Source organism: Lampetra fluviatilis, chromosome 8 (genome assembly GCF_964198595.1).
Source record: "Lampetra fluviatilis chromosome 8, kcLamFluv1.1, whole genome shotgun sequence".
In the NCBI taxonomy this organism is placed as follows: domain Eukaryota; kingdom Metazoa; phylum Chordata; class Hyperoartia; order Petromyzontiformes; family Petromyzontidae; genus Lampetra; species Lampetra fluviatilis.
The window spans coordinates 13,510,375-13,635,584 of NC_136282.1; the positions used below are offsets into that span (position 1 = coordinate 13,510,375).

General features: G+C 49.7%; 2 protein-coding genes across 2 annotated transcripts; one reads left to right on the top strand and one right to left on the bottom strand.

Moving 5' to 3' along the window:
• The first annotated feature begins 8,106 nt into the window (after positions 1-8,106).
• LOC144933911 (muscarinic acetylcholine receptor M4-like) lies at positions 8,107-18,844 on the top strand. Its single transcript, XM_078859211.1, has 2 exons — positions 8,107-8,913; positions 11,946-18,844. The coding sequence occupies exon 2, from the start codon at positions 12,014-12,016 to the stop codon at positions 13,664-13,666; it is 1,653 nt and encodes a 550-aa protein (XP_078715337.1). The 5' UTR covers positions 8,107-8,913; positions 11,946-12,013; the 3' UTR covers positions 13,667-18,844.
• Positions 18,845-35,922: 17,078 nt separating this feature from the next.
• On the bottom strand, positions 35,923-121,600 carry PTN (pleiotrophin). Its single transcript, XM_078859213.1, has 5 exons — positions 121,423-121,600; positions 57,733-57,816; positions 45,568-45,750; positions 44,376-44,537; positions 35,923-36,785 (listed from the first exon to the last, which is right to left on the bottom strand). Exons 2-5 carry the CDS (start codon positions 57,809-57,811, stop codon positions 36,736-36,738), a joined length of 474 nt encoding a protein of 157 aa, XP_078715339.1. The 5' UTR covers positions 57,812-57,816; positions 121,423-121,600; the 3' UTR covers positions 35,923-36,735.
• Between the last annotated feature and the right edge of the window lie 3,610 nt (positions 121,601-125,210).

Consider the following 125,210-nt stretch of genomic DNA (forward strand, 5'->3'; position numbering starts at 1 on the left):
TATTTTTAAAGTAATTCAAATAAATCCGAATATTAACAACCCGAGACATGACCATTAGCCAGCGAAGTGGGCACATGTTCGTATGCAGATGAATAAACGAACTGGTAAAACAATTATATATATACACACACATCGGATGTGTTACAGGCAAAGCCCTTGTCCGCTCGCCTGCAGACAGAACGCCAAACATCCACGCGCGCTACCCCCGGGAGCATTTAGGCAAAAGCGCCGCACTTTTGTTTATAACGCGAGCTGCCCCAGCTTTGATGTTGAACCGAATTAGCACGGACGCGTCCAAGGGGTCTGGGCAGCAGGGCGCCCCTAATGCGAAGTGGCACGAGGCTGCGTCTGGGAGAGCTGTCCATGGTATCAGCAGCGCTGTCCACTCTGGAACACGCAGAGAGAGAGAGAAGACGACTCGGAGGCACGAGGAGAGGAACCACAGACGAATGGGGGAGGTAATAGCCGGCGCTAAATCTACCCCTCCACTCTTGCCTCTCTCAAGCTCTGCGGTCCTTAATATGTTAAGATGTTTTCAGTTAATTTGAGTGTGTACACATGGGAGAAAAAACAGAGCACCCAGATCAAAGACACCAGTGCGAGGGGGGCAACGCACTATCCCCGTACAGATGTAAATTAGTCCACTTGCTGTACTGCATTCTGCTGGCGAGCCAAGGTATGGTACTTCGATGCCCCTGGGAATGGGAGTTTCACAAGGACATGCGTGCGTGATCCACCAACTCTAGCCTCCGCCCGTGCAGAATTACAGGCCAAGTGCATAGCCACCACCGGCCGACACGTGTCTATGCTTCCTCGAACGGTGGCTTCACTTGGAGTGAGTGGGTTTCTGAGCCGTCCGGCACTATTTGGCGTTTCGGTAAATGAAAACAAACAGTTAAAAGCCACGGTCACATCGCTGGTGACGTCAGTGGGTCGGCATTACAGTAACACGAAGACGTACGTCAATGGGTCAATGCCATTCAGTGTCTTCAATTCCTCACGCGACGCGGTTGTTTATGTTCCGATCGTCTCCGTTTGCCGTTTGTTTTTATTTAGGGGTTTTTCTTATTTATTGGTGACTCCAGGTCACCCTCGCATGCGAGACTATCCTGGTGTCTTGTTTCTTAAACCGTCGTGGTTAAACAAAACAAGCGTTCGTTTTAAAACGTGCTTGCCCCACAACGTTAAAGCGTTAAATTCTCACGAGTTGAAAGTTATAAACCGTTGTCGCACATCCCGGGATATCTGCAATATTTAAAAAAAATATATATTTTGGGTTGCGCATTTATTCAACCAGCGCCGCCCATGTGCGTATAGCTACAAAATAAGAGCCGATGTTACTGGGCTGCTTCTTAAGTTGAAGGAAGGAATGGCTAGGCCGCGAGGTCATGCCCCCCCCCTCCCCAATCAACCCCCACGTGACAAAAATCAATCGCGCGTACCGTGTGGAGAGCGCATTATTGTCTGCCGATGGAAATAAACAAATGCATCTAAATGATAGCGCATTAAATTGTACGCAACAACAACCGATGATAACCACGTCCGCTTCCCCCCTCCCGCCCCCCGTCATCCCAGGAGGGCGCCAGATAAAAGCGCTCATTCCGGAGTCTTTGTCTTTCAATCGAGGATCGGGCAGCTCAATAACCGCGGGAGTGTGGCCGTGGGCGCGCGTCATCCGCGCCTGGCCAATGGACGAAGATTCCTCTGTTGGATCGGGTTCCGGCGATTAGAGACAATCACAACCACCGCCCCCCCCCCCTCAGGACGATAGAAAACCAATGTGCGCGTGTGCCTCTAACCCCTTTCGCCTCGTGTAACCCGCATAGCTTGCGCACACGCGGTAGTCGAGTGACCCTACACGGAAATAAAATTAAAAAAATAGCTCTCGCGGACGTTATTTATGGGACCGCCGCGGTGGCGAGATGTTAACTACCTTGCCTGGTATGCAAGAGGTCGTGGGTTCGAATCCGACCCCTAACGCCTGCTGTACATTTGGAGTTTGCATGTTCTCTCTTCCCGTGGTCACGTGGATTTTTCTCCGGGTCCTCCGGTTTAGAAACATGCATTTTTCAGTATTTGGCTATATAATTTTCCAAATGATAAACCACTTCCGTTGAGCTATCATTTGTGGCCAGGTCGTTTCTGAAAAAAAACCCAGCTATATAGCTTAGTGGGCCTTAAAAATCTCAGTTTAAAAATTGTATTCGAATGTATGTGTCATCTCCTCCTCCCTTTGTACATAACACTCATCTTGAGAACAGCTCGTCCTCAATGTCTGCCTGGCAGCACCAGGGGCGCGCTTAAACATTCGTCGGTCACTTCGTACGATTTCGCACACACCTCTTGAATGCAGATATTCTACAAACATTCAACCGATACGAGACTCTTGTTTGATGCAAACGACTCTGAAGACATCAATGAGGTTTATTCAATGCCGCGTTAAATATAAAATAAACAAAAGTAATAACATTTAAAGTCCATCAGTACCCTATAAGCCGACTGGAAAGTAAACAAACGACACGATACTGCAAGATCGTACCTTTAACACCACAATGTGTTTAACAAGTCACACCTTGCTGATGAGCATTGTCGAAGTTGACGCCAGTGCATTGCTTGCCTGCTCAAAAAACAAACGATGCTACAAATATTTCTCCAAAAGCCCCCCCCCCCCCACACACACGTGTCATTGTATGTAATCATGGTGAAGAACCTTTGCCATCCGAGAAATTGCCCATCACACATTAACCATCGCAACGGCGCATAAAGACATTCTTACTTCAACATCAGGACAGCATTCGACGACACGAGGATATTAAACGCGGGATGGCGATTTCCCAAAAAAAATCGGACGGAAAGGAATCATTCGCCAATCATGTGGAAAGGCCCCCCCAAGAGGTGACACACCAACTCAAACCATCCAATCACCCCCCCTAGCTCATGATCTACCACCAACTCTAACAAACTAGACACTTCAATTATCCCTAACCCTAAAACAAAGTAGTCAATTGGTCCCGAGCACTGGCCCTACCTTTTAGCCATACTAATCTAGTCAACCGGCCACCAGCACTACTAATCCTACCTTCTACCCATAACAAACTAGCCTGCCTAACACTATAGTCTTGCTCTGGATCGAAACAATGTCACTAACCTACCCCAAACAATAAAAAAATAGGTTAACTGTTAACCCTAACAATCTTGACGATCATTATGTTACACCAACTGTGCTCACTGACCCTACACCGACACCAATTCATGCATCTGGCTCTTCACCACGCTTCCCTTTCACTCTTTTGTGTATCCCTGGAAGATGTCTCAGTGGCAGAGGAAGGGGGACGTCATTAATTGCTAAAGGGAGTTGATCCGTTCAGGGGGTGGTTTTCTTTTGATGCGACTCCACGCGGAGATTTACACTTGAAGGACCTTCAAAAACAGGTGTGACCACTTTTTTCCCCCCCATTAGATTTGTATTTTTTTTTGGTGGCGAAGAGGTTAATAATTTAGCGGGCAATGACGGAAACCATCCGCGCCTTGGCAGAGTAAGAAGCGTGCACGCGAGACGTAATTTCGGGCGAGCGAACAAAAGATAATTCCAGAAGCATCAATTATGACGCATTGCATGTATGGCATTGATCTATCCGCAATTACCGATTGAAGCGGAGTGAATGTGAACGGTAAATTCGGAGGAACAAAATGGCAGCCACGGTATACATTTGCGAAGCTTCAATCCAGGGAGGTATTATACCGTGCATGTCCTCGCCAGAGATGCTTTAGCATTAATACAAATATATTAACGAACTTTAACAAAACTAGCCACCCAAACCAGCTGGCTCAGGCCCCCCCCGAGCACACAAACCTGACCTCTGACCCTAGTTTGCCCCTCGGTATCGCCAATGTCAGGCCTCCTTTATCCACTTGTTGTTTGCGTTTTCACTTTAAATTTTTAACCCCTGGAGATTTGAGCCTCAACATATATTTTTGACGGGAAGCTCCTGCAAACCGGGATGACGTTTGGCCAATTACACCTCACGAGTCGCTGGCACGCGAGAGGAAACTGGAGTGCGCAGATAAAACGGACGCATGTGACATGATGACACTGAGAGGAGGTCCCTACAGAGTCACTCCAAAAGGCACGCCAAATACAATCTATATTCATGTGGACTGAACTCAGTGCTGTGCTGCGATGTCCTGTCCACCTCGTGGCCTGCAGTAGTCTTTCCGAGAGGTACCAGCCACCCTGCCGCCCAATAAAAAGACAAAGATTCCCCGTATAGCCTTAACAGACTTCAGAAGCACGTGCTGTTAGAGCGAGCACCCACGAAGGCACAAGATGTGGTGGTGGGTGACCAGCACCAAACCCGGCCGTCTTTGTCGACCTAGCAGCAATGATTACGCACTGCACCAGGTGCTCATTTGAGACGGAGTCGACCTTGATGAGACCCAAGACTGGCTTAGATATTCATCGCTGGTGTTGGCCGTGAGCAGGAATCGAACACGTGGTCGCCTGGTTCGTAGCGCAGCGCGCTAAACCGCTGCACGAGCGCCCCGCGAACACCACCAGCAAGTTACACATTCCATTATACACGACCCAGAATTATCGAGCTTGTTTGAATAGATTGCGCCAAGATGTCAATGATTGTGAAACAGGTAGGACCTGTTAGTATTCCCCGCGACTGGATACTGTTTCACGGCTGAATGACTGCACCAGTGTTTGTTTTCATAGCAACATCTGTCAATTGTGAAAGTTTAATGTTTCCCGAGGGCTTCCTGGCAAGAGCTCAGGAGCCAATAGCTTTGTTTGACAAAGTCGCCGCGACTCGCTACGCACGGCGATGCCTGCTCCTCCTCCTCGCCTCTTGGCAGCAACTTCGTGAGAATTAATCGTACGCAAAATCGAGGCGAAAACAATCAATACTCCTACTACTAATACCGTTGCCAGTGATGCGTTCGTGGCAAGCGTTTGTGCGCAATGAAGCCGTTCCAACCAAGCCACAAGGCCGAAATGGGGCAGTTAAAGTACATTAGCATATTCTCCGGCTTATGAAGGACACCTTCTTTGTTCCTATAAAAAACGACATTGGACGGTGAGTCTCATAATCCTGTGACCAGGTCATTATAATTTTATTGACACCGGGCGCAACTTTTTTTGTTTGGGGGTAGGGGTGCGTCCTTACTTTCTGCACCGTCGTATAAAAATCAGGAAAATACGGTACTTCATAACAACAAAACCACGTGCACACTTCTTGCTCGACCCACTGCTGGATTATTAAGACCATACTTCACCACGTTTGGCGCGTGCGGGTTGAAGTGGGCACGGGATCCCAGCGCGTATTCAAATAATGCACTCGCACCGCTGATGTCAGCCGTGGCCCCGAAATCGAACTCCTCTAGTCGCCGTGTTCACAACGTACGACTCGCCCAATAGCGCACAGCAATAATAGAGTCGTGAACACAACACAATTACAACATCCACTGGCCAATCTATCCCAAGAGACCGGCCTAGCCGCAACGTTTTTGGTCATACGGATTGTTTGAGTCTACTTCACCACGCTGGTCATGTCGGGTTGGTTAAGGGGGAAAAGGTTGGGATGGTGGTGGAAGAGATTTGGGGAGAGGGTGAAGAGGGGGGCGCGCTAGGTCCGCTACAGATATTACTCGCCACTGATGAGAGCCGTGGCTTTGGAAGCAAACTATGTTGCGGGGTTCATAGCGCAGTCCTCAAACCCCCATACTCTGCCTCACCACTCCACCGGGCTAAATTTACACAGCGTGCCAATAAACCAAAATGCCCCATCTCCTGCACGTTGCATAACGGAATTCTGCCGCGGACAGCGAGCAATTTAGTGGCGCAATCTTTTCCGAAATGTCATCTTCTCGTGCTGCGAGGCAATTATCTGGCACGCGCGTGTCCCCGCGGGGTGCGTCTCGCGAGGTGGAGCTGACGTTTCGGGGCGAGCTCCGCGGATTCTTTGCCATACGGTGAAGAAGGAGGAGGGGGGAGGGTGTGTGTGTGGAGAGGGGGAGCTCTGATGGCCGGAGCACGGAGCGGAATTGAATGCAGAGCGACACTCATGATCCCTGTAGTAAATAATAATGACGATAACGTCGTGGTATTTATAGGGTTCATGAAGCCATCGGTGGCGCGGTTCGATCCCCCCCATCGACCGATGGCAGTGGTTGAATCAATGGCGTTGGCAGGATTCTTAAATCCTGCCAAGGCTCGTATCCACCCACAGCAGTGTACATAGGTACCTCGTGACAGGTAATTAAATCGGCAGGTCACGTCCGGTGGGGGTAAAATGCGGGTAACTCCCACCCCTTCCAAGAAGTACTGGCCATCGTGAAGGAGTCGGCCAAAATAGGTGTATGTTGAACTTCTTTCGCACCGTATGAGGCCAACCGTGTTAATCGGAGGTACGGGGGGGGGGAGAACTAAACGCAAAAAGCTGTTCTAAAGAAATGCGTTTGTCAATCTAGACGATGATTTTAAAGTGTACAGCTCCGGTGGCTTCCTAATATGGGAAGGAAGAGCGTTCCAGACGTCCAGAGAAGGTGTCATCCGAAATCGTGCAATGGTCAGCCAACAGCCACCGCCGCTGCTGCCAGCATGATCCGAGTTGGCGTGATGGTCCAAGCTCCTCGTCGACACGTCAAAGTAGGTCGGCGAGGTTTGCTCCCGCTCACCTCCAACTATCATCCATCGACGAGTCGATTGTTACCCTCACACGCGAGCTGCGCAGTCAACCCGGGGCCGCACAGATCGATGACTCGGCTTGCGTTAACAATGACTCCATGGGCATCGCTATAACCTCCCCCACCCCGCCCCTGAGGGGATAACGGGAACGACATGAATTGAACAAGAGCGAACGATACAAAACGAAAGCGTGCGAGTTAGTCAAAAACAATCTATTAATTAGATCGTGACAATACAAAAAATTATAATACATCACGACGTTTCGATCGCAATTTCAAGCGGTCGTCTTCAGGCGGAAAAAATAATCCATCAGGTCCACTGCTGAGGGCAACCGCTTGTGTTGCGATCGAAACGTCGTGATCTATTTTTTTCTACCTACGCGACTTTACCGAATGAACCAAAGAGTATGGATTCCTGCAGTCACGAAAGCTTCAAATCAAGATTCGTGACGATACAATTAATCGAATCGTGTTGGTGCGATTGAGAATCGTTAGCTACTGGATTCCCCCTCCCCCCCGCCTCAAATGGTATCGGCATACAGTCCAATGCATCCAAAAATCACTCCGATTGTTCAAACTGTTCTACAATTGTCTCGGAACATAGACACGATAGTCCACATGAGGCAATTATCGAGTCGGCGCTATATATATATGTGTGTGTGTTTACATGTGCCGAGATCTCTGGTGGATGAGACGCAATCCCTGCTCAGCCAGAGCCTTCGTGACCATTCAGAACGGTTGTTACATCGCCACGGCGTGTGGAGGGGGGGGGGGGGGTCAGCGACCCCCGCTGTGGGACGACGGGCGAGCAGAAGCGAGTGTGGCGAGCCCAGCGTGGAGGAGCGATACGGCGTGTGGCGATGTGGGCGAGCAGAAGCGAGGGAACGGAGATGTGTGATCAGAGAGACGAGGACGATGATGACGAGAGGCAAGGATGAGGAGAGAGACCGGGAAATGATGCGAGGGCTATCAGAGACGGGTGACGAGACGAGCGTGGAGGAGCGATATGAAGGTGTGCAGAATTTGGCGACGGAACGGAGATGGGTAATCAGAAAGACGAAGCGGGCGGGGAGGGGGGGTTGAGAGAAATCGTGGTGCAGCAGAGACGAGGAGGAGGAGAGACGGAGGGAGGGAAACACGGGTGAAGAGAGACGGGCAAAATGAGACCGGGAGGTTAGAAGAGACGGGTGAACGGGGAAGATCAAGGATAACCCCACGGAGAGCAGCTCAATTGAAATGGTGGACCGTGTCGCTGTGATAACGTTGGTAATAGAGGCGGGGGGGGGGGGGCAGCAGACTGTTGACTGGGGGGAGGGGGGGAGGGGGGATAACGGACAGAGGGAGGGAGAGACGAGTGGGTGGGAAGTTAGGAGAGGGGTTGATGGTGGGGGGGGGGGGTCTTGTCGAGGTGTCGTGATGGTGGTGGTAGTGGACGGGGTGGGGAGCTCGCGAGGGAGAGGAGAGAGGGTGACGCGTGGTGGTAGTTCTCTCGTTCCTCTGGCTCGTAGCTACCACTCCATTGGCTCGGTGGCTCCGTGACGCGACAGCGTGGCTCTTATTTTTATCCAGAGAGCACCGCTTGTGCATTTCCACACCACACACGCGCACATGCTCGGGTAGCGGTCGAGCGCTCCCCCTCGCCGCAGCCACAACTCCGCCGCTAACGAAGCTTCACGGGCAGCACGTATCACCGATCCCTCTCTCGCTTATAACCAGACGCGCTCACACACACACACATGTCACTGCCGCCGCTTAATAGATTTGCGCACGACCTTCCCTTCATAGCCGTCCTCTCCAGCCACCGCGATGCGCAAGCCCTGGCTGCCAGATGCTGTCGCGTCAAGCCTTGAAGGAAAGGGATAATTAATAAGACGGTTTTCCCCGATGCCACGTGGAGGACTCGCGCGCTGCCCACGTGCCACCCAGATGCCGTGAGCCGCGGCGGCGACGCGAGGCGGCGCACGGGATGGGCTGCGCTTGGGTCAAACAGCGACGTTAAAGACCGCGGCAGCGGCGGCGCTCTGCGTCCCATCGTCGTGGCTGCGCGTTGGAGGGAGCTCTACATAGGAGCGAGCACGAAGAGAGACAGAAAAGCATCGTAGAGACACGGAGAGGAGGAGGAGGAGGGAGGGGAGGAGCAGGAGGAGGGCACTGGGGGAGCGCCATCCGACATCGCGTTCGTCCCATCATCGCCACCTGTCGCGTCGGACGAAGCGCAGCGAGGTGAGTCCATCGTTTTCAAGGTCGGAATTTGCCGGGCACCGGTGATCAAATTAATAAATTAATTACTTCGTCGATCCGAGGTGAGCAACTTTGCAACGCCGCGGATCGCGCTTACTGCGCCGGTAACACCTGTTGTCGTGAGCGTAGTGAGTGCGCTCCTCGATCGATCGCTCTCTCTCTCTCTCTCTGCACTACGCGTTCCGACAAATCGAGGGCGATTTCAAATTTCGGACAGAGTTGAATCGCAGTTTATCTACGCACCGATATTTCTCGTCGAACGCAAATACATTAAAAACGCGAAAATGCCGTGGGTACGAGCTCGAGATGAGCGTAGCTCGTAAGCGCGTAAATCACTGCCCTTTGTTCATCCACTACTGGGACCTGAACGAAGCTCACCTACCCACAACGCTGTGTGGGTCATGGGTGCTGTATAACCATACTTCACCACTCTGGTCAGTGCGGGTGGGTAGTGAAAGGTTTTAAGTAACCAGAACCGATTTAGATATCACTCCGAACCGGTTGTGGACCGCCCGCCACGAAAATTACGCGTGGCCGGAAATTGAACTCTGCGAACCGGGTTCATTACGCAGCATCCATCGCGCGCTCCCTCTCTCTCCGACCAGCGAGCCACGAATAACGATTAATCAACCACCACGCTGCACATTAATACACCGGCTTTATAGGATCGGAGACGTTAATGTGTTCACAGAAGCGCACAATCCTCACAACCGACAAGCAATGTTCCGTCTACCGCCGATGTTCTTGGCGCATGGGGACGCGCGCATTTACGTGCGTGTGGAGCGGTCGTGTAGCGGTGATCGCTTCTGCGCTATGAACCCAGCGACCCGAGTTCGATTCCCGCTCATGGCCAGCAAACACCAGGTGACGATTATTTGATCCGATCCTCGGCTTCCCCCTATATCGAATCGGCCTCGAATGAGTCCCTGGTGCGGTGGTGTAAACATCGCAACGAGGGAGACGAAGGCGGCCGGGCGTGGGGCTGGCCACTCGCCGCCTCTTCGTGTGCCGTGCCGGCCTTCATTAGGTGCTACTCGCTAACAGCGCTTGCCACAAAATAAGCAACGTCTGTGAGGCTATACGGGGGAGGGGGTTTTTGTTTTGTGTGGCGGGAGACTCGGAGCAGCAGCTACCAAGGTCGAGCCGGACCTGGGTAGACCCCCGCATGGAGATCTGGGTGGGACCTCTCTCTGCGCGGGGGTAGGTGGGATAGGTGGGATGGGTGGGTGGATCACATTGGCTATTGATCGATGGTGACTTGCAAAGTGTGTGAGGGTCTGTACATTAGGGTGATTAACGACTTTCCCCCTCCCCTCCCCCCCAGCTCGTTAATGCCTCGCCACGAGGAGAAACCGATTTGCTGTAAGCAGCGTCGATCTAACGGGAGCACGAGATCGATACTATTGCGCATTCATCAAATGTAAGCAACTGAAGAGAACGTGTCAATTATCGAAGGAGGCGTTTCATGGAAATATAAAGTACCGTTCTGTAGTTGTTTGCTCATTGTTTAGGCGGAAACCGTCGTGAATGGTAACAGTACGTCGCTGTCTAAAGTGGTAATTGCTAATATGATGATGGTGATGTGCAGCTCCTTTAAGTCAATCTGCTGGGCGAATGCCCTCCCCACACCGTGTTAGTCGTGGAGTGGTGTGTGGTGGGAGCGTAGGAGATGGTTCGATCATACTTCACCACGGTGGTCAGTGCGTGGTTGAGAAAGGTGGGGGGGGGGGGGGTGACCCACAACAAGACGTGTTTAGATATCACTGGAGACTTGACGATAGCCGTGGTCGGGAATCGAACTCGCGCGTGACCGGCTTCATTGGGCGCATTAACGCCGATTGCTGCGCCACCGTTACAACCACCCCCCCCCCGTTCAATATGCAGGCTCGGATCAATTGTATTAATATATTATTTCACCTATTTATAATACGGGTAATTAAAAAAAATCCGTGATACCCGAGCATTCTTGAAGTTTTCTGTCAGTATAAAAAAGACAAGATTTGAGTTAGGGCCGTCGTGCTGTGGATTAGGGACATAGTTTGTGCACAGTGACATTCACGTTCCCGGGAACGGCATCAATGGCAAGGGGCATCTTAAGAAGTTTTTTTCTGGGACCCTCCCCATTGTGGGACCCCCCCCCACCACCTCCCACTGTCCCCCCCCACCACCTCCCACTGCCCCCCACCCCCACCCTCCCAATCACCACCCACCCAACCTTCTCCCCCCCAGGTCGTTTCGGCGCTAAAACGAGTACTTGGTGCGCGCGTGTGAACATCACAAAAGCAGCCGCCGACCGTTGCACCAGCCACACCACCTTCTCGCGCGGAGTGCTGGCGTTTGTTTAACGAGTGTGTTTTGCAAACGGCAGTCTACTGTATACGTTTAAACACGGCATCTCGTGTGTGCGTGCGTATGCGCCTGTGAGAATCTAAATAAATCTGCAAATGTGCGTGTCACTGTCGCTGTGTGAATGTGCATCTTTGAATTGTATGCATGTGTCGCTCTATCGGTCTGCGTATCTGTACGTGTGCGAGCGCGTGCGTGCGTATGTGTGTCTGGGGAGCGGTAGTGTAGTGGTTAGCGCACTGCGCTACTAACTAGGCGACCCGGGTGCGATGTCCGCTCAGTCAACATCAGTGCCGCATATCTAAACCGGAGCTGGGCCTCCCCTAGATTAACTCAGCCCGAAATGACTACGTGGTGTGGTTTGTAAGCGCCAGCACTGGGAAGACAAAGGCGACAAGGTGTAGTATTTAGCCACACCATCCCCTCGTGGGCTGTGCTGGACAAAATTAGTGTTCGCGAACAGCACGTGCCCCAACAGTCTGTTCAAGCTATCGTGGGGATGTTCGTCTTTGTTTTGTGTGTGTGTGTATTTGTATATCTGAATGTGCTCGTGCGCGCGCGCGTGTGTGTCCACGTGTGTGCTCGCTAACATCACTTGCCCCGGCATTCCGTTAAAGGCCAAACCGGGAGATCTTTGTCCTTGCTGTCATTTGTACTGGCTTGCCTAGGGTCATCGGAGTCCATTGTACTCAACCCACGGCGCTTGCCCGGGGCTCAAAGGAGCTCTGCCAGCACCATGGACAGCGACGCGCTCCACAACGCATCGGACGCGAATTCGACCAACGCGACCTCGCCGAACGGCGACGCCGCCTACAGCAGCAGCAGCAGCAACTTCAACAAGACCGTGGAGGAGGTGCTCATCGCCATAGTGGCCGGCTCGCTGAGCCTCGTCACGGTGGTGGGCAACATCCTGGTGATGCTCTCCATCAAGGTGAACAGGCAGCTCAAGACGGTCAACAATTACTTCCTCTTCAGCCTGGCATGCGCGGACTTTTTCATCGGCGCGTTTTCCATGAACCTCTACACCATGTACATCATCGTGGGCGAGTGGCCGCTCGGCGCGGTCGTGTGCGACCTGTGGCTCGCTCTGGATTACGTGGTGAGCAACGCGTCCGTCATGAACCTGCTCATCATCAGCTTCGACCGCTACTTCTGCGTGACCAAACCATTGTCATACCCGGCCAGGAGGACGACAAAAATGGCCGGGCTCATGATCGCCGCGGCGTGGATCCTCTCGTTCATCCTGTGGGCGCCGGCTATTCTGTTCTGGCAGTTCATCGTGGGCAAGAGGACGGTGCCGGAGAAGGAGTGCTCCATTCAGTTCCTCTCGAACCCCGTGGTGACCTTTGGCACGGCCATCGCGGCCTTCTACCTGCCCGTGGTCATCATGACAGTGCTGTACATCCACATCTCGTACGCTAGCAAGAGCCGCGTGAGGAGGGAGCACAAGAGAGAGAACAAGAAAGAGCGGCAGCCCAGGTTCGCCATCTTCACCAAGTGCAGGTTGTTCCGCAAAAGCAACGGCGAGCCCACCGCCACTGCCAACGCCGCTAACGTCGCTAACGTCGCCGCAGCCGCCGCCGCCGCCGCCGCCACCGCAGCCGCGATGAACAACGCCAGCAGCGTCCGTGCCGAGCAGGGGAAGTTCAAGAACGGGACGGTCGAGTGCAACAACGAGGGCGACAAGGGCGCGGAGTTGGAGAAGGACCTCTCCAACGAGTCGACGTCCCTGAGCGTCGTGCCCTCTCACCACAAGGACGAGCTGGGGAACGATGTGCAGCAGCAGCAGCAGCAGCCCAACTGCAGCGGCGCAAAGCCGCTCAGAAAGCCATCTCCGTCGAAGGCGACCAAAGTAAAAGTCGTCACGAAAGCAGAGGGTGCCGACGGCTGCTCCACGCAGGTGCAGCTGGTGCAAGCCGACGGCGTTGGAGGAGAAGGAGGCGGCAGTGGCAGCGCAGGAGACGGCGATTCGAAGGCGGCCGAAGAGGCCGCCAAGTCCGCCGAGAGCAAACAGAAGGTGACGGTGGCGGCCGCAGCGGCGGCGGCGGCTGCGGCGGCGCCGCCCGTGGCGAGGAAGTTCGCCAACATCGCCAGGAGTCAGGTGCGCAAGCGGAGGCAGGCGGCGGCGCGCGAGAAGAAGGTGACGCGGACCATCTTCGCCATCCTGCTGGCCTTCATCATCACGTGGACGCCCTACAACGTGATGGTGCTCATAAACACGTTCTGCGGCTCGTGCGTGCCCAACACCGTCTGGATAATCGGCTACTGGTTGTGCTACATCAACAGCACCATCAACCCGGCGTGCTACGCGCTCTGCAACGCCACTTTCAAGAAGACGTTCAAGCACCTGTTGCTGTGTCAGTACAAAAACATCGGGCAGGCCAGATGAGGAGGGGGGGACGCGAGGATCGCTGGCGAGAGATTCAATCTGGAGCGAGGCCCCCCCCCCCCCCCCCCATCTCTCTCCTTCTCTCTTTCTCTCCTTACCCAATCCCCCTCTCCCCTTTCGTATCATGCCGCAAGTGTTGCTCATATTCGAAAACATATCAAGAGCGCTTCAGTATCTCGTGTGTGTGGGTGGTGTTACCGGTACTAAAAAAAAAAAGAAAAAAGGCAGATTTTTTTCTACGTAGGGCAAGTCGGAGAGAAACAAAAAATAATTGACGTGCAATATATATCACGCGAAGTGTGTGCGCGCGGCAGGAAAAAAAAACTATCTATTTTTGTTCATATCAAAAGATTCCTCAGCTGAACGTGCAATCAAGTGTATCACACTTGGTGATGTGTTTAATTACAAGGCGTTTATATATTTAAATATCTATAGAGTGCTTACGTTATATATTTCAACAAGGAACTGTTGACGTGGATGGGCAGGGACGGCTATTCGTTAAAACGGTCAGACACGATTGCTCGTTTCAGTTCGAGTGCATCATCATCACCATGCTCCACATTCACGTGCATCCTTACAAAACGTAAACAGAAAATCAACTCTCAACTGCATCAACTGATGATAGTCTACCATGCATTACGTGCTCGCGAAGACGAAACAAAAAAAGCATAGAGCTCCTGTCTTACGAGACGCATGCTGGCTAGCGAGCACCTATGAAGGCCGGCACGGTACACGAGGGGGTGGGTGACCAAGACACACACCAACACACAACACCGTGCGCGCGTCTGATCTGTTATTTTGGAGGAATAGCAACCGTCACACCGCCTTCGAGATTTATTAGGCAAACGCTCAAGAACACAAATTAGCCCAACAGAGGTTCGGTGTTTATTTTTTGTTGCGAGTGGCAAGGCTCATTAGCTCTCTCGTCTCCCAATCCTAGGTTTTGTGGGGCCACCGCAACGCTCCCACGAGGCTGTCGCGACGAGGAGCATCGCCATTAAACAACCCAAGCCCGAGATTGGCCTTGCGTCGTTGCATCTTTGAAGAGACGGCGTTCCAGCGTCTCGATGCATAGCGCGCAATATCAAGGCTCCCCCCCTCTCCCCCACGCCACCCCCCCTTCCCCCCACGCCAGTGATGGTAGCGTCAAAGGAGGTCATTACCTTGCGACTGCGTCACGCAATCGAATTTTTAGGCCAAAAATTGCCACAATTACTTCGGAAGAATTCCCCCCCCCCAGTCCCCGGCCACCGGCAAATTGCACGGGGCCTCATTGACACGGAGCCGAAGCGGCCTCCACACACTCCCAGCGGGGGGCGAGCCGGGGTGGACGGATAGCGGCGGCGACGTCGTCTTTGTCTAGCCGCTGGCGCCCCGTGCAGGCATTGCTCAGGCAATACCCCCCCCACCCACGATACGGTCACCTCAATCAGTGTAAGAGGAGGTCCATCCACTCACGAAGACAAAGATCCCCCGTATAGCCTGAACAGACTGTGGGGGCAAGCGCAGTTAGAGTAGCACGAGGGGGTGGGTGGCCAGCAACCACGCCCGGCCGTCTTCGTCTCCCCAGGTGGCGATGTTTAAAGCAACGCAGCAGGTACTCGTTTGAGGCCGAGTCGACCTAGGGGAGGCCCGGGACCGGTTCAGATAATCGTCACTAGTGTTGGCCGTGAGTGGGAATCAAACGTGTGTCCCCAGATTTGTCACGCAGCGTGCTAGCTGCTGCACTACCGCTCCTCAGATAAAACACACGGATGCTGCGGCGTATACACCGCTCCAAATCATGGTACACCTACAATCCTACTCGACACTGGCCAGCGATGCGAGGCAGTGCGCGCGCTTGCTTCCGAAATCAATTGCGGATTCAAAACACCGAGGCAGTCCAGCAACTTTGCCAGCATCCACCATCAACAAACCTCATCCCAACGCGAATCCGTAGGAGATCGCTCACGGCACAATACCCCCAAAGAGAGAGAGAGAGAGGCTCTCGATTCCCGCATGAAAGCTCTCAACAGTTGGCTGTCAAACCGCTGCAGTCGGAAAGGGTCCCCGTGGCAAGTCCCCCGTTGGCCACAAAACACTCACGGGGCGTGCTGAAAGTGAAGAATCGAAAATGTGTAAAACTCAAATTGTGGCGCAGACCCCGGGGCGGGTGGGGGGGGCTGCGTGTTCTGAATCTGGCCCGAGATTGAAACCAATGTCATCTCTACGTGTCCCGCAGTCGGGAGAAAAACGAAAAAAAGAAATGGGCATTGTTTCTTTTCGACCAGGAAATAAAATGTTGTTGTAATTCCTCCCGAAGCAATTATCGTAGGAAGTAGACGACTCGCACAGAGCGAGGCACGCGGGTGGGGGGGGGTCATCGGGCCATGACGTCATAGCATATCACGCTTGCGCTTACCGAAGATTGCGGTTTATTCCAAAGGACGCGTGGTCATTGCGATGGATGTCGCACCGTGGGTCAAACCAGTGGCTATCGTGGCAGCAGCAGCAGCAGCAGCAAACACAACTTTGGCGCGTTACAGGTATGTACAGGGGGACATGCCGCGTGGCCGCTTCGCACAGAATTACGGGGGTTTCGGAGTCTCCGAAATGTTCTCGTCTCCAAAAAGGCGCCATCCTAAGCGGACTCGGGGGGGGGGGGGGGGTGGGCTGTAGGTGTTCAGAGTTGCTCCCTGCCACCTGAGTGGTCCCCTCATTCCTCGGCTCTCAATGCCTCCGCCTCCCCCCACGCTTCAGTCTTCCTTTGTCGATCAGACGCAGATTTACCGCATCTACAATTTGCATCTCAGTGCATATTATTTGGATGTTGACCGTCTTTCGCACCGTACGTCGCCAAGCGTGCTAATTCGGAGGTGGAAGGAGAGCGGGAGAGAGAGAGAGAGAGAATCGTGGGAAGGAATGTGAAAAATCATGAGGTAGGTGTGAGAATGTGTGACCGAGATCATCTTGATAAATCATGACGTCATCACCAGCAATGATCAATCCACTGCTAGACGGAGCCTCCGCCCTCCCCCAAGCCGTCCCTATTTTTGCACATCGCGTGTTGCAACAATCCCACATCAGCACGAGCCGACTTCATCACTCCATCTCCTCTAGACCGCACCCGCACCCTTCCATTCCGTGGCCGACACTCCGTCGATATTCTTGGACCCATCAATCATCATCCCTTCCATCGATCATCAGTGTGCTGCGGCGGCGAGATAACTACCTCGCCTGGAATTACAGGAGGTCGTGGGTTCGATCCCTACCCCGACGCCTGCATATTTGGAGTTTGCATGTTCTCCCCGTGGTCGCGTGGATTTTTCTCCGGGTCCTCTGGGTTTTCCCCTCCACGTTTTAGAAACACGCGTTTAGTGTATTTGGCTGATATAAATTTCCACGTAATTATAAGCCCCCTTCGTTGAGCTCTCATTTGTGGCTATGTCGCTTCTGAAAAACAGCTATATAGCTCAGTGGACCTTACCTGGTAAAATAAAAAGTTGAGTTGAGTTAACAGTTCTAGCGGTGCGTCTGGCAGAAGCCCGCTTACATTAGATGCTATCAAAAATAAAATAGACACTCGGCTTCTAGACAAAACAGACTTTTTCACGTTATAAAACGTGGGGACAGGAATGGATTCTATCTCGACTTGCAAATCAGATCCTACAGTAACCACATTATTATCTTTAGGGTTTACCGCTTGGAAATCAATCGATATTCATGAGCCTCGATTTATTTTTAGATATATATTTCCCTCCTCAAAAGCCTTGCGACTTAACCCCAACCACAGCATATAGCCACCCAACCACAATACACGTAGCCTCGTGTCGTTCCTACCTCTGCCATAGCTGTGGCACATTCCTCGTAGCCCTGGTGTTGATTAATTCTATAATTGAGTTTTCCTCGGCCGACTTTTTCAGAAATCTGTCCATTACAGTTGGAGCTGAATTGGAGGTACGTTCCGTCTCAGCTCCCTGGTGTATGCATTTATTCTTAGAAGAATGCAGTCGTTTCTCAAACCAGACGCATTGAAACCACCAGTCACTCACTCTTCACCCAGCACACTTTCTTTTGCTTTGTATGAGAAAAAGGTTATCGCGCAGACACACACACACAGAAAAATAGGCACTATTTAACAAGGCGTATAGAGTGATATAGATGCAAAGACAAAGATCCCCCGTATAGCCTTTAGCAGTCTGTTGGGGCAAGTGCTGTATGAGAATTCCTATGAAGGGCGGCACGGCACACGAAGGGGGTGGGTGACCAGCACCACGCCCGGTAATTTGTCTCTCATTTGCTGGTGTTTACACACCGCACCAGGTACTCATTTGACGCCGAGTCGACCTAGAGGAGGCCCAGGACCGGTTCAGATAATCGTCACCGGTGTTGATAGTGAGCGGGAATCAAACTTGGGTCCCTGGGTTCGTAACGCAGCTTGCTACCCGCTACACTACCACTCCCCATGCAGACACACACACACACAAACTCCTACACAGATGACGGACATCTAGCTCTGCCAGTATACAATACAAAAGTAGCGTAACACGTGCAAGACGAAACCGATCCACAACACACACAGTATTTGTAATGCACATAGATTGACCTATTTGGTGAGTAAAACTTTTAAAAGGGGATGTTCATTCGATGCTGACCGCAAGGAAAGTTTTGGGCGCTCACCTTGAATGTATCGTAACACTATGGTCGTGAACCCACCTTTATATTACCTCCACCCCACAGTATTTACCATCACAGAGCTTGCAATACAGTGATCTCGTCACGAGCCCCCTTAACATTGGGATCGTCTATAATTTCCTGTATCAAAATCGCTATCGGAGACTTTCTTCGAGTGTTTTGGCCATGCGCGCGTTACACAGCGGAGGAGGAGGCGGCAGCGGCGTTTGTCCCGCTGGGCAATGAACTTCGAGGAGCGGGGGGGGAGAGAAGACGACGCAGGAGGAGGAGGAGGCCGACTACAAAACTTTGATTTAACCCCCCACCTTGAATATCGTGGATTAAAAAAAAGGCTTTTGCAAGGGACTTGTATCCCCATTACCTTTTGCCTGTGGCTTTGCACACGTTTTCCGTGACCACGAGACTATAGCCCGTCCGAGTTGTGTGTATTATGCCATGTGAAATATTTTGCAATAGTACAATGTTATTATATATATAAAGAGTTAATAAAACGATACAACTGTATTATATATATACACACATTAATACACACACACACACACACTGAACGCATTGTCATCGAGTGGAATTTCAGAGAGTGCAGGCGGGTTCACCTACACACTGGTTTAAAGGCGATGGCCAATGAAGATGTGCGGGAGATGGGGGGGGGGTTGAAGAGGGGGGACCCCCCACCCCCACCCAATTAATTCCTTGCAACAATTCCTTGCCCGTGAAATCCGCGCCACTGTTTGCCGCTCGCACTCGAACCTGTAAGGGTGTGTTGTAGACGTTGAGACTGCAAACAACAAGTCATCTCCTCCCCCTTAGGTTGGAGCATTTCACCACGCCTGATGATGATGATGAATGGCGAGGCGTCAATCCTTTAAAAAACTGTAATCATAATTTACGTAAATTGTGTTAATCTATTGTTGGATGAAGGCCTCTACCACACACACACCTCGAAGATCAATGATGTTTAGTTTGACCATACTTCACCACGCTGGTGCGTGCGGGTTGGTTAAGCGTAACGGCGAAAGGTGGGGGTAGGGGGGGGTAAGACCGGTTCAAGTATCACTCGGCAGTCACGTTAGCCGTGACTGGGAATTGAACTCAGATATAAATGGGTTAATACAGCAGCACGAGATTCACTGCAGTGACCTCTCCCGACCCCCTACCCCCCTCAACCCCCCGCCTTCCGCACACAAAACCATCACCCAACGTTGAGTTGTTCTTGCGAGTCCCTACATAATCACTCATTGTCAAATCATTTCTGGATAAAGGCATCTTTCTCCCATGCGATGCATTACATACTGCGCTCCTGACCCATTCTTATGTATACACCAAACGATCAAGGCTGAACATACGAATGCATTTGCGAACCTTCTCGAGCAATGCAGACGAATTGAAATTGTCTACACACCGTTGAGATGTATACATACACACACAGTATTTGGAAATGTTCCAGATAATTCAGCTGATAAAACACACACACACGCACGTGCGCGCTCACCTGATCCACGCCTCGCCAAATCCGGTATTAAACATTACATGCTATATTTGTAGACTGTTGAAAATCTATTACGAGGTTGAATATACAGGTCGCAAGAAAAATAAATTGAGACCCTCCATCGTGTGAAGCTCATTGCGACCGAATATACAGTGGTGTAATGTTCTTTTAAATCACCATTTAAAATGTACCGGCCTTTGCAAATCCACTGCTGAATTAAGGCTTCTGACCATGTGTTGATCATGTGGGTTTGTCCATACTTCACCACGCTGATCAGAGCGGATTATTTTGGAAGGCAGTGCCCAGGACTGGTTCAGATATCGCTCGCCAATGATGTCAACAGTGAATGAAACTCGCATGTGCCCGATTCATAGCGTAGGGACAACTATGTTGAACTTCTTTCGCACCGTACATAGCCAACCGTGTTAATCAGAGGTACAGAGAAAAGGACAATAAACTAAACACAAAACGCAGTTCTAAAGAAATTAGTTTTCAATCTCGATTTAAAAAGTGCATGGCTGCAGCGGCTAATATTGGAAAAGCGTTCCAGACGGCCGCAGAGGCGCATCCGAAAGCACGCGATGCAGTTGACCCTCTTTGCTCGATGGAAAGCTAAAAGCCGCTGCTGCTGCGATTATGACCCTATAGCCACTGCTGCCAGCACTCTGCCCCGCATCATTGACATTGTTGGGAATGTATTCGTTGAGAAAAGCCTCAATGAGTCTCAAGACGCCGCATGACGAGATACTGAACACGGGTCATCGATGTGAGACGGCGTGTGCCCTCGTCAACTTAGAAAAGCAAACTCCTTCAATACCGTCATGCGAATTTGTTTTTATTCTGAGACTCCTTTCCGTATCCAAATACATCCAAACTGTTTGTTAGCTTTTATGAGCAAATGCCCCACGGCATTAAATAAAACTGGAACACGAGAGCATGTTTTTTTATCAAGCATATCCGACTCGTGCTCATGAGCCCCAGGAGAGCGAAACTGCTCGAGAGCGTTTCGCGCGAGTGACCAAATGCTGCGGTCACTAGCGCTAAAAAAATAATCCACGTCGACGCTTGGCGAGGTTTTATCATAGAACGACAAAACACGTCCCAGATGGGGGAGTCTAGGCGGGCATGGGAAGGCGGTTGTGTGATAGGAATGTCTTTAAATTAAGTGCCGGAACTATTAATCTTCAGCTTTTAATTAGACAAATGAATAAAGTATAATGTGGTTCGGGTGTACCAGTCTACCTCTCATGAATATATGCATGCACAAGGTTTATTTATAATATAACCAGGTTAGCCAAGACATTTGAGATGGGGAGGGTCTTCATCCAGCAGTTGATCGACCATGGCTGATGATTAATTTAGTCAGGGCTTTGAGGCTTTCATCCAGCAGTTGATTTGACCATCTTTGATGATGATGATGATGGGGTGAATAATATCCATGGCTTGAGGAGACCTTCATACAGCGGTGGGTTAATCATGGTTAAAAGATGATAATATTAATGAGAGTACAGGAGACAAACCCGTCTCTGTTGCACTGCGAGGAAGACTTCAAATTAAAATTTGAAACTGAAAGTGCACGAGCCATTTTTTTTTCTCATTAAAAAAAAAACTCACAAGTCTCTCTCCTTCACCTGCACTGTTTCGTTGCAAACTCACTCCCATTGTCCTATCAGTTCATGAATATAGTCAAGGTAACATCTCCGCCGTGGCTCGAGGACATTCATCCAGCAGTGGATTGACCATGGCTGCTACCGATGGAGTACCTCCGGTCGGCCGTTGTGCTTCGAGTCCTGTTCGTACGGAGAGGCAGCCGACCAGATCACATTTCAAGTTATCGTATTCTCCGGAAAGGAAGACGCACCCCAAACGCAAGCCCAGCGTCAATAAAGTTATACAAATCTTGGTCTCGCACACAGACAAAGATCCCCCGTATAGCCTTTAACAGACTGTTGGGTCAAGTGCTCTTAACGAGCACCTATCAAAGGCCGGCACGGCACACGAGAAGATGGGTGGCCAGCACCACGCCCGGCGGCCTTTGTCTCCCTCGTGACTATGTTTACACATCGCACCCAGGTGCTCATTTGAGGCTGAACCGACCTTGGGGGAAGTGCAGGACCGGTTCAGATAATCGTCGCTGGTATTACCTGTGAGCACACACACGTGTATCGAATTGTACCAAGATGCATCCCCATCGTCGTATAATCCGAAAGAATACGGAACATTATCTTCTCCAGGCCCATTCACCAAAATCTTCCATAAAGAAACGCGTTTGTGAAAACGGCGCAGATCACGTATAAACCAATTGCAGTTTGTGTACCGTTTTTGCCTTATTAATTTGTACAGAGCAGTGGTTCTTAACCATCACAGCAGCCTTGCATCCCTTTGGTTTTCAATCGTTAAAACATGTATAATGTAAAGAACTACAAAAGGGTTTGATGAAACAGCGTAGTTGTGCTTGCGTGCCCGTGCTTAATGCGTTTCGACGATTTACCTTTAAAAATAAAATCTGGCCATGTCTCACACCCCCAGAAAGGACATTTTGCACTCTGAGGGGTTGCGGTCACCACAAGTTAAGAAGAACCACTAAAAGTCGCAAATGAGCAGACAGTTGTGCTCGAGATGGAGATTCGGTTTTGTTTTTCCACAGCGAGAGAAACAGCTTCTTAAAAAACACAAATCAAACAGGACCGAACGATTTGTTTCAAACCGCAAGAGCCCTCACAGCCGAATTTACCAAAACATCAATAATAACAACAATAGATCTACATCTACAGCCCTTTCGTCAATCCACTGCTGGGTGAAGGCCCTCCCCCACGCTGTGCGGCTGTGGGGGGGGGGGTCATCGGTCCAAACCCCACCGTGCTGGTCTGGTTGAAGGTGGCGGGGGGGGCATAGAAGCTGAAGCATAGTACAGTGCAACAATGGATTCTGCTGCACTACTGCTAACAACGTAGCCACGCACTGGCTGCTTTATGCGTGGCGATCACCCATCAAAGCATTATCCAGGATAAAGCCTCCTTAGCTTCCTAGATATGACAGATGATTTGGTCGCAGGCATTGATAATGACAAATTGTATTTATATCGAATTAGCCCCCCCAATGCGTCTAAAGACGACATTTTGGCATCTAGGGGATTTGCATTGGGTTGTTTGGACGAAAATGGCAATGTTTGGGCAATTCTATCTTAAGGGAGAATTTGTAATGTGGGAGCAAACCGGTGCAACTCGTGGACATCCCACGTGTACGAGACAAAAGCAATCAAACAGGTCCACACAAACGTGTTCATGCCCCCATACTTCGTGGACTCCCGGTGGGCTTGGACACCTCACAAATCATGACGTGATGCACACATCTTGACCTGGGAAGCGCTGGACCACAGGCTCATCTCACCTGCGGAATCTCGACATCGTCAATGATCGCGGAGTGTGTTCAAGCTTCATGGGATCGAGGCAGATTTGCAGGCCGGCCTTGTCCTTCCCCCGCACCTCCGATTAGCGCGGCTAGCTACGTACGGTGCGAAAGAAGTCCAACATTCGTCGATACACACGAACCGCGTTTTCTCAGCCGCGGTTTCGGGCTTCCACTCTTCAGTTGGGATCCTGACTTTATAGGCACCTGTTGTGCGCAATCCCGCATTCATTTACCGGTGGCGAGTAGCCTCAAGATTGCCTCTGCACGGACTTGTAATCGGATTAATTACATTGAATAAAGACCACTTTAGACCACAGCTATTTTGTTGATTGGATTTAAATAAGCTCTGCGCACCAAAATGGCTTCTCCCAGCTGTTTTGCCGAGGCTCAATCTTTCCTGTATTTCCACATTTGTTTTATTCCTTTGCAATGCCACAGGGCAACACGCGTCATCACGGTTGATGATGATGAGATGATGCAGGAACTCGATCGTTTACGCCACAAGATCGCGAGGAATGCCAACGGTTTGGGGAGACCTTCATGCAGCAAGGGGATAGATCATGGCTGGCGACGACGACGCCGACGACGATGATGATGATGACATAGAGCACAGAGCGATGTTCAAATACATAAATCCGTCCTTTGCAAAGGATCGTGCGCCACGCTGCGCCACTTACGATCACACGTCTCGACGCAATGGGCAGATCCAACTGTGAGCAGCCACGCTCTCCATTGCGCTGATTACAGATACACGTGGGTGTCCCCCCCCCCCCCGTGTCGTATTCGAAGGTACACCCACCTGCTCCTCCAATTGCCACTGCCTATCTCACGTTTTTGGTAATTTGATCACGTTTCAGACCTTCTTCGTTCGCCTATCATGATCGTATTTCATTGTCATTGGGGCGGTGCGGGAGGGGAGGGGGGCGAATGCACGGTGCGTCGAACAGCGGCGGCACGAGTGTGAGTGCAGGGCCACGGCTAACACGGGGGGGGGGGGGAGCAATATCCTCAAGCAGCGCCGGGTGGGAGCCCCCTTCACCAACCCGCACTCGCCACAATGGTGAAGTATGGTCAACAAATTAGGGTTGCCACCCGTCCCGGTTTTCCCAGAAGACAGCCAGATTTTATTCCGATTGTGTCAATAATAATATCATATTGCGACACCGCTCAACACCGATGCATTTACCATGCCGTTCTCCCCACTTCTGGTTTTGTGCGGAATTTTTCCCCATGATATGTCCAAGTTTTCGCTGCACCTTAGGAGGTGGCATTTCGGCGACCCAAGTCGCTCGTGTAACGGAGACTACCCCTGGCCACTTGAGAGCTCACCTGGTTTTAACAAAAACAACCCGAAACTTCAACCAAACCCCGTCAATAACATGGCGTGGGAAGGCCCTCACGCTCGAGTACATTGACAGAGGGCAGTGTGGGATAGTCACATTGGCCGAGTGGCTCTGCGGGTTGGGTGCCTGGCTGGCAATCGTAGCGGTTGAGGATTCAACTCCCTGGGCTGGTTTGTCCACTCGGTAAATTCCCCTCCAATGGAGTCAATGAATAAAATCAGTATCGTCGTATAAATGCACGCTCCAATGTGTTTTTACGAGTATCAGTATAATTGAATATTAATTATTTTCAACAGCGGTTGTGCTATGGAATATACAATGGTCCCTGGCAGAGTTCAGTGCTGGCCAGCATTCGTTTGACCCAGGTCTTGTTTGCAAAAAGTACTCGCAGTTTCAATTACCTCTCAGCTGGTTATTAAAGACAACCGATCTGGATTGAATATCGCAATACTGCTGACTCTGCTCAAAGTTATTATCTCAATAGAGGTGGCCGATTAAACTGGGTTCTCAAATATTGTGAGTTGATCGTCGCAGGCTGGTTATCCATGGCTGCATAAAAATAATGGCATTTTATTAAATGTCGGGACTTCCCATTATTTTATTTGACAAAATCTCAGCTCTGAGAATGAAACAAGAATGGGGTTGACTGTCATGCGAGTGACATTTATTTGTAGCAGGGCATGTGGCGAGGATTCTGAACTGACGTATCGTCTCATGAACACGAGGCCCCTTTAGCACAACTTGAACGTTGGAAAAACAAAGACAACAAAAAGCCCCCTTGAAGGAGGATTTCGAGTCAAATGAAGGCTGGATGGTGGCACAAAATATCCCATGGGGGGGGCAGGGCGGCATCTGCCTGTTATCCATAACACAAAACGTGAATGTGCCTTCACCGGTAGTTAATTAACTTCTCGTTAACGACCGCTGCTCCAGGTCAGTGGCGGGTTTCTCAAACTTCAGTCCTCGCGACCCACCAGCTAAGGCCCCGCTGAGCTATACATCTCTTTGGTAGAAGCGACCTGGCCACAAATTATAGCTCAGCAAAGTGGCTTATCGCGTGGAGATTTATAGCAGCCAAATACTTAAAATGCATGTTGATCCTAAATGTGGAGGGAAAAACCGGAGGACTCGGATAAAAATCCACGCGACCACCGAGAGAACATGCAAACTCCAAATAGACAGGCGTCAGGGTCGGGATCGGAACCACTACCTCCTGTATACCAGGCGAGGGAATAAACATCTCGCCACCGTGGCGCCCTTACCAATCTTCTCTGTTCAAATACCAATCACGTTGTTGTTACGCCCTGAAAGCACTTCTCTGTTGCGAAACGATATCCGCATCTGGAAATGATATTGGCCATTCAAATGTAGACATCTCCTGCATATATGTGCATGTGTCCCACGTGACATCGACAGGCCGATTCTAATTGGCCGAACAGCGGTGTCGCACACCTGTAACCCAGCGCTGTGGAAGCATCAAGGGTTGGTGGATCACACGCAGATGGTTGTGAAAATCTCTTCCCGTGGGCGTCGAGGAGGCGCCGAACCATGGCTCGCCCGCAGACAGCGGTACAGCGAGCGGTCTAATTGCCATCAGTTTCCATCTGTACGGTGACGGAGTGTTGCCCACTCGCACAAGGCATGGGTCTTCTCGGAGTGATCCAGTTTCCTCCCCACTTGTATGATAAACACTCAATGTGAATCGGTTGAAAACATATTTAAATAAAAACCCAATGCAGGACTCTGCTGAAACAATTGTTATATGACTCGGCGTGGCTTTCTTCGATGATTGAATACATAAGTACACCCGGAGAATGTGTTTCGCAATCACCGCGGACGCGCTTGCTGGGAGGCACTAGATTGGTATTGGAGCAAACGACAAAATTGTCAACTCGGTTTGGTCGTGGGAGAACTGGAGTTTGGCAGACCGCTGTGGCAGAAAACCCTGTGGCGAACGACGCCACAGGGTTTTCATCGTTCGCTCCAACATTGGAGGTGCACAGACGACGACCACGACGACTTCTGCCGAGAGAAGAAGGTAGGAGTTGAAATTGCACGTGCACACAATTCGTGACAACATTTTGGGGGTTTTGGCCACGTAACGATTGTGGGACACATTTTGTCCTGAACACAGCACGCGACAGCACGCAGCTCAGCGAGCTTCTTCCAGCCCTGCTGGTGATTTTGCCTTCTCTTCAAGGCCGGAAGGCGTAGGGAGTACCCACACTTTACGAGACCTGCCGATCGACTGTGGACTTACCCATTTATACCGCTGTGTGGACAAGGGTGTTGTGGTGGGGGGGTGCGCTGGGTGAGTTTAATAAACTTCAATCATCAGCTGCAAGCAACGAGTCGCTGCAGGATGTGCCTCTGAATATTTGTAGATAAAATATGTCATGGAAATCTGAACTGTAATTACTGCAACGAGGTTTATTGATATAATTTATTCATAGATGGCACGGTCAACATATAAAGTTCCAAATTGCTCTAATTGCTGTGCTTTTATATTGGAAAAAAATATGACACTCATCATCGGCGAATGAAGTCATTCGCCTCTCGTGTCATGGTGTGACTATAACGCGCGTTACTGTGTTAGCTCAGGTCTGCGGACAATATCGAGCCCGGCAAACGAGACCGACCGAGGCCCACTAAATTTGCGAGAGACGCGACAGAAGGTGCATCAAATCACTCCCACTTGTGTGTGTGTTTTTTTTACGTGTGTTTGTTCTGCCCGGATTTACGACGCCGCGGGGCTTTGTGCAATGGCAATGAAGTCGGCTGGCCGCACGTGCGCATTTTAATCGCCACCTCGGCCCCCCGCCCCCCCATGCGAAAGAGAAAAACGAAACGGTGTTCGCGTGTTTACGTCTCCCGGTGAAGTTGTGTGTGTGCCTCTCGCTCCGCCACCACTCAGCCACCCGGCACACAGCAACCACTCCCTCCCTCGCTGACCCCCCCTCCCTCCATCCACCCCTCCCTGCCTACGTGAACCACCAACAATTAAAAATGTTCATGGCCGGATAGTGGAAAAAGGTGCAGGCGTAATTGGAAATATTTTACGTCTCCTAAAAAAACCCCGAAATGAACATCACTCACACCCCGGGGGTGCCGTGTGTCGGTGGCTGTCACGTGTCACCTATCGGTGACTTCATCGAGTCGCGGATAACGAACAATTGAAAGCCCCAAAATGGGACATTTTTGCCAGTATCGAAGCATGTTTTGTTTGCGTGTTTGCCACAGGTACTACGTGTGGTTAACGCAGTGCTTAATTCCTTGCAAAAGGTTTCTATTTGGTGTTTGGACATCTTAATACCTCCTGTTTTATTGGCCGAAAGGGTAAAACCCTCTTCCTATTCTTTTTTCATAATTTAAAGCCTCAAGCACGGGTTCTTTTGTTCTCAACGCTGGCTACGAAATATTGTTTTTTTTACATTAAATAGTTAGCGACGGTAACGCCCCCGTTAGGAGGAGGGCGAAGAGACTGGCTGAGGACTGGGGGGCCTCACCGACGCACGCCGGGTTCGGGTATCGCTCGCCACTAATGTTAACCGCGTGAACCAAATAGTTTAGATGTATAGATTCATCGGGGGTGGGGGAAGTGGTTGGGAGGGTTTGTCGTGATCAAAGGCGATTGCCATTTTATGAAGACGATTGTGGGGGCGCTGGGTGGAGGAGATTCTACGCCGACGGAATAACGTTAAATAATATTGCGCCATCCCCCCTCACCAAATATTCAGTTTGCTAAAAGACCCCCTCGCCCAACCTCGATCATCGCTCTCGTCCAGGAGCCGTCAACTAAAATAACAAGAGGGGACAGTTTTTTGCTGTTGCGAATTCGGCAACCAACTCAATAGTTGAAGTCCCGCAAAGCACGTCAATTAAAGTCGCGAGGCAGTTCCTTAAAGAGTTTAACACGTGTGAGGCTTTCGCGACCAATATTATTCATAATCAACGTTTTTGGGTTTAGATCGCGTTATTTATAAATGTGTCGTAACCCTCCACCACCCGACACGGCGAATCAGTAAAAAAGTGTCACGTTGAATTGCCCGATGATGCTGGATGCAATTACTAGCGAAACGTCGTACTCAAATTGTAAATGTTGTGGTTTCACGCTTCAACACACCGGTGGGCTAAAGCAGTGAACTATTTGTCTTTTGTCAACGTGACACTTTTTTACTGATTGGCCGTGTCGGGTGGTGGAGGGTTACGACACATTTATAAATAACGCGATCTAAACCCAAAAACGTTCATTATGAGTTCCTTAAAGAGCCGCCGGTTTCCAAACCCCCTGCTCGATTCCACTCGGAAAAGTCTGCGTGGGGAGGGCGACAACGTGCGGGTCACCCCCACTTCCTCCGCGACGCGTGGGACAGCGTGGAAGAGTAGGCCAAAATTCTGCGGAGAGGCTGTCTATAGCCGCATCCTGTTGGCGGCACCTTCCCGGCAGCAGTGGCGCGAGGAGCTGTCTGGTTTGCCGTCCCTTTTCGATGCCACGGGGGCTGCAAAATTGGCGCTCCGATGGACTTTGTTTGACTAACGCCGCGACATTTGATGACCTTTCCTCGATGCAAGTCGAGAGAGAGAGAGAGGCTTCCACGTCGGCGAATTATTCAATAGGCACATCGGGACCTAATGTTTGTCAAGATTTCCCCTCGCTTATCGGAATAGGCAGACCCCTTATGAAGGAAGAAGAAGGGGTCTCGTTTCACGGAGAGCAGCTGCACAGGTACAGGTGGCGGGGTTTGCCGGAGTGATGTGCGTGATATATTGTGCGGAGGTGCATTGGCAAAAAAAAACAACATTTGAAAATCTATTTCCATTTATACATTTATTTTTAATCCCACTCGACTGCCTGCACATTTCTGGAAGTTGGTTACTCTGTTGTCCGCGGGGAGATGGGGCTATGAAATCAGTACATGGGCAGGTGCCGAATCGTTTTTTTTTTGCATCGCAAAATCGTGAAAGGTGGCGGCTTGGGGAGGCCTCCATCCAGCAGTGGATTGATCATGGATACTGATTACCGAACGCTGCGAGGCTGGTTTGCCGTCGGGATTTTCGCGGTTAGGCACTACCACTAGAGTACAAGGAATTGCCTATCCATAATAATCATTATTACTGTACCCAATATTCCTATAATCCTATGAATGGGTTTATAAAAAAAACTAGGTGAATAAAAAAACGAGGGTCAAAACAAGAAAGGCCGTTGCCGAAAACGTCGCCTATTAAATGTGTCCTTATAATGTGGTGTTATTGAAATGTGCATTGAGATTGGCTCCATTGAAGTTTATCAGCTTGGCACTTCTGATCGGTGTGAGCGTCGCTCCTCTGCCCCCCATTGTTGTTGAAGGGCGACTGCCTTCAACTGCCCAATATGTCCTCCACGAGCTTCCTCCACAGAAGCTGATCTTAATACTCCTGGAACCAGTAGAAAAATCCAGTCGGCTCCAGACATGCAATCACAGCCTTATAATGATCGTGTTTCATGGCCAGCCTCGCTGCGAGGTGACCATGAATAAAATTTGACTGGTACTGTTATGTATTTTCAAACCTAAAAAAATCAAGGCACTCTCCCATTAAAATGGCCGTGACAGAAACGTACCGGGAATAATGCTAATTTAAATATCAACATTTACCCACGTACATACGAGGATCCGTCCATATAGGCACACAGACTATTGTAGGGTGAGTGCTGTCAGCAAGCACCTATTAACGCAGGGGTGGCCATAGTAAACACCGTGCCCAGCCACCTCTAGTATCCCCGTGCTAGATGTTTTACACTGCACAATGCATCATTTGAAGCAGAGCTAAATTAGAGGAGGCCCAGGAAGAACTCTGATTCCATATGTCACTGATGGTTGCCGTGGCCCGGAATCCAACTCGGGTCATTGAATTTGCAGCACGGCAACTGCATTTGCAGCTCCGCACACGCAACGCCTTAAATTCAACGTGGCTGTCTGGATCTCAGCTCTTATTCCGTTATTTTACAGCACCTGCTATTTTTTTTGTTTGCAATAAGCGTGAACGCCATTGATTCTCTATGCACTTTTGGATGAATGCCTCCACCTCACAATGTGCCAATGTTTTGTTGTTGTTGCTGTTACCATACTTCACCAACCCGGCCAGAGCAGGTTGGCAGGACCGGTTCCGATATCACTCGCCATTCTCATGTTGCCCGTGGCTAACCGCTTCCCCCCCCCCGTTATTTCTAATACCTGAAGAATAAAAAACAACAACTCCCAACAACAACAACAACACACGGCCGGCCACGCCTGTTGAAGTGGCCACGACAGGGGTCATGCACGCGGCATGAATAACCCTTTTCGCGTAAAGTCGCCGGCGGAGGAGAGAAGTGTGAACTTCAGACGCCAGACGCGGGCCGTCATCGTCGTGCTGGTCGCCACCGCCGCCGCCGTCCGTGTGCCCCCGTGTCTCTTGTCTGGTGGCACCGCCCCTGGACTGACAATGAGGGCGGTGGCCCAGGCGAGGCGGAGCGAGGAGAGGCTCGCGGTCCAGGTTCCTTCCCCCGTTCGTGCGCTGGCGCGGCGGGCGACGCTGTCGTTTGAAAGCCATCACCTCGCGACGGAGCGCCTGCTGCCTGTAAAATTAGCTTCGTTTCATGCTTCAGTACCTTTGAAAGATTCTAGGATGAATGCGTTTGTATTTGTGTGTGTGTGCGTGTATATATAAACCCACAGATGCACAACAGAAAATATTAAAAATGCGGCGTTTTTTTCTCTCTCTCTCCTGGGAAAGGAAGGATGGTTACCGACACAGATCAAGGCCAACGCTTTGCTTGATCGTCGACAACAAAGGGTTATTTTAGGGGGAACGTTTTTTTTATGTTATAAATTTCAGTTCTAACCCCATAATTAAAGCTCATTATCGAGCGCTACAAAGGCAGCGGATGCGTTCGTTTCTGCTGCGTTCGCTGCTTCGAAGACAAATTATTATCTTGTTAATCGACACACCCCCCCCTCCCTTCCCGTCCGCAATGAAGGGAGTGGGACTCGTGAAGTTATTTGGGGTTTTGTTCCCATAACCGGTTCACGAAGCTGAACGCATCGCAAATTGCCCCATCGCGTGACCCCTTTCGCGCGATGCAAGCGGCGGCGATAAACGCGCACAAAACAAAAAATACGCGAGTAGCCAAAATCCGTCGGCACCAATATACAACCGCGATCGAGATTCGCACGGCGTCGAGATGCAACCGCCAAATCGATACGTCGCACGTGACGACGGCACGTGGGTCCGCCCGGAGGCAACGTTGTGTGTAGCCGTTTAAGAGGGAAAGAGACGTGGGTCTTGGAAGAGGAGGAGGGACGGTCCTTAAGCCTGGATTTCAAACAAAGGGCATGGGATCATGGGACCTCTCTTGCCAGTATCAAAATAAAAGATTAAAGGTGCCATGATGTTGCTGCTCATCACCGAGCTCTCAATGTCCTGATAGTGGCATTGTCATTGTGCTGGTCGTCTTTTGGCGATGTCCTCTGGTCTAACACTGTTTGAGACTAGGCTCTAAAGAAAGCTGTCTCTGGTGTGGACCAATCAGTTTCAAAGACAATGATTTATATACCACCAGAGCATGTTTTTTGTTGTTGCATGTTCACCACAAGCATACGTGGTTAATGCAGACATCATTCCTCGCAAAATCTTTCAGTTTGGTCTGTGAACATCTGAACACAACTGCTTTATTGAAAGGGTACAACCTATTCTTATTCTTAGGTTTTTTCGGTAAAGTCACGTAGGTAAAAATAAATAAAAATAAATAATAAAAATAACAGAAATAATAATAGAAATAAAATAATAAATCACGACGTTTCGGGCGCAACACAAGCGTCCGTCATCAGGTGGGACAACCACGGCACGAAACAAATGTTGAAGTGGCCCACTTCAGCATTTATTTTATTTCTATTATAATTTTTTTAATTTGTATTATAATTTTTTTACCTACGTGACTTTACCGAAATAAAACCTACGAGTGTGAATCCTTGCAGTCACGAAAGCTTCAAATCTAGAATTAACCTATTGTTATATAAAGGGCAAGGAAGTCGTCAGCGCTGATGGCTGGCTGGGGGAAGGGAGAGCCAGACTACAGGGTCAGCGGAGGATAAAGAGCGACCTGCCGTTGAGCGGCCGCCTGATTGTGTAAGCTTTTACGAATGCGATATGCAATCACACCGAGAGCTTGCCCTGCGATAGAGAATACTCCAACCGTTGCTGAAAAAATATAATAGAGGCAAAAAAAAACACAAACAAATATCACATTGAGCTTTGCAGACTGCACTGTTGGGGCTGCCATGGCACACGAGGTGATGACGACATCATCACGTGTTGCAATTTCCCCCCTCTCACAATTCAATGAATTGTTGAGATTCGTGTGAAGAATTATGATTTTTGGTTTGTTTACATTCTGGTAGTTGCAGGAGGTCACGTGAACCTCATCACATGCACCATATACAAATGAAAAAAGTCAATTCTTATCGGATTAATTTGATGCATGTACTGTGAGCTTAAGAATCGATCTAAATCGATTAATTTATTCAATCCATTGCACACCACTTTATTTCCTAGTGATGATGTCAACACACAGAACCGGATACTCATTTAAGCCTGAGTCAAGGACGACAATTTCAGATATCACTTTCCACCGATGCCTTCCATCGACGAGCGACTGTTGACCCTAGATCGCTGGGCTGTGATGCGGTTTCCAAACCACTGAAGCAGTTACAGCCATACGATGTATTTATACTGGAGGAATCCGATGACCTATAAAGCACTTTTTCACAGATGTCCAATAGGGGCAGGTCATAACGTCGGCTTGCCACCTTCTACACTGCAAACCAAACTTGGGACATATTTGAAAGTCAGCACGAGGTCTGTTATCAAAAACCGTGCAATATTCTCCAATAAAGTTCAACGCAATATCGGTACCAGATCTCGGTACAAACCTAAACTGAAAATTATCGAAGCTAAACTATTTTAATAATAATAAAAACAATTCCTGCCACCCGGACACAAATGCCAATTCCTGGACTGCCCGGGGTCAAAATTGGATGGGTGGCAAGTCTCGAGAGGAGGAATACCCCCGACACAGCGGCCACGGCTCCTGGGCTTGCGGATTTATTTTGATTGTTCTCGGCGAGCCTCGGGGATGCTCCGTTAACGTGAACGTGACCCCCGTGCGTCTGTGGACAGCAGTGGCTCCTTCCCACTGCTTCCGTGCAGCATTTTGGGTTTTGCAGTCACATTTAGATGCTATCGTCGTCATCATCATCAGCTAGGTTGTATCTGCTGCTGGATGAAGACCTTTCAACATAATTGCCTGCCACCATCCGTCTCGCTCCTGCACCTGCACGTGAAGCGATCTCACGCTCCATCTCCGCGGTGGCCGCCCGCTTGGACGCGTTCTCTCCTTCGGCTGCCATTCCATCATCAGCCTCGTCCATCGACCATCATCCCCACCCGGCGATGTTGTCCTGCCAAAGCCTATTCGCTTTTCTTGATTTTTCAATGCCGCGTCTCCCATTTGTTGCTGGTCCCCGAGCCTTGTGCCGTTTCCTCCTCCTGTTCTCTCAGCGTAATTCCAGGCGTGCACCTTTCACCACGCTTCTCCGCATCCATTTTCAGACTTTACTATAAACATTTCATTGCGCCCGTAAGAACGCTGTTGCATCCCCCCCCCGCGCCCCCCCGCCCCCCCCCTGCCCCCCCCCCCCCCCGCCCCCGGCTCTCTGGCTCCGAAAACGACAGACGCTTCTGTTGGTGCGCTCCGATTCACACGCGGAACCCCAAGGGGCTTCGATCCTCGCACTGGGAAATAAACAAAAGCTCGCACAGTGAAAATATATTACACACACACACACTAGTTAGACGCCATTAGACTTCAAAGTTGCCTCTCCTGGGAAAGGTGTTGACTGTGAGTGTGCATGTGCAATTGTCGCCTCTGCCAAATATACCGAGCGGCAGTGTAGCGGTTAGCGAGCTGCACTACTACGAACCTGGCGACCCAAAGTTCGATTCCCGCTCACGGCCAATACCAGTGACGATTTTCTGAACAGGTCCTGGGCCTCGCCAACTCAGTCTGATATGAGTTCTTGGTGTGGTGTGTAAACATCGCTCACTGGGGAGACAAAGGCTGGCGGGGGGGGGGTGCTGGCTACCCACCTCCTCGTGTGCGTGCCGGTCTTCATCGGCGCTGCTAGCTAACAGCACTTGCCCCAACAGTCTGTTAAGGCTATACGTGGGGGAGGGGGGGGGGATCTTTGTCTTTGTGTGCCTGCAATTGTCGCCTCTGCCAAATAAACAAAGACGAGGGTGGCCGGCGCGACGCGAGACGAACGCTGTGGCGCTGCACCGCGGCGTCGTTCGCGGTCCTCGCCCCCCGTTCTGTGGATGCGTCGTGCCCAGGCCCAGGGCCGCTGTGTTGTGTGCGTCCCTTTATATATACAGATAGTCCTCTACTTACGATGGAGATGCGTTACGACGACCCCATCGTAAGTAGGGCGTCGTAACTCGGGGACTACCTATATAAAACCGCTGCAGAACATTTATAAATAAATAATGTCACACTCTTTAAAAAAACACAACAACATATGCACGCCAGGCTCTTAATTTTCTTGCAGGCATGCCAGCTGTTGTGGTGGGGGAGAATGGGGGGGTAGGGTGGGAGTCGGGGTTTGGTGGTGAGATTTTTTTTGTCCTCGTCCGCCCGTGTGCGACACGCAGAACCGTGCCGCCTAAAGAGGAAAACGGGCCCAGGTGCATCCATAGGCGGCGTTGACGGGACGCTGTAGCTGACGGACGGTGGGAGTCATGGAGAGCCGAGGCCGGATAGCACCGAGTCGGTTTTCGCGGCCGTGCTGTATCGCTGCCAGGCGCGGCTTCGAAGTTGTACCGCGCGCGTCGTTTTGAAGGAGCTCCCAGCACGTCGAGCAAATCGTCGGACATCGTGCTGAACAACGCGCGGCACGACTCGAGAATGCATCGGAGAGAGAGAGAGCTGTAGAGCGTAGAGCCTGAATTTGAGGCACAACGATTTCAGTCCCATTCTTGCCGTGGTACGGCTGCTGCTGATGTAGGTGCAGAGCAACGAGTCCGAGTTCACATTGAGGTGGATGGTATTGCTGTGATGTCTCTTTTTGCATTGCATCGTTATACGTTGTACGGTGTGTTCTGGACGACCACAGTTGCACACAACTCCTGGAGGCTTTTAAATGTTTTACGTTTGCGCATCGGGTATCCGCATTCGTGGAAGAACCAAAACCGCGGAAACTCTGAATTCAGTGAAACTCAGAACCTCGGTGAAAGAACAAAAACGAGAAACTGACCAACAGTGGATGGGGTTTGTTTTTTGGGGGACTATAACATTTCACCATTTTAATGTCGATTAAATGGCAATACACAGAGGCCGAAGCATATTATAGTTGCAAACAGATCGTATGTATTCAACAGCTATTAAAGAAAAGCACTTTTCAAGTATGCCTTCAAAAGGATACCGTGTGTTTCTATCTTCCGCTACAAACTGAACATTGATTTTTTTTTTACATTTAGTTTTCTAGCAAGATTTTAAAAAGTGTATTAAATGTTTTTATTCTTATTTTATTTAAAGAGTACAAAAACCCCAATACAGGAGATACACTTGGGTAATAATATCAATTAGCGAATGAATCAAATTAGAACATTTTCGTATACTGCAGCAAAAAACGTAGGGGCGGGGGGGGGGGGAAACCTTTAAAATATAAAATGTTCGTAACTAAATCACGAACTTCCTAGCGGTACGGAAAGGAGGTTTAATCTGGGGTAACATTCGGATGCACACAGCTTCATGCGCACTAAAGCAAATCTACACAGTTGATTATTCGGGACGAGAAAAAAAACCAACGAGAAAGATCTGATCGTGACGGGGGGAAAAAAACACAAAATCGAAATAAAATATCGTTGTGTGTATGTGCGCGTGCGTACGTGCGTGTGCGTGTCAGTGTGTGTGTGTAATGTGCTAGCGTTAATCACCGAATGCTGCCGACGAGCTCGTGGGCCCCCATTAGTGTGGTTGTTCTCCCAGTGTCGGCCAGACATTTTGCGGACGGACTTGTTGGCCTGACCCCCGTGAAGACGTTCCGTGGCCGGGCACGGCGCAGGGGGGGGGGGGGGGGCGTTCAGTTCGATCCTCCCTTGCTCTTGCCCTCCTTGCCCTTCTTTTTTGACGCTGCGTGAACGACGGGGAGACACAAACGGCAGGAGCGCTCACGATTAGACGACCTATGTATGTCGGGGGTTACGGTCAATTCTTTGTCGGAAAATATTCTGTTTTTGTTCCGCGAACGTTATTTCACGCGACTTCCCACAGGTCAAAACACCAGATATATAATGTAAATATATATAGATAAATACATAAATGTTCTTCGAGTGGACGTCTGCCCGCATTGCCACAGAACCACTTCGAAGCCTCCTCCGCCAGCACTTGCAGGGCAACCAGCCAATGGCGGAGCCAGGGTTTTCAGGTAGGAGGGCAACCCCTCCAGCAATGAACAATGAGGAGTTGTAACAAAGTAAGGACTTGTCCCTTGCTTTTTATTCGACGCGTGTGCGGCGATGTGATGGGCATCGCGCTCGCTGAAGGTGTTTGCCTTCAGGGACGTCGTGTACTGTATGCGTAACTGCGCACAATTCTGAGTCACTTATAACTGCTTTGCCGTTACTTATTGCCAATTATGGACTCAGACTATTGTCATATCATCTCATAGAGTCCCTGGCACATAATAATATGCTGCTACACAGTGGCAGTGGGGTTCGCAAAATGCCGATTTATTACTAATAAACCCCAATGATCCGATCGAAATTAGGGATTTGATCGGATCATTGGGAGGGGGCACGTGCCACCCAACCCCCCACTGGCTCCGCCAGTGCAACCAGCTCACCCCGGCACGCCCTGACGCCACTGCACGGCCGAAGACGATGTGCACCAATGGTCTCCTGCTCCCCGCACACTAACGTTGATAGTGACGCTTCGTAACACACAGCCCCCCAGTAAACTTGTTCAGATGTCGTTCTTGCCATCGGCGTTTGCCGCAATTCCTCGTGGGGGCGTGCAAGCTACTTGCGGTTGGTGAAGATTGGGAACAAGGCCCAGGTCACCGCAGTCGTTGGCGGTGAACTACTGCACAACCAGTCCACTGGTAATATATCTCTCTCTCTGAATAAACGAACAAACACGTTGAATATGTGAAAAACTAAGAATGGGGTTTTAGCCTCTCTGGCGATAAAACAGGCGACAAGATGTTCAAACACCAGAAAGAATTATGTCTGCATCAACCACGTGCGTGTGGTGAACATGCAAATAAAACATGCTCTCACAATATATGCATGTATTAAGCAGACTTGATACCTTGAAAAAGGTATCTAGTTTATGTTTGAACATCTTAACACCTGTTTTATTGCCAGAGAACGTAAAAACCTATTATTATTTTTCATACTTTGAAACTGGCAAAAACGTCCCATGACACATTCAATATAACGCAAAACAATATCTATCAATGCTATGAACCCCATTTAGTGAATTGAATTAAATCTTTAATTCCATCAATTAAATGACAGCGAACGCTCAACTGAACCCATGGCTCAGATTCCCCCTTTTGCACACCGCAAAGAACAATCCGACGAAACCATCTCACCAGCCGGCACGCTCGCTCGGCACACTCCGCAGTGGACGCTGCGTGGTTCGCCCGCCCTAGCTGTAAGCGCAGGAAAATTCACGCTGGGAGCGGCCCCAACAGTGGCCAGCACGGTCGGCCACGTATGGCGCAAAAGAAGTTCAATGTACGTACGTTTGGCGCGGCGGTCCCTCCCCTCTGGGGCTACGTCCGCCTGGCTACGTTCGCTTTGGGCAAATAAAATGTCTTCTCGTGAACACGAGGGCAGACTTTGGAGCGATCGAGAGAGGGGTCACTGGTGAGGGGTCAGATTGCAAATAAGGTGGCGGTTTTTCGAATTTGTGCTTACAGTGGGAGGGGGGGGGGGCACGTCGGACAAATCTCTGAGCCGCTGTGACACTCCGTGGAGCCCGTGATTCATTCTCTCCGTCTTCCCTGGACACGTAACAGGAACGTTCCAGATTGACTCGAGGCCACGGGCGTTTAAAGGTCATTTACGCTAGATAAACAGATGCATGCAAAGCAGTCGGAATGTCGTGGTGTTTACCGCGCCGCCCACATGCGCGCGCGGAATCTGCATTTTGTTGCAAGCAAAGATTCACAGTCGCGTAGTTTCACGACGAATGCTTTGAGCGCGCTATTTACATCCACCTGAAGATTTTTTTTTCTTAAAAGACGGACAGATTACTTAAAATTGGCCACTGGGCGGGACAAAAAATACGAGCGGATTTTTATTAGAGATTTTTTTTTTTACGGCATAAATGTAACGCGCAAGATAAGTGGCGGAGGCGACACGCACGCGCGCGTAAAAAAAAGATTAAGAGGCGCCATTGTTTAAGGTTCATCTTTTAGCGTGGGACTGGCATATATTTATATATTTGCGGGCGACGATTTATGTACGTGGCAGGGAAAAGAACAATGCGTTCCCGTGTGCTGACGCAAAACCGCAGCAAGCAGGGAGCTGGGGTTATAATCAGTATGGTGCTCAGGCAGCCGCTTAAGAGACCCACACACTTCATTTCAGCTGGGTCTGTCTCGTTAGGCGACCCAGAAGATATTTCCGTACCCAGCACACCACATCAAGTATAGCTCTCGCTGCGGCCGTGGCTGCTATTAGTGACATGCCACCTATTCCAGTCTACCAGTGTTTGCCTGGTATTTGTTTAAATCTGGACAATAATAAGAATATATTACAGTCCATTGTTATGCCACTGCTCGATTGAGGCCTTGTTCTATGACCGTACTATCACCATCCTGGTCAGTGCAAGTTGATGAAGGGACAGGACCAATTCAGATTTCACTTGACATAAACCTTGGCAAGGGAATCGAACTCGGATCGCTGGGTTTGTAGTGCAGGCTGCGCCTAAAACCGCTGCACCACCGCTCCCCTGGCATTGATCGCACGTGGGTATGAAGCCAAGATATTCTAGAATCACAGAGCCACCCTTCGATTTTGCGGTCTGGTGGTGGTGTTGTTGTTGTTGTTTAGACATATGCTTGTGTAAGCAAGGCATCACGAGTGATGAACATGCTCGTGAAGGTAATGAATCATCTCAAGCATCTCTCGGTGAAGTCGTCAGTTCAGCAACGTATAGCGCCCACCGCCGGATGGAAATTTAAGCCATTTTTCAAATCACGTTCCATTAACGATGACAACTTACACGGAAATGTGATGTATTAATTAAGTTTATTTTCCCCCCATAAATAAGTAAAATTTAATTAAAACGTGCGCTTGCATTTTGTGAAAAAAAAAAAGGAAATTGTGTGAGCTCAGGTGTGGGATTATTTGTTACATCTTACAAAGTATCTATTATTCAACAATGATCACGATCACAACCATAATTTCCTGGACAAGCAGAGATTATTAATGTTGTTCTTGTGATTATCAGTTGTTTAAAAAGGTATTCCCACTGATAAGGTTAATATGTCAATCGATACGTGCATGGATTTCTTACAACACATCGTTACGTCAAGGATTGATTTTCGGCGGCGCATTAGACATAACGGCAATTCCCCCAAGTATTTAGACACAAACGAAATATCACCATCCGACACATTAACCACGCTCAGTGAAAGGAAATCAAACTGAAATGGAATTAAACAAAAACCTCCAGCGACTGCTATTTACCAAATGATAATGAGCCCCCCGAAATCCTAGCAGGGGCAAAAAAAAAACATTTAAATAAACGAGTCAAAAGCGTGGTTTGCGTAAGGCCTCCGTATCGAGGGACCACAGAATCTTTCATCCCAGAATTGTCACGCTACCACCTGCAGCTCGCTCTCGCAGTCTAATCAGTGGGTAATTTTAAGTTGTATCGGTGCCCCTAGGTGCGCGTGTGTGTGTTTTTTTGTATTCTATTTGCGAGGCTGAATGAAATTCTGAGCAGTCTTATTAGCTCAGAAAAAATTGCCGCTGGCTTGCAGACAACTGCGTGTTGAGATAGGATTGTTGTGGCAAACCTCGAGTAATCACTGGGGTTTTTTTTTATGAACGTGGCCGGGGTGCGCTCAGGGAGCCGAGCACCAAAACCAGCAACCACCAAAACCCGGGTTTCAAGCCCTGTACAAAACGTGTTCTTGTGTTCACTAAGAATGGCGGCCTCAATCGAGCCTATTCATGATGGGCGAAAGAACAGCAATGACCAATTCTACGTAAAACAAATGTGGTTGCAATTAAATTCGGCCCAGCATCGTGGCGAACACGAGGTGAACGGACCCAGAGTGAATTGATCATCGAGCAAAAATGGGAGAGTTCATGTGTTGCGATTGTCGACAGAGGAGACGGTGCTTCTTCAGGGGCAATCAATGGCCACTCTTCCTGTGTGCCAGAAGTCACGTGACCCACGGTTACTCTGTGCCGCGATGCTGATTGCATTCGTGGCATGTGCAAACAAAAATGTGAAGAAAGGACACGTGCAATAAGTGTATGCATGTATGTATGTACATATGCATATCTGAATTACCAGGAAGGTGACATAGTAGGAGGGATAGGTGGTGGCATCGGCCAGTCATCTTAGTCAGTCAACCAATGGCATCTGGGTCTGTCCCATGACCTCCTGTGAGCCGGCGTTCGACACTTCCCGTGGCCTTCAAGTGCATATAGTCTGGCACAAGCACGTGGTAACATCACTGCCACTTAGTGTCGAATGGCGGTTGATTTTGTGTGCATATTTAAACTCACGTATAAAATAATACGTATAAAGGCCAAGTCGAGGTGAAGAGGTCATGAGGGCCAATGCCATTGATGCCACCACTCCTCGCCTTGGCTTTCTTCTGCCAGATCCCGTAGTTGTTAAGTCGACATCTTCAGCTCAACAACCGCTCTCACAATCTCATCTCATCTTATCAGGATTTAGGTCTTCTCTTCTGCTTGGTCACCAGCTTCTGGTAACCACTCCAAATACCTTCCTCGGCCATCTGCACTCCTCCACCTTGCACACGTGTATTATCAATGACAACCACCTCTTCCTGAATGCATCCACGATGCTTTCCTGCCACTTTCTCTCATGAACTGCAAAAATATCTTACCCTATCCTTCCATACAATGTATAGCGTCCTTTAAAAGGCACCTTTATTGAAAGGTGTCCTTTCTACAAGCAGTTAAAGGCTGAATGCATACAAATGGGATTCGTCGCTATCATCATCAGCCATGATCAATAAGGTCACCCCAAGCCAACTCCATCTTTCACAGTCTTCCAATTTAACAATCCACCGAGCGCTTAAGCTAATATCATAGCTAGAAATGTAGTGACTGCCTATAACAGTAATATTAGTTACGATTGTAATCGGAACTAAAAAGTCTGAATAATTATTCACCCAAAAAAAGCCTCTCTGAGTTCCAATACTTTTTTCAGGTGGGTCCTGCTGTCAGATTTTTGGACAATTCCATGAATATGAATTTTTGTTCAACTGGGAGGAAATCAGACAACACGCAGCACTCATACGTATGTTGAACTTCTTTTTCACCGTATTGTGCTAATCAGAGGTGCATACGAGTGGGTGACACTCAGCCTTTCCATGTCCTAGCCACCTCGCAGGTCCAACCTGCAGTACCTGGCAAGCCCTGGAGGTAGTCACCCATCCAAGTACGAACCAGGTTCAACCCCGAGCTTTGTTTCTGAAATCTGACGAGATCGGGCACACTGAGGGCATCTGATCATAGCAGGTAAAGTCAATCCCTGCCCAAGTGGCACCATAGTTGTTTTAGTCACTGAAAGTGAAAAAATCCATAGAGCGTAAACATCCGATGGCAATCTGGGAGGTTTATACCTACGTGACTTTACCGAAAGAACCAAAGAGTATGGATCATTGCAGTCACGAAAACTTCAGATCTAGATTGACTGAAAGTGGTTTAAATGTGCAAAAAACCTCGAAGATGCTGGAAAGTCACTTTCCACCTTGAAGGTAGAGCAAGTGACGTCTTCATCTCAGACAGCACACTCGGCGCAGCGCTTGCAAAGTTTGGACAGTGTGAATTAAAATGTCAAATCAACCTAGCATGAGCTTCACTTTAAAGCCCTGTCATGTATTAATAACATAATAGAATGAGTGCACTGATCCTAGCTGTTATTATTTTGAAATATAAATTAATAATGGCGAGGGCACGAGTACTTTCAAAAACCTGCTGCCCTCCAAGATAAAAGTCCTTCTTGCGTCCTCAGCTCCGTCAGCTATTGCAATACTTTTGATATGCATAATAATTACTTTTCTTTACAAGCAAATACACAAAGAATGCATATATTTAAACCATTTTAAACACTTTTTTTTATCTTACCAGGTAAGGCTCACTGAGCTACTACATAGTTCTTTTTCAGAAGCGACCTGGCCACATGATACCCCAACGAAGTGGCTTATCATCGCATGTAAATTTATGGGCGCCAAATACTATAAACACATGTTTCTAAATGCGGAGGGAAAAAACCTGAGAAGCAGGAGAAAGGATACACTTTTACGGTACGTGAAATGGAAAGGTAAAAGCGCAGCTCTGCAATTGCTCGCTCGTACCACTGCTGGCGGAAGGGGGCCTCCCCTAGAGGGAGCTCTAGATGGCCCTTTAAGGGGATTTGTTTTGGCCTACTCTTCCACGCTGGCGAGACATCTTGGTTAGAGGTGAGAGTACCCACACTTTACACCACCGCACACAACATTTTCGTGATAATCTTGCATTGGGATGTTTGGAAAATTATGGTGGATGAATATTTGGATAACTTTGTCAGAAAACCCAGTGGGCTTCACACATCCACTTGACTGAACTCCCATCTCCGGGCCTTACCTGAATCCACGAGCACGTCTCGTAGAGCAGTGCAGCACACCGTGTTAGAAAATGGTCTGCAGAAGCAGATATCGCAGAACAACTTCTGAGATCTATTCAAGTGATCTCTTATCCACAGGAGGGGGCAGCACATTCCCACCCACCCTTCTGCAGCGAGTGATGTTTGTCAATGAGAGTCCACGCGATATTTTAGATTTATCAGAGCTAGAATTCAGGAAACGAAGCAGGAAAGCAAATCTAAGCGCGATGCATTTCCTGTGCTATTCTCGGTGACTGGGCTGAGACCATCAACTCACTGCGCTGGAGAATCCAAATCAAACTCTCGCCGTTTGCCGGATTCAAACTCACGATCTTGGCAGTTCCAGGTTAGTGCTCTGACTTCCTAGCCACCCGTCCACCTCCTGAGTATCACATATCTCGACGTGATCCATCAACCCCTGCTTCCAAAGCGCCACAGTGGCGAAATGTTGACTCCCTCGCCTGGAATGCAGGAGGTCTTGGGTTCGATTCCAACCCTGATGCTTGTATATTTGGAGTTTGCATGTTCTCCCCGTGGGCGGGTGGATTTTTATCTGGCTCCTCTGGTTTGTTTCCTCCACATTTAGAATGAACATTTAGATTATTTGGCTGCTATAAATTGCGACGTGATAAGCCACTTCGTTGAGCTGTCATTTTGTAACAGCCAGGTCACTTCTTAAAAAGAGCTATATAGCTCAGTCGGCCTTACCTGGAAAATTAAAAAAAGGTGTTTAGTTCAGTTTTTTGGATCAAATCGCAGTGCATCACTGAACCCTCCATATTTCAAATGACGAGACGCACGAGCCGTTGGTTGAGTGGCCGACGGCATTTCGCCAGCGGTGACCGCGACCCTCACCTTTAGCCTTGGACTTGCCCCTCTTGCCGCATGGCTTCGACACTGTCACCTCCTGCTGGCACTCGGCGTTGAAGATGGCCTTCTTCAGGGCGCCCTGGCGAGTCTTCATCTTGGTGGTGGCGTCGCACTCGCCCCAGTTCTGCCAGCGGTACTTGCAGTCGGCTGCGGGAGAACGTCGAAATAGTGAGAGCCGATCAGTTCGGCCTGAGACAACGGCTCAATGTCTTTTCCCCCGGGGAGTGTGTGTCAATGTGTGTCAATGTGTGTGTGTGTGAATGTGTCAATGTGTGAATGTGTGTGTGTCTGTGGGGAGCGGCAGTGTAGTGGTTAGCACGCTCAGCTACAATCCCGGCCACCCGGTTCAATTGCCGCTCACGGTCAACACCAGTGATGGTTATCTGAATCGGTCCTGGGACTCCCCAAGGTCGACTCAGCCACACATTAATACATCTGGTACGGTGTATAATTTTCAGCCCTGCGGCGACAAAGGTGGCCAGGAGTGGTGTTGGTCGCCCACCCCATCGCATGCCGTGCCGGCCATCATAGGTTCTTGCTGACAGCACTTGTCCCTCCGGCAGGCGAGGCTACGTTGGCTCGGTCAAGTAGCTCACATGCTCAGCCACCACACGCCCAAACAGCTTTAGCTTAACAATGATGGTGCCTCCGACACCAGATCCACACCGACCGGCGTGGTGAAGTACGGTCAAACAACCCCCGGGACTGACACTGCATTGGGAGGCCATCATCCAGCAGTGAATTGATTAAAATATCGAACGGTGCCGCGGTGGCGAGACGTTGACTCCTTCGCCTGGTATGCAGGAGGTCGTGGGTTTGTCCCGACCCTGACGCCTGCTGTATATTTGGAGTTTGTGTGTCTCTCTCTCCGTGGTTGTGTGGATTTTTCTCCGGGTCCTCCGGTTTTCCCCTCCACATTTAGAATCAACGTCACGCGTTTAGAGTATTTGGCTGCTATACATATCCTCATGAGAAGCCAATTCGTTGAGCTATCATTTGTGGCCAGATCGCTTCTGAAAAGAAGAGCTATACAGCTCAGTGGGCCTTACCTGGTAAAATAACAAAAATACGCACACAGGAGTAAATTGCCTCGTAAAAAAATATACAATTTAACTTTTGAAACATCGGCCGATCCGAACGGGCATACAGAGGAGCGCGAACCGAGAGCGGCGCTCACCTCCGAACGGCTTCTTCCAGTTGCACGGGATCTTGCACTGCAGGGTCTTGCTGGTCTGCTTGCACTCGGCACCGCCGCGGGTGCCGCCCCGCGTGCCGGGCCCGCAGTCCAGCTGGTTGGGCACGCAGGCGCCCCACTTCCACTTCTCGCAGTCAGAGTCCAACTTCTTCGCCTTCTTCTCCCCTGCGCGACGCAAAAACAATTCACGAACCGTGTTGATGTTGTTTTTTTCTTTTTTAGCAGCGCGGCGGAGGCGGCCTCGTGGCAAAAGCAAGATCCCTCCCGGGGTTCGATTCCCGCTTCGGCCGAGTTTGTGCGTTCTCCCCCCCCCCCGCCCCCCCCCCCAGTATGCGTCGGTTTATTAACTCGGGATTCTGCGGTTTCCGATGCGATGAACCCCCGCGGCCTGAAGTCGGATTCCTGCACCGTGGCCAACACGAGGCGCGAGCGATATCTTAAGACGGTCCGAGCTTGCCCTTACCCCACTCCAGCAACCTCACCGCCTAACCAGCGTGGCGAAGTATGGCCAAACTACCCGCATGACCCGCATGACCGGCACGGCATGAGGAGGCCATCAAATCGGCTTGAATTGACAAAAGGCTGTAAGTTAGATTAATGATATGTTGTGACAGACCGATGTACTAAATATTGGCTCATGGCTTGTGCGTGAACGCGACGGGGATATCTTTTGTGTAAAGAATTCCGTTATTAACAGAATAATGTATTCAGCCTGTGTGCAAGAACATAACATGGTCAGGATAGGATTGAAGCCCTAAGCTTGACATCTCATTATGTATGAAAATGGTACGTTCTCACCAAGCCAAATACAACATATTTAATTTATTAAAATGAGTAAACTATATACAACACCTATATAGTGCATATATGTGTATATAAATGACGCCGCGTGCTTTTATATGTAATTCCAGTGCCGCGGTTTCTTCTCATCAAAAAGGCATCGAGCCACAGCGCATGCACAACCAAAGGAGTCCCCGAAGACGACGGGACGTGTTACAGCCACGCAAGATTATTTCCCTGCCACAAAATTAAACAAATTATTTGGCAATACTGCATTGGCAGTGGTGCACGAGCACAAATAGCAAAAAAAAAAAGTACATTCATGGGGTGCTATGAAATAAGGGCCCATTGCAAGAAATGTCACCCATTCGATATTTGTTTGATATTTTAAGGCCACCGTGTAATTGACGAATGCGTTGATATTTTGTTGTTATTTTATGCCTTTGATTAAAACTACCGTTTCGGTTGTGTGTACGTGCCGCAGCGAAGCTCAGAGGTATTTCTACGTTGGCACTTTTGAAAATATCAACAAAATATTAAAATAGGCAAAAGGGCAATAGTTATTTGCTAAATAACGCGGCCCATTCCCATTTTTTCACAAAAACCGCTCGGATGCCCTGTGTTCTCGACTGCTTCGGCGCTTAGCCACATCTCAACCAATAAGCCAACACGGCTATCAAGCGCACAATGAACGAGGCCTTGCTGCTCCGTGCCAACGGAGATGATTAAAGAAGACTCGCGCGCTACGCCAGACGACAAAACTACGATGCTAAACGTTAGCACCGACGCACCGGTCGCTGACGCAAATGATCAAACGAGCAGCTGTCTTTCCCTTCCGTGGAGTTCATTAAAATTTTGTTGCAAAAACGCGGGAGTCGGCGGCGGCGTCGAGGCTATTTTCGCCTTCGCACCTCGAAGCGGGCGAGACTCGAGGGGATTCCGGAGATTTTAGCCAAACTCTTAGATCCAGCAGAAGAAGGGAAAAGGCACGCGAGAGGCGTTGGGGTACGCGAGAGGCTTAGAGCTTCGACCTCTAAGCTACAACAAATGGGGACACACAGTACCGGAAGTGGGGAGAACTACATCCAAATACGTCGTCTTCAGTGGTATATTATGATTAATAATGGTAATAATTATAAAATTTCGATTTAAAGCTTTCGTGACTGCAGGGATTCATCTTCTTGGTTCTTTCGGTGCAGTCACGTAGAAGGGAAATAATAAAATTATACAAATAAAACATAATAAAATAATTCTCACGACGTTTCGGCCACAACGCAAGCAGCCGTCCTCAGGTGAAGAACAGGTCTGTCAGAAAGACAGCAGAGGACGGCTGCTTGCGTTGTGGCCGAAACGTCGTGAGAATTATTTTATTATGTTTTATTTTTATTATTTTATTATTTCCCTTCTACGTGACTTTACCGAAAGAACCAAGAAGATAATTATTATTGTTATGCATCTTGCAGAAACTGGGGCTCATAACGTCCCGGTAAGAGTTATAGATGCAACGGGACAGCATCCGACCCACAGTCCAGCGTGGGGTGGTTTGTGCAGAGGATGTGTTGCAGTGTAATCGGGTTTGTGCATGGGAGCTCACACGAGAGAATTTGAAACTCGAATTCGGAGGTGCTCAGAGCTCCCGTGTTTATCTGTGGGCTTACGTGCTACAAATGTGCTCGGGCGTCTTATCTTTGCAAGGCTCCTATGGCTTACATTTGTCCTCGCTGATGTCATTGAATGACAGATCTCAAATTTCCAAAGAGCCGGCTGTCAAGATTTGTAAAAAAGAAAATAATTCAAATGAAATGTTGAATTAAAAACATTTGTTCCACCGACAGTTTTCAGCCCCTTTATTATCGAGCCTCTGCTGGAATGATGCTCCCCACCCATGCCCTTTCCCCGCACCTCCCATATTGTTTGATCAAACTTTAACCGTGCTTGATCACTTGTGGTCGGGTGCAGGAAGGGCAAACTGATGTTAACCGTGGCTGGGATTTCATTGTACTCTTCTTGCACGTGGCAATATATTCAGAAGCCAAATGCCAATGTCGAGGTCTGCTGGCCACGAGAGGGCTTCGGGAGAGAGGGAATTCGTGTAGTTTTTTTCTATTCCTCCACTCTTGAAGGAGCTCCTTCAACGGCAATTGAACGGAGGCCGTGAGAATCATAGGCCAAGTGTGCAAGCCATACGGGCTTTTACCGCTTCTCCTCCGATAATAAAATAATGTATAGAATTATAGGAATGGCACATGACCTGCGCCGCGTCTCGAGAGGTGAAATGAGCTCGTGGATCGTCGCAACGCAGAGCCATGAGAGATGGCGACGACTTGGGAGGGCTTCATCCAGCAGTGGATCGATCATGGCTGATGACGACGATGACTTGCTTAACACAGACACGCATAAGTCTATCGACAATAATTCCTTTATTAAGGGTTTATAATGAAAAATATAAATATAAGAAATGAGATTTCAAAGCCATCTCTGATCGCCTACCAGTCACAGTGGAGCCAAGCTTTGCGAACGCGAGGCAAGGGATAATCGGACATTAAAGCATGCAAATAGTGTACGGCCTGCTGTTCCGCGCTAACTGGCTACCATCATCCTCTCACTGGGCAGCCGGGGCAATAAATACGCCGCTTCCCGTGAGTGAAAATATTCAGCCACTTGTGAAATAAGCGGTAATGAGCGCAATATTCCCCCCACTGTGCAACAAAACATGAAGGAGAGACGACGTAGAATAAAAAAAAAACGCAGATTATAACGCAGTATTTACGACGCGGATGCACTGTAAACATAGGGCGGGAAAATAAAGATTTAGCCAACGACGCCCGTTAATTTATTTCTGGTTATAACTCGATGTTCTTTCAAATTTTCAAGGCACAATAAAACTTGGTAACGCGAGACCCCCCCCCCCCTCGGCCGCCCCCCTCCCAGCTGCGATAAAACTTTCGTGATGTCTTCTTTTCTTTTCGTTTAGAAATTTCTGCGGTGCAAAACAACCCCACGAGCAGTACATTTCTACAATGTACACCAAGCGTCGGCTTCGCGAGCCAATAAAATGGAATATATCCCGGGGAGAAATTGCAGGCATCGTAAATATTTGTACCGTCCCGTTTCCAATGCTGAGCGAGCAGTGATGCCAGTGGTTCTCTGCCACTGCGCTATGAACCCGGCGACCTGAGGCAGCATTGCCGGCCATGGCTGTATGTAGAACTTCTTTCGCACCGCACATAACCAACCGTGCTAATCGGATGTGTTGGGACGCAACAATGGATGGGAATGGGGAGGAGGGGAAGAATCGGAAATGCGGAGGGCAGATGCAGCAGTACAAGATCTAGAGAGTAAGAGGATTGAGACTGAAGGAGGCAGTAGCGCTCGCTGGCTAAATAAAGAGTACCAGGTTGGAAATTCCTTCGGCTCCATCGTTGCTAATGAGCTGAAGGGACAGATGATGATGATGATGATGATTAATGCAAATTAATGGCAAGATGCGTCTCAGCCACGGTGTGGCTGCAATCCCAGCAAAATACGTTGTCCCATTTGGAATTGACCAAATATATACAACACAAGAACTTTAGAAAAAAAATACACAGATAAACACAAGGATTGCAGGGTTATAAATACACAGTAGTTGTTTCTCTTTCATTCCCTGCGCTGCTTCCCGCGTTGAGGATAGAAATTGTTCCCTGGGCTGTGGTGGATTTGTCAAATTGCCAAAGCCCACGTGTTAATTTGATTTCAAAAGTAACCGGAAGAAAATTTTAAAATATATATAATACTCGAGGCAAACTTATATCATTTTTATGGCTTTTCCAGAACTGGACTTTGTGGCTGCACTGCGAATATATGAAGACACGTGGTACTTGCGCAATAATAAAGACACACACACACATGCATTACAGCGCTGAGTCAATCCACTGCTGAATGAAGGCCTCCCATTCCTCGTCGGTTATTGACGCGTTTCTTTTTTACGATATCGCACCACGTCAGTGCGTGTGAATTGAGTGGGATGGGAGACGAGGTGGGGGGAAGGAGGAGGGGGGGGCTGGTGTCCCTCGCCACTTCTTCCAATCGTGGTCGGGAATCGAACTACGGTCGTCGGATTCGCATAAAATAAATAGTTCGTGTAAAATTAATCAACGGACAAGAGTTGTGTTTGTACGCAAAACAAAAACACAGATGAACGTTTCATTTTACGGGCGGAGCGTCCTTCGGGATCCAAGTTTCTCCGCAGCAGTTGCCTCAGTGGCAAAGTCTGGCGGCAGTTTCGGCTTTCAGTGTCGTCGCGCCTGCAAGGAACACGAGTAAATATACAGCTGGCACGTCACGACCGCAAGTCTGTGACCCCCATGCCAAGCCTGCTTGTTGCCATTTAGGCCCATTGATTGCACGGTTGAATACGTTTCACTTTCAATAAATTTGAGCGGCATCAGCGCCTGGGAACCAGCGATACAGAATGGCGTTCCGCCACCCGCCACCGCCACCACCACCGCCACCACCACCACCACCACCTCCAGCCGCGGCGGTCTCCGTTTCCCCGCGTCACTCACAGGGCGCCCCCGCCGCAACTTTAGGCGCGGAATATCGCGCTCGCACGCGCCACCCGCCATTGCCTGTCAAATCAACCTTGCGCCGAGCGCCAGAATAATTTGTGAACGGTGCCACGTCAAGGCGCATGACGGGCGTTTATTGGGGAGGGGGGGGGATGAGGCTAAATAAGCCGCTGTCTCGCTTAAGCGCCGCACGTCACCGCGGTCTCGGCGATGGAACGTCGGAGGGGAGCGGCTTCGCGAGCGCACGCGTTCTTGTCTTCTCCGTCGCTTTAATTCCCTTATTTAGTGATCGGGTTATTTATTTATTCGCTCTATTTTGACAGGCACTAAAGGGATGGCTGTGCCGTCGGACCGAAAATATGGTCATGTCAAACTTTCCTTCTGGTGGGCTTAACGGAGGAAGGTTTTTATTTTTATTTTGCGAGAATGTAAAAATACATCTCAGCCGAGGAGCGCAAACACCGTGGCTCCGACTGATCTGCATAAATAACTCGCAGTCCGATTACATTTTAAATAACCCCATCTGTTTTTTTTCCAATTTCCACATCCTCCACCGACATATTCCATAAAATCCAATCTAATCTTGTAAAGAGAAGGGAAGATTTGTCAAGCATTATTTATTTATCTGTTGTTCAAGCTGAAAGGGGGAAAAATGCCTTCTCAGTGAGAAAGTCCCATTAGTGGGGGCATGCCTCTTGTTTACACGGACACCCAATTTGCTTTATGCTAAATTACCTATTTATTCCATTCCTTTAATTTCGCCCACATCACGGCCTCGTTGAATAGCATTTCCAGATGTGCCGGTCCACTTCATAAGCAATTCATAAAATGCTGCAGCTGTTAGTGTCATTGTGAAAGGATAAAGGTCCAAGACCCCAAGGCCACCTCAAAGCATTGAGCATCGAAGTGGCCTTTTGCTCATGGGGATAATTCTGCATCAATGCAATGACTGAGAAGGAGCCACTGAAGCCCTGGATTTCAATGCAGGTGTCATCCACCTGTGATTAAATCACAATGATCACAACGATATGAAGAAGTCAGTGCGGTGTCTTTTGTGCGTAAAATTTTTTTTACTTTCACGAGGTGGCCGGGTGGGTCAGAGGTCAAAACGCGGAACCGCCATGGCTGAGAGATCTTAGGTTCCAATTCGGGTGTCAGCAAACCGCGTTCTCTGGGGTGTAGCGATTTGATAGTTTTTCACCCGGTCACCAATGAACACGTAAAAAATGAAAACATCAGATTATATTTTATCTTTCACTGAAATTTGAATTAAATTGTGTGCTGTGATTTTCATGCAATGAACACCCTTTGCAGGTTACTACTGGAGCAGAGAGGACCATCGAAGGGTATTTCACATGCAGTTCTGTGATGTTGTCTTCTTGGGGACATTGCCCAGCACGAGATGATACACCTTTTTTAATATGATGTCACGAGGGCGATCGGAATATAGACTGAAAAAAAAACAGCCATTAGGTTGCGAATTCAAATCCTGACAATTATCCAACACACCGGTGTGCTGTACTAGTGACGAATTGGCCACGTTTTGTTTACGTGACAACCCTTACTAGTTGGTTGTGTCGAGTGGTAGCGGGTTTTAACGACACATTTATATATTCACGCGATCTAACCCAAAAATCTCTATTATGGATGATATTGGTTGCGAAAGCCTACGTATTAAAGCTGACAATTATTTTTCTGGAGCCATTAAATCGAGTGCAAGTCAATAGCAGTCGTGCCACGGGGTTGCCTGACCTCTTTTATAGAGAAATGGGCAAATTTGAACCACTCGCTCAGAGACACGAACGAACACGTGTGAACACACAACCCGATCGTGCGCCAGTACTGCCGGGCACTCTGGGAATGGCGATGCGAAGATCTCTGTGATCCGATTAACTGTAAGCGTTACGTCCTCCATCCTGCTCGAGGTGCTTGATGTGTGCGTGTGGTTGTGTTTTTATTACACAATCGTTGAGCAAAAGGCCCAAAACGCCAGCGACAATCAGCATCGTCAAAGTAGGCAACGGATGAAAAACAAATTGTCGGCAATAGAGTCAAGGGCGTCTCTTGAACTGAGCAATGTCATAAGAACACTCGGAAAATTTTAAATAGGCACGAGGGGAGGGAATTCCAGGGTCGAGGGAAGCAGCAAACACGAGAAGCGATATGACTGGAAAGTATGGGTGGCTGGACACAGTGAGGATGAGACGGAACAGTCAGTCTGGTAGGCGGCTGAGTAATTAACAACGGTCTGGAGGAGTCGGCCAGCAAAGTTTACGGGTTTGGCTCTGGCTGTATAAAATCCCACGATGCCATTTCAGTGTGCATGTCTGCCCGGCCACCGTAGTGATGTTTACATCTGCAGAAAGGCTGTGGGTGGTTTTTTCTCTCCCTCGCTCGCTCGGTCTCTCTCTCTGAAGCTGTATGGGAACATTGCTCGCAACAAGCTTAGCTTACCCACATAGAATGGAGGTCAAACAGTAGCGGCCCGGTGACTTTATTTAATATAAAATTTTGCATCATAATAAAACCCCTTTTTTTTGCTTTTGTTTGGGAGGGGTTGTGAAAAAAAAAATCTGCATTAAAATATATCCCTCAAAATTTTAATTATGTTTTGCATTTCCTTTTCATTGGAAGTGCAGGCTTTTGCGTGAGCAGGGATAGTTTATTACCCTTTGCATGGAGTAATCAAAGCTGCGCTGTAATGAGGTTATTATTAGTTGCAGAATGGATGGCTCGGTCGGCATGAAAATCAACTCGAGAATTAAACATGTCAAAGTATGCGCATCCATTCTGTGAACTTTTGTTACCGCGTGGCCTTCATTAATGCCGCGCGCGCGCACACACACACACACCCCATGCATAATACACAAGGTGATAAGGCGTCACGTTCGGGTGAGCTCCCCACGCCCCGACCTCCTGCCCCCCCCCCCAGCCTCCCTCACGCACCCCTCACCTCACCCCAGCCACCCCTTTCGTCGGACAGCACTCGCTGAAAATGGCAATTCTTGGCATTTAGCCGCGCTGGAGGGGCATGAGCAGCTCTCTTTCAAAATTAGTTGTCGCCAATTTGGGCTCGGGCAGAGGCGGGTTTTTTTTGTTTTCTTGCTCGGCATTTCTCCCTTTCCGTTTATTTCCCATAAGTGCATTTGCGTACCGTTTTTATTGCATTACGACTGCATTAGCGTGGCTTCTGAAAGTAAAATACCCGCGTCATTTGGCGTAACCAGCGGCTGATCTGAAACACAATTGAGTCGCCTTATTAACGGCATTGCGCCCAGCGGTGCGGTGGTTAGAACACCCGAGGCGCAGTTAGAGGAGCGTGGGTTCAAATCCCGGTCAGGGTTTAAAAAAACAAAAACATCAGCAACTCATTCTGCTTCCATCAAGGACACGAGTGGGCCATGGTTTATCCACTGCTGAATGAAGCGCTCCCCTCCCCCCTCTCCCCGCAAGCCGCCAGGCGTGCCACGCCGTTCTGCGATGCAGCAATCCATCTCAATGCTGCTCTGCGTCGAAGCTGATCTCATCCCAGTGGTCGTCCTCTTGCCTGCGTTCCCTCCATTGGCTGCAATTCTGCCACCAGTCTCGTCCGTCGGACATCATCGTCTATGCCGGCGATGGATCAGGGCCAACCACCCCCTCCCGCCCCCCCCCCCCCGTTATTCTACCTAACAGTCAGTCCCCGATGAGCGTTTGCTTCCTAGCCGCGCATGACGCTCTCTGTCTCTCGGCACAATTTAAGAGCGCCGCATCTCTCCCTCTCAGCGCCTTTCTTCGTCCTCTGTTCATCTTTCGGTCCGTTTTGTTTGGCAGCATTTGTGTTTTTACGATCCGCGAGATAGCCGACGGAACACTTTATTCTGCACACACACACACACATAACTGGTGCGCTGCGTTGCATTTCCACGCTTGCCCCTGCGGTCAACAGTCATTAGCTACGAGGCTCGAGACTGTCACCAGTTTGGAGGGCTGCCCATCGCTTGTTTGAGCACGGCGACAATTTCCGACATGTCGACGTCTCATGCCGCGGTGGCTAAAAGTTACGCGGAACATTTGTCTATCCTTATTTAGTTTTCGTCGCGAAGCACTTGCGAACCCTCAACCCTGAGACGTGGCTATCCAGTGTGCAGTCGGTGCAGCTGCTGTAGGGGCCCCGGGGGAGAAGGGTGGGGGGCAGGGTGGGGGGCAGGGTGAGGGGAGGGGTTGACCGAGAGGGAGGGGGGGGGAATGGGGGGCACAGTCTTGCACCAGGACCCACGCTCAACCACGCTGCGCGCCACTGCCCTAACCCGGGGGCGGGGCGGCGGGGGGGGGGGTAGAAACAGTTGCTGAACGCCCCTTTGCGGAGACACAAATCTTCCTCGTGGAACCACGATTCATTTGCACCGGTCCCTTCACGTCATCCTGAGGCATCGCTCGCCGCCGAGCAGCGCAGACGCGAAGCGAAGTACGGCTGCCATCCTCTCGCTCTCTCCTCCGCCAGAGCGCCCCTCGGAAAGGCGCCGCCGGCGTTTCGCTTGTGCGTCGACGGACGGATGCTCTCATTGGGCCTGGCACCCGGTGCAGCGGAGAGTACGCAGTGCTCTTGCCGGGGGTCCTCGCTAATTAAACGCGTTATGGTCTTAGACACTTGCCTAGCTGCCAGAGGCTGGGGGTGCTATGGGGTACACGAGGGGAGGGAGGGGGGGACCAAATGCCACCACTCCTACAGAAGCTTTCTGCATCTTCAGATAGTTGTGGCATTAGCCGTTATTACACGGGATGGTTTGCAGCCGGGATGGACGTGATGTCCTCGTACGTTTATTTGGCCTCCATACGTGTTCAACTATGTGTGGCATTCGGTATTGCCGAATGCCACATATAGTTGAACACGTATGGAGGTTGGCTACGTACGGTGAGAAAAAAGTTATATATATACATACATACCTTCAATTACCCCTTTTTGGGGTGAAAGAAATACCCAGAGGGCATGACTCCACGACATGCAAACCAAGCAAGCACGATCCCATGCCGTCTGTCGCGATCGCAGTTTCGCGTTCAATAAAAAAAACATCACAGCAAGAAAAGGTAAAGTGAGTGAGTGAGTGAGCAGGGCTTTGGGAGCGAATGTCACTGGAAGGGTTGATGGCCCGTGGCCGAGACTAAGGGTGGAGTGGCGGCCAAAGGAGGGCGCACGGTCAGGAGCGGACGCCTCCGAGGAAGGTCAGAGCAATCAAATCGGAGAGTCTGTAGGTGCTCAATGCATTTTTGCATCGCAGGAACCGTTAGAGGCGCAAACCGCTTGGGGAGGCCTTCATCCAGCAGTGGATAGATCGTGGCTGACGATTCACGATGATGGCGTGTCGTGCGTGCGGCGTGTGGTGTGGATTGGGGGACAGAGAAACGGACGTACAATCATGTGCGCCACGAGCGGGAATCGAACTTGGGTCACCGGGTTCGTAGCGCCACATCTACCCCACACATTCAATATCAAACGTCCAGTCAGAGTGATTTCCAGCTCAAATGACAATTGAGGCAGTGATCATCTTCCATTTGCAGCACTGAGCCAGTGGTGGAAATGCCACAATCCAATGTTGGGGGTGGATCTATCAATAGGACAACCACTGTGGGTAGCTTGCTGACCCGCTCTTTACTGGACACCTGCGAAAAAGAGCTTCATAGCTCATCGGATTCCTCTCGTATAAGCAAAGAGTCTGATTCTGATAGTTGACCTCCCTACAAAGTAGTATCTATTTTATCGACCCCAGAGAGATGATGATGAGTGAACCCCCCCACCGGTATTGGACCAGGCAACCTTGTGATTGTAAGCCTCTCGCTGTAATGCTGAGTTACCTGGCAGGCTGTTAACAGTAAACACACACGCACACACATGCACACACACACATATATATACATACACTCAAGCCACACAGGGATTGCATTCCATATTTCCCTGCAGAGAGAAATTAAAGAAATGCAGAGCAGACAGCACAAAAGAAGGCGAATATGACGGGGCCGTCATTCCACGATTACAGCAGCCACGTGGGCGAGACAGCTGTGAATGCATTTCACGAGCCTCGCAGATTTTACGAATAATTGCGCACACGCGACAATGGATTAAAGCGGAGCCGTCGACATTTAGCTTAGGAGGAGAGCTTGAGCGTCTCGAAAAGCAAGCTTATGAAACGAATTATATTGTAAAAGTTTTTTGGAGTTTTAAGTGCAAATTGAGCGTAACTTTGTTGGGCGAAATGGTTTTCTAACAAGTGTAAATACGAATAGAGAAATGCCCGTCGAGGAATTTTTACGCCATGGGGTATTTTTTCTGCTGACAATTTTTGTGGAATATTCACATCAAAAGACATCTACCGCGCGTGCCTAATTTTGAACGGTTTAACAAAATAATTCACAGCAATCGTTGGGCTCAACGTACTCTCGTATTTTTTTTTTCATGACCATTATTTTTCATTACATCGGATGGACATTATGTGCGGCTATCCTCTTTAAGGAGACACACAAATGAAACCAAATAAGATAACGTGCAGACTAATATTAATGCACACGCGAATTAATTCGAGGCTGAACGGCACCCATGGCGTCGTCCTAGACGAGCGTGTCATCATTTTACTAAATCTTAGTTGAATTTGTGCCGTCCGCATCGTGGGACGATACTATCCCCCCCTCCCCCCCCCCAGTACGAGCAACCCCGAGTTAGAGAACGGTCCGCTGAAGGGGACGTCACAGAACTGCTTCCGAGAGATTCCCTTCATCGAGTGACTGCTTCCTTCGTCCGCTCCAACGCCGAGGCGACGAGCACCGCGGGGGGCCGAGAACTCACCACGCTTGTCCTTCTTCCCAGCCGCGGCGGCTACGGCCAGGAGGACCAACAGCAAGGCGACGGCCCAGCGCGTCTGCATCCTTCCTGCAATGCACGACAATAACGACGACGAGAGATGAGGACGACGAAGGGTACGACGAGAGTTCAAAGACAAAACGATCGACGCAATTTGAAGCCCCAAAGCCAACAATGCAGACAGTGATCAAACAAAAAAACAGGATAGGCTTGAACCTTTCTGGCAAAAAAAAAACAGAAGGTGTTAAGATGTTCAAACACCAAACACTAAATAGCTTTTTTGCAAGGCCTCAAGTGTACATTAACCACAGATACTTGTGTAAAAACATGCCAACAAACATACTCCGATAATCGACGCATTGTCTCTGAAACTGACTGGCCTACACCAGAGACAACCTTCTTCATGGCCTTGTCTCCACCACTAGAGAACAACGCCAAGGTGTGATGAGTGGATATAACATCGCTCAAGAAGGAAGGAAACAGGAGGAAGACTTCTCCACAAATCTGGCTGTCGCCTGATGATGCTAGTTGTAATTACTGGCGAAACATCGTAAATGTTGTGGCTTTGCTCTCCAACACACCGGTGTGTTGTACTATTAACGAATTGGCACGTTCTGTTTACGTGACAAACATTACTAATTGGCTGTGTCGGGTGGTGGCGGGTTTAACGACACATTTATACACAGGGTGCTTCAAATGATTTTTAACACTTATATGGGACTATCGTTTTTAATGGTAAAAGAACGGATAAAACACTATAACATGATAACAAATGTCATGTTAATATCTTCAAAATGTTAAAGAGTCTCCACTTGTTCGCCATCATTGTCAACGCGTGCCTGGAATCTTTTCCAGGTGGTCTCCAGAGCCCGGAGGTACGACATCTCTTGTGATATTGTTGCAAATTCTCACAAGTGTTAACATTTTTTTGAAGCAACCTGTATTTACGCAATCTAATCCCCAAAAAACCTGTACTATAGATGATATTGGTCAAGAAAACCTACGTGTTAAACTAGATATAACTAACTGCTCGACCAGAGCTATGAATGCTCTGAAACTTGCATTGTCTTGAACGCTGGAAGTCGTGTCAAATGCCACGGTGCGATCCCAGAAAATCAGAAAACACGTCGGAGAGCAACGCAGGCAATGCGCGTGTGAGATTCCGTCTGTCCGGGGCTCAAGGATTCAACCCCCCCCCCCTCCAGGAGCAAATCTATGAATGGTATCCATCCAGAATCGTGATTCGTTCAAAGAATGGATTATTTTTAAACGTTGGGTGAGGTGGACATGTTGCACGCAGCGTGTAGCTCTTGAGAAATTGTTTCTTATCCGCGTGGGATTCCACGCTTATATTACGTGCTTTAAAAAAAAACCGATATGCATGCCTTAAGAGATGCATTGATTCCACTCCAATTGTTAAAAAGAAGAATAATGTGAGGAATACACATTGACTGAATGTGTATCTGCATTATGCTCATTGAGGCAGAAAGAGGAATGTGCGTCTCTGGCTTCTCTCGTTTTTTTGTCTCTCCTGTCAACCACATTTCAAGTGTATTATTTGTGTCATGTTATGAGATGACATTTGTATTTGAATCTCTTGCATTGCCTTGTTCCGGAGAACGGTCCCAGAAGGTGATGTCACAACATTACTTAGTTTTTATACTTTGGTACTGGCAAAAAGGTCCCACGATGTGACATTATTTCTGCCTGCTTATAAACACGATGGGTACACCGGTTACACACCCTGCGCAAAAATGTGTTCATCGCCTGTCAGTAAATCCAAGCTGCAATCGGACGAATTAAGTGAAAACACGTGAAATACAATTGTATTTTTTGTGCAGCCATTGGGTACCAGGCTGAGACCATCGTTTCGCCACACTTGGGGACCTGACTTGATCACAGGGAGGATGGAACCCATATTTGAATTGTGGATTTTAGCCACCCAGCTACCTACCTACCCAGCCACCCACCCACCCAAACAGCCCCCTACCCACTCGACGAAAAACTGGTTCACCCTCCCAGCCACTCATCCACCCTCCCAGCCACTCATCCACCCAGCCACTCACCCAACCTCCCAGCCACTCACCCACCCTCCCAGCCACTCATCCACCCTCCCAGCCACACACCCACCCTCCCAACCACTCATCCACCCAGCCACTCACCCACCCTCCCAGCCACTCACCCACCCTCCCAGCCACTCATCCACCCTCCCAGCCACTCATCCTCCCAGCCACACACCCACCCTCCCAGCCACTCATCCACCCTCCCAGCCACTCACCCACCCTCCCAGCCACTCATCCTCCCAGCCACACACCCACCCTCCCAGCCACTCATCCACCCAGCCACTCACCCACCCTCCCAGCCACTCATCCACCCAGCCACTGACCCACCCTCCCAGCCACTCACCCACCCTCCCAGCCACTCACCCACCCAGCCACTCACCCACCCTCCAAGCCACTCACCCACCCTCCCAGCCACTCACCCACCCTCCCAGCCACTCATCCACCCTCCCAGCCACTCACCCACCATCCCAGCCACTCATCCATCCAGCCACTCACCCACCATCCCAGCCACTCATCCATCCATCCAGCCACTCACCCACCCTCCCAGCCACTCATCCACCCTCTCAGCCACTCACCCACCCTCTCAACCACTCACCCACCCTCCCAGCCACTCACCCACCCTCCCAGCCACTCATCCACCCTGCCAGCCACTCATCCACCCTTCCAGTCACTCATCCAACCAGCCACTCACCCACCCTTCCAGCCACTCACCCACCCTCCCAGCCACTCATCCACCCAGCCACGGTGCGGCTTCCCTTGTTGTTGAGCTGCGCAACGTTACTTGCTTGTGTCGACCAGACCAGAGAACGTGTGTTGTATTGCATAATGAAGCAACGAGAAAGAAAAAAAAACATTCGGATTTCATTCGGGCTAGCAAGGGCAGCGACGGACAGTGTCGTCCCAGCGCATCGGCAGGCCTCGGGAAATAATTTCTCCATTAACCGCTGTGAAGGTTAACGTGGTTCGACAAAGTCATTGCAGCGATTTCACTCATCGCAGACCGAGACGTTGGGTAACATAGACTCGCGACACGAGTCCTTGGTTCCAAGTATAAATTATCCCCACTGCGGTGGAGGATTACGCAACCGCACCTCACGTCCCCCCCCCTCACTTCGCCCCCAACCCCGGCCCCCCTCCTTTTCAAAGGGCACGGCGGAGACCTTCGAGATATTCACGCAGAGCAGGACAGGCGCCTCTGAACGATGGCGACGTTCACGCGGCAGTCCGAGAGGAGAGACGCCGGGTTGGGGTGGGGGGGGGGGCAGGGGGGGGGTGGTCAGGAGATGAAACCAATAATCAGCTTCGCATGACAAACGAGTCACATTTGATGAATAATTAAAAAAATCGCGGACAGGAATAATGCTTATTGGAGGAGGTTTAACACGTCGGCTTTCGCGACCAATATCATGCATAAGAGTTTTTTTTTGGGTTAGAGCGCGTAAATATATAAATGTGTCGTTAAACCCACCACCACCCGACACAGCCAACTAGTAAGGTTTGTCACGTAAACAGAACGTGCCAATTCGTCACGAGTACAGCACACCGGTGCGTTGGAGAGTCAAGCCACAGCATTTACAATCTGAGTACGACGTTTCGCCAGTAATTACAACTAGCTTCATCAGGTGACAGCCAGATTTGTGGCGAAGTCCACCTGTTTCGTTCCTTATATAGAGGCGTAGACGTGGTGACCACGCTTCTGCGCTCTTGCGCAAAGTGTGGGGTGTGGGGGGGGGGAGATAAGCGTACACGGCTAATGTCAAAATAAATGGGAGAGGTTTCTTGTTGTTGCCGCTCTCAGCGGCTGCGTGCCACTGTGCCGGAGTGTGGCATTCGGCTGCGTGGTATTTCGATAAACCCCAACGGCTCCTTCGTGCCCCCCCCCCGATTCCATCAACGTGAATGTCATACAAAGGAAATTGGCTCGCCGAGTGACAGCGTCGTGGCTTACGTCCAATATCGGCGTGTCGCGAAGCAGGAGGTGGGGGGGGGCACATTCCACGTTTAATCCCCGTAGAAAGGCGCTTCAGATAAAAACAAAGGGATTAGCCTATTGCCTGCTTTATATTGATTTGCAATTAACGGCCGGCACCGATAACGCCTTAATGGGTATTTTGTTCCTGCTGTGGAGCAGGATCAGTGGTGGCGACCAAGAAACACGAAGAGCTGTCCACCCCGGTCCTGTCAGCGTCGCCACGCACCTCCGAGCCCCCCTTTTCGTGCGCCCCCACCCCCCCTGTTGGCCGCCTAGCCACGACTTCTCCCATCACTCCGTCTGCTCACAAGAGACACGGTGGGGCAGGAGATGACGAGGGCGAGTGGCCCGCTGGAGCCGAGCGAGAAAGCTCTCGGTACCCGCTCGGCCCACTTATCCCCCCCCCCACAGTGCCGGACTAAGCTAGTGCGGGGCCTGTAGCGTGTGATGTTTTAAAGGGGCCATAGATTAAAAAGAACACAAATATTAAAAACAATTTTTTTCACTTGCAAAGTAAAGTAATTGTATTTTTTTAATTTGCCATGCAGCCAGATAATACGACAAATCGCTAACCTCAAACACCCAGCCGTTCGTAAAAGTTGAAGGCAGTATAGTACTAGAGCAAGTGCAGAATCACTGAACCGGAATTGATAGATCTTGACTTAAGCTTTCGTGACTGCAGGAATTCATATTCGTGGGTCTTTCGTTAAAGTCACGTAGATAAGGTTCAAAGAAAATAACAAAAAATAACAAAAAACTACGACGTTTCGATCACAACACAAGCAATTGTCAACAGGAAAAAAAACCGTCGTAGTTTTTTGTTATTTTTTGTTATTTCATTTGAACCTATCTACGTGACTTTACCGAAAGACCCAAGAATACGGGTTTGATAGCTTGAAAGCATTTAGCGCGGGGCCCTTGAAAGTGCGGGGCCCGTAGCTACTTTTGTAGCAGCTTCTTTTGCTACGAGGATAATCCGGTACTGATCCCACCCCTCAGCCACGTCAACTCTGCTACACGTCCACTCCTTGACCTGCCCCGGGACCTCCCCTTGCAGGACGAGGGACGAGTGCCACGCCACCGATGGATTTGCGGCGGTGGCGAATCGTGGGAACGCTCTCGATAATAACGCGTTCGGTGGGGGAGGGGTGGGGGGTACTGCAGCGCCGGCGCTGATCGACGGTAACGCTTTGCAATTCAAAAATCTCGACACAAATCTTTCACGGCGCTGGGGTCTCCCCCCGCGTGCACGCGTGACGGAGGTCTCGCCGCGGGTCGCTGCGAAGGAACAGCTCCGCGTCCGCAGCGCGACCTGGCCGGAGATTGATACGCGCGGCGCGGCACGGCGCGGCGCGCGGTGAAATGTTGGGGACGTTTTAATATTTTTTGTTGTGCGCATCGCTCCTTGCTGTTGCCGCGCAGTGGAGGAGTATGACAAACGCACACGCGTCCACGGACTCATCGCGATCTTCGAGTGCAGGGCGCTTTCGAGGTTGAGCCGCACGGCTCTCCGAAGTGCTTTCAAGTTGTGCGGCACCACGTCCGAGCGATTAGTTTCAATTGAGTTTTGATTGAAGAGGTGCGTGGAGCGAAACGTCGGGCCTCACGCAGAACGAGGTGAAAGCACATCGGAGAGAGACCACATCGTAAGTGGCCAATTTCTCTGCGGTTTGTTGCCGGGCTACACCACGTGTTGTTCCGCATGATGTCTCGTTTTTTTGTTGCTTCACCGGACGAGTTCTCATCCCGAACTGCGTTGGAACGATTCGCTTATTCTCATTCTGAACAGGTTACCACTCAGCACGTGGAGAGAAACGCGGCACGACCAGAGCAGCGCACCGCAGAGCTGCAACTCGCGATCTCCCCACAGCAGCCTGGGCGCACGTCGCCCAACGGAGATGGATAACATCTGCACCCCAGGATTGACGTGTTTACCGAAGTTTAAGTGCGCGCTGAGGCAATGACCGACAGCATTAATTACGTTATTCCGCTATCGACGCGCGGTCACCTGCTGCCATCGCCGTCACGTCCACCTCCCACCCCCCCCACCACCCCCACCACTCGTGTGAGACGGCGCCTTTAATTATCTGCGTGCCGTTGAGCGATCGCGAACGGCAACAGCGGGCGGTCGTGGACAGCCCCGACCACCGCATCCTCCGCGGGTTTCAACAGCGCTGGTGGCACGGAACGTGCAGTGGGAGCGGAAGGAAGAGAGAATGGAGAGGCGACAAAGCTAGGCCATCGCCACTGGTGACTCTGCTGTACTGAAGGGTTCTAGTAATGTACGCATGTTTGTAGCACTTCGTTCGCACCATCGCACGTAGCCAACCGTGCTCATCGGAGGTGCGTGGGGGGGGGGGCGGAAGGACAACAAACTAAACACGAAAAGCATATCTAAAGAAACGAGTTTTCAATCTCGATGATTTGAAAGTGCATAGCTCCAGTGGCTTCCTGATATCGGAAAGAAGAGCGTTCCAGACGGCCACAGGAGTGCATCCGAAAATGGGCGATGTGGTAAACATCTTGTTCCATGGCCATCCAAAAGCCGTTGAAAGTGGTCGACAGTTTGTGTCTCTGTATTATTACTTCTGCTGCCAGCCGGTCAAATAAACCCAAATGAATTTTGATGGCGACTCGAAGACAGGATGACCACAATGCCCCTCTTTAGGAAATGCTGATGGGGTTGTTTGCATAATGCACAAAAGGCTGGAGTGCTCTTTACACACTTGTGTGTGTGTGGCTTGAAAGCCATCAATGCTCACTGCTGTGTATTCAGAAGCTGATACTGAGAGGCAGTGGAAGAGTGTTCGCAATGGCCTTTGGAGAATCTTGGAGGTGGTTCATTTCGAATTGTGACTCGACCCCCCTCGTCTCTCTGGTCATGCCAATGTGCAACGCAGCGGCTCTGGAGTGGAGGGACAACAACTGCCACCTTCCGCTTAGCCTCCTAAGCAACGGCTTGTGCCAGGCTAGGTGCACTTTGAGGCCACGTGAAGTGTTCAAGGCTCTCTGGTAGGAAGTCACGGGACAGACCCAGGTGTTATCGGTCGGAGATGATGACTGCAGGCAAGCACCCACACACGGAATACAAAGATCCTCCGTGTAGCCTTAACAGACTGTTGGGGAAAGTGCTGTTAGTGAGTAGCACCTATGAAGGCCGGCACGGTGCACAACGGGGTGGGTGGCCAGCACAGCGCCCGACCGCCTTTGTCTCCCCTGTGGCGATGATTACACATCACACCAGGTACTCATTTGAGGCTGTATTGACCTAGGGGAGACCCAACACCGGTTCACATAATCGTCACTGGTGTTGGTGACCGTGAGCGGAATGGAGTTCAGGTCGTCGGGTTCGTAACGCAGCATGCAAACCGTTGTACTGCCACTCCCCACATACAAAAGACAAAGATCCCCCGTATAGCCTTAACAGACTGTTGGGGCAAGTGCTGTTAGCGAGCACCTATGAAGGCCGGCACGGCACACGAGAGGGGGGTGGGTGGCCGGCAAACGCGCCCGGCCGCCTTTGTCTCCCTAGTGGCGATGTTTACGCACCGCACTAGGTACTCATTTGAGGCTGAGTCGACCTATGGGAGGCCCAGGGCCGGTTCAGATAATCGTCACCGGCGTTGGCCGTGAGCAGGAATCGAACTCGGTTCGCCGGGTTCGTAGCGCGGCGCGCCAACCGTTGTACCACCGCTCCCCACACACACACAGACACACACAAGCACGCATGCGGACAATGTACAGGGCCTGAAATCGCCTTGGCGAGATCAAGTGGCGATGGCTGTGCAAATAGCAGGTACGCACAAATAGATGGGTGCACGCCTACTCACGAAGCCTCGACTGCGGAAAATGCCGCGTTTATGAAAACATTTGCTCAGCTGAAATCAGCAACTTATCTAAAGGTTGCCACCTCACAGATATATATAGGGTGCTTACTTTTTTGTACACTTATATGGGACTATCGTCTTTAATGGAAAAATAATGGATAATACACGAACATGAAAACAAATGTTTGCTAATAGCTTCAAAATGTTAAAGAGTCTCCACTTGTTCGCCATCATTGTCAACGCGTGCCTGGAATCTTCTCCAGGTGGTCTCCAGAGCCCGGGGGCACACTTCTTGTGGTGTTGTTGCAAATTCTCAGAGGTGTTAACATTTTTGTTAAGCACCCTGTATTTATTAAAAAAAACCAGGACGTGTCACGAGACGGAGAAGGATATCTCGCAAGAAAACCAGAAGAGAGGAGGAAACCCACACGTAAACACGCATTGCTGTAGAATTATTCTTCTTATTCCGCCAAGTCTGTCGGAAACTTGGAATCTTAATGTCCCGGGGAAAACCGACAGATTTCCCAGAATAGCAGCTGCCACTCCCTCGTTTGCGGAGACAATTCTGGGAAAACAAGACAGGTGGAAACGCTTGTTCTACCCTCGGCTTAACCACACAATGGGTACGGCTCAGAGAGCGTGTGTGGCCTCCAGTAATTCAGACACATAACTGCAAAGTCCAGACACTTCTCAGACAATTCTTACCATTCTATCTGCCTCGTCAGGCAGAATGGTAAGTACTCGGTAAGGCATTTCGCTTTAGCTCACCGCGGCAGCACATGCCCACACAGACAGCCACGTGAAGCCAGGCTGCGTGTGCATTGGCCTGCCTATTTCGGAGACATTATTAGCCGACTTGTGCCCCCCCTTTTTAAGAGATGTGGCGGGTTATGCGACGGGAAATGGAATTTAAACCGTGTAAGTTTCGTCGAGTGTCAACGGGCACTATGATTATTGCGCTCGATTAATGGAGGGGGGGGGGGTGGGAGGTGGCATTAGCTCCTTGACTTGTTTGTGCTTGCTTCAATAATTCCCGTTTGGCTTCTCACACATGGCCTCGCTTGCTCCGCGTCCGCTCGGCCGTTTTGTTGCAGTTTTCAAACAGGGACCACGCGGAGAGCAAGGAATCCGGGCTTCTTCTGAAGCCAAAGGTTAACGTTTCTCTATAAGGAACATAAGTGGTCTGGTTCATTTAGAATGTCATCAATTCAATCAATATTAAACGCCACCCCAATTTCTCTCTCAAATATATATATATTTTTTTGCACTGGGAAAGATCGGAGGACATTCAGGCAGATTCTTCGATGTGCTTTTCCGGGGGGCTTGTACCACTTTGCTTTTATCGGTAAAATAAATCGGAGGAGTCACGCGGCAACACTGCGACAACCTTAAGCAGAGTCGTAAGCGTGTAGATTGTTTACCCGATGGGTGTGTGAAGTTCCAGACAAAGCCAGCAACTCACGTGCCATGGAGTAGGCGATTTTTGTTGTTGTCTAGTTTTTGTAATTTCATTGTCACCATCATCGGCCATGATCTTTCTACTGCTGGATGAAGGTCTTCCCCCCCCACCCCCCCCAAGCTGTTTCCAATTCTCACGATGCAACAATTACATCATCATTAAGCGCAGCTATAACACGAAACCGCTCCATGTGATGGAGCGTGGACTTCAAAGAGCCCGTGACATACATTTCAAGAGCAGGCCATTGTGTGGCCGAGTTACAGTGTGAATTGATGGATTGCCAGCAACTTAATTTCATAATAATAATATTAATAATGTACAGTCTTTGAAAATCCATTGCAGGCCGAAACCCTCCCACACTGTGTCAGTTGCGGGGGATGTTTGTCCATACTTCACCACACTGTCTTCTTGGTTCTTTCGGTAAAGTCACGTAGAATGGAAATAATAAAATAAATTATTTTATTATGTTTTATTTTTATTCTTTTAGGGATTCATCATCTTATGTTTTATTTTTATTATTTTATTATTTCCATTCTACGTGACTTTACCGAAAGAACCAAGAAGATGAATCCCTGCAGTCACGAAAGCTTTAAATCGAAATTTCACCACACTGGTGAGTGTGGGTCGGTGACAGTGGGGTGGACAAGTCTGGCTCAATTATCACTCACCACGGGCAGGAATGGAACTCAGATCGTCAATTTCGCTGCTGCTCTATGCCCCCCCCCTCCCCCCACCTTATTCCACAATAATAATTACTTTAGCTAAATCAACTCATTGCCAGCCCGGCAAATCACATTAAATAATATTAGCATAGACACTGGGGAATTGTGTATGTTGGGGATGAAGGCAAAATACAGGGCAGTCATTTATTCAGCCCTTCTTCATGGACTCCAGAGACACCGAAGCCGCTAAATTTATTCAGAGGGATATTTATAACAGACATGTACTTATATAATTATATATTCGTTTGGCAAGGCCTGGTAGCTCAGTGGCAGAGAGAGAGAGCGGCTCGCAGGAGGGAGGGGATGCGAGTTAATATCCTGCTTTGGAGTCGACTCAGCCCCATCACCCCTTCAGGGGTTGAAAAATTGAGGACCACTTTGGTGTGGAGACGTTCACGGTGATTGTCGTCGGCGACAGGCTCGCTCCTGTCACAGGCACGTGGGATTCCACCACTGCCTCTGCAGGGCTGTGAAGAGGAGGCGAGAACCACCTCGATGCCCACGTGAGCAGCAGGCAATAGCTCTGACCTCGTTAACTTTTGCAAGGCCGCAGTGCAGGTTTGCTGGTTGCGCCTGCAAGTACGGATCGTGATTGATGGCACTACCTTGGCCAGCGGTGGTGCCAGCCCACCTCGGGGCCCTACTTTTGGGTGCGTCACCTGACTTGCGAACACTACGCGATGGACAAGCCACATCATTTAACTATATCACGGGTTGGTTACGTGAATACATCGGGCTAATGTAAACGATTGCGATTTTATTTTTTAATGTTGTGTTTTTAGAATTACGAAATTATATTGGTGATCGGAATCCGAGGCCCCGTGAGCTAATTGGGGCTCGAAAGCCTTTGCTTTTGTGTGCTAATGACGACCACGCCCGACCTTCACGACATTGTGCATCGTTCAGAATTAACACGCGCCCGCTCGCGCACTTCAATTAACGCGCCCGATCGGCCACTAGCACCTCGCGTGTGGCTAAAGGAGAGCTCTCGAAAAATCCCTCATCATCCCCCGAAAGGCTTTACCCGGATAACACTTGACACCTGTCCCATCCACAACGGTGTCTCGACGAGAGGGATGAACCGTTTAGACGCGAGCGATCGCGAGACCGCGTCGGCTCCGATGGCAAATCCGCGTGCGCGAGGAGGCACGGCGGTGCGGGAGAGTTGGGATTATAATTGCGTCCGCGGCCCCGTCACAAATTGCGAGTGGCAGCAGCGGCAGCAGAAGCCCAGAGGTGGTGACTATTAGTGCCGCTCTGCTTGCCCTGCTCACACTTGGCACGCTTCCTGTTTACCCTGCGCTCCCGCTCCCGTCGACTTCCAATTCGTCCGAGTGGCACGGTTTGGCATCGCGCCGGACAGAGAGGCCATGTGAGCGAATAAATAGCGATGCTGACCCGACGAACGTGAGAAACGTCCACGGGGCCGAGTGACAGTGGCGGCAGCAGCGTGCGGTTGTGGCCGGTGGTGGCTCGGCGTTCGGGGCTGGTGGGACCGGGCCCCACGAGTGAAACAAGAGAGAGAGAAAACAAATCCAGGAATCCTTACCTGCTCATTATAGAGATAATAAAGTCTACACAGGTGTCCCTCTCTCCGTTGCTCCCCTTCTCCCACACCCCTCTCTGCTTTGCTCCACAAGCTCCCATGCCCGACAAATATAGACTAAACTAAAATGATCTGGCTGTCACCTGATGAAGCTAGTTGTAATTACTGGAGAAACGTCGTACTCAGATTGTAAATGTTGTGCCTTGGCTCTCCCACACACCGGTGTGCTGTACTAGTGACGAATTGGCCACGTTCTGTTTAAGTGACAACCCTTACTAGTTGGCTGTGTCGGGTGGTGGCGGGTTTTAACGACACATTTATATATTTGCGCGATCTAACCCAAAAAAACTATTATGGGTATACTATTTATAAACTTTTTTTTTACACGATAAGGCCCACTGAGCTATATTGCTTTTTCAGAAAGCGACCTGGCTACACATGATAGCTCAACTTGGTGGCTTATTATTACGTGGGATTGATTGCCGCCAAATGCTCAAAATGCGTGATGTTGATTCTAACTGTGGAGGGAAAACCCGGAGTTCCCGGAGAAAAATCCACGCGACCGCGGGGAGAGAAACACGCAAACTCCAAATAGACAAGCGACAGACGTCAGGGTAGGGATCGAACCGACGACTTGCTGCATACCAGACGAGGTAGTTAACATCTCGCCACCAGCCGCCACTGGTTGAGATTGATTTGGAATAAAAAATATATATCGTTAATTTTCACATCGTCTCCTTCTCCGGGAGCCTGTTAAGCCTGATTACCTTCACGGATGACGCGACATAGTTTTTGTGACGGCCGTCAATCCCATTCAAAGAGAGCTTATCCATTGTACCCACAAGCCACTGAATGCGTGGACGAACCAAAGCCATTGGTGACATGCACTTGTTTTTCCTCCGCGCATCTCCACGGTCTCCGGCCGTTGCGCGACGTGGCGCGGGCTATATAACTCCCGCAGACTCGCCAGCTCTGCAGGGGCAGCGACAGGGGCAGCGACAGGAGCTGGCGCGCACAGCGAGGGAATCGCGCAAGAGAATTGCCCAGGGGAGGAGAGATCGGCGAGGCAGTTTGGCACCACAAGGAACTTAAAGGATTAAAAGTCACGGTTCACAGTCGGCGATTCTTTTCACGAGAGACTGGCTGAGTTCTCGCTTAAGTCGTTTACGCAGATTCCCGCGACGAAATAAATAGATTTGAAGGTACACTGAGTGATATATTAAAGTGACTTAATTAAAAATCCTTAATGCAACACCTTAAAAAAATTTCATTAGGCTTGTGGGGCATGGGATCTAATGTATGGTACATAGGCAAAGGCATTACCGAGTGAATTAAACAAAACTCATTAGATTGCCTTACTAAAGTGGACTATAATTATACATGTGTACCACACTGAATATGGAAGAGCTCATAATCTACTGCGCAAATTCAGGGCACATGCGTACACATCTTGCACAAATATCAGCGCTTCTCGGCCAGAGCGAGATCCCATTAAGCATCTCATTTCCACCGACAATATGGAATATTGAAGCCAAGCTGTCCCCCCGTTCCTCGTAAAACCCATTTTACACATCTGCTTTGTGCCGTACAAAACACGGCCTGTGAATGTTTATCTCACGATATGCATTATCCCCCCAACACGTTACCCTTTCTTGAACAATTAGAATTGACTCCCAAGTTTCGCCACATTAAGCTTCAAACTTGCTTGGGATTTCACCAACCTCCTGCCACGATATTTGAAACGTCTCCACACCTGCCCGTCAGTTTCTCTCGCGTGCCTTACAGCGGTGTTGTTCCCTGCAGGGCGCGTACTCGGCCACCTGCTCTTGTAATCCCCTCGCAAAGCATCCGAATCAGAAGTGGATGTTCATATATCCGCAAGAAGTCGACTGCAATACAGGCACTGCCATAACAAACACAAACACGCTTGTCGCGTGACACACTTGTGTCGTACTCATGTTAAAATAGTCAGATTAGATTCCAGGTCACGTGGGCATGGGATTTTATTACAGTCCTGAGCGCGTGGTGTGAATTCCACATTTCTATGGCAAGGGAAATGTTTTTTTTCGTCACACCAGGGGCGGTTTCTTCATTAGGGCGATTGGGCGACGCACCACCAATGTCATTCAACCACAGAGTCACGCTAGCCGTCACTGTCAGCCTCTCGATATAGTCCAATCAGCGTCATGCTACGTTCTGTGGAGTACCGCCTCTTTTTGGGCGATTTCACTCCGGCTGAGAATCGCCCCGAGTGGCCCCATAGACTTACATTCAAAGATGTTTTTTTTCGAACGGGGGCACTGCAATGCATTCTCTATGGCTTCCGGGAGGGCTCGCCCTAACGTGCTTACGTCATCATACGTGCTAACGTCATCATACGTAAGCACGTTTCATCCAACAATATAATTTATCGCCACCTAGTGGAATCTTTAATAAAATAAACTTGAGTGGTTTGTTTTAATAGTGAGTATATAAACAAACAAGATGTATTGTAAGAGTCACTTTATTTTTCGTTAATATTAAAGAAGTGAAGTTGCCTTTACATGCTTAAGCTGTTAATTTATTCATTGCATGGGTGGACCTTATCAATCATCCAGACATTTGCCCCCCCTGAGAGATTTTGCAGGAGCCGCCACTGCGTCACACGACACACATGTTTAATTGATTCTGGGGGATAAAGGGTCATGTTAACCACTGACCGGGAATTGAACCCACAACCTTCTGATTGTAAGCTGCAAGGCTGGGTTTGTTATACGAAGTGCATTGTTATGCAATGCGTCTAGTACGTATGTATCCATTCGATGAGTACAACATGTACGACGTTGCGAGTATTATATATGTGTGCTACAATACATCATTGACGCAATCACGCTAGGTACACCTGGAACACCCTCTGCAAGTGCATGAAGACATTGTCTGATGGCGCGGTGTCACGAGACACGAAGCAGTAAATTCCCTCAATATTGAAATAGCCGCAATGCACGTGGTGAACACCGAGACGTTGCTCCTCGTTAAACAACGTCACGAAGCGGTCCTTAAAGAGGCGGGATTGCCAACCCCCTCGCGCAAGAAGGATGCCGGGGGAAAGGGGTCAGGAAGAGGGCAGAAGGAGAGAAGGCACTGCTCGTGAGTTGCAAACAGAGGGTGTCCACATGGACGGAACGAGCCAAGAACCTGTCCTGACGCAGAGAACGAGAGGGTGAGCGGTACACCGTCGCATTGAAAATGACGAATTGTTGTGCTTCAGGGTCGTTGATTGAATTTCATTAATGGATTATTTTGTTTTGTTCTGCAATCCAGAAGAGGTAGCAGCCACTGTTGACTGCAGGGTTCACTCGAACCCATTACAACAACAAAAACATCTGGGAATCTAAAGAGCTAACTTCTTACGACACACAATTTGACGCAAGTGTAGCGTGAGCGTAAGGGACGATATCGATCAATGAATTGATGCAATCGCCCCCACTGCTAGCGGGAGGGGGGGGGCACGAATCCAAGCAGTTGTGAAAATCCCAATTCTGGCAGCGAGCATTAATACTAGCGGTAAGCGCACGAGAAGCTACACCGATCCCAACATTTAAGACTTCTGATCCCTCTTAGCCAGAGCCCTTACGTATCTCCCTCTCCAATCGTCACCACACATCTCGATCACTGAAGAACTGGGGTGCACACAAGGACCTCAGTGTCTCACAGCACGCTTCCCAGTGAAAAGGAAAAGGCTTGCGTTTTATAGAAGTTGCACGGTTTGGAGGAGTGGGAGATTAATGGCAAAGTCACCCCAAGGGAGTACCCCCCCCACCACCCCGCGCACGGAACCCCTTTCTCCGTAAGAACGTCCTGCACCTTTCAACCGAACCAATGCTCACAAAGTTGTCACCTTCAGGCCGGGGGGCCACGGAACCTTGCTTGTCCTTACCGAGCACTGGGTTTGGACGTTCAAATGCCATCGGCCGGGCGATCGAACGACAAAGTTTTTGCCGAGTCGAAAATACGACCAAAAGTGAATGTAAGCACACCCCGGCTGTGCTTATATCCAAAGCAGCGTGCTTGTATCAGAAGTTCTTCAGTGCCTTCCCATCGCCAGAGTATTTATCCAGCCTCTATCACATTCCCCTCGAGTAACCCAATTGCCTCGATCAGGATGCGGACCACGCCTATCCAGGAGGCCTGGATAAGGGTGATGGGCCGTGACACGTGATGGCCTAGCGACTCCTACCTACTGCTGCCCGATTAGCGCAGACAATGCACCCGCGGCGGTGGATAAATATCGTTTGCAGGTCCGTTGTCGAAGTGGTGGGCCACACAAAAATTACGTCGAGGGGCTGCGAGTTTTCCCAACCCCACCGCAACGAATGACGTCCCCCATCGCTGGCCGACTCTGCAGTGAAGCAGGGCCCAACTCAAACGGCTGCTCGTTAGCGCCCCCCCCCCCGTGCTTCCAAAGTGGCTCGCGAGCGGGTCCGGCTACGTGGCCCAGTCCCAGCCCGGGCTGGCACGTCTCTTCAATTCAATCGCTCGTAAATTATAATTCAAGGAGACGCGTCCCAGCGTGAAATGTGTCGCTTTTGCTGCACTTTCTGCGCGTTACGTAAACGTTGTTCCGGCAACGTCTTCCAAAACGCGTGCTTTGTTTTGGGTGCCTGAATGCCGGGTCGTGACTCGGGTCGTGACTAGGATCGTGACGAGGGTGGTGACGAGGGTGGATTTGCTAGCAGAGGGTCGTGCGTGGAAAGCTGCTGCGAGCTCTGAGCCAGTGGTTAATTTCCATTGCATAATATTTTAATGATTCGCTTATTTTCATGCATTTTGTTTTGCGAATTGTTTATTCCAGGATGTGTCAACTATTTGCCCAGAAACAGTCCCCCTACATTGCGATGTTTGCTGCGGCCACCTCATGGTTCACAAAAGCGGTGGCAGCGGCATACAAATGTTCAAATCACCGTGAACCACTTTCATTTTCCCCAATTGCAAATCTTTCCCCAATTTCTACATTCGATCGAGCTGAGGGTGTGCAATTAAGACCTTCATCGCCACGATCTAAAGATAACAATGGCAAAAAATTATTTTCTCCCAGGAACAAAAACCCCCCATCAAGAATCATTATTCGCGAGGGTCAACCCATGAACGACGTGGGAGGAAACTGGAGAACCTCGGAAAAAACCCACAATGCGTGCAACTAGGATCACTGGAATCTTAGCCCCACGCCGACAACAACCCGGCAAGACCTGGTGGTCGTCACCCATCCATGAACTACCCCCACCGATGAAAAAAGAACGCTGTTGCGGAAGGCAAGGGAAACCCACCTCAACTATCAGAATCGGAATCTTTATTTAGACTGGGGAAATCCGATGAGCTATGAAGCTCTTTTTCGCAGATGTCCTTCCTGTGGAATGTGGGTGTCGGGAGGTGAGGAGTGGGCGAGGGAGCGAGAGGGGATGGAGCTTGAACAATGGAGCTACCCCCTTTGGTAGGAGAACTTCAGCGGAAATCAAAGGCAGAAAAAGAGAAATCACCTTTTATTAATGGGAGCTTTTTCATTAATCAGGGGCCAATGATTGCGTGAACCCATAAGTGCTGGCTCGGCGTGGTGACTCTAGAGTGTTTGGGGGCGGCCAGGGATGTCTCATAATTCCAAGAGACGGGTGAATTAGAAATATCCAGTTGAAGGATGTGGGGTGGGGAGGAGGAGAGCACAGCGAATCAACGTCTCGCCTTAATACATTTCCCGCCGAAAATGTTGGTCGTTGTTATCAAACGCTTTGTTGTCGAGTACATTACAGGCGCCAGCCATCGCTCATTGTCTGCAATGGTGGCGTGGCAGCGAGGCAATGATGCAGCTGTGTGGGGGGGGAAGGGGCGGTCGGCATCGTCACACAATAACGACGTAAACAAACGGGGAGGGCGCGTAAATATATAAATAATGAGTACATTTAATTAAACAAGATAAAGGGAAACATTTGGCGGTAAAAGAACATTGTATAGAAGGGGAGGGGGGGGCATTTTTTTTCTTTCAGCTACATTTTTGATAACCGCCACATTATGCAAATGACCCGACCTTGACATTTTAATGATTTTTTTTGTTCGAAATCCCGTGGCATTTATCTTGTTGCAACACGCGCCGCTTGTCCCCCCCCGCCTCAACCCCCGTCCACCAAACCATCATTATATTTATTTATTTTGCCCTGTTTGTTCTCTCCCGGATTTTGTTGTTGTTGGTTCATTGTAAAAAAAAGAAAAACCGGTGGGACGGGCTCCCAAATTGCTTAGAAAATATTCGCCCCTCTTGGCCTGAATGGCGACTGATGAGGATTCACGGTTTCTTCACCGAGGAGCAGGGAGGACGTGGGGGGGTGGGGGGTGGGGCTCCCGTGGGGGGCTACGGGCTCGATTCGTCGGGCACGGGGGAAATTAAACGGGCTCGCAAATGTCTGGGGTGACCGCGATAACGCATGCAACGTGGCACAGACGAAACCCAGCCTCGGCCACTTTCAAATTCTCTCCAAACTGCACACGAGAGGAGTTGTGCATGAATTACGCATTAACAACACGAAAGTTTGTTAGTCAACAACTACAAAAGAAGAGAAAATATTAAAAGCAGAAAGGAGGAAATGGAGAGGATTCACGGCGCCGGGCTTTGCCGTGGTATCGTTTTTTTTATTTTAAAGTGACATCGCCGTGCAAGGTGCCGTTGCTAAATGAAAAAAACATTTCTTTATTTTAATCTCTGGGTCACCGGCAGCTCCAAAATAACGACGCGTAAAAAGGGAACCTGGGTAACTGGATCCCGCCTCATCAACAGCGAGCAGCAGCACTCTTTCTCCTTCGTGTTTCAGATGTTTTGATTTTCTATTTGACTAGTTATTTAATTTATATTTAATTATTTAGTTTGATTTTATTTTACATTTCAGATTGGTTTCTTTTTGTTTACCTTTATTGATTTCATTTTTTTCTGTATTTTTACATCTTTACCTCGCCAATTGCTGTTAATTGAAGTGAAGTGTTTTCTTCTCATTTCATTCTAGTCTGGCACTCAATTATGATTACCACCACCGGCTTATGAGCACAGAGACATTTATTACTTGGTTTGTGTCTCAGTGAATGCACATAATGGGAGCTGTACAGGATGATGGACATACACATTCTCCTCTACTGCCCCTGTAGTATGTAACCCCCTTCCCCCAAACATCCGGTGCTGTGGACTCCCTGGCCCTGTTCAAATCCAGGCTCTAGGCCGAACTTTTTTCTCTCACTATAAAATATAAATGCCGACTGGTTTCTGCGCCACATCTCGAGATGCGTTCGCATTTAGACGCTACACAAAATACAACTCGGACACATTTATCGTAAAGACATTGATTGCCAAACACCCACAAGAACCCGCCCCCCCCGCCCCCAATTAATTCAATCTGTGGCTATTTTTGGGGCGACCTCATTTTTTGCGCCATTGCATTGTACGGAAGAAATCAAAAACACGTGCACATCAAGCAACGTGGGCCCCCCTCCTGTTCTGAGCCGGTGTCCCAAGATGCCCCCCCCGCCCCCCCCCTCGGGTCCCACTCCCATCCCGACCTTCGTTCCCACCCTTCCTCTAACCCCAAACAGAAATGAAAAAAGAAACCGATTCGGGTCCCATCTCCGCCGCCAGCAGATGTCACGTCACAATTGCTTTGCGGCGTGGCGAAAAACGATCGTGAAGAAGGCGCCCGTTTCTTTGTGATTTCTCGAGTGGCACTTTGGTGGCACGGGTGGCCCTTCGATTTTACGAGTGTCAGGGATAAATGACAAGAATGGGAGGGGAGCGGGTCGGGGGAGGGGTGGTGGGGGGGGGGGCAAAAGCACTGCTGTGCATCACTCAGTGATGTTAAGTAGGAACAAAACAAAAAATCGGCACCTCCTATGCGGAAGAGCCTCAGTCAAAGGGGATTGAACTGAAACATTCAACGGACACAGAAGTTCAAATCCCGAGCTCCGGTTGCATTGAATCTTTTTTTTTACCTACCCCCCTCCGGCTGCAGCATCTCTCTACTGAGCACCACACCATATGCATAACTCGAGTACTCATTGCACTTCATTTTGCTACATTACAATTGATATGTTAAACGCACACATTGTACGAGTTAAAAGTGTGGCATAATTACACTTTTTTATGTTGAAAGTAATTTCATAGTTTCCACGTGAACGGGATTTTTTTTTTACTCTGAGCCCAAGTCTATTGTCACCCCCCCCCCCATTCCGCCAAATGGGGGGGCAACAGCCCTCAACCCCTCTCTCTTAGCCTCCCACTGTGGCATTACCTCTGCGCGGTGAGCTTCTGGATCGCTCTGTGTGTGGATTCACAGGCATTTGGGTGATGCCGAAATCTCCGTGCACGGAGTATGGTGATGCGTTGCAAAATCTTGCCGCTGCCCAACTTGACATCTAGATGTTTTTGCGTTCGAATTAATTTACAAAGCAGAATATTTTTGTTTCACCGCGAAACGTCGGGGGTGGGGTGGGGAGGGGGCTGACGTCAAGAAAGTGTCCCCTTCAGTGAGCCAAGTGATGTGCGTCAATTATCTGGTGATGCTGCCGCTGCGATGGCGGCGGTGCGCGAGCACAGCGAACAGAACGAGCTACTCGACTCGTTCGTCAGTGGCACTGCGTGTAAAATAGGTGACGTGTGGCAGGCAATGGCTCTTCTTCTTTTACACAGCACATGAAGAAGAGTCGTTGCCCAACACGTCTAATTATAAGGGTTATTTTGAGCTGCGCATGACACTGCGATTATTATATTGACAGCGTTATTCCCATACCTCCGATTCGCACGGTTGGCTACGTACGGCGCGAAAGAAGTGCAACATACATACACAGACTTACACAGAGACCCATAGTTTGTTGGCCTTCCCCCGCACCTCCGATTAGCACGGTTGGCTATGTACGGTGCAAAAGAAATCCAACATACATACACACACAGCAGGGTTTGTACAATGGTCCTCCCTTCAATTGAATTGTGATATTTCAGTGATCGTTACAGAATTACTGGGAATTTAATAAAATGTTAATGTATTTATTACATATGCACGCTTATTACATGGCGCTGTTGGTCACGGGATTCACTGACCACGCTTGACCGTGGTGATGAGGGCAGGCTGTGGTGAAAGGGGGACCCCACCCAAGACCAATTGAGATATCACCCCTCGCCGACGGTAGCCACGACCAGGAATCAAACTCAGGCTTTGGAGTGCAGCGTGCTGACCGCCGTTCCTTTGCTCCTTGTTTCAATATTTAACCAAAATCGTGATTCTTACATGCATACATACAAAGACGAAAATTAGACCGATTTAAGTGGCACGGAGAGGTCTATTTTTGCACGGTGTAATGAGATGTTTAACATCTGCAAGCAGATGCCCGACTGTCAACAACGTTCCTGGTAACGTATTATCAGGGGGGGGGGGAGGGAGGGTTTTGAGCTGCAAATTTTACGGCGGTTCATATTTTGCTCCCTCGCTCACTGTGGCCTGTGGAACGATTTCGGCGATGCGGGAGATATACGGCTCACGGCGGAAGGTGACAAGACCAATCGCGGGGTTTTTCTTCAATGCAGCCGTGCCGGAGTGAGACCTGCAAGAGTTTATAATCAAGTACACTAAATTATACATACACCAAAAACGACAGCGGTCCTATAGCTTATGCGAAAAAAAACTCAAATTTGTATCAATTTTTTTCCTCCCACCCCCCCCCCCCATACCGAACGGATGTCACCTTAAAAAAAGAGGGCCCTGTTTTATGTTTTATGCTCTCACAGCTGTGGTATTATCAATCAGGGGTGATAATGGCAAGCGAAACAGCCCATCAACCATACACACCTCCCACGGGCTGGGTGCTGAGGGACAAGCCATCTACAGCAACACTTTGCCGGCAGCTTTGAGAAAGCACAGCGTGCTAAAGGTGCAACCCTGCAAAATTGCTGGCTCTTTCCACTGCTGGCAAAATGGGCATCCACGTCTGGGCCACCAGTGGCCACCAGTAGCCGCGGGCCTTGCAATGAAGAACACAACACTGGGCACTGGGGGGGGGGGGGGGGGTATGTGTTGGATTATTCTTTCACGACGGTCAGACGTCTTGGATGGAGGTGGGAGTGCCCACACTTCACCCGACCGCACGTCGCCTCCCGAGCGGCTAAATGCTGCGCGGAGCGGCCGGCGGGATTTATGAAAAACCTGCGCACATTATTTCAAATGCCGTGCCGGGAGATCGAGCCAGGCGAGCTCCGAATCGCCGCTCTGGTGTGCTGACCATGGCAGCATGGCAGCATCACTGTAGAAGCAATAGGGGGCTATCATAATAATAATAAGAGGAATAACAATTTATTTTTGTCATTTAATAACAAACGCAAAAAATCTTTCGGTGGCGGTGATGACATTGCCAAAGAAAACACACACACAGATGACTCGCGATTGTCCCACAGTTGACAGTGGGGGCAGGTGCAGCTCTCTGTCTCTATATGCTATTGAGAATTGTACATTTCTGTTGAAAGGGTACAGTAAATTGTTTGCAACTACACTACAGTGCACGGGGCCGCAGGGAACACTGTACTTGTACGCTGTCAGAAAATTAATTTCGGACCTTAAAAAAAGGGAACAAATGTGCCGAGAGTGAGTTTCTTGGAATAATCGCGGTGGCGTGGCGTGAGGTCCGGCGTGGGAGGTCATGGTGCATCGTAGTGTGTTGTTGGCGGCGTGGTGCAGCGTGGTGCATCGTGGTGTGGCGTGGGTGGCGTTGGCAGCATGGTGTGGCGTGGGTGGCGTGGTGTGGCGTGGGTGGCATTGGCGGCGTGGTGTAGTGTGGCGTGGGTGGCATGGGGCGGCGTGGTGCGGCGTGGTCGACCCTGATGAATCTACGCTAATGCCTGCTGATGGCCCGGTTCAAGTCATAATTAATGCAATTAATCAAATGCAGACATATAGAAAAACATGATTAATTTACTTTTAAATATGTATTATTAATCAGACCCTTTTTGGGGAAATTAAAAGCATAGATCGTCATGTTACTAGAAATAGCTCAATTTAGAAATAACAATAAATGGAAAATCAAATTAGGGGAACATTACTTATTTATTTCCCCCCCCCTCCATCCCCCCACCCCCAGCTACGAACATTATTTCGTAAACCCCTAAATAATTGGGAATGTCGCCATGTCTGCCCACGCAGCTACAAACTCTGGACACCCCCGCGGCCGCGTCGAAAAAAAACAAAACAAGAAACCGGCTCGAGGCAACGAGTTCCCCCGGCTTTTTGACCGTCTCCCTCACTCGTGCCCTCCGTCCGGCGGATGGCAGTGAACCCCACACGCAGAGCCGGCCCTAGACCTTTGGGGGCCCTAAGCAAAATTTGGTTGGAGGCCCCTTTGATGTATGATTTTTTTCACCTACTCGCTAGCAGTGACTCTAGGGGGCCCTCTGCTGGCCACGGGGCCCTTTGCAATTGCAAGGGTCGCTTAGTGGCTGGGCCGGCTCTGCCCACACGCCTCGGCACGCAACGCCCGCCACCACCGCCGCTGCCGCGAGCTCCATCGCCGATGCGCTTCTCTCCGTGGCGTCCTCACGTTCCTAAACCGCGAGGACGCCACGCGGCGAGTCAACGGCGGGGGGGCGGAGGGGGAGGAGGAGGAGGGGGGTCTAATTTTTGGTTTTTATCCTCACCACGTCCACCCGATAGGACCGTCCGCGCACGTCGCCGACCCCGTTTCCATCTCCGCCGAGATCACGCCCGCCGAGTCATATTTCACAGCTGTCAGAGACACGTAAACGCCCCCCCCCTCTTCCTTCCCTCCTCCCACGTCTCCCAGACACCGTCCCGCAGCCCTTTTAAATCGCTTCCATCCCTCGGGGGGGCGAGAGACGGAGCGCCGGCACGCCGGTGGGAAGGTGGCTGCCCCGGGGGCATTCAAATTTGTCCCCGTTCGAGCGTCGTTGAAGAGATGCGAGAGAAATAAATTAAAGGGAAAGAAGATAACATGACGCATCCAGACTTAAAGCTTTCGTGACTGCGCGAATACATATTCTATGGGTCTTTCTGGTAAAGCCACGTAGATTGAAAAATAATAACAATATCACGACGTTTCGATCGCAACACAAGCCATCGTCGTCTCTCACCTGAAGACGATTGCTTGTGTTTCGATCGAAACGTCGTGATATTTATACTATTTTTCTATCTACGTGGCTTTACCGAAAAACCCATAGAATATGACGCATCCTCTTCTTTGTTACGTGGTTTATACATATAGTGGAATAGATTACGTTCTAATAAATATATTCAGTTATATTTAGAATAATATTTCAATCACTATATTGGTGGCTGTACTGCTACCACATTCAGAAAGTGGTTTTGGCAGGAGATTGCGAAAAGCGGATGTATGTATAAGTAATAAATAACAAATGATAATTTAGAGCGCTTAGTCAATCTACTGCTGGATGAACCCCCCCCCGCATCAGTCTTGGAGGGGTTGTTTGACCATACTTCACCACGCTGGTGATTGCAGTTTGGCGAAGTGGGGGAAAGGCCCCAAGCCCGTTTCAAATATCGCTTGGCACCATTGTTTTCGCTCAAACTCATGTAAATCGGTTCGGAGTGCAGAATGCTAGCCACTGCACCACCGCTCCACTGCATACATGCATATTGCATGCAATTCGTTCTCAGCCCGCACGTGGAAGGTTACGGTCCAGTCTAACCTTGTCGGTTTGTACACGACTCAGACTTATTTATCCCTTCACACTGAACCCAGACCTCTGCATTGCAACAGGGCACAACCCACCCATTCGCGATCATGACAAACTCGTCCGCGCAAAACACATCGGTGTTGGACTGCCCTCGTTAACGCTGTGGCACAAGTGGACCGGACGTCGATTCCAGCGCTTGGTGTAAAACGATGAGAAACTCGTAAATTATGTGGCCAGCATTGTGAATCTTGGTGGGGTAAGAGAAGGCTGCGTGCATGATAAAGTACGGTACCAATGGCGTGTGACATGCAATGCATGCTGGAAGGACGGGTCCTATGGTCAAAATCGCGTGTTTTGCCGTCTAAAAATATAACTTGTTTTTTGTATCCACGTTGTCCGACGCACGGTAGACTTTCCAACAATGAACACACGCACCAAATTTACAGATCGCACGTGTCCTGAATTAAAGAGCCCGATGTTGGACTTCAGCAGGGATTGTCGATTCTTTTCATTGTCCAGAGATCACCTATTTTTTTGCGCGTAGTATTAGTCTCAACTGAACCAGTCTCGTCGCATCGTGTTACCGTGCGTGAGTTCGTCTTCGTGTCCGACTTTTTCGCGAACTTTGAAATTTATTTCGAAGGCTCCGACTTGGAAACATAAGCGAGGGTTGGCACCTGTCCTGGTTTCCCCAGGATCATCGCCCTGTTTTTAAAGAAACATTTGTGCTGAGAAAGTCCATAAGTCCTCTTGGCACATGTAAAGTGCTGAGTTTTAATCTAGATTTGAAGTTTAAATCTAGATTTGAAGTTTTAATCTAGATTTTAAGTTTTCGTGACTGCAGGGATCCATACTCTTTGGTTATTTCGGTAAAGTTTTGTCAGTTGCGTAATAATAATAATGATGATGATACACTACTCAAGACAAAGTACTCCCCCCCCCCTCTGCGAGATGTTCTTTTTCCCCGTGACAGGTCCTAGTTTTTGTGTAACTCACAGGGTGAACTGCTCCAAGAGACAGCAACATTATTTGATCTTGCTGCGTTGGCAACGAAGCCGCAAAGTGCAAATAACAAAAAAAATAACTCAACACCTTCGTGACTACTATATACTCTTAGTTATTTCGGTAAAGTCACGTAGGTAAAAATTAAAATTAGTAAAAATTATAAAAATCACGACGTTTCGGAGGCAACACAAGTCTCCGTCATCAGGTGGGACCGTCACAGCCAGATTTGCTGTATCAAGTGACTAACACGGTGGCCTGAACAAGGAACAAAAAATATATCAGGCGACGTTTCAGGCAATGATCCTGTTATATGTAAGCTGTATTATTAAGCCACAGAGTGTTTGTTGACTTGAGAGAAGCGGAGCTTCGTCTTGCTTCACTGCAAGCGGAGAACAAACACAGACAACGATGCACACAGAGAGACGAGTGTCAGAATAATAAAACACGCCGCCTCCTGCCGCTTTAATTATTCAAGCCACACCACGACATCTCTATAGTGGAGGATGTGCCGCTACAGCCAGCGTCCCGGTGCTTAAATCGCATCACGTGCAACTCGCCGTGCTCTGGTTGTGTGCGCAGACGCATTCCTTCGCCGCGCGCTTCCGAAGTAACTCAACAAACAAAATCCGCTGCTACCTCCTCGCGCCTCCTTCGATTTACCGTGCGGCAAAACGCGAGAAACGGCATTCGCCTGAATGCATCGTGCAGATGATGATATTGAAACCCAAGGCCTGTGATGGAAGAGATGTTTGTATCGCCAACGGCCGCGCGCATTCCACGATGCAATTTATCACAAACGTTAACTGCCCCAGCGCAATCACCGCGGCGCATGCACCCGGATCTCGCCGGATGTTGGAAGCTAAGAACGCCCACCTCGTATCGGTGGGGGGTTCTCTAAGAACCCCGGCTTTCTCTCGCGTGAAGCCAAACACTTAACTCTTGGTATTGATCAAACATCCCAATGCAGCAGGACCCGCTGCAAAAGTATTGAGACTCAGAGATGATTTAATGGCTAAATAATATAATTGGCGTCATGTAAACCGAGTAACGTCAAGTCATTTGTGAATCAACTGCTGGATGAAGGCCTTCTCATGCAGTGTCCATCCTGCGGGTTGGTTTGGCCATACTTCACCATGCTAGCTGCCGGTCAGTGCAGTTGATGAATGGGTAGTTCCTGTACTGGGTTCAGGTATCACCCTCTTCTGTATTCAGACGTGGCTAGGAATCTAACTCAAAGAACGCTGCATGGGCCAGAGCACATTAATTTCAGAAATCAAAGTGTCCACTGTGCAATCTGGCTCAGTGTTGCGAGTATGCAGACTGCAGAGACTACAAAAGGCACCCGCCGGGTATTCAAGTATTTTTCTAACGTGATTATGTAGTTGCCAGCTTTGCCAATTAAAACACAGCCGCCGCGTACGTGACTATATCTTCTCGGTGTGTCCTGCTCAGAGGAATTGTTAAGAACAATTGCGGGGCCCTCTCTCGCTCGCTCTCTCTCTCTCTCGCTCTCTCTCTCCTGCGTCTTCCTCGCAGTGGCGCGGCGTTGCCAACAGCCGAATGGTGCCACGACGCCGTCGACCACCGCGGGGAGGGGAACCCCGAAGGGGCGTAACAAACCAGAGCGGCCGTCTGCACCGAGGCGAAACCAAAGTGAGCCCGCTCAGTTGCTTGTCCGTGAAAGAATCAAACAAAATAAAGCATAGCCCTCGGCGACGTGAAGCGGAAACGTCGGACCTGAAGAAGTGGATCCTCACCCCCCCCCCCAACCACGTGGAGGCCGAAACAGGAGCGCTGGCGCGATTCGAAAAGACATCGGAGGGAACAGCGCAGCGGCTGCATCAGTCGTGAGGAACCAACGCGCGCGGTGACCCGGCTGAGATGCACACATTCCCAAGGCGGCGTATTCCCTGAGACGAGAGTGGGGGCTGTGGGGGCATCTGCAGATGGAATAAGGGGAGCAACAGTCTGTTTGACAGCAGAGTCCACTTGCGACGCAAATTGCAATCAACACAAAACACAGAACTCTTATGTCAATCCCCTGCCAGATGAAGTGTCAGTCAAAATAAAATGTTGACCGTACCTCGCCACGCTATTCAGCGCGCATTGGCGGAGGTAAGAGGCAGGATCAGTTCAGACATCACTCACCGCTGCCCCTTGGAGCCAACGTGATGCGATAATACGCTTGAAAAGTTACATTTTATGGAGCAACAAGATTAAACACATGATCGCGGGGCCATGATCAGTCTTCCCTCACGAACGCGCCGTAGATTCAGAGCAATTGAAATTGTGCCGTCTGACGTCAAGCTGAATTTGCAGCCTGGAGGCAAAGGGAGAGGATTCCAGGCCAGGTTCAAGAACATGCATCTTTCTCCTCTGCCTATGATTGACCGGTTTCTTCCTTATCTTTAAAGAACCCCCCACCCACCCACCCCAATAGTGTATCTACTCTTTCTTTTCCCAGTGATGCACATTCCTTCCAACTCTCGCCATTCCCCAGTGACTGGGGAATGGCGGTTGCATACAGACGCTCCATAAATCCGAACCGAATTGTAATTGATCGCGTCGTATTGCGAAGCGCACAGCAGCAGCTGCTGCTGATGCGTCTGCTACCGGTACAGCAAAGCATTTCCCCTCCTGCAAGACGCAACGCGGCCATTTGCACCCCAGGCATTTGGCGGGGTCCCCCCCCCCACACCATCCCCAACGCGCTCCGAGGCAGCGTCCCCCTCGGGTCTTTCGGAGAGGCGAGTGGCCTCGCGCGCTTGCTTCGAGTGGCAGAGGCCCATCGAGGACGGAGGAGGAGGAGGAGGGGGGGGGGCGGAGGTGAAGCGGAGGAGGGGGGGGGGCAGAGGAAGAGAGGGGCCGAGGATGAGGAGGGGGGGGGGGCGTTGGAGGGGCAGAGGAGGAAGGAGGAGGAGGGGGGGGGAGGAGGAGGGGGGGGCGGAGAAGGAGGGGGTGGGGGCAGAGGAGGAGGGGGGAGGAGGATGAGGGGGGGGTGAAGGGGCAGAGGAGGAGGAGGGGGGAGGAGGAGGGGGGGGGGCGGAGGATGAGGGGGGGGGTGCGGTGGAGGGGCAGAGGAGGAGGAGGGGGGAGGGCGGAGGAGGAGGGGGGGGCGCAGGAGGGAGGAGGAGGGCGCTCCATTAGTCGCAGCTCGGTGCACACCCCGCCCCCCTCCCCCGGGCGCTGGCGATCCTCCCTCTCTTCCTCAAGGATGTCTCCTCTTGCACGAGGAGCGCGCCCGTCTATGGTGAGTGCGCGCGCGCACGCACGCGCGTACGGAGCTCGCCAGACAAAAATAAAGAATCAGAAATGTGAGGAGAGAGGTGGGCTACGTAATAAGTCGGGTGGTTGTAAATACTGGCGAAACGTCGTACTCGAATCACACATATTGCGGGTTTCATCTCCAACACACCGGTGTGCTGAACTAGTAACGACTTGGCACGTTTTGTTTACGTGACGAACCTTACTAATTGGCTGTGTCGAGTGGTGGCGAGTTTAACGACGCAGTTATTTTTACGCGATGTAATCCAAAAAAAAACTCTATTATATGTTCCGTAATGTTGTTTTAAACAACGATCAACTCGACAACGGAGCTCTTAAAGTAAAAAAAACACTGATGCACGCTTTAAAAAAAATAGATATATACAATTGGACATGTTCATCATCGGCCGCTGTCGCTTATGTAGTAGCTACAGTAATTTACTGCCAGCGCAAGCGCGCACGCGCACTGGCAAAACAATTAGAGAGAGAGATACCGAATATTCAGCTGAACCCCAGAGAGGGCGCTCCATATATATCTACACACGGCTGCCCTTGCCAAATCACGAGCAGTATCCATGTCACGAGATTTCCAGTTTAGATATCGCTAATGCCCGAAGCTTTCACAATATAGAAACACAACAACACAGAGCGCAAACGCCGTTCTGCTGGCATAACGCACAATATTTAAAAAAAAAATCAATTGCCCGGTGCTCCTTTCCACCTCAAATAACGTACCCGCTCAATTTACTCAAAATAACTTACTCAATTTACTTACGAAATTGTATTTTTCTCTCTCTCTCTCTCACAGCTGTCGGAACGTGTAAAATAAGATACATTGATCGCATTTAAGCGACGCGGATTTTAAAGGTATTTATCATATATATGTGTTTTATCGTTCTCTTTAACTCATCACCTGCAGTCCCAAACCTGCAAACGCAAGTGGGCCAAACCGAAAAACCTGGAGGCTGATGAATGAACGCCTGCGCACGATTGGTTTTGCCGCAAGAGACTTTTGCGATGCGGTTCAAGTATTTCCCCACTGCACAGGACGCCTGCTTTAAATCTTGGTTTTAACAACATCGCATGTTCGCCAATAATGTTTCCGTGAAAGAAAACTAATTCTACGAGATGTTTTCCGGGGCAATGCTTTTGCTGCAAAGAGGGCCCGTTGCTGGAAAAAGTTGCCTTTTTATACTCCCCCCTCCCCTTCTCGTTTACATTAATTTCAACTCGTAACGCACCACGCAGTATTCCATCACTTTCGACGATAGAGACGATTCAGAGGTGCAAGGAAGAACCACGGGACAAGGCAGCCAGCGCCAACAGTTGTCCAAGATCTGCGGTCCCCTATGTATTGAACGTGTCGTCGGCCAACGGGTGTTCAAACGTGTAAGGAAACCGCAGGAGCCGGAGAAAACCCCTTGCATGCGAGGGGGGGGGTCAAAAGACTATTCCATTCAGATGGAACAGATGGAGTTCACATTCGCTTATTCCGCCGTTACCTGGTGGTATAACGATGTCCACGGGAAGGGATTTTTTCACACCATGTTTGTGATCTGCCAACCCTCGCTACCTCCACAGTGTGAAGTATACAGGCCACGTGTATAGCCCCGATCGGCAGTGTTGTTGTTTAATGTTTTGAGTTTTTGTTATTTGTTCCCGAGCACGAACTGCCAAGGCAATATCACACACGTGTTTGTTTTCGTTTTGCTTTAATGTTGGGGGCGGCTCAGGCTCCATGTGGTTATGATAAGCCAGAAGGAACGTGACCATTCGATGACAAAAAATAGACGTGTTTATTTGTACGTTAACAATAACAAACGCGTCAGTTCCATAATGATTGTATTCACGAATAAACCCTTGAGGCTAACGGAACGAGTGAGAAAGCAACCGAGATAGAGAAAATGGATAAACAATACAAACGAGACGTAAAAAAGCACGAGACAAATGAACGATTTCTTATTGGAATCACAACCATGAATCGTGACAATTCATCAAATCGACATGAGGGGGGGGGGTCACTACTCCAACAGCTTCCTGACTGGGTAAATCGGGCAAATATCGGCCACTTGGAGGAATGCTCTCCTCGTCTCGTGCATGGCACGATGCCGATAGGACAGTCGACATGAACTGAGAGTTAACAACAACAACAAAACACACACGCAAAATAAGACGGAAAGCAATTTCAGCCACAGTGTGCATTAGCCACGCGGTCAGTTGCAAGCCAAAACAAGCGTTTGCTTCGTTTAACACGTCGGCTTTCGCGACCATTGATCGCATTTAACCGACGCGTTTGCTTCTCCCAGATCGGTTGTGGTGAGATGTATAGTTAGCTACAAGTGCAGACTGAATGCAGTGGTTGTTCCGCGAGAGAGCTCGCTGTGGTGGCATGTTGTTGTTGTTGCTGTTGTTAGCAAGTTGTCGTTAACCCTGTACGTGCTGCCTCCTAGTGGCTGATGAGTGTGCGTATCGCTGGCACGGCTCGTGCCTCCCCCTTGTCTATGCACACATCTGACCAGGCAAAAGGCCACGGTCTAAAAAGAAAAAAAAAAGCCGAAATACGGTACAGAAGTTGCACAATTTCGGACGTACATTTCGGACACTTTAAAGACGTGTGTAATCATCAGTGTGATCTTATCCCCGTTCCCCTGGCATCTCACTCACGGGGTCTACTGCCACTCTGCTCCTGTTTCTCCTCACTCACTCACTCCTGGCTTGCCTTGGGCCATCATCTTCCACGTCCACTCCACAGAGCCTTCACGCTCTCGTTCGCCTTTCTCGCGGGCCCGCCTATCGATCGATCTCTTGGCCCTGGCGATTTCCTCGGCCGTCACCTTTTCTCCTCGACGCTGCGGGTTTAATCGCTTCTCACAACAACTGCGAGTCGTCAACGTCGACTTTCTCTCCAGCCGGTCTGAGCATACACAGCACGTCAACCGCTTAGGACTGCAACTCAGGAAGTAACGCCCACCCTTCCTTCACAAGGGAGAAATTCGCATGAGTCGAGATGGTGTCGCATGCACTCGGACGAACTATCTCATCCACGCTGGGATGACGATGATGATGATGTTGCATTCGGTCTCGTGTACACGTCAAACCATGGATGTATTTCATAATTGAGCCGTATTTTCTCAAATCGAAGGAAATCAACTTCAAACTGACACCCGATGCGTATTTTTCGGAGGGGTTTTGACATCTCGACCGTGAGTGTGCCTCATTTGTAGAATGGTCTCTATGATGCATCATCCTTCACCTTTCACCCAAAAATAATACAAAGCACATGGGGACCGGCTAAACGGAAGTTTTAAATTGACCTGTTGTGCACGCACGTCTGCAAAGTGAATCACAGCTGATGACGTTGAATAAGCGGCCTCGCGATTAACCCGTGTCAGACACAAAGCGACAGCACCCAAGCATATGTTGAAATTCCAGCGAACTTTAAATGTCCCGAATGCAAAAATTCTGTCATTCAAGCCACGGAAATGCCTTAACAACTGTTATCACCGTGTTCTGATGATAGTGGAAATTATTTGCCACGAGAAAGGCCTTACTGAGCCTCCAGATGCTATTCTTTTTTTTTACAGGAGGGTTTTGCAATGGGGAATATTTGGCCAATATCATAATAGCGAGTGCTTGGCTTCATATGGGAGAAGAAAACCCGCCACGCATACTAACGAGGCTCAACCATTTGCTTACCTTTAGAGAGAATGTGTGCATGCAGGTCATGTGTGCAGAGGGTGATAGAAATCGAGTGGAAATGGACAGGAAACAACAATGACAACAATTGACGGCAGGACAACATGAACTCCGCCAGTGGGTACCAAGGGAAGCGGAGCGAGAGGGCGGGAGAGATGGCAGCAGAAAGACGAAATCACGGTGCTCAAGAGGACGCGACTGGACAGGAGAAAACTGAGCAACGGAAGGAATTCGAAAAATTAGACGAGGCCTTTGAAGCCAAACAGCGGGAAATTCGAGTCTCTCAACAACACCAACATGTGTGCACGTGACGCTGGATGAACCGGACAACAATCTTTGCCGAGATAAAAAAAAACATATTACACAGCTTCCCCAAACGATGAATAAATAAGCAAGCACTAAAGGAAAGCACTCCGCCACGCCATTCCCCACCTTGCCCAGCGACGTTGCCTGGAGAATAGGTCCAGGCCGCGTCTTGGGTGACGAGGACCCGCGGCACCGTTACGTTGAAAAGTGCATTGTAATTGTGTGCGTGTGTGTGTGTTTTTAAAGGGCTTCCTTTCAACGGCGAGGAGTCGGCTGAAGTGGACGTGGGAGCAGGGAAGGAGGTGAAAGACTGCAACAAAGCGAATGAACGTTGCCGTTGTGCAAAGGGAGCCTCGAGGTATGCAGAAGGCCTCTGGGAGCTTTCTCCGCGTCTTTGCGAGCAGGTGGCGGTGGGAATTTTTCGGAGCCTATTATTCATCCGTCTTTCAAGATATATATATTTTTTTAATATCAGATATTATTAACTTAAGCGGTGACTTTGGTGCCATTTCTCTACAATCGCCTTGTCCCGCTAAGTTGCCGTCCATTTGCCGCAACGGATGGGGCGGTGAATGACGGCGCAAGCCTCCACACTCTCTCTCTCTCTGCCTCGCCTTGTCCACGTGATGCGGCTGTTGCTTCAGTGGTGGTGGCAGTAGTGGCAGTGGCGACGGTGGCAGTGGTTGCGGTGGTGGCAGTGGTGACATTGGCGAGGTAACTGAGATGCGAGTGCTCTCCACTGAAATGTTTTTTTCGTCACAGCTCTCCAGGTCAGGTCACGTGGCTTCTCAAAAAATACAAATTAGCATATTGGGTGGGTGGGGCGGGCGCTGTTTTTTGGCAGCTTCTCAGTATATTTGCTCACCCTTGTACTTGAGTTATGAGCAGAATGACAAACAAATAATCATACGTTAAAAAAGTCGACGACAGTGTGACGATGATGTGGGCGATGGTTCTGTAATATATCCTTATTAAAAATGTATAATAATTGTTACACCCCACCCCGTCCCCTATAAAATATAATATACCTGATCGTTTCCCTCTACGTGAGTAGGGCAGTGACCCCAAACACCTTCCCTTTTGCCTGCCTCGAGGGCATCCCGTCGTTCGCGGAATATCAGTCGCCCGCGCTCTGTACCGGGACTGTTGTTTACTAAAATAAAAAAAAGCTAAATAATAACAATAGTTAAATTTTGATTTAAAGCTTTCGTGACTGCAGGGGATTCATATTCTTGGTTCTTTCGGTAAAGTCACGTAGAAGGGAAATAATAAAATAATAATATTAATATAAAACAATTTTTTAATATAAAACAATAAAACAATTGTTTTATCTGAATATTATTTTATTTTTTCCCTTCTACGTGACTTTACCGAAAGAACCAAGAATAATAACAATAGTTGTTACTTATTCAAAACAACAATTGCTTGACATTTATAGGATCCATGAATGTGGTGGGTCCTTTGCGAGTGTGCGCTGTGCACCAGCCTGGAGCCACCACTTGTGGTGGTGAGGCATCGGACCTCCAAGGTAAGCAGGCGCCACCTGCTTCAGTGCAGGACACGCAAGGCCCTTTCACTGCTTTGGGCAACAACAAAACAATCCGGCCAAAGTTCCAGGCAACTGCAAAATAACATTATGAGCTCCCCCCCCCCCCATCTCCGGTCGCAACAAAAGAATTGAAATGGGCGGGGGGAAAAAAAAACACTTGCCAAAAAATGTATAATCTCATTCTCAAAAATTTGGCAGTCTAAACATAGAGCGTAAACGCATTAGAAGGGTCGCATAACCTAGGCGTATCTCTAATCCCGTTAGAATGTGCGGGGATCACGGAGCATGCATAATGAATTTAGAGAAACCCAGCAAGGTAACCTTCTTAACATTTTAGTTGCAGCTTCTCTTATCACCCCCAGAATACAGTGCATCAATGGTCAATATGCGACACAGGTTTTGACCAATGTCATGCTTATAAACAACACGCTCACATCAAAGTAATGGAACAAATACGAATACATTAACCACCCCCCCCCCCCCTGGTCTCCACACCCGATTGGCTCAGTCACGACAACGTATTTACCCCCCTCCCCCCCTCCTCTATTTAAGACCGAAACAGGAGGAGGATTTCTCCAGAAATCTGGCTGTCGCATGAGGAGGCTGGTTGTAATTACTGGTGAAACGTCGTACTTAGATTGTAAATGTTGTGGGTTTACTCTCTAACACACCGGTGTGCTGAACTAGTAACGGATTGGTATGTTATATTTACGTGACAAACCTTAATAAATGGCCAAGTCAGGCGGTGGTGGGTTTAATGACACATTTATATTGACGTGATCTAACAAAAAAAACATCTATTATGGATCATATTTGTCGCGAAAGTGTTAAACTAACCTACCCGATGTTTCAACTGCCCCAGCGGGAGTTAGAACCGACTACCTCTAGATTGCAAATCCAGTGTGATAACCGTTACACCCTGGCATCTTACAAGAATAATACGAATAATGCCATTTATCTATCCAGAAAAGCCTCACCGAATCTAAAAACTCTTTTTCATGAGGATTGGGACGTGGAATGAAACCAGAGTGCCCGGAGAAAGCTCATACGTACGAGTGGATAATACTCAAAATTCCACACACATGTATGGATGTAATCTCTTGCTACTCCTGTGGCCTATAACGATCTGGTGTTACCAGGCAGCCTTTCATCCAGGCTCAAAAATCCCGCTGAGCTTCCAAGTTTTGACCAGCTTGGGCGGTGCATTCGTCTAGTGTGATTTGGGTCACAGTTCTCTCCTGAAATAATTATATCAGCTGCTGGCGGTGGTGCACAAGCACAAAAAACAAAAAACTTGACACTCGTCAACAACACTACCCATGATATAATATATTATATATGTTTATTATTTTAAGGCAATGTCGTTGGTGAGTGTGTTGAGTTTGTTTTGCTAATTGCGCATTTGTAGACATTTCAATGGTGAGTATTTTGTAACAGATGGGATGTTTTTTGTCGTGCTCGTATGTAATTGATAGATAAGATGACCTTTCGTGGGTTTTTTGTAATAGAATTTTTCAACAGATGCCACAACTTCACCGAATCTCATCGTCACCGGAGAAGGTCAGAGACAACGTAATTGGTTTTGTGTGATAAACTCACACGGAACAACCTGGCTAATACATGAAATAGCAAACAGCGTCTTTTCACTTAATTTGTTTTATGTTTTACTCATCCAAATTATATCTTGACCAGGTCTAAAGCGGGGTATTTTAGTCAATATCCTATGACTTTGCATATTGTCGGTTTATTTCAAAAGTTACAAGTTGAACTATTTGTTTCTTTCCAGTTTCATTCTTGAGATGTATGCTTTGTATGATAGTCCTGGTACTGGGGTGATGTTGCAACAGTTAGGGCACTGTGCTCCAAACCTGCTGACCTTGGCTCAATTCCTGGCCATGGCTGACATCAGTGACGAGTGATACCTGGACCTGACATGGGTGCCTCCCTGGACTGACGGAGGGCTGTAAATTATAATTTGTCAATATTATTACAACTATAATATTATAATGTATTCAAATACTATGGAAAGCCAGCCAAAGAATGGGGCACGTGTGAGAGGCCCGTTACTAAGGAGATGGAGCGATTAAATAAGTTCACGCGCAGGTGCAAGGGCGGTTACATCGCGATATCGTGAGAGGCAGCGGTGACGACTTTGGGGGAGGCCTATATCCCGCAGGAGTGGATTGACCATGGCTGATGATGATGATGATGGAAACCCAACTCAAGCCACCTCTTAATTTCAAGCATATGACAAAGGGTAGTTTTGTCCAGATGCATTGCACATCTCATATTTTGAAACGCATTGGTGGGGCGTGCAATATGCCGCACTTATTCTCGCCATAACCCCCCCCCCCCACACACTTAAATATGCTCATGGCCGTAGGCTCGTTTCCATGGCGATATTTTAGGATGTCCAAAATAACCGATGCTCAAGAGAATAATGAGAAAGTGCCGACAGTACGACGGGCAGAGCCACGGGCAAGGCGCTGCTGCTGCTGCTGCCGCCGCTGCTGTCGCCGGCCACATTAATCAGGGCCCAGTGTGGCTGAGCCACTCGGATTGCGAAGTGATGGATGGATGAATTGACTGCTCCTTTAATTGGGCATCTGTTCATCTCGAAGGAAAGCTCGAATAACTTCTTATGGCAAACCTTCCCTGGTCGCAAGCGAACAAAGCCATCGGGGCTGAGAAACAAAAGCAAAAATATGTTCCAAGTGGTCCAACCGCTCAATCGCTTCCAATTAAGTTACAGTTGACGATATTGTATTTAAAGAGACAGAGAGATCCTGCATCGCTTCATTGTTCTCAGATTCGTTGTCTGGCTGGATTTGCCGCGTTGTTCCGAACAATGTCCTGCCGTCTCGCTCCACGTGCCGGGAGATTTTCTTCGGGAACTGAATTCAGAAAGTGAAACGTCGGACATCATGCACGCATGCACGTTCAATTACGTTCGCTAATCGGAGGTGCTACAACCATAAAACACGCCAGAGTGCCGTTGTACAGCACAACCGCGATGGTTAGTCTCGGACTTACATGGTGGTGCCCTCGAACGATCACCGAAAATATTCTGGCCGAGGTCTCTGAGCTTTGGGGAGTTTTCACCTGAACGATACCCAAAGGGCCATACATTTCTAATCCCTGCAATAGTTGCCAGGTCATAAGGTCGAGTCGACTTACCTCGCGTCGGGTACAATTGTTCGGCCAACCGCGAGGTGTGTCAGAGTGTTAATGCAAACCAACCCCGAAGCTGCCGTTGAGAGCGGGGATGAATTTGAGCCGTGGAGCTGCCTTGCCTGGAGCTGGCCCTTCTCCTGACCCTGCCCCTCCACAACCCACCTTTCCCCCACCGGTCCGAGCCGTCGTGGGGGGCCCCGAGAAAAATATTCCACGATAAACGAAGCCCTTATTTCAGAGGTCTAAGAGTTCTTTACTAAGGATAAACTGGGGGGGGGGGGGGGCGGTTAAAACCCGTGAGCTAAAGAATTATCCGCCGTTGTCTCTGCTCACCCAATAGCCATAACATTGTAACATTACACAAAGCCAATCAAGACATCATGTGTGGCAGAATAAAATGTCACCCTCCCCCCCGCTCTCGCCACCATGTTTTCCTGCACACGTGGCCATCGTGGCTCCATCAAGCCAGCGCGCTCTGCGATGAGGATAGGCAGCGGAGCACGATCAAAGAGACCGTGTGAAAAAAAGAAAAGACACATCGCCATGAATCAATCTCGTGGCCGATTACAACTTGATGTAGAAATATCAGACTTAAGGGCAATGTGGAAAGCATTCATTAAGCAATTGGGAGTGATTGGTTAGCGCCGGGCGTGAGTGACTTGGACGTGCGTCCGTGCGTGCGCAGTGGTGGTGCTGGCCGATTGGGGCCCTCGGCAAAAAACAATTGATCGGGGACCCCTTTCAATTTATAGAAGCCTAGTGAGATGACAGAAGAGATATAGACGAGAGATAAAGGTGTAGTGAGATGAGAGAAATGTAGACAAAGGACAGATGTCGTGAGATGAGAGAAGAGAGACCAGACAAGATAGGGATGAGAGAGAATTCATCTTTTTTTTCAAGGATAATTATCTTGATGTCCATTGCGCCCATTGTTTTCATGAAGCCAGAAAGGGGCACCTCGGGACGCTCTGGGGCCCGTCGGCTCTTTGCTCTGCGTGCTCACGCCGCGGCCCGGCGTGTCGTGCGCGCCACCGCGTCCAGCCCGAGGGGGGGGGGGGGGGGAGCATTCCTGACGGCCCATCCTCTCTCGCCACCGTCGTCGTCATCACAGCCACCACCGTGGCGGCCACCGCGGCCGTTCCCACCTGGATACGCGCGCCTATCCGCAGTGTGCGCTCCGACGAGTCACCTGGCGGCGGATACGTTTACCAGGCCCCCTCCCTGCCCCCCCCCCCCCGCCGTTAAACGCGCGCACCTGGAATGCGCGCGCTCGGCGAGAGTAGAGTCTTTCTCCCCAAAGCGCACAATCAGCCCCCTGTGTGCACGGCCACGGACACGGCGCCTGGCCTCCGGTGATTCGGCCTGCAGGGCTCGTACTGGTGAAGTAAAGGTGGGGGTGGGTGGGTGGGTGGGTGGCGGGGAGAGGTCGGTGCATGGTGGCAGGACGACTGGGTCGTGTTTCAAGATGAAATTGCTCACGGTGAATACAATGTTTTCTACGGTTGCCAACACGCTGTCATCCCCTGTAATATATCCTATAAAATATGCAGCAGCGGTGTTGTCCAAAAATAAGAACAGTATCCGTCTATTCACTCTGGAAACGCCGCGTTGGACGTTAATCCTTCTGTTGCTGCTGCTGCTGCAAAGTGAATGGTTCTATCAAAGAAGTAACATTCCCACGCTCATGATTACGGTGAAATATGTAACATTTCACATTCGCGATTAGTTTTACGCGTCCAAAAAAGTATGTTTTCTTGGTACAAATGGTTGAAAATTTCCACTTGTAAAGCTACAGGTACGTGGCCCCTAAAAGGCCTTATTTGTAAGAGACCTAAAAATAAAGGTCTGTTCATGTGATCTAAACGTTTTGCCACATTGTTTCAAAGACAATCCATATACGTATAGATTTTTTAAAATACCAATGCTGATGGTGCCTCAAATACATTTCCCAGCCATCACAGGACATACATTTTAAAAGTTTATTATTTATCTAAAACACGACCCAAATAAGGCAACACTAAAAACAATTCAAACGACATTGAACATAGCTGCAAAATGTACAAACACGACCAAGCCTAACTGACAAAAAGAAAATGAAAGCCGCCTATTTGTGTGGTATATAAAGGTCCGCTCTTTGATCGTGACACAGCACTTAAGCACCCAGCAATTAAGTCCTGGAGATGGAAGAGTGCAGATGCACGTGCGCTGCCGTGAATTAATTTCACCGGCTGCCCGGGCCTCGCCTTGAGCAGAGGAGTCAAACGCAGGGCCGGATTGAGGCACGGGGGCTTTAGGGGCTGCAGGCAAAGGGCCTCCGCCAGCTGGAGGGCCTTCAGAGACTAAGTGAAAAGTTATTTAATTTGTGAGTGCTGAATTTTATTTGTTGTTGGCCTTGTAAAAAGACAATTTTATTTTTCTTTAACCTTTTTTTCCTGTTGAAAATATTACTGGGGGCCTCACAGTACCTGTAGCTCAGGGGCCTACACAATCTTAATCGGGCCCTGGTCAAACCGTCTTGTCGGTCACAGCCCCACCACTCGGCTCCGATCTAACGCTGCCTTCCAACGACCGCTTGCCCGGTACGTCGACTGGGCAAGGCTGGTTACCCACAGCAGTCTTCGAGCTTGCTTGCTACCCGGGCCTGCGTGGCTCAACTCTTTACTGGGGGCTCACAGAGAGACGCTAATCCCCTCTCTCAGCCAAACTGTCCTCGTTAACAGATTTTATGTCACGGGGGGTCAACGCAGAAGTGATGCACGCTGTCGATGGCATCTCTCGCAGAGGTCATTCAGTGCCGTGATTACATATATATTAAAATACAAAGATCCCCCATATAGCCTTGAAATATGTAACAGTTAGCGAGCAACATATAAAGGCCGGCACGGTACACGAGGGGGTGGGTGGCCAACACCATGCCCGACCGCCTTTTTCTCCCTAATAGCGACGTTTACACACTGCACCAGCTCCTCATTTTAGTCTGAGTCGACCTAGGGGAGGCCCAGGACTTGTTCAGATAATTGTCACTGGTGTTGACCGTGAGCGGGAATCGAACTCGGGTCTTCGAGTTCGTAGTGAAGTGCGCTAACCACGGCACTACCGCTCCCCATACATATGTACACACACACACACACAACTATATATAACCACACACAATATGGAATAACAACGACAGCAAATATAAACTTGGGCTTTAACAAGTAACGCAAAACGTCAAGAAAACCTGGTTCAACTTAACACAAAATGGTGATCTCGCTTCTCTCTGGCATTGGACGGGGTGGCAGGGGGGGGTGAAGGGGGGAGGAGGTGGGAATGATGGCAAGTGGGAGAGGTGCCACACTCCCCGCAGGAGCCACGCATCGGGGATGAGGCCCAAGACACGCCGGCGCCGTGGTTCCACGCACGGTCAGCTGAGGTCGAGTTTCAAATTGTCACGGCAGATCCGAAATCGGTCACAATCTCCGGACGTCGGAGATTGTCAGCGATAACACTGGCGAGCACGTGGCAGTAATTGACATTGTTATATCTGATATTATTCATCGTAACATCACCTTTGAGATTAGGGCTTTATTAAACGCAACTAATTCTCCGGCACATTTGATATAATAGCCGACAACCCTTTTTTGGCTGTCATAGTTTTTCGTTCACTTTTATCGATGGTCACCCTGAATTACGAGATGAATGTTAAATGTCTCGATTAGGTTAGCTCAGCCCAATCTGGGGGTCACTGTGGATCGATGCAAACCAAGTCTTTGGGCAGGGCCAGAAAAAGCCATAGAGTGGCCAATAATCGTGACATTAATGAAAACGTGTTTTATTTTTCTAACGACCCCATAAATTGTATGAAAACGATCGTCAATGATTGCCTTTTTTTCTTTGCCATCCACAGTGTATCATATTTACAAAAAAATATCTCCAAAGCCAAACTGTTTCTTCCAACATCTATTGTGGCTTCGTCATCATTTTGTCATGCAAAAATACAACCACATTACCTCAAAGCATAGCCGCAGTGCACTCCTTACAAATCTACTTTTGCATCGTCCCACAAATAAAACCGCGACCACCGTTCGTCAACAACACTGGCCCTACAAGTAAAAAAAAGATATAAGATCGGCGACATTTTGTGGCATTGGCCCTTTTTCATGCACTGCAACACCATTGTGCAGACAGTTTGTTATTGGACGAACGGCGTTGAGTAGTTGTTCGTGTTAATTGTGCTCGTGCACCACTGCCAACGCAGCAGCAGCAGTACCATTTAATTATTTTGCTGCTATAAATGTCCAAATGATGGGCCACTCTGTTGAGCTATCAATTGTGGCCAGGTCGCTTTGGAAAAATACGTTAATCCCTCAGCGGAGTTTGCCTGGTAGGATGGGACTGGCTGAAGTTTATTTGCGTGTGGGTGTTATGTTTACCTTTCTTGTACTTTACACTACTGTCATGTTTTTGTACTGTTTGTTGTAACGTTTTTACCGTATACCCCCACTAAACATCTGTGAAAAAGAGCATCGTAGCTCATCGGATTCCTCCAGTATAAATACAGATTCTGATTTTGATTTGGATTCGTTGCGATATTCCAGTGCGGTTCTCCAGGTTTTTCACTGCCATTTTTAGTGGCCGTTTCTTCTCTCAAGCTTTTACCACCACGCACTCCTGCGGGCATCTTCCACGCTCGACACGAAGCCCAACTCGAAAGCCGCACGTGGATTACAAGCGACAGAGAAACCGTACGTGTTAAATATATGCATCGTTATCGTTACGCTACAGTGTGTAAAACCTACGCTTTAAGTTGTCGTTCATGATCGTTGGTAGATTTTGTTGTTGTGGTCAAAATTGGCTTCACAGCTTATTGAGGTCCCTAGTGGCTTTAAGCAGTGGATTTGGCTTGTACAGGGATGTGATGATGGCCGTATCTGCTCGTGCCACGGGCCACAGAGAAATGTTCACAAAGCCGTTTGGCTCTGCTCTGTTTAAATCATCTCAACTCAGGGCCAGTATAAGCACAAACACATTTAATAAAAATATAAATATTCACAGCTCTTTGTCAACCCACCATCAGATGAAGGCCTCGCTTCATCTGCGTGGGTCGTGGGAGTTGTTGGACCAAACGTCACCGTGCTGAGCAGTTTAGTTTGGTGACGGGGGCCCGCTGCATTATTCACCATAGCTGGGAATTGAACCGAGGTCGCGAGGTCACCGGGTTCATAGTGCAGTGGGCACAGCACGAACTAGACTATAATTCTGTACTTCATAGTGGAGTGGGTAGATTGTAGACATGTGAAATGCAGTGAAAATCTTGAATTTAATTAATTCCTCAAAATAAAAAATAGCACGTTGCACTCTGAACGGGCGACATGAGTTTGATTGCCTGCCACGGCTAACATCAGCAGCGAGTGATATCTGAACCAATCATGGGAAGCCCCCTTTACCACCCTGCACTGAGCAGCGCAGTAAAGCATGGCCAAACATCCGCCATGGCTAACATGGCATAGGAAGGCTATTATCCAGCAGTGGATTGACAGAGGGCTATACACGCAGAAATAAAATCACGAGCCTCATTGAGGTTTCCCTGGCCAGTAAACAGTGTTTGTGTTTATTCCAATCTCACGTGTGCTACATAGCATCGAGGTAGGTTCCTAATTGCAACCGAATCCTCAAACGTAACGAATATCCGTGAAGTAACCGTGGCAATTCTCGTGACCTCGCGAACTGCTCTCGTCCGTTGCTGGCGTTTGGTAAATACCTTCGGGATTCCCCGTTATCCGCAGCTCGATCGCCGCGGTCGATTCAGACGTCACGGCAACGAGCCACGCGTGGGCCACTCCGCCCGCGCCAGCGCGCTTCTTCCAGGTGCCATTTTACCCTTTCACTTAAACGGGATGCGTTCGAGTCTCGCAAATGCGCGTCACGGAAACGCCGAGTGTCCCATTGCTGCGCGTTTGTTTTTAAACGCAGTGCGGCCAATGCAGCCCCACCCCCGCCTCCCCTCTTTGCGCGAGAGTCTGTATTAATAACACGGCCCTGGAAATGGCTTTGACGTTTTAGCCGTGGCAGAAAAATCAATGGCGTGAAAAAGTTCATAAAGAGAGTGCGAGGCCTAACGCTGCAGAGGTGGCGGCGCTGGGTTTCATTATGGCCAGATATTGACGTTGGGGGGCAGAATCGATACCCAGTGAGTACGCGGTGCCTTGGTTATTGGGGGATAATGGGGGGGGGGGGGGTGGCCATAGGAATAGTGGGTGACCTACGGCAATATTCGATGGCGTTTTTGCGGCGAAGCGCTGCCTGATGTGGCGCACGTGTGGCACGTCGCAGTGATGCCCGGGGCTCGCCGTGTTACGTCTAATTTGTGGAAAGTCAAGCCGGCAAAGGGGAGTCGTTGAGAAGTCCTCTAACAAACAAACAAGCACTCTTACATTTCGTAAGAGCCCCTCGGTGTATTATCAGGCCACGTGGCGCGTTGCTCGGCGTGATGTCTGACGTTTCACTCCGCGTGATGGGAGCTTTATCAGCTACATGCCATAGGCGGGACTATTTAATTATTTAACTTAGCTCCCCTTACATTAATATCGTGCCATTCGTCGGTAATGTAATTATAAGACCAACACAGGCTCCTAATGGATACGGAGACAAAATGGGCTCTTATGTATCGCAGTGGCCTGCTATGCAAGGCCATTTAGAAGTTATGAAAAAAAAAATCCCATGTGACGCTCGTGCTGAATTCTGTGATTATCAGCTTGTCCCCCGCGCTGTGAATCCATCACCATGGAGATGGAGTGACCACATGCAGGGTGTTTGCAATTCTTGATTTTCTACACGTAACGAAAAAATTACGCGGAATTTATTTTTTCAGTGTGCATACCAAGGCGAGCCATTCGAAACGTTGTCGCTCTTCAAATCGTTTCGGCCTTTCGAAACGAAACAAAAGGAAATGCAGAGCAAGGCACCACGCCGATGGCGAGTTCCTAACAACAGCACACGGCGCTTAGATTCATCTCGGGCAGAACCATGAACGGCACGGTTGCGGAGAGGACGAGGAAGGGCGGTGCGGGTGCGTGGCTAACGTTCACTCTGCACGCATTGTGGGGGCTCAGCGAGCAACGCGCAATGCCCGTGGCCCTCGCGCGCGCGCACAGAGCCCACGCGGCCGATTGAGTGCGGCCAACATTTTATTTGGCGAAGGAAAGAAATGTACCAGAGCCGGACGTCGGCGCCAGGATGTTTCCACCAGCGGCGAACCGAGAGGCATCGCTACTGCTGCTACTGTTGCTGCTGCTGCTGCACTAATTGATTAGAGTTCCTCCGCACGGCTCATCATCTGTGGCGGTGCAGCAGCCTCCAAGCTCGTAACGAACGCCTGCAGGCGGCGGCGGTGGCCGGCAATGATCCACGGGGCGAGCCGGCACGGCGAGGGAGCCTAATGTCCGTAACCCCACACACCCCCCCACTCCCCCACCGGCATTCGGGGCCCTCTTCATTGCGACTTCCTTTGCCTCCCGACTTCAGCTCGTCGGCGGCGCCGCTCGCAGCAAGGAGGCGCATCGGAATATTTCACAAAACCCTCTCCCCTCCTCCCCCCGAGCGAGGATCGCCGCTGGCTCCTTGCCACCCGATGGAAGCGCGACGGAGGCATGGGGCTTCGTTGAAGCGAATTGGGAAGCCGCTCGAGCTTTGCACGTTGCCATCTAGACGGGGAAACTAATTTATTTTGCACTGGTTTTTTTTGTGTTTAGGTTTGTTGTCCTCTCCCCGCACCTCCGATTAGCACGGTTGGCCGCGTACGGCGCGAAATAAGTTCAACATGCATACCTAGGACATGAACATGTAGGCGTAATGCATGCACAATGAATCCCAGACTCGCACTTTAATGTCACCTGTTGTACACACGGCAGGATGAAAGCTGAACGAGCGAGAGGAGGAGCGGCTGAGACGGCAGTTTCGTTTTTCTTTTTTTTGTTGTTAACAATGGTTCGTGAATTATTAACCGTTCGTGTGAATTCCACACGGCAGGGTGATGAACGACAGGGTCGGACGCAGACGAGGACGCAAACTTCCCTCTGCACTCCCCACAGCTTCCGATTCCACGTCCTCCCTCTCCCACCGCCAACACTGCTCGAGTCCCTTCCCTTTCCCCAGCCGTCAAATCCAGACGCAATCAATAAACGTGAGATGCTATTACTGTCCCATTCACGCTTCTTGCCTGTTGGAGGTGGCCCGGGTGCAGCTGTTCCTCGTCCAGACAGAAGTGCGATTCAGTCGAGTGTGCGGTTGAGATGACCGAACACATGAGTGTGTATGTATAATAATGATATATATATGTATCTATCTGCAGTGCGTTTGTACGTCCGTCCGTACGTCCGTACGTCAATCCATCCTAGGTTACTCCCCGCTGTGCACGTGTGTGTGTGCTTTTGTACACCTGTGCGCGTGTATGGAAACTGCCAACTATTTTGGTCACATATGTAGTAGGATGGACAAGAACAAGGACAGTAAGAGTACGTTGTTTGGAACGATGGAATGAGCCGGAAAGGGAGGAAGGCTTTAAGAGACAATGGCTTGATGACGACGACGACGACATAAGAGATTGGTGCCAGACATGGGATTGGATGCTTCTTCGTCAGTCACGTGGCGTAAAGCACAATCGGAATGAATTTGGTGGGCGGCGGGGGGGGAGAAGAAGAAGATAATACATATTCAACGTGGGAAAAGTTTCAGAGGTCAAGTTTGTGGCACGCCAAAGGCACGTGACCGAACGAGCGGCCAGAGAGAGGGAGCCGGCCAGCAGAGCGGCCGGCGCCGCTGGCGCATGAACACCATCGGTCGTGCGGCCCTCCGTAGCAGATCCATCACAACGTGCGACGCCGTAATAGGCATCGTCCTCGATGAACAAGGTCCCCCCCAACCCGCCCCAAGAGATGTATCTGCGAGTTTAATCGGACCCGTCTGCGGCATGATCATCATCGGCGAACAGGGGCGTGCGAGGAGACTGGCCGATGTGGAGATGCCACGGGAGGCGGTTCTGCAAGAGCTTTGGCGCCTGATAAATCCCATCATTGGGGTTGTTTCGTGACAGATTACTCGCAGATTAAGCTGAAGAGTAAACAACGACCAATTGGGTTGCCTTTTTGTTTTTAGGGCTGCGCAGAATTGGGTTGAAGTCTTGCCACCGATTGCGGTTTCTTGTCCCTATGTTTGTTTCGACTGTAAAGTTTTGTTTTCTTACGTTGAACTTCTTTCGCACCGTACGCAGCCAACCGTGCACATCGGAGGTGCGGGAGAAGGACAATAAACTAAACACAAAAATCAGCGCTAAAAGAAATGGGTTTTCAATCTGGGTGTAAGAGTGCATAGCTCCAGTGGCTTCCTAATAAAAGTAGTATTTATTACAGCGGTCACATTTTTCATTGAGCCTAACACACGCTTCCGTTTCTGATAGTTAAACGGACGTACATCATGGTCAAGAGATATCACCAAAGCGCAGTGGAATAAGACCGTTTATAGCGGGGCAACGACATAACTCATTGTCTGCGGCTACATTTAAATTGATCTGCATGCCGCAAAGGTCTGCAAACTTGCAACAGATCATAAATTGCTTCGCGGGATGAGAGAAACCCATTAAGAGAAAGGTCAATTACTTAACTCCCTGGCAGGAGGATGAGTTTAGAACAGAAGTTATTCAAGGACCGCGTTTTCGAGAGTTCAGACTGAAGGGATACAGGGAAAGTCGGTTTCCTAGTATTGTGTGTGGGGCTTGTTTACATTTTAATTCCCCATAAAAAAGACACAGAAGCGGTTTCCATCATAATCTCCATTTCCATCCTGGCAGGCATGTCACTAAGAATATCAGCCGTTCACGTCAACTTTGCCCCACTGCCGAGAAGTAGCGAAACAAGCGTGATATTATACAAAAAAAAACGACAAAATAGAAAAATAACCGTGAGCTTGCATCCACACTGGCTTGCATACGTGCAGCTCCCCAAGCTAATGATAACATCTAGGAGTTCATCTTCTTGGTTCTTTCAGTAAAGTCACGTAGAAGGGAAGTCATAAAAGAATAAAAATAAAACATAATAAAATAATTCTCACGACGTTTCGACCACAACGCATGCAGCCGTCCTCAGGTGAAGACGGACGGCTGCTTGCGTTGTGGCCGAAACGTCGTGAGAATTATTTTATTATGTTTTATTTTTATTATTGTATTACTTCCCTTCTACGTGACTTTACCGAAAGAACCAAGAAGATGAATCCCTGCAGTCACGAAAGCTTTAAATCGAAATTTAACATCTAGAAGGGCAATGGGGGAAAAAAAGCTTTTTGGGTGGAAGAGTTATGCCAGAAGGGTGCCACGTGTTAAGCAAAAATAAATTGTATTTACTTGGTTGAGTTTTACACTCAGAAAGAAGCCTGGCTGTTCGCGCGAGCGGACTGGGTATTATTGACGGCGGTTGCCTAATGGTGTACCTTATTGCGCACGCTCTGGATAGAAATGGCTCACAGGGTCGCTGCCAAAGTTGTCACGGAAGGGCACTCGCACAGAATAAAAGGGGAGACGGGACAGGAAACCATTGTTGTCACATTGACGACCAACCACTCTCGCCTCCCTCGCTTGAACAACGCTGCAATACGCCACTGCACTGTCACAATGATGATGATGATCAGTTACAGCTCGCAGTGTCAATCCGCTGCTGGATGAAGGCCTCTCCACGTCGCGTGGGTCATACTTCGCCGTGCTGGACAATGTGCGTTCGTGGGCAGGGCGGGTTTTAGATGTCGCTCGCCGTTGTCGTTAACTGTGGCAGGGGGCGTCGAACTTGGGTTTTGCCAGGTTTTCAGCACAGTGTGCTAACCGTTGCATCACCGCTCCACCTCCTCCTGCACTGCCATGTTGGCTGACACGTAAATGTCAATAGTTGAATGAATGAAAAGCAGAATTATTCGAATGTTCAAGTGAAAGTGTGCGCAACACTTGTAATGCAACAGGAGCCACTCACTTTGACTGGAGGGCCTTCGTCAGTGGTGGAAATTCCCAATCATGTGACAGAGGCCAGTCTATTCGTATCACGACTACCGATGGCAGTCCACAGGCAACGTTTCCCCATCGTTGACATGTGGTTGGAACCATTGGACCAACGTTAGCCCGAAGTTGACATGTGGTTGGTACCATTGGACGAACGTTTGCCCAACGTTCCATGCTCACTGGGTAAGCACGTCTCATTTGATCGATCTGTAAGGATGATGATCTGGGCCAGTGCTCTTCATTGCAAGCCCCACGTGCCCCTGACGGGCCCTGGTGGCCTTGAGTGCGACCTCTGACCTGCAGACCCCCGACAATACACAACATGTGGAAATACCCCCATCACCATCGTGCTGTCAAAAAAAAATAGTTTCAAATGGTGTGGCGGACCCTCAAACCGATGATGTCTTATCGGCAAAAGTGCCTCTCCCCACCCCCTTCCCCGCCTCTGGAAATGAGTGTAGAACACTGGTCTGGGCAGATCCCTGGGAATCCAACTCGAAGCGAGGCGAGCACTACACACCGCAGCGCCATCCAGCCAGAGTTAATGTCGAGGGCAGCGGTTTCATCGTGGGGGGGGGGGGGGGCAGCGGTGCCCCCTCTGCGGGTCACCCATGTGCCTTCAGCTCTGAAGATGTGCGGCGATCGCAGCCCGACCCCGTGGCATACAAGGTCACACCTAGCCGCCCTCCCCCTCACCCCCCCGGATCCGAAAGTGATAACAAACTGTGAAATCAAGAGGGGACAATGGCAGTTTGTTTCGTGCGGTGGTGTGCCAATCCAGGCAAAGAAAAATGTACTGCAATTATCTCGCCACGACTGTGCACCCATTAGGGTTGAGCCTGATCCATTGACAGTTCACCAGAGACCATTTGAAATGCAAGCATAGTTCAATGAAGCTGTTTTTTATCCCCCCTCTCTCTCTCTCTCCTCTTTCTTCATTTGATCCTCCGCGATTGTGATGCACTGAGGCTGAAATAAACAGCTCCCTTGAAATCCGCTCCGCTCTTCCCCTCCGCAACTTGCCCCACCGTCCCTGCCGTCACCACCGCCCCCCACCCCGCCTCCCCCCCCCACATTCTCCTGACCCCCTCCGTGTCTTTTCTTATCCCTTGTTTGCATTGTGCAAGGGAATCGCCGTGTGAGGTGGTGGGGTTGGCGAGGTGGTGGCCGTGGGGTTTTGATGGGGCGTGAGGAGGAGAGGAGGGGAGGGGGGGTAGTGCGGATCTACGCTGGGAGGAGGAGGAGGGGGGGGGGCGCTGTTGGCTCGGCCCTTTAATCCATCACGCTTGTCAGGCTTCTCCAAGGGAGCCTCACGCTGGCTCTTCCTCCTCCGCCGCCGCCGCCGAGCGCAGCGCCTCGTCTGACAGCCGGAGGTCGGCCCCGAGAATTTCCGAGCGCAACAAAGCGCGGATCCATTCCCCCCGTCGGCTTAAAAGAGATCTCCTGCCTCGCCCCTCTTTCCCGTTTGTTACTCTCATTTTGTGTCCACGCGTGTGCGTGCGTGCGTGTCCACGCGTGCGTGTCCACGCGTGCGTGTCCCGTGCGTGTCCACGCGTGCGTGTCCCGTGCGTGTCCACGCGTGCGTGTCCCGTGCGTGTCCACGCGTGCGTGTCCCGTGCGTGTCCACGCGTGCGTGTCCCGTGCGTGTCCACGCGTGCGTGTCCCGTGCGTGTCCACGCGTGCGTGTCCACGCGTGCGTGTCCACGCGTGCGTGTCCCGTGCGTGTCCACGCGTGCGTGTCCCGTGCGTGTCCACGCGTGCGTGTGTTTACGTGGCTTCTCACATCCTATTCGGGAGCGGTTGTGGCGATTCTACTGCGCTACGAAACCGGTGACCCGAGTTCGATTCCCTCGCACGGCCGACATCAGTGATGAATTTCTGAATCAGTCTTGGGCCTCCCCTGGGTCGACTCAGCCTTAAATGTATACATGGCGCAGTGCGGGTAACATCATAATTGGGGAGACAAAGACAGCCGACCGTGGAGCGAACCACCCATCCTCCCGTGTGCCCGTCCAAGCTTAGTAGGTGCTCGCAAACATAACTTTTCCCAACAGTCTGTCAAAGCTATGGGGGAAGGGGGCAGACTTTGCCTTTGTCTCCTAGTTTCCGTTTGTGTTGCTACTTGAAAAAGCGGCAGCCGCGAGTTCAGGCCTCTTGCAGAATCTGATCAAGTTGCGTGACCACTCAGGACAAAGACGGCAGCGTTCGTAAAGACTGCATCGTCTTGACGAACGCTGCTGATTTCCCAACGCAAAAAATGCCCCAAATACGGGATCGCTGCCCCCCCCACCCACCCACCCCCTTTTTATTCGCTGCGCTTAATTCCCAGATGGGTTTTTTTTTTGGTGGGCATTATAAGAACACGCGATAAATAATGCATCGTGTACTCTGCGCAAAAGACGGATAATGTCAATATATTACAACGACATAACAATGGTCTCCTTCGGTCCACGTGAGCCGTATCCATGAGAGACGGCATATTAGCAGACAGGGCTGCTTGCAAGGCCGCACGAATAATACAACATTGTACATGAAGCCATTATGGTATCAATTAATATTTAATTTTACTCTTTGTGAGCCATTCATAATTAAATAATTCCAAGAGCAGCTTTGGCCTGCCAGTTATATATATACATACACACAGTATATATGTTCATAGATACATACACACACACATGCGTGCGCATCAATGTTTTCCCACGTCTTGAAAGGTGCCACTGTTGTGGCCATGTGTGGCTTTGGTCAGCATGCCAGCGTTCCCCGAGGCTCTTCTTTTACTCAACACGCAGACAGAAAGGACATCTTTGTTGGCAAAATCCCATCTCCTGCTGCCAAACGTAAAGTATAACCCCCCCCCCCCCATTATGCCCACACATCCTGGCATTAATCTCGAGCGCCGGCACCACCCCCCCCCCCCCGGGGACTTTTGGCCCTTGCAGCAAAGCGGAACGGCGGCCGGGCTGGCTATCCCCCCCCCCGCAAACCGCCCCCCGCTGCCAGCGGATTTGACAACTTCGGCTTCCCGAAGCTCGTCGACCGCCAACCGTTTATATGCCTGCCTCCGTGCCATCCAGGTGCATCGCCCCCACTTAACATCAAGAGGTGGACATCCCCCATGATCCCCCGTCCCCCTCCCCCGTTTGACCACACGTCCGGTGTGCGTGCATACATCGACGGCGCGGGTCCCAGAAGCTAAGTCGTGACTCATAATCATAATCGTCCTTGATATCCAGGAGGGCCTGCCGATTCTCAGGACCACTCTGGAGGGTCCTGCGTCATTGGGACGTTTGGCTCGTTCCGGTTCATTGGTGCTTGGTTTCGTGTGGGAGGAAGCTGGAGTACCCAAAATAAATAAATAAAAACATGTAAGACATAATAGGGATGAAGCGGTGTAATGGTGTCTCGTGTCTTCTTGGTTCTTTCGGTAAAGTCACGTAGAATGGAAATAATAAAAATAAAACATAATAAAATAATTCTCACGACGTTTCAGCCACTCGACAGACCTGCTCTCCACCTGAGGATGGCTGCTTGTGTTCTGGCCGAAACGTCGTGATAATTATTTTATTATGTTTTATTTTTATTATTTTCTTATTTCCATTCTACATGACTTTACCGAAAGAACCAAGAAGATGAATCCCTGCAGTCACGAAAGCTTTAAATCGAGGTGTCTCGTGTATTTACATTGTGAACCTGCCGGCCAAAGTTTGATTACCAGCCGTGGCTTACGGCTTACATTAGCGCCGTGTGCTATCGCAAAGGAACCCAGTCTTGCCCCTTGCCCCACACCAATTGTTGCACTGCCAGATCCTGGCCACCGCACAGCACACGCCCCACAACATCTGGTGTATACGCAGTGAAATCTCCTTTCCCAAGTGTCAAGGAGACTCTAACCCTGCTTAGCTTCAGAGATCTGACGACAGCGAGCGCATCCCTGCGATCTGGTCACAGCTGCCTCCTAAATGTAGAGAACACCGCTCAGATGGAAAAGTCATCGCTGATCCGAGGGCCTGAAAAATAATACTTTGGGTCACACTGGCCAGCAGAAATGTGACCCAGACTGATAATATCTCATACGGGCGAAGGCTCTAGGGTGGGTCTGGAAGACATCCAGACGCAACATGTGCACGCGAATGAATTGAACGTTTTTTCTCTGCTCAAAATGTAAAATGCCCACCTATAACGAGTAATAAAAAAAATGTGCACAGCTTATCCACTGCTGAATGAAGGCATCCCTATTGCTGTGGCAGTCATGAAGGTTGTTTGACCATAATTCACCATGCTGGTCAATGCGGGGTTGGTGACCCGGGGGGGGGGGGGGGGGAGGGGGTTAGCCCAGGACCGGTTCATATGTCACTTGCCACTGGTGGCAACCGTGGCCAGGAAGCAAACTCGGGTAGTTGGGTTTGTAGCATGACATGCTAACCACTGCACCACCATTCTATTCCCTTGTATCAGCCGGCATTTCCGAACTATTGCACGACGTTAAGCAGGAAATGAGGATTAACTTAGCGAGACGAGCTGGATTTAAAATCTAAATATATATTTTCTCAAGTTCACAACAGAGGATTTGAGTTAGTTATGGGCAACATAGTAATACAACATGCACAGCAACTGCGTGCAGAGGCTTCAGACGGGAACCATCATAATAAACGTGAAATGTGCAAGATGTACGAGTTATAAGCCAATTTTGGCTCATTGCCCGATGAAGCTGATTGTGTGATTACCAGCGAAACGTCGAACTCGACTTGTTAATGCTGTATGTTTAATCTCCAAAGCACCGGTGTGCTGAAGTAACGACCGATTGGCACGTTCTGTTTACGTGACAAATCTTACTACGTGGCTGTGGCGGGTGGTGGAGGGTTTACCGACACGTTTATGTTTACGCGATCTAACCCAAAAAACAACAACCCTTTACTCTCGATGCACGAGTCGTCGTTGAAACAACACCACAATCACATGCGTCTGAGTAACCGTATCTCGGCGTGCAAGATTACCACCGCTCCCCATCGGGCCATCCACACCCACGCACGATCCGTCCCCTCGACACGGACAAGCGACCGCGCACAAAGCCGAGGGCCCCGTTGCCGATGTCGTCGCTGCGACGAGAGAGCAAGAGCTGCGGCAACGCCGTTGTCTCAAGCGACTGCAGTTTGCCGCGTCACCTTGCCGACGTTTGCCAAAAGGCGAGGGGGAGAGGGTGCGGACCTGGAATTTCTTCTGCACCGCACCACTTTGGGTGGAAGGGCCGCCACTCGAGGGCGGCTCCGGAGGGTACTTGACCGACTCTCCCACGCCAGGGCCACACGTGGGAACCTGACGATTGGCCGTTTACGCATTTATGTTTCTGGGTGGACAGATGCGTGGGGGTGGCGGCGGTGGAGGAGCGGGCGGGCGGGTGGGTGGGTGGCCGGGAAGGATTTCAGAAACTTGCAACCCATTTTTTTAAGTGTCACGTCGTGAGAAATAATGGAATCGGCAAACCTCCGGATTGCCACTCCGGTGTGTTAACCATTACAACCGCTGCAACAGCATCCCTTAGTCTTTGTAACAACAAAAGGAATGGAGGTTTGGACTTATACAAAGAATTCTAACCCCCCTCCCCCCCCCCCACTCTATTGCTGTAATGACCTCAATTATAAGCAGAGTTTGGGGTGAAAAGGCAAAGTTAACCACAGGGTTAATTAGGGCTTCTTAACAGCTCTTTACTGCGGGCCGGCATAAAGCACTTTACTACTGGGCTATTGGACAGAATGCAGACGATGCAGCTACGAACCTATTAGCACCGGCACCCTCCCCCCCCATCTCCCAATACGCTTGGACGCCCCATTCTTGTGTCGCACAAGGCACCGATGCGACTGCCCTGGGTGGCCCCCGCCCGTAGCTGAATACTCACGGCGCAGACATTGTCCAGAAAGCGAGCCAACGGCGCACAGCACGGGCCCACCTTTAGAATCCCAAAGCGTCGTGGCAGACGATGACGCGCAGGTCAATGCACGCGCCCCCCGCGTGTGACTCCAGCCTGGAACAGCTCAGAGTAAAATACAAAATACTTGGGTATTTCGAAATTCATCCTTCTCTGGTAAATGGATTAATTGTGACGATTGATGGCCATGATAAAACATATTTTTTTACCATTTCCTCAATTGTATTCTTTCTCATTATTTGTGTGAGAATCGATTATTTCACGTACAATCGATTAATCGATACATCGGGACTTGCCTCAGGACCCCCCCCCCCCCCTCGATCATCAGTTCACATCTCGGCCAAGGTCAACTCAGGTCTCATCATCTCCCGGGGTCAGTATAAGGAGGATCACTTGGTATGAAGTTACCAGAGGCTGTCATATAGAAGGACTAGTCCCTCCCATGGGAATGTGGAATTTGCAAGTGCCTCACGATGGGCAACAGAGATTACCAACTTTTCAGTCTAACTTTTAGACCTTTATAAAAAAAACATTTAAAATCGGAAATGCCCTTTTATCACAGCGTTTGCAAGCGTGCGCTTCACTGCAACAATCATTTGTCAGTTTACATTCTGCCCGATTCCACCTTCATGTAAACGTCAGCCTTGTAATCCGCGCCCGAACATGAACGATGTCAGTCCTGGCTGTGCTTCGAGACCATCTCGTGGCCAGAGGGTGGGGGGGGGGCTTATTTTAATAGCGGACGATGGGCGGCCTGCACGGCACAGCCATTCCATAGCAATGGGCAGATTATAACAAAGTGGCTGAAAGACGCGCGACTGATATTTCTGTGCGCGCCGGGCAGCCTTGAAGATCGTAATCTGACAAGATGTGAAGGTTTTTCGCATTTACAGCACCGCTGCCCACGGTCATGCGTGATTTGCTCAGGCCGCCCCCAAGTAAAGGATGTGTGCAGAGGACAGATTTGACGAGCCCCTTTGTCAATCCACTGCTGGATGAACGTCTTGCCGTAACGAGCGAGTCATACGGGTTGTTCGATGATATTTTTTGCTGGTCAGTGGGAGTTGGTGAGGGGTGTGGGGGGAATTGGTTCAGACGTCACCGAAATTCGAGATGGGAAAGAAATTGCATAGAGAAATATAGAAGCTCCGTAATTCGTGACTTCGCTGCACGATTTGATAAATTGTTTCAATTCAGAGTCACGATTGTATGAAAACATTATTGTCCTATTGCTGTTGGAAAGTAAACGAAACCCTTCCAATGGCTGCAGGGTTAAGGTGAAATAATTACATAAGACATACACAGCTTGAAGATGATCGCCTCTTACAGACAACATCAGTTTTAATCGATGGGTGGATGAGGAATGCATCGTTACGTGCGTCACAAAAATATGATAACCATTCCATTGAAACCAAATTGATGATGTACTTCGGCCTCTCAATAACATATCCACTTTTTATAAATTCAGGGTGAAAAAACCCAAATCGAATGACTTGGAGACGGTGTATCCAACAACTCCACCACAGTTGCAAGATTTGGCAGCAATATGATTGAGTGGGCACACTTCCGATAGGAATTGTGCAGATATATATATAAAACAAAATAATAAACTTTAATGTGTTTTTAAACTTCGGCTCGAAATTTGAATTTCGCAACGCAGATACGGATCTGGAATTTCAGATGGGGCGAGGAATCACTTGGCCGGAAAATCACACGGTGCACATTTCTAAACTATAATCTCGATAAAAACTCACCACTTTGTTATCATTCCCATGCGAAGCCACTGATTTGCGATCACGTCTTGGTCACGGAAGGCCGATCACACAGGGAACCGTTTGGGCCCTGCCACGCTGGGCTCCGCTCACGCCCGCGAAGGGCGTTCGCGATTGGTTACCACAGAACTCGCTGGAATCTGTGTGTCTGCAGTGCAGCGACGATTGACCCGAACTATAATCTCTGAAAAAGGAGACCCCAATCTTGGCTTCTAAAATAAAACACAGCCATAATTGTCCCAAGGTAGGCTGCTGGGGCTCGCTGTGTCTGTGGAGAGTGATTGCTGCCAGACACGTGCATGGAGACCAGCATTTTTTTTTGTCTCTAAAAATGCAGTTTTCTCACAGCGAGGGCCAAATATGGTGATAAAATAAGATGCGTTTTAGCCTTCAATTTGGGCTTTTTAATTTATTTATTTTACACTATAGGTTTTTTTCAGAGAGATTATTTTAATGATTTCTTTTTTTCAGTAAAGCAACGGTTATTTACTTATCTTAAATTTAGCAGCAGAATACATTGACATATTGGCTGCATTGGTTTTTGCAGTCGCGCGGTATGTCTATTAAAACAGATCACGGAGCTACGTAGCAACAGAGCGATGCGATACTGCCCGCGTGAAATATGTTCAAACAACCCCCATTACTGACTGACGGAGGCATTGAGTAGCCCCTAATCCAGCAGTAGATTTACATATGGGCTGCTATTTATCACACGTATAGTTATATGATCATTATAAGTTATGCTACATTGTAATGGCCTGTGGTCTTGCACTATAGTGGACCAATCTCAAGTCAGAATAACACGACGTGACACCAGGCTTGCTTTGTTCTGCTCGAGTTGCGCTAACATCCGGCCCCCATGTCGAAACATTTGAATCCTCCGCAAGTAAAATAATCCTAATTATTATTATACAAATACACATTGACAGGACAGCTCTTTGACAATACACTGCCGGATGAAGGCCTCTCAACAACGCGTCGGTCATGGGCGTTGTCCTACCATACTTCACCACACGCCAGAGGTCGCAACCGGGTACCCGATACCCGTACCCTACCCGATACCCGGCTACCTGTACCCGGCCGGGTACGGGTACCCGTTTGCGACCCTGGTGCGGCCGGGTACGGGTAGGCCGTGAGTCACCGGTGAGTCACCGTTTGTCACTCATTTCGGGTAGGGTACGGGTAGGGTACAGGTACCCGGGTACCCGTTTGAGACCCTGGTGCGGCCGGGTACGGGTAGGCCGTGAGTCACCGGTGAGTCACCGTTTGTCACTCATTTCGGGTAGGGTACGGGTAGGGTACAGGTACCCGGGTACCCGTTTGCAACCCTGGTGCGGCCGGGTACGGGTAAGGAATCAAAACCCGTTTGCGACCTCTGCCACACGCTGGTCGGCGTGGGCTCGAGAATGTGGGGGCTTCCAAGGCCGATTCGGATACCACTTGCTATTGGCCACGGCTGGAAATCAAACTCAGGTCGATGGCGTTCGTAGCGTGGTGCACGAACCTCTTGCACCCGGCAAGAAAGAAAAACAATGCACGTGGTGAACAAACAACGAACGCGGAGGAGAGTGAGTGCGGCATAAGATGTTTCACAAGTGACGCTGATGTCGCTGCGATCACTAGCACCTAAAGGCTGGAGTTGGGTCCCTGTGAGCATGTGTAAAATGTTGTGTTAAAAGAGATATCGCAGTTTTTCTTGAAACGAAATAAGATTTCGATTTAAAGCTTTCGTGACTGCAGGGATTCATCTTCTTGGTTCTTTCGGTATAGTCACGTAGAAGGGAAATAATAAAATAATAATATATATTTTTTTATTTCCCTTCTACGTGACTTTACCTAAAGAACCAAGAACGGCATTACCTCTCGCCCAAATGCAGCACCGTTGTCATCTTGCACACTCCCAGCTCACCAGACACCAGTGACATATAGCTCTCCGCGCCTCCCTCATTTAATCGACAATTATAAATCAAGAGGCCACAGCGTTCGTCACAGCAATGCAGCAGCAACAGGAGGCTACGAGTTTATTCTCATTCGCTCCACAGGCCGAGACAATGTCAGAGACCCACATTGTTCTGCTTTGGCCAGGGACGTAGCGAGCGAGCAAGCACGTGACATCAATTTTCTCGAATTTTCTAATCTCTCAACAGAAGAGACCAATACATTGTATGCACCCCCACCCCCCTCATTTCGGCGGGCTGGGACGACTAACACCTCTCTCACTCGGCACCAGTCATCGTCCCGCCCCCCGGTTCACATGTTGCATAGCCCATGGTCGCAAATGCACTTAGGGAAAGCCTGCACTCCAAAACAATTTTCAGAAGAGCCACATCTCTTGGTGGGGTGCGAGTGGGCACCCAAGCACGCGGCTTGCAATCTCACCCCCCCCACCCACGCCCAACACAACTTTCTTACCTCGCAAGCAAATGTTTTCTTTGCTTAGTAAGTGCGTGTAGGAACAGTGCGAACTATTTATCCGTATTCTCCGAACAGATCTCTTGCCAGATGGCGAAACCCACGTTATGTGTGGGTGGGGTTTGGGTTCCTTGACAAAACAAGAAAATAAGCGTCTCGCTTGTTCTCCAAACAAATTATTTTGGCTTACAGCGGGTCGAAAGATGCGAAACATATGTGGTCTGCCCGTTGTATGTTTGTTGAGCAAATAGCCAAAACGTGGAGCGGTGCTGTCCGCGTTTTCATCGGTAATCTGCAGCTGAGCTGGAAATGGTCGTACGATGATAAATATATTAATCGTATTCAGCACTGCCAATAAAATAAGACGCTCTCGTATTGTAACTGTTGAATGCATTTAGTAATTTTAAAAGTGCACCGGATTATGTTTTTCATAGACATGAGCTACTTGGGAAAAAATTCGCATCACATCGTGGTTATTCTTCATGCCATTGTACTGCTCCGTGAAATACACTGAATATGAATAATGATTGTACAGACTAAATCCCTAGATAGATCGAATTCTCTGTAGTTATCCATTTTAATGCGCAGATGATTTAGAGGAATGCGTCATCCGTAGAATCGTATCTACCTGCGTGGAGCTATAAGTCTTACACCCCTCTTATGCATTGGGATTATCCGGGAACTCCTGTTTCCTACCACGTGCAAATCACTGCAACTGGCCAAATATCCCAGTGCAGGGACCACCAGAGTAATAGTCTTGAGACTCAACAATGCTTTCCTGCCTAAATCAACAACAAAACAATGACTATCCTTCCAATGTGTTTTAGGTTTCTACCTCGTATTGTTCGGCGTGTTGTCCGACGTTGTTGCTCCACGTGTTGGGAGCTTCTTCAGGAACTGCAGTTTCCTCCCAAATGGCCATCGCTAATTATTAGAATTGGCCAAACGTTATGAATGCAGGACACGCAATGCAAAAAAATAGTTTTGAGACACAGTGCATTGAGCTGCTGAAGCTGTTCCCAGCACGGCGGTGGAACCCCTTGCAGTGTAGTCATTATTAACGTTACTGTGGACTTCACTTTGTGAATCGACTGCAGCAGCAGCAGCAGCGGCGAGGATGCATGCCGCAAAACAAAAGCTCCGCTTTGAAAAGGGGGAATTTTTGTGAAGGGTGCATCATCGCAAAGATGAGCCGACGGTCGAATTTGAGCGGGCGAGGCTTGAGTGGCCCCCCTGGGCGAAACCCATCGCAGGCAAGGGCTGCGCCGTTGCTGCCTCCGCTGCCGCCGCCGCCGCTCCTCCTGTTGTTGTTGTTGTGACCCCTGTGCATTAGGCAGTCGTTTGGCTTTGTTATCTGCCATTAATCTCGAGCGTCAAATATCAATGAATTAATTCATGGCGGGCCAAGGCCTACCACCGGGGGAGCCGATGTCTCACGGTCAAGAGAACTTAGCGGCGTTCATCGACTGTTCGCAGCCCTAACTAAGCCGGTTTGGGAAAATCCCACATTCCTATTGATGGGCGAAAGTCTCAACAAGTAGATTATCTGCAATTGCTTGCTCATGTCACTGCTGGCAAAAGGGCGTCCGCCAGAGGGCAAGATCCAGAGAGCCATCCTAGAGGGCCAAATTCTTGGAAGAATTGGGGGTACCCACACTTTATCCCATCGCGTGCGACCTGCCGATCCACTTACCGTTGTGTGCCTATATATATTACCGAACCTATATTTTCGTATTTTTTTTCAGGTAAGGCCCACTGAGCTATATAGCTCTTTTTCAGAAGCGACATGGCCACAAATGATCGCTCAATGAAGTGGCTTACCGTGTGGAAATGTATAGCAGGAGGGAAAACCCGGAGGGACCCAGAGAAAAATCCACGCGACCACGGGTAGAACATGCAAACTCAAAATATACAGCAGGCGTCAGGGTCAGGATGGAACCCACGACCTCCTGTATACCGGGCGACGTAGTTAACATCTCGCCACCGTGGGGAGAGTTGCGGGGGGGGGGGCAGAAGTGGGGGGAGGGGCGGGGAGTTGATAAACGTACCCCATTGTCATTGTTCCAATTGGCCGCCGCGTGCCGGGAGTAGAATGAACCGAACCGGTAAACAATTAACCGAACCGGTAACTTCAGGCGCGTCCTCGCTGTTACACCCCCCTTCCCCACCGGCTTCGGGGAGCACTTTAGAGATTCCTCGTGACAAGTCGCGGAGAGCGAACAGGCGTGCTTGGCACCCACACACGCACGGGGAAGATCGTCGGTCAACGTAATTGGACGTTGACAATAGACATTGATAATAGACGTTGACAATAGACGTTAATTGACAATGGACGTTAATTGGTAAACCGACGCGCTACTGCCTCGGCAGCCGGGGGGGTGGGGTGAGGATGAGGGGGGGGGTACCTGCGCATTCATTAAGGGGGAGTTTTGGTCACGGACGGGTGGATCGCGAGACGCGAGTGACCACCCACAACAAGACACGGGCACCCAATTCAAACACTTGCACCCCACCCTCCCCCGCCCCCATCAGCTGAAGAGGAAATTGTTCCTCCGGTAAACACACGGCGCAGACGTTGGAAACTGTTGATTATAATTAATGAGATAATAGATCACGACGTTTCGATCGCAACACAAGCAATCGTCACCAGGTGGGACAACCACAGCAAGAAAAAAACTGCTGAAGTAGCTACTTCAGAAGTGTTTTTCTTGCTGTGGTTGTGTTGCGATCGAAACGTCGTGATCTATTATTTTTCTACCTACGTGACTTTACCGAAATAACCAAAGAGCATGGATTCCTGCAGTCACGAAAACTTCAAATCAAGATATAATTATTGAAGTAATTGCAACGCCCCACCACCCACCCCAGCACGCTTTGCAAGTCAAGATGACATCGCCAATCCAGCTGCGCAAATCTACCGACTGTCACACATTTATACATAGCGACCTCGACAGGCTGGGCTCGTGCAGTGGAGGTGGGTGAGTGGTGGGTGGTGGGGTGAGTGGTGGGTGGGGGGTGCCCACAGTATATGGTCGTATTCGTACCCAAAACCCCGTCATCTCCATGAAGACCGAGCGTCAAGCCCAATCGCTACAGCTTACGATATCATTGTTTTGTGTGCGCTCAGGCAATCAGCAGTAACCCGTCGGGGGCACAAATAGTAGTGCGCACACCACAGCGAGGCGTGAACGCAAGCACGCGCGCGACACCGCTAAAGGGAACGGAGTCCGCGTGGGAGCGGTGGCGCCGAGCGAGGGCAGCAAGAGACGGGGGGGAGGGCAGCAAGAGACGGGGGGGGGAGGGCAGCAAGAGACGGGGGGGGGAGGGCAGCAAGAGACGGGGGGGGGAGGGCAGCAAGAGACGGGGGGGGGAGGGCAGCAAGAGACGGGGGGGGGGAGGGCAGCAAGAGACGGGGGGGGGAGGGCAGCAAGAGACGGGGGGGGGGGCACTGCCAGGCTCGTGGCGTTTCTGGGCGGCGTGGAGACGCGGTCGGAATTTTTTCTGTTCACGATGCGCGGTTATCTTCTTTTTTATTTAAATGTTCCACCTGAAGACGGAAGCTCGTGTTGCCTCCGAAACGTCGTGATTTTATTTTATTTTGTATTTTACTTTAATTAATTTTAATTTTTTACCTACGTGACTTTACCGAAAAAAAAACCTAAGATTATTTAAATGAAGTTCGCTATTTATTTTGGTTACCCACCCGCCGCCCCTCCTCACCCCAACATACCCTCTCTTATTATATGCGGGGTTGGTGGGGGGGGGCACGGTACAACCACCCACGTGTTACATCGAGGGCAAACTATACAGTTATACAACACGCGAAACAAAACGAACTCGGGGTCTTAGTGGGGGGGGGGGGGAAATCGAGGCGATCACCGCCATCGATGTTTAACCGTACGCTGGGAAATCGATCCCAGGGCGCTGGAACATCACAGCGCAGTGCTGCGCTAACCACTGCGCCCACCGCTCCCCCGTCTCAGTGAGGGAGGGAGGTAGCGGGGAGGACAATATCTGAAGAGGAAACTTGAGATAGGCAAGCAGGAGCGCACGGCCGATAAAAGGAATCGATTCGCATGATAGATGGGCATCATTGATCCTCACCACGCCGATCATATGTCCAACGAGCCGAGCACTGATCGATGAAGGGGAGTGATACAAAAAACAACAAATACGCTCTCAATAATCTTCACAATCGTCGAATTAACTTCGCAAGCCGTGTGCACGCACAACCAGAAGACAGGCCGCGCTCAATACACTTTACGCAAATGCGTAAAAAGTTGAACTAAACTTTCAAGACGGCATTACCTCTCGCCCAAATGCAGCACCATTGTCATCTTTCACACTCCCAGCTCACCAGACACCAGTGACATATAGCTTCCCGCGCCTCCCTCATTTAATCGACAATTATAAATCAGGAGGCCACAGAATTCGTCACCGCAAAAAAAAATGTTTTGCTGAAGTATACGAACGGTACACGTGACATTGTTAGTGCTCGACTCGGTGTGTGCACACACAAACACACACGCACGCGCGCGCGCGCGCAAAGTCGAGAAGAATCCCAGCAGCGAAACTCGCGGATAATGAAGCAACGCGACCAGCAACGAAAGTTGTCGGGAAACTTGTTGCGCGCGACGCGCTGCGCCTGCGGTGAAAGGAAGGGGTCGACTTTTCCCTCCGACTTTGAGTGCCGAGCGAGACGTTTCTTCAAGACACCTCAAACCCTTGTACTCCTTGCGGGGACACATCCACGACGGTAGATGGCTATCGAAGTTTTTTTTTTACCCACCAAATTGGAAGCGGGTGCCCATAAAAAAATAACGAACACAACCAAAGTCACATTGTCTCATAGAAAAAAAGTTTGTGGTCACCTGAAACCCCCCCCCCCCCCCATTCTGCTCTGCCTGGGGGAGAGGCACGTACAAATCACAGCAGACCTTTATTAAATCCACTGCTGGATGGATGCCCCCCCCCACCTCACGTCGTGTCGGTTGTGGGAAGTTGCTGGACCATACTTCACCACGTTGGTCAGTAGTGCGGGTTGGAGAAGTGGCGAGGGTGGGAGGGGAACAGTTTGTGCAGAACTGCTTCAGAATTCAGATATCACGAGCCACTAATGTGAGCCGTGGTCGGGGCATCGAACTCCGTCGTTCTCATACATACATACAAACATACATACATACACACATACATACAAACAAAGGAGGGACACGCAACAGAAGGAGAAAGACGCCGAGCGACGCGAACATGAGGTTTTAAACAAAGGTCACTCACTTGTTGATGTTTGTGATTGAGTCGAATGAGCCCTCTCTCAACGCGGGAGTGTCACGTTCTTTCGACGTCTCCTCGGGTGCGGCGCAGAGCGGAGTGAGTGTGCGAGAGTGAGTGAGTGTGTGAGCGTGTGTGTGTGTGTGCGCTCGTGGGTGCGTCACCGAGGCCTCTACACCCCCCCTCACTCACTCACCCACACCCACCCAACCAGCCAGCCTACCACTCACCCCCTTACCCCAGCCAGCCTCTCTCTCTCTGTGCACCCCCCACCCTTCCTCCGTTTACCCCCTGCGCCCTCCCTCCCTTTCCTCCTCTCCTCACTCTCTCCTCACCATACCTCGCGCGATGCTCCGCGCCTCCTCCGTGCCAAGCCGCGCTTAATCCCGCAAGGCGCGAGCGCGCTGCTTAGGCTCATAGTGCTGCTCAATGTGTGCGCGTGTGCACTCGACTCAGCCTCACGCGAGGTACCTGGTGCGGTGCGTAAACATCGCCACTGGGGAGACAAAGGCGGCCGGGCGTGGTGCTGGCCCACCCACCCCCTCGTGTGCCGTGCCGGACTTCGTAGGTGCTCGCTAACAGCACTTTCCTCAACAGTCTGTTACAGGCTATATGGGGTGATCTTTGTCTTTGTGTCTATGCGATATATTGTAAATGTGTTGGCCTTTGCTCTGTCCACTGCTGGATGATGACGAAGACCTCTTCCTCGCGCCGTGCGGGTCGTGGAAGTTGTTTGATCGAACTTCGCCACTGCGCTGGAAAGGATGACGTGAGACTGGTGACGCCATTACGAAAGACTGGAGAAATCTGATGAGCAATGAAGCTCTTTTTTGCCCACATATGTCCAATATGGGTGAGTCAGCGAGTCAAAGGAACGAACGGACTTGGAGCGATGAGATCAACTCCATGTGCAGGAGCGATCTGGACTGTGGCGTGGGAGGTGGGGGATTAAATATCGACGAGGTGACGACTGGCACCTCATCGCTAATCTCATCCACCGGCCATCATCCTCTATTCTATCCATCACGCGTCCGGCCCAAGCCAACTCACTTGGGTGCCACGGTGGCTAGGAGATGTTAACTGCCTCGCCTGGTATGCAGGAGCACGTGGGTTCGATCCCGACCCTGACGCCTGCTGCTGTATATTTCTCCCCCGTGGTCGCGTGGATTTTTCTCTGGGTCCTCCGGGTTTACCCTCCACATTTAGAAACACGTGTTTAGAGTATTTGGCTGCTGTACAATTCCACGCCTTAGGACACTTCGTTGAGCTATCATTGGTGGGCCAGGTCGCTTCTGAAAAATATCTATACAGCTTAGTGGGCCTTACCTCGTGAAATAAAAATAGTTGTTGTAGTAGTTTCAATTCACAGTTACTATGACGACGGTGTCTAATAATCTTGACTTAAAGCTTTCGTGACTGCAGGAATTCATATTCTTTGGGCCTTTCGGTAAAGTCACGTAGATAGGTTGAAATAAAATAGCAAAAAACTACTCCCTTTTCCTGAAGACGACCACTTGTGTTGCGATCGAAATATCGTAGTTTTTTGTTATTTTCTTTGAACCTATTTACGTGACTTTACCGAAAGACCCAAAGAAGGCGATGTCTATAACTTTCATTTGCTCTCTGAGCCGCTTGGTCCACCGTGATGGTGGGGACATTTCTGATTGCTAATCATTATGATGACTTCGAACACATTCCTGCGGAAGGAGCTGGTAGGAACGTTGGGTTGCTCGGTCAATGGCCAGGGTCAACGGCGGCGTGGTGTATTCCGCAAATATGCCCGACTGTGAGGGCGGGCACAAGCCGGCGTGAGTAGGTTAAACGTTGAGTTTTATAAGGGCACCACGGGGTGACCAGCCCCTCCCCACCCAGCCCCACCCCTCTAACCCTCACCAGGCCCCACCCTCCCCACCCAGCCCCTCCCCACCCTCCCCACCCAGCCCCTCCCCACCCTCCCCACCCAGCCCCTCCCCATCCTCCCCACCCAGCCCCTCCCCACCCTCCCCTCCCCACCCAGCCCCACCCTCCCCACCCAGCCCCTCCCTCCCCAGCCAGCCAACCCCTCCCTGCACGACGGACGGACACAATAATCCCCTGTGGGCTGGTGTAACCAGAGGTTCCTACCAGTATTATGTCCTTGCACCAGGTGAAAACATCTCAATGAGAGTTCAATAAAGGAGGGCTGCTGTGCCCTAACTCGTTTCCCGCACCTCCGATTAGCGCGGTTGGCTGCGTACGGTGCGAAAGAAGTTCCACATACATACAAACATACGAGTACACGATACGGTTGCGCACTCATAAATACCACGTGATTGTGCGCCACTGCCAAAACGGTGGCCAGTTGTCACTTGTCTCGATGACGTAGAATGCGTATTTACGAGGGCGAGGATTTGGTGGTGGGGGGGTGGGGTCAGCGGAAGATTTACCCAGCTAATCTGCGCCGCTGAGTATCCACACTCAAATCCCTCGTGCCTGCCTCGCCTCTTCCGCTCCTCCTCCGCCTCCTCCGTGTTCCACAAGTCCTGAGGCGACACGAGCCGGGGGAGCCTGAGGCTGCGGCGTGCAGCGCAATCTGCTTTACACGTCGTGAACGTGGAGTTGGCGGCATCAAAAATGAAGCCGAGATTTCCGAACCGGGCTTTGGGGACCCCCGGGGGTTGTCAAGGCACAATGTGCACACTGTGGCACACTCGGCTGCAGTCCATGAGCCCGTGCAGACCGGATTTTTCACTCGTCAGTGCCAGCTCAAATTCGGCATAGCTTTTAAGCCGTTCCAATGTCTGCACGTCTCCACTAATAGTGAACTGTGTGAAAACCGCGTGATACGAGTGGGGTTATCACATAATTGACTCCGATTTGCCACGTAAATCGGGATCTTTATTTAGACTGCAGGAGGAGGAATCCGATGAGCTATGAAGCTCTTTTTCACAGATGTCAAATGTGGGCGGATAGCAAGTTGCAAGTTACGACAGCAAAATAAACCAATAGCCACTACGATAAAGTTGTTCTACCCAAGGTGGATGATCAGGCCCATGGACTAGAATGATTACTGGGCTTCCAACTCACGTTTCTGTTTTTATTTCGAGTAAGTGTCGTGTATTCAATGCCAAATGCCCTACGAATAATTGTGTTGACGGATGAAAATGTGTACATTCTAAAAAAAAAGTATCCAACTTGCACACAGGATGATCGTTTGATTAAATGCATTTAGGAAGCCGTTAATGGGTCTTAAGTTGAAATACGCCACACCTGACATATTTCATACAATCGGTGATAGATCTTAAAAATAAATCAGCTCAATGTGATGGATTTCACCCAATCACAATCAGGTTGCTATTGTTTTAACAATGCAGAGATCACAGACCACAACCGTCTTTATTGACCATTACAGAATAACGATTCTGTAAGTTACTCGATTTGTAATAATACATTTAGATATTAATTATACGAGTTTGTCTCTCCTACATCTTAATAGAAACCCCAGCGAGTTGTCTAATACGTGTAAGAACAAACAAAATCTCCAACACTTGACACACACATGTTACGGAGCCACGTAGAAGGGAAATAATAAAATCATATTAATATAAAACAATAAAAATTCTCACGACGTTTCGACTGCAACACAAGAAATCATCATCAGGTGTGAAATCCACAGAAAGAAAACACTTTTTTAAAATTTCTTTCTGTGTATATCACACCTGATGATGATTGCTTGTGTTGCAGTCGAAACGTCGTGAATTTTTTTATTTTTTATATTAATATTATTTTATTATTTTTCTTCTTCCACGTGACTT

What these genes read in the sequence shown, in the direction of transcription:
- LOC144933911 (XM_078859211.1), top strand. Translation starts at nt 12,014, where the DNA reads ATGGACAGCGACGCGCTCCACAACGCATCGGACGCGAATTCGACCAAC.
- PTN (XM_078859213.1), bottom strand. Translation starts at nt 57,811, where the DNA reads ATGCAGACGCGCTGGGCCGTCGCCTTGCTGTTGGTCCTCCTGGCCGTA. An exon ending in TGGGAAGAAGGACAAGCGTG is followed by an intron (nt 45,751 to 57,732) that starts GTGAGTTCTCGG and finishes TGCGTCGCGCAG; the next exon opens with GGGAGAAGAAGGCGAAGAAG. An exon ending in GGGCAAGTCCAAGGCTAAAG is followed by an intron (nt 36,786 to 44,375) that starts GTGAGGGTCGCG and finishes TCGTTCACGCAG; the next exon opens with CGTCAAAAAAGAAGGGCAAG.